Source organism: Saccopteryx bilineata, chromosome 3 (assembly GCF_036850765.1).
Source record: "Saccopteryx bilineata isolate mSacBil1 chromosome 3, mSacBil1_pri_phased_curated, whole genome shotgun sequence".
Lineage (NCBI taxonomy): Eukaryota > Metazoa > Chordata > Mammalia > Chiroptera > Emballonuridae > Saccopteryx > Saccopteryx bilineata.
Window position 1 is genome coordinate 58,946,586 of NC_089492.1, and position 144,179 is coordinate 59,090,764.

At 39.6% G+C, this 144,179-nt stretch overlaps 1 protein-coding gene and 1 non-coding gene across 2 annotated transcripts; both read left to right on the forward strand.

Annotated features, from left to right (window-relative positions):
- The first annotated feature begins 18,471 nt into the window (after positions 1-18,471).
- Positions 18,472-111,188, forward strand: RAB2A (RAB2A, member RAS oncogene family). Its single transcript, XM_066266182.1, has 8 exons — positions 18,472-18,836; positions 54,458-54,529; positions 64,143-64,210; positions 73,981-74,063; positions 74,481-74,573; positions 82,832-82,943; positions 107,298-107,366; positions 109,882-111,188. The coding sequence occupies exons 1-8, from the start codon at positions 18,791-18,793 to the stop codon at positions 110,053-110,055; spliced, it is 717 nt and encodes a 238-aa protein (XP_066122279.1). The 5' UTR covers positions 18,472-18,790; the 3' UTR covers positions 110,056-111,188.
- On the forward strand, positions 108,426-108,584 carry LOC136332495 (U1 spliceosomal RNA). The gene has a single exon (XR_010730749.1). It is a non-coding gene; the product is annotated as a U1 spliceosomal RNA (small nuclear RNA).
- Positions 111,189-144,179: the final 32,991 nt, after the last annotated feature.

A 144,179-nucleotide genomic window follows, 5' to 3' on the forward strand; every position in this document is an offset into this window, starting at 1 on the left:
AATCTCTTTAAGCCTCAGATTTTCTCTATAAAATGAAGAATTTAAATTTTAAAATAAATGTATCAAATTTGTTGTGAAGTTTAGATGATTTGGCATAACCTGATGTTTATCAGGTACTTTAAAAAACATTTGGCCCCAATAATCATACCTGCTCTATGGTATTTCTATCTCTGGTGCAGACCACTCCCTCAAGCTTCAGACTCAAATAGCCCACTGCTCATTTGACATCTTTACTTGGATGTCTATTGGAATCTCAATTTACCTGTTCAAAACAGAATTCTTCTTTTTTTCTTTCTTTTTTTTTTTTAAGAGAGGGAGGAAGAAGAATATTGAGCTGCTCCTATATGTGCCCTGACCAGGGAATCCAACCAGCAACTTTCACACTCTAGGACTACACTCCAACCAACTACGTTATCTGGCCAGGGATTAATTTTTCTTTCTTTTTTTTTTTTTCTCTTTTCTTTCTAATTTTTTTTGATTGATTGTTTAGAGAGACAGACAGAGGAAGGGAGAGGGAAGGGAAGCAATCACTTCTTGTTCCACTCGGTTGTGCATTCTGGTTGCTTCCCGTGTATGTCCTGACTCAGGATTGAACCTGCCACATTGTCATTTCTGGAGGACGCTCTCAACCGACTGAGCTAACTGGTCAGGGCCAAAAACTAGAATATTTGATTCTCTCTCCTCTTTCCCACACACCTGGTTTTCTCCTAGCTCAATTAATTGCATTACATTGTTCATTGGGCAAAATAACTAGCAATCTGCTGGCTGTTCTTGCCAGTCCTTCCATATACACTATGGCCCGAGCTGACCAGGTTAGACCCTGGATCTTGAGTGGTGCCTGGCCCACCCGGAAGCCAGAGAGGAGTGACATGGTTAAGTTCCTCAGACAGTCAGGGAAGATGTATACCCTCCCTCTTTCCTCACAAAACAATCGCATCCTTTCCGGAAGTTCACATCTCAAAACTACACCAGCAGAACTGAAGAGAGTAAAGAACAAGTGGTAGGGACCCTGACCTGCCTAGATACCCCACCTGTGTGATTTGGGGTGACCACGGGTTGGGTTACAGTGTTCTTTCTAACCCCACAAATTATGTTTTTCACCTATTCCCATATCATAATTTCTGGTTCTCTTCTGTTGGTTACCAAGCTTTCAGGAACTTCCTTGAAGTCAAAGAGAAAACTAATGAAGCTTAAAGTCAGCATCCCTCACTTGCATGAATCCTTTCCAAGGCAAATGCTTTAGTATTAGTGATGTGCAAGAGGCTGGAAAGTGCAAGGATCAGGGCAGGTCCCCTCTCCTCTGAGTCCAAGACAGGCACTGAGCCTGCTTTATTATTTCTTTTCAAAATGTATTTCATCCTTATAATCAACTACTAGTTTTGGTGTGTTCTGTAAAGACTTTTGTTATGAGTTAGTTCTCTATGACAAAATAATTTTATTAATTTATCATTCATCAAAATTGTATATTCTGTCAGTTTTTTTTGTGTTTTTTTTTCCATTTTTTCTGAAGCTGGAAACAGGGAGAGACAGTCAGACAGACTCCCGCATGCGCCCGACCGGGATCCACCGGGCACGCCCACCAGGGGCAATGCTCTGCCCGCCAGGGGGCGATGCTCTGCCCGTCCTGGGCATCGCCATGTTGTGACCAGAGCCACTCTAGCGCCTGGGGCAGAGGCCACAGAGCCATCCCCAGCACCCGGGCCATCTTTGCTCCAATGGAGCCTTGGCTGCGGGAGGGGAAGAGAGAGACAGAGAGGAAAGCGCGGCGGAGGGGTGGAGAAGCAAATGGGCGCTTCTCCTGTGTGCCCTGGCCGGGAATCGAACCCGGGTCCTCCGCACGCTAGGCCAACGCTCTACCGCTGAGCCAACCGGCCAGAGCCTGTCAGTTTTTATGAACTCCTTTTTGTTTTCTTTTTTTGTGTAATTACTCTTTTAATAAATGTCTGAAATTTCTCATTAGTTTTAATAGAAGTATTGCAATTACAGTAGTTTATTAGTCATGTCAACTTTTTGAATGAATTTCCACTTTATATTTGATTTTTCTTCCAAGTCTTGAAGGATATATGTGCTCAGTTAAAAAGCTCTGTAATAGCCTGACCAGGCAGTGGCGCAGTGGATAGAGCATCGGACTGGGATGCAGAGGACCCAGGTTCGAGACCCCAAGGTCGCCAGCTTGAGTGCAGGCTCATCTGGTTTGAGCAAAAGCTCACCAGCTTGGACCCAAGGTCGCTGGCTCAAGCAAGGGGTCACTCGGTCTGCTGTAGCCTCTCGGGCAAGGCACATATGAGAAAGCAATCAATGAACAACTAAGGTGTCAAAACGAAAAACTGATGATCGATGCTTCTCATCTCTCTCCATTCCTGTCTGTCTGTCCCTATCTATCCCTCTCTCTGACTCTCTGTCCCTGTAAAAAAAAAAAAAAAAGCTCTGCAATAGGTATACCTTGTACTAACCTACATATATGTCATGCTGGTAGACAGAAATCTAGTGTGGTAGGCTAGATGTGGAAGTCTAAGATGGCCCCCAAGATCTCCATATACTTCTCCCAGTTGTTTAATGAAATACTAATTTAGATGCTTATGGGGATTTTGCAGATGTAATTACTGTTCCAAATGAATTGATTTTAAGATAGGGATATTGTCCTGGTTGGGCCAGACCTAATATTAAGTTTGTAAAAGAGATGGGGCCCTTCAGGACAAAGAAATTCAAAGCACAGGAATTAAAAATAAGGGATTCTCTACGGTTGTCTTTGAAGAAGCATACAGCCATGTGGCAAGGAATGCAGGCAGCTTCTAGTTGCTAAGAGCAGCTCCTGGCCAACGGTCAGCAAGGAAATAGGGACCTCAGTCTTCCAACTGTAAGAAGCTGGATCCTGCCACACCACAGGAGCCTGAAAACTGGCCTCAAGCTCCAAATGAGAATGCAGCTAACCTGAAGCCTTGAGAGAAAGACAGACAGACTGGAAGAGAGAGAGATAGGGAGGGAGATGAGAAGCATCAAATCGTAGTTGCTTTACCTTAGTTGTTAATTGAGTGCTTCCCATATCTGCTTTGACTCAGGGGGCTCAAGCTGAGTCAGTGACCTCTTGCTCAAGCTAGTGACCTTGGACTCATGTCAGTGATTTTGGGCTTCCAGCCAGAAACCTTTGGGCTCAAGCCACACCCTTGCAATCATGTCAGTGATACCATATTCAAGCTGGCAACCTCATATTCAAGCTGGAGACCTTGGGATTTCATACTAAGGACCTCAACGTCCCGGGGCCCACACTCTATCCACTGTACCACCAGTGGTCAGGCAAATGCCTTGATTTCAGACTTGTGAGACCTGAGTAGAGAACTCATTCATACCATGCCAGACCTCTGCCCTACAGATTAGTGAGACAAAAAATGGGTACTGTTTTTTGTCCCTAAGTCTGTGGTATTTTGTTACGCATAGGTAGAAAACGAATCCAATAGGACATGCTTACATTGAGATATGACCTCCGCACACATGATGTGCTGTGAATCAGCACAGTAGGGACTGCAATATTCCTGGAAACCTTTTCTACACCAGACAATGTGCTCTAATTCAACTATACATACAAGTGACTAAAAATGTTTATTTTTTTTTTTCTTTTTCCTATACAAGGAATTTTATCTGTTGTTCAAAGAGAGGGCTGTCTGGCTCCCCAGAAGGTTGTGGGCTCTATTAAGATTGTCCATTTCATGACTCTAAGTCTAGTGCTTCTTAGAGATGAAGAGATCCAAAAGCTTATGATCATGGCACCGATGAGAGCAGTGCCCCCTTTGGTTCTCGCTAAATCCCTGATGTTTAGGTGTGTGGAGCTGGATTCTTGCTTCCTGGTCCAGCTCCTGAAGTAGCTGCAGTAGGAGAATACAGTTTTAAGGGGTGGGAGGCAGTTCTCTTTATTCTGGATCACTGCCTTCTTGGCCCCATCCTGCTTCCTCCGATTTGGGATCTGCAGCATTCTCATTCAGTCCCCATTCCGACCTTCCTACCCTGGAGCCAGTACTTGAAACAGCTCTGGGATCAAGTCTTCTCTGTAAGTCAGAAGTCAGCCAAGCAAGCGTATAGCTCCCAGCTTCCCAAAGTCATTGAGCTTTTCAGCATAGTCCCTCATCTAGTTCATGCACGCCCATGACACTTCAGTGCGTTTCTTTTGCATTCATCCTGTAAGCGAACTCCAGAATAAGTGGATGCAGCACCAGAGGTTGAGACCCAAGTGGTGGAATACACGGCCCTGGGAGATGGTAAAGGTGATGACAGCAGCATGCTGCATAAATATTCCTTATGAAGCTAAATGTGTTTCCAACTTAACTCTTCCTTAACCAGTAGAAATATATATATATATATATAAATCTGTGGAACTCTAGTACCTTCCAACACTAGGGGAAGGGTGACCGAAATTCCAAGTGGAGAGAAAGAACAGCATTCATGGATGAAGGTTTAAATATTTTACTTTAAAAATTTTACAGAAAGAAAGAAAGAGAGAGAGAGAGAGAGAGAGAGAGAGAGAAAGAAAGGGAGGAAAGTGAGGAAGAAAGGAAGGAAGGAAGGAAGGAAGGAAGGAAGGAAGGAAGGAAGGAAGGAAGGAAGGAAGGAAGGAGAAAATTGACCAAGTGAACATATTTGTCTTGTAAAGGGTTCATGCAAGTGAGGAACACTGAGTTTAAGTTGCATTAGCTTCATGGTAAACCTTTCTCTATATCTTATACATCTACATTAAATTAATCATCGAATAGTTGTTTGCTGCAGTGACTTAGTGACTTCAAAATTTTAAGTGCATTAATGTTGAGGGATGCCTGTATACTGAGTCCACTTTCACTAAAATAAAATAAAAAAACTGGGTCACTTATAATAAAACATTATATATTTATTTCCTCATCTCTGCTTGTTTTCAAGAAAGAAAAGGTAATAATTCAATCTTTGTTCTTCAGACAGTAATTCAAGAACTTCCATCTGTTCTTCTATAAATAAGCAGAATAGCTTATCTAAGGGTTCAGATGAGACAATCTCACATTTGGTGTTTAAATTTAGTGTCTTTTGGAGTGAAGTGAAAGAAGAACCTTCCAGAAATGTATTCAGTTCATTCAAAGAGAGGAATCAGGATCGAGTTATAAAGAGTTTTTTGTCTATAATTGATTTTTTAAAGGAAACATTAACAAAAAGTATAATATATCAATGTTGAATAATCAGCTCTTTCTAACAGACGCTTTTGTATTATAATTTTTATCAAATGCAGTATCAAGGAAATTAAAATATCCATTTACTAAGAGTAAAAAATATTGTCCATTAAGTCTAGTAATAAAAACTTCAAGATAAGATTCTAAAAATGACATAGGCCTGCAGTTCTTCTAATAAAGATTACTAAACTATAGTACTAGAAAAGACCAATTTTAGGGAATGATAGTCAAACTTCTACTTGTTTGTACCTTAACCACGTTTAATTAAAGTCCATGCTTCTTCTACCTCATTTAATGTAGATTTATTTTATTTTATTTTTTAATATTTTTTTTATTTTGAGAGAGAGAGAGACAGGAAGGAAGAAAGAGGTTGAGAAGCACCAACTCATAGTTGCTTTTATTTAGTTGTGCATTGATAGCTTCTGAGAGAGAGAGAGGAGAGAGAGAAAGTGAGAAGCATCAACTTGTAGTTGCTTCTTATATGTGCTTTGACTGAGGGTGCCAGTGTCTCCTTGCTCAAGCCAGCAACCTTGGGCTTTTCATGCCAGCAATCTTTGGGCTCAAGGTGGCAAGCTTTGAGATCATGTGGATGATTCCCCCACTAAAGCCAAGGACTCCATGCTGACAAGCCCGTGCTCAGAGTCAGCAATCTCAGGCTTTCAAACCAGCAACCTCAGCATTCCAGGTGGATGCTTTACCCACTGTGTGACCATCAGTCAGGCTAATGTAGATTTTTATAAAATGCATAATCAACTATTATAATATTTTGATATAAGAGTTTTCACAGGTAGGAAAATACTGAGGTCTCATAAAAGTATTTAAAGACAGTGAAAAAGTAAAAATAAGTTGCTTACTCTGTTGAATGACATGAATCCTTAAGAACTTAGGATGGCCCGACCAGGCGGTGGCACAATGGATAGAGCATCGGACTGGGACACGGAGGACCCAGGTTCAAAACCCCAAGGTTGCCAGCTTGAGCAGGGCCTCATCTGGTTTGAGCACAGCTCGCCAGCTTGAACCCCAGGTCACTGGCTCAAGCAAGGGGTCATTTACTCTGCTGTAGCCCCCCCCATCAAGGCACATATGAGAAAGCAATCAATGAACAACTAAGGAGGTGAAACAAAGAGTTGATGCTTCTCATCTCTCTCCCTTCCTGTCTGTCCCTATCTCTCTGTTTCTGTTTCTCTCACAAAAAATAAAAAAGAAAAAAAGAACTTAGGATGAAAAAAACTCTTTTTAAAAAGAATTATTTGTTGATTTTAAAAAGAGAGGAAAGAGAGAAAGAGACATCAATTTGTTGTTCTACTTATTTATTTTTCATTGTTTAGTTCCTATATGTGCCCTGACCAGGGATCAAACCCACAACCTTGACATATGATAGGGCACGATGCCCTATCAACTGAGCAACCCAGCAAAGCCTGGAAAGAAACAACTCTTTTTAAAAATCATTTAAGTAACTACATTGTCATTGTATTCTATCCTCAAAACAATTGCTTTGAAGTATAATTATTTTCTTTTCTTTTTTTTTCTTCTTTTTCCAAGTGAGAGGAGGAGAGATAGACAGACTCCTGCATTCACCTCCCTCGTCCTGCACCACACTGGGATCCATCCAGCAATCCCTGTGTGGGGCCGATGCTCTGTCCATCTGGGGCCATGCTTACAACCAAGTTATTTTTAGCAACTAACGCTGAGGCTCCATGGATCCATCCTCAGCACCGGGGGTAATGTGCTCAAACTAACTGAGCTATGGCTGTGGGAGAGGAAGACAGAGAAAGAGAGAGAGAAAGGGGATGGGTGGAGAAGCAGCTGGTTGCTTCCTCCATGTGCCATGACCAGGAATCGAACCCGACATCTACAAGCTGGGCCGATGCTCTCTACCACTAAGCAAACCGGCCAGAGCTGAAGTATAATTTTTTAAAACTGAAGAGTATTTTCTTTTCCTTTTCCAATTGTAAAATAATTAGTTTTAGGTCCTTTATCTAAAATATTTTTTGAAGCACCCAAAACCACCATTAACTTCTTTATAAACTAATCTATTTTTAGTAAAACTGTACTATAGACAAGTTAAGTGAACCTGATTTGCCCCAAATGTATCTGATTTCAGATTGTTAGATATAGGGAATCACCCATTTAACCTTGAACTCTCTATGACTTAGATTGGGGAATTCTCATTAAAAGCCCTGAATGAACATCTCTTGGATGCAAACACCAAAAAGCTGTGTGAGCCCTGGCCGGTTGGCTCAGCGGTAGAGCGTCGGCCTAGCGTGCGGAGGACCCGGGTTCGATTCCCGGCCAGGGCACACAGGAGAAGCGCCCATTTGCTTCTCCACCCCTCCGCAGCGCTTTCCCTCTCTGTCTCTCTCTTCCCCTCTCTCTTCCCCTCCCGCAGCCAAGGCTCCATTGGAGCAAAGATGGCCTGGGCGCTGGGGATGGCTCTGTGGCCTCTACCCCAGGCGCTAGAGTGGCTCTGGTCGCAACATGGCGACGCCCAGGATGGGCAGAGCATCGCCCCCTGGTGGGCAGAGCGTCGCCCCTGGTGGGCGTGCCGGGTGGATCCCGGTCGGGCGCATGCGGGAGTCTGTCTGACTGTCTCTCCCTGTTTCCAGCTTCAGAAAAATGAAAAAAAAAAAAAAAAAAAAAAGGCTGTGTGAGTGAGTGACCTTTGTGCAGACACAAAGGAATGCATGTGAACAGACTTTAGAAAATTAGCCTAGAGGTTCTAGGTTGTCCCTTTCTTTGTGCTTGTTAATTAGCAAAAGAAAAAGAAGTACTGACCCAAATTAGCCCTTTCTCTGTGTCAGCAAAATGGCCATCATGCCATTCTTTCCCCTTATCATCAGATCTCCCTCCCTGTGATCCTGTTACCTCTGTTCTGCCTCTGATCAATAAAAGCTAAGGGAGAAGGAAATTCAGGAGGTCTTCTTTCCCTCCCTTAGCAGACCACCCCCTCTCTTCCTCTTGACATAAATTTGTGTCTTGAGTAGATTCCTTCCATGTGACACTGGTAGTTCCCAGTGGGCTGGAATACTAGAGTTAGATATTTATTAGATTATTGTTTATATTTCTTGATCTTTTCAGGTTGTGGTAACTAACTTCTGAGATGACCCCCCAATGATCTTTGCCTCAGGTATTAATATATTGCTCACAAAAATTAGGGGATATTTCAAAATGAATATGAAGCAATAAAAAAAGCATTTGATTTTTTTATTAAACAAGAACATCAGAAAAGCAAACGATAAGTCAAAGAAAGTTGTTCAATTATACAAATGAGACGCAAAACCAACTTATATTTCATTGGTGAAAATGCACTATACAAAAGGCTGAAAATACTGGAGTATCTGCATGTTCCCTGATCCCCTAATTTTTGTGAGCAGTGTATATAGCATAGTCCCTTTCTAAATTTTACCATAGTGAGTCCATGGAACCAATAAAATATACAGAAGTGATGGTATGTGACTTCTGAGGCTAGATCGTAAAAGACTTTGAGGTTTGGTCTCGTCCTTTCTCTCATATCACTAACTCTGGGAGAAATCAGCTTCCATGTCATGAAGATAGTCAAGAAATCCTATGAGAGGTCCACATGGTAAAGAACTAAGGACTTCACCAAATGGCATATGAATGAGCCATCATGGAAGTGGATCCTCCAGCCCCAGTCAAGCCTTCAGATAACTGCAGCCCTGGCTGAAAGATTAACATTTCCAAGCGAGATCCCAAGCCAGAACCACCCAACTAAGCTGCTCCTAGATTTCTGAAGCACAAAAATTGTGTGAAAACAAATGTTGATCACTGTTTTAAGGTTGTACTATATATATACTACTTCATAATCTTTTTATTTGAAGTTCTTGAGAATTGATCCCCAGATTCCTTAAATTGAGAAATGTAAAAGAGCAGAAGTGCTCAACAATTCTTGGAACAAATATAAATTAGCCTTGCAGATTTTTAAATGTGAGCCTTTTGATGTAATCGCAATATTTAAAGAACATATTTACTATTTTAATAACTTTTATTTTAAAAAATAAGAAAATTTAGGAAAACATACTATTTTCTTTATACTAGAAGTGGAATGTGATTGTGTGGAGTTGTTTTCCTCTGTTTCTCACTCCATATGTTGAAAATCTGATAAGAGATTGTTAGAAGCAGAGATAAAGATTAGATAGGACGGAGAGGAGATAGAAGAAGGTTGAAATGTGATTTCACAATACCCTATACCACTTATTTTCTAAGATCCCATCTCACACAAAAGACAGTGACAGAAGGTTTTCTCTGTCCAAACCTCTCAATGGGACAGAACTAGCTTATCATTTCCTCAAAAAGTGAGAGAAAACTCAAAATTTAAAGACATGTAGGGGTAAAGATGAAAAATAATTGAAGCATTTACAGAAGTTGTAAATTTTACTAATAATCCTCATGTAATCAACATTCTCATTACAATCCCAACCTTTCCAAAACAAGGAACACCTACCAATTAACACAAGACACTAAAACACAGTAAAAATAAAGGGAGAGTAGGGTTTGAAGCAATTGTGCGGTGTAGTCTCTGCTGACACACACAAAAAAATGCAGATAATAAAATATCATTGCTCTTAGATGGTTAGTCTCTTAATATACTTAGATATATGTGCAGAAAATCATTTGCTCACCATTTGGTATATGGGCCTTCTCCTAGTAATAATGTACTTTTCAGAGTGTTCTCATTTCTACCTCCCAGCAATTCTATTATATAAGCCATTGGAATTATTATATCTATTGAACATATGACAAAGGTTGAAGATAATTTTCTCAAGGTCACTAGATAGTGGCAAGGAAGAGATAATAATTCAGGCTTCACAGAATTCAATATTGGGCCTTTCTCCAGACTACTTTCTCTGCTGAAAGCATTACAGCTGGGGTTGGGAACCTATGGCTCGCGAGCCAGATGTGACTCTTTTGATGGCTGCATCTGGCTCGCAGACAAATCTTTAATAAAAAAAATAATAACGTTAAAAAAATAAAACATTCTCATGTATTACAATCCACTCATTTCCTACCGCTCATGTTCATGGTTGCGGGTGGCTGAAGCCAATCACAGCTGTCCTCTGAGACAACACCAAATTTTTTTTTTATAAATAATTTTTTATTAATTTTAATGGGGTGACATCAATAAATCAGGGCACATATATTCAAAGAAAACATAATTATGTTGCATACCCATCACCCAAAGTCAGATTGTCCTCCGTCACCTTCTATCTAGTTTTCTTTGTGCCCCTCCTCCTCCTCCTCCCTCTCTTCCTCCTTCCCTCCCCCCGCCCCCGTAACCACCACACTCTTGTTCATGTCTCTTAGTCTCGTTTTTATGTCCCACCAATGTATGGAATCATGAAGTTCTTGGTTTTTTCTGATTTACTTATTTCACTCCGTATAATGTTATCAAGATCCCACCATTTTGTTGTAAATGATCCGATGTCATCATTTCTTATGGCTGAGTAGTATACCATAGTGTATATGTGCCACATCTTCTTTATCCAGTCTTCTATTATTTTTTTTACAGTGTTTAAAGCCTTTAAGCAAATTCTTGGCCAATACAACAAGAATCCATAAAAGAGTAGTGTCCTTAACATGTTCACCAAATCCAAGTTGGCACCAACACCATTCCAAATCCCTGCGAATGCAACCCAACCCCAGTTCAGTCCGTTAAGAGCTGTCACAAGGAGCAGGAGTCCAGGAAAAGTCCACATCCAGGAAAAGTCTACATGGCACTGGAATTGTTGTCACAATTCTATACTTTGCAGCTCACGTCCAAGTCCCAATGACTGCTGCTTCTAGGTGGTAATGATTCAGGTAGACTGGAAAAGCCATCTGCAGCATGTGTGGATATGGAGCTTCTGTTCTCCTCTGCCTGGAGAGATGAGACCAGGGTGCTTTTCCCTGGAGCTCTGCGACTGTGGAGTAGTAAAGAGAACCTTGGGATACACTAAGCTGGGTGGCAAAGGTAAATTCATAATAGAAGTTGGCAAAAGGGGGAGAGAGAGCTCTAAATTAGGAGTAGGTCCCAGCCTGAAATATGAGTGGGGTATTGAGGTAGGAGGAATAAAGGAAACACTATATATTAAACAAAGGAGCAGAAAATAGGACTATCAACACCCACAACAGAGATCTTCGAGGGAAGAATAAAAAACCTGACTATTCAGGCAAGACATAGTTAAGTGGCCCTTGTGCTAGTGAGATCAGTTTACCTGCTTCTTGGAAGAAATACCCTAGGCTTGTCCACAGTGTCGTAGATGGGGCCAACGGCCTTGGGCACCTTCATCCTTCAGTGGCAAACCCCAGCATTCTGGGCAAGGTTAGGTCATAGGTGGCTGGAGCAGGGCTGGAAAAGAGTGAACCCTCCCTTAGAGGAGCAAGGGGGAAGCCTACTTTCCAGTGTCCCTTTTTCCTCACAGCAAAGGCATGTAAGCCTGGCAGGCTTTAGCTCAATGACCTTCCTATTCACTATTGAAGCAGGACCCAGATGGAATCCTATGAAACCCCTTTCGGGCGTTGGAGCCTTTAAGGGTGTATCCTAAAAGCTGCTAGTTCACCTGATTTCTATTGGGTTTTTTCTGCCTCTTGGTACCTTAAAAGCCATGCTCAGAAGATCTCGCTGAGGGGTTTGAGAATCCCCATCTACCTATATAAACCTTTTCCGTATATCTGGAGCTGTTTGGAAAAAAGACAAAACAGTGTTATTAGTTGGATCAAATAAAAGAAGGTAGAAGTTTGCAGGAGAAAAAGATTTGGCGTCTGCTGTTCATCAGCATTCAAAAGAAATTTAAATTTTTTTAAGTAAAAAGCATGATATGGTAGACCCATAGGAGTTCCAGGATATGACTCCCTCCTTTTAAATTTTTTTAAATTGACCTTAAAATATTTGCTGGGTACACTTTAATAATACCTTGTCTTTAAAGATTGTAAGAAGTACCCATAATTCGAAAGGTTTGACAAAATACAGTAAATGCTTTTGCTACATATGCAGGAGCATTGTCAGTTTAACCAGTTTAGGAAATCCAATATTAGAAAAGTGCATACAGACAATGAGCTATAACAGGGGTCCCCAAACTATGGTCCGCGGGCCACATGCGGCCCCCTGAGGCCATTTGTCCGGCCCCCACCGCACTTCCGGAAGGGGAACCTCTTTCATTGGTGGTCAGTGAGAGGAGCATAGTTCCCATTGAAATACTGGTCAGTTTGTTGATCTAAATTTTCTTGTTCTTTATTTTAAATGTTATATTTGTTCCCGTTTTGTTTTTTTACTTTAAAATAAGGTATGTGCAGTGTGCATAGGGATTTGTTCATAGTTTTTTTTTATAGTCTGGTCCTCCAATGGTCTGAGGGACAGTGAACTGGCCCCCTGTGTAAAAAGTTTGGGGACCCCTGAGCTATAACATGCTTAGCAGCCTCTCCTGTTCTGGCAGAGGTTACTATAAATCCAGAATATGTATCCACTGTAACGTGGTCATAGGACTGTTTGCCAAATGAAGGTATATGAGTAACATCTATTTGCCAAAGTTGTCCTGGTAGGAGTCCTTGAGGGTTAACTCCAAATGAAGGGAGAGATTATAGTATAGGACCCCTTGGACAGGATTTACCAATCTGCCATGCTGCTTCCCGAGAAAGTTGAAACTGTTTTCACAGGGCTGCAGCGTTCTGGTGATGAATAGTATGAGACTGAATTGCTCGATCAACACCAAATTTTTATTGGATAATACGTAATGTACACGGGTCGTTGTATGGCTCTCACGGAACTACATTTTAAAATATGTGGTGTTCCTGGCTCTCTCAGCCAAAAATGTTCCCGACCCCTGCATTACAAATGTTAAGGGCTTAGAAAAGTAGTTAATTTAAGAACACTATGGTGGGCCCTGGCTGGTTAGCTCAGTTGGTTAGAATGTTGTGTCGTTTCAATAAGCCAAGGCTGTGGGTTAGATCCCCAGAAAGGCCACATACAAAAATCAACCAATGAATGCATAAATAAGTAGAACAACAAATTGATGTTTCTCTCTCTTTCTCTCTCCTTTTCTCTCTCTCTCAAATCAATTTTAAAAAACTATATGATAGAATAAAACTATTCTGGTTTTTAACTCTTTTAAGATTTTTAATTATGAACACAAAATATTTCATGTAGTTATATTTTTAATCCACTATTTTATAAAATAACCTTATTATTATTCCTATAGTCACTGTTTCTCTGGTCCATGCACTCATGTAGGTCCCCAGTATTAGTAATAATCAATCTATTGGTAAAAAGAATAGCCTACATATAAAAGAAAGTATCTTCAGTCATCTACATACACATTGACTAAGTATGTGGATATGTAATTTTTCACTTTAAATTTTTTTTATTTATTTATTCATTTTAGAGAGGGCAGAGAAAGAGAGAGAGAAAGGGGGGACAGGAAGTGTCAACTGCCATATGTGCCTTGACCAGGCAAGCCCAGGGTTTCGAACTGATGACCTCAGTGTAAGGTCGGCGGATAATGGGAAAGGTCAGACCCGCGAACTTTGGCTAGGATCGCCCACAACTAAGCGCGCCAAAAGAAACTTCCCAGGAACCCTTTGGAAAACAGCGACCATCTGCCATCCAGTGAGATTTCACTACGTCATATTAGCCCGAATTCCCTAGAGGGACCCCTTTAAATATCTCCCACGAGGTTTAATTCTTGCGACTTCCCTGGCCTCCATCTTTCCTCGGGGTCAGGGAACCTCGCTGGGCAGGATGCGTGCTCTGTACTCAATAAAGCCTTTTGTTATTCCAAATTTGGTGGCTCTGAGCCCTCTTCCTTCCTTCTTGGTGGGGGAAAAATACTTTACACTCAGCATTACAGGTAAACGCTTTTATCCACTGCGCCACCGCCACCGCAGGTCAGGCTAATTATTCACTTTAGATTCTTCAAGTAAGCTTGTGAAGAATGAGCAGATGGAATAGAAGAAAGAAAACAGTCATATCTAGCTTTGACAAGTAGGTAACAATAGGTCACACATAGAAATGTAAAACAGGGAATACCAGTGGGTTACCCAACTAGAGCGGAAATGGCAGATTAGGTGGATAAGGGGAACAAAGTACAAGGGAAAAAGCTGAAGCATTTGGAATGATCAGGTTAAAGCAACAACTATGAAACTATGAACCTTAAATGTTCAGTATAAATAAGTATCCTTTCATAAATCTACCCTCATTTCCCAGAACAAAATTCTGTACTCTAAAATAATACAGTACCTCTCCTGTAGCCTTCACTAGGTCAAAGCCACTCGTGGCTCAACACAAGGAGATTCTAATCTCCTTTAAGGCAGGGTCTTTATTGGCTTCATTTAACTCCTACAGTTATTAGTGACAGGTTGGAAGTAGAGAACAAGGAGAGACTGAAAAAAAGGAGAAAATTACTTCAATGTTTAATTAATGTCTACTTGGAGCTTGACATTATGCTCTATGCTAGATGCTGCACTTACGTTATCTCATGAAAAAAACTAAGGCTTAGGGAATTTAGTAATTTTCCAAGATCACTCAACTGATAGGTGGTAAATTCAATATTTGAAACTAGTTGTATCTTCCTCCAAAATTGGTACTGAGCTTATTAGTATTTGCTGAAGAATTAGTTCTATCATGGTATTTAGAAATGGTTAAAGAGGGCACTTCATAGTTGTTCTTAATTATTTTCGGGTCATAGACTCATGCAAGAAACTTTGCCATAAAATTGCATATATGCAAATACATAGAACATTTTTCATACCATTTCTGGAGGATCAGAGCCCCCCAATTTCATTCCAGAACTGGCTAAGGAAATCATGGAAACCAAAGTAAGTACCTATGGATTACAGCAGGGGTCCCCTAACTACGGCCCGCGGGGCCGCATGCAGCCCTCTGAGGCCATTTATCCTGCCCCTGCCGCACACCCGGAAGGGGCACTTCTTTCATTGGTGGTGAGAGGAGCATAGTTCCCATTGAAATACTGGTTAGTTTGTTTATTTAAATTTACTTGTTCTCTATTTTAAATATTGTATTCATTCCCATTTTGTTTTTTTTACTTTAAAATAAGATATGTGTAGTGTGCATAGAGATTTGTTCATAGTTTTTTTATAGTCCGGCCCTCCAACGGTCTGAGGGACAGTGAACTGGCCCCTTGTGTAAAAAGTTTGGGGACCCCTGGATTATAGTATTCTAAGCCACTCTTTCTCCCATCCCGACCCACCCTACTTTTCTTCCCCCGTCTCAGAGCAAACAAAACCTTAAATAATGTAAACACATGAAAAGTTTGGCTGAGCAGTAAATGCAAAATTCCAATATAATACTTTACTTTAACATGTCATTGCCGGGGGGAGGGGGGAATGGGAGAGGGAAAGAGGGTGGGGAGGGGCACAAAGAAAACAAGATAGAAGGTGACAGAGGACAATCTGACTTTGGGTGGTGGGTATGCAACATAATTGAACGACAAGATAACCTGGACTTGTTATCTTTGAATATATGTATCCTGATTTATTGATGTCACCCCATTAAAAAAATAAAATTATTAAAAAAAAAAATGTCATTGCCCTGGCCAGCTAACTCAGCTGGTTAAAGCATCATTTTGATATGCCAAGGTTGCAGGTTTGATCCCAGTTAGAGCACATATAAGAATCAACTAATGAATGCATAAATAAGTGGGACAACAAATTGATGTTTTCTCTCTGTCTCTCTCCTTTCTTCTTCTTTCTCAAAAAAAAAATACCTATAACTAAAAATAAAATGTTATGGAGAACTTGGTTAAGAAGACCTCGGAGAAGCAGTCTCACAATCTTTAAATTTCAGTTATGACCTTCACACCATATATGATGTAAGACTGAGATATGAGGCTATTGGAATTCATTCCCAAGGGGGGTGAAATAGCTAAAAGCCAAACTGAATGGAAAATCCTAGGAAGTATCCTACCACTTAAGGGAAAAGAGGTTTATTTCTGTCATTTTGCTAGAGGAATTTTTCTTGAAAAATGTTTTTGAATTTTTGTTGTAAATGTGTTTTGCTTTTCGTCATAAATGTTTTAAATGAAGTTTCTGTGGCTTTTTAAAAATACTCAGTATTGTTTCAAAAAGGATTTAAGACAGCATATAGGCTTAGAGGAAATATTATAAAGTACATGTAGGAAAAAATAAAGACAAAGATATAAAATAGAGACAGAAATGGAAGCTGATTTTAAAACATAAATTTATATTGTAATTGGGTCTTTACTCCCTCAAAGTAATTAAAAATTATGCAGCACTAACAGTTTTATGTATTAAGTATATATTTTTCATAATTAACAGAATATTTTCATATACATTATCTCATCTGATCCTAAATTGACTTTGTGAGGCAGTTATTATCTACATTTTCTAGATAAGGAAATCAGGGCTCAGGGAAGGATTTGAAAATCAAGTCCTTGCTCTTTTGAGATTACACTGCTCAGCAGCAACTGATCATTAATTCCTGTGCACAAATAAGTAATGCATTTCAGTTCTGTTAAAGAATATACATCAAAATCTGTTGGCACTGACATTTTCCTGAGAGGATTATTACCTACTTTACAGGTGACTTTAGATCTGTACATCAAATAAAAGGACTTCAGACTTGGAACAGCCCTCTTAGATATAACACTTAACTCCTTCAACTCATAGATGAATGCACTGCTCTAAGAGGCCAAATGATCTGTCACAATCATCTAATCAGTTAGCGGTAGGGCCAAGATCAAAAGCCAGGTTTCCTAAGTTCTTTTCTTTACATTGCATTGTCTCTATAGCATTATGTCCACTTCTATGATGTCTTACATGCCTAATTCTGGCCTTTCTTTTGTTTCCCTGGTGTCCACTGGGTAAAGTTCTATGTGCACAGTGACATGGCTAGAAGACCTAGCATGACCTGGCACCAATTATTTCTGTACCTCCTCTAACAGTATGGGAATGTTCCTGACTTATAAGGATGCTAGCTTTTGTGTAATATCCTGACAGAGCTGTCCTATTGGGGCTACAAGGAGAGCAGTACCTCTGAGAGTAGTAGGAAACTGGGTTTCTCCTGGAAAGAGGGGACATTCTTGACGTCTGTCACCTGGAAAGATGAGAGAAGGCACTCAGATGGGAGGGACAAATGGGCTCTGGGACTCACAGGCCTTGGGCAGGGATCTCCCCTCCCCCAAGCAAAAGATTAGTGAACCAGGCAATTCTAGGTGACTTTTCATGTCAAATTTTTGTATGACATCCCTGAATCTTTAGTAGAATCTCCAAATACTCTAGAAAGAAACCTGAGTTCACACTTGGCAAGGCCATTCAAACCATGTAGCAACCAAGCATAGGCAGATTGGCATGAAGATGTTAACAGAACTACATGATAAGCGATCTCAAAAGAGAGAGAAGAGTATTAGGAAACAGGAACCAGCCACAAATCCCAGTCACTTCTCCCCTTTACACAACTTTCAATTCCCTGAATAGATCCATGAACTTTGCACATTCTATTTCTTATGCCTAAAACTTCAGTTTCTTTCCCTACATTTTTGTCCTTTCGACAAATTCTTATTCCTAATTTATATGCCTGGTTCAGACATGATCTTCTAGTTGCCCATGTGTTTTCTTTCAGATTGACTACTCATATATGGGTATTTAAGTATATTCCTGTCCTTATTTTTACGTAATAGTAAAAAAAATCTATATTTGTATTGATATAGCAACAAAATACTACATATCACTTATTATATTACAGGTAATTGTTATATATATTATATAAATAATATGTACTATAAATATGCATTTATTCACTGAGTCTTGTGCTTCCTTTTCACTTAACATGTCGGGCTTTTTATATTTTTTAGTTAAGAGCCTTGTAGTATTCCACCGCAGAGGCATACCATCATTTACTCCACATTTCCTTATTTACAGCTTTCAATATACAAATATTTCCATTTTCACTGTCAAGGTCGGGTCACCAAATTCAGAAATATCATCGCACTCCAATTCCGCTTAGGGAAGCTCCTGCATTTTCAAACGCCTTTTCACGATCCCCAAGGCAGGACCTGCGCCGACGCGACGTTCCCGGCACGTGCCCCCCGCGCGTTGCGGCTACAGAACACAACCCTTCCCTCCCTTCTCTCCTCCCGCTTCTCCGGGCCAACGCGGTACTGGCTCAAACACCCTCGCCGGGCTTTGCGCGGATGGGGTGCGGTCGGCTACGACTGGACCAGGATCTGGCTGGGCGGGGCGGGGCGGGGCCCTGGCTGGGCGGGGCTCCGAGCTGCGGGCGCTGCCGGCGTGCGAGCTCCGCCCCTTTACTCCGCGGCTCAGGCGGTGCCGGCGGCCGAAGCTCTTCCGGGTCGGCGCGGAGGCGACGCGGAGGTGGGGTGGAGGTGCGGCGACGGCTGTTATTGTTCGGCTGGGCTCGGCTGTGCGCTGTCTCGCTCGGCTCTAGGGGTGTCAGTTTGTCGGGCCTCTCAGCTCCTCACTCCCGGTTGCTGACGGCGACGGGCGGCGGTTGCGGCGGGCGGGGCCTGGCGTTTCGAGGCTGAGCGTCGCCGGGTTGAGGGGCGCGGAGGAGGAGGAGGAGGAGGAGGAGCAGCAGGAGGAGGAGGAGCCGTGTGCCCTGGCACTGAGCGGCCGCGGCCATGGCGTACGCCTATCTCTTCAAGTACATCATCATCGGCGACACAGGTGAGGGCCCCGGGCGCGGCCGGGCGGGTGTCGGCGGCCTGCGGGCCCGCGCTAGGGAGAAGAGGGCGTCAGGCCGGGCGCCGACGCCGGCCGGCGCCGCCCTCCGGGCCGAGCCGCTCCATTTCCGCAGTGGTAGAGCTGGTGACGTGGGCACTGCGAGCGGCCGCGGCCTGGCCCGGCCGGGCCCGGCCCGGGACCCCGCCCGGAGCGGCCCTGCAGCCGGCCCGTGGCAGCCCGCTGCGGTGCTCCTCTGCGGAGTGGGGCAGAAGGGGCCGCACTCTGGGCCGTGGGGGCCCGGCTCAGATGATTGCAGTCCCTCGCCAGGGCTTCTCTCTTGGAGGTCTCTTCACCGCCCCCGAATAGGCAGCGGGGAGGCAGAGAAGAGCAGAAGGTGATGGACGGGAGGAGGGTCTCGGGTTTCCTCCGCAGCCCATCTCCTCCGACCTGCATGCAGCTGCCTAGGCCTGGGCAAAGCGCTCCCTGATGTGGGACAGCCAGCCGAGAAGGACAGCAGGAAGCCTTTAAAAACAATTTTTTTTTCAGGGTCTACAAATAAAAGTTTTTTTCTTTTTCTAACGTCTTCAATCCTCAAGTCGGAATAAATCACATCCCATTGCTTGATGACTGAGGAATCCCTTTCCAGGTCATTAAAGCATGAAACAGTTCTGTAGACTTTGCCACGTGTAACCTGGGGGGGTTATTTAATAGTAATGCAAGGCCTTCAGTGGGGTGTGTGTGTGTGTTGGGGACACTGATTTTTTTCGATATACCAAATCCAGGAGACAACTGCCCATTTTCAGGTGGCCTGATGTCTGTTTAAAGCAGAAGGGAATTCGGTTGTTCTCACTTAAAGTAACACCTGAGTGTATTTTACAGATAAATATCATAAATATTTCTTAATACCTGTTATTATTTGGAATCTAATAATAAAACTGAGGCTTCCTCAGGTGTTATAACTATTAATATACCAGAGTCTGATTTCACTGATGACTCTTGCACAACTTTGGACCCTTTACACAACTTGGGAAATGTAAGCTGCAGCTTGTGGTTGCACTACTGATGTAGTAAATTCAATAAGTAATACTAGAAGGATGTTGATTGCTACCTAGAAGAAAAACTGTCTGCCATAAATAAGATTTTTCAGCTGTTTTTTGGTGTGTATTTGGTTTGGAAACTGGATGATTTTCTACAGAAAGCCCCCGTGAAGCAGAGATTTGCAAATGTTTAGTAGTGAATTTCTATACTTTAAAAAATGTTGTGGCATATTTTGAAGGAAAAAGAACTGGGGTTCTAAAGCCTACTGGCAACTTGGATTTATGCTGTAAAACCAAGAATGGAAAAGGACTTCACCTTAACTGTAATATGCGTGGTTTTGAAAAGGAGAGAGAAGAGTGATTGTGGACATTAGCAGTAGTGAAGGTTTGAATTAGCCTTTGCAAGTTTCTTTCTTTCAGCTTACTTATTGAGCATCTGCCATGGGTAAGGCATTGTGTTGGGAGTAGTGGGGCTACAAATGTTAACATGGTGGTGCTATTCTTTTGGATTTTGCTCACGTTCAAAAACAGTCCCTAAGCAGTTGAAAAGGAACACACTCCTTTCTTGCCATTGCTATTTCCACCTAGTTCAGACACTGAATACTTGACACTGGACTCTCTATACTGCAGTGTTTTCTCCCGACACTAATTCAGCCAGCATAGTTTACTGTCAGATTAATTTTCCTGAAACGGGGGTTTAGTAAGCTATTTCACTGCTTACATTGTTTTGCTTGACCTTCAAGAAACTCCATATTTTAGCCCTGTTTCCTTTTCATTGTTCCCTACCTTGCTTCTGCCAGTGAGGCCCAGTGGTCTTTTTTCTGATCCCTGCTGCTCCCTCTGCTTGGAGTGTCTTCTCTGTGGAAATTCTGTTAAATCTTTCAAAGTCTAACCTGGGTCTTCCATAATGCTTTCATAGTCAACATATATTAAGCTCTTTTGATGTGTTAAGCTTTTCCTGGTATGCAGGCTGGAAAGGACTACTGCTTATATGGATGTATCTCACTTTGTTTCATCTTTCTGATATTAATCTCAAAATGTTTTTTTTTTTCATTTTTCTGAAGCTGGAAACAGGGAGAGACAGTCAGACAGACTCCCGCATGCGCCCGACCGGGATCCACCCGGCACGCCTACCAGGGGGCGACGCTCTGCCCACCAGGGGGCGACGCTCTGCCCACCAGGGGGCGATGCTCTGCCCATCCTGGGCGTCGCCATGTTGCGACCCTCCTGGGTGTCGCCATATTGCGACCAGAGCCACTCTAGCGCCTGGGGCAGAGGCCACAGAGCCATCCCCAGCGCCCGGGCCATCTTTTGCTCCAATGGAGCCTTGGCTGCGGGAGGGGAAGAGAGAGACAGAGAGGAAGGCGCGGCAGAGGGGTGGAGAAGCAAATGGGCGCTTCTCCTATGTGCCCTGGCCGGGAATCGAACCCGGGTCCTCCGCACGCTAGGCCGACGCTCTACCGCTGAGCCAACCGGCCAGGGCAATCTCAAAATGTTTTGTAGATACTTGTGTAGGCATCTATATATGATTATGCACTTCTTGAGCACAGAAAAAATATTTTGTATGACTTTGTATTTCAGGAAGAGCCTAATAGCTGAGTGGGCCACTGTTTCTATTAATATGCATTAATAACTTGACAGCAGAATTTTTTAGCCCAGTTCTGCCACTTTCTTACTATCGACTTTGGCCAAAATGCTTTACCATGTTGCCTTAACTCAGGGGTCCCCAAACTACGGCCTGTGGGCCGCATGCGGCCCCCTGAGGCCATTTATCCAGACCCCGCTGCACTTCTGGAAGGGGCACCTCTTTCATTGGTGGTCAGTGAGAGGAGCATAGTTCCCATTGAAATACTGGTCAGTTTGTTGATTTCAATTTACTTGCAGTGTGCATAGGGATTTGTTCATAGTTTTTTTTATAGTCCGGCCCTCCAGCGGTCTGAGGGACAGTGAACTGGCCCCCCTGTGTAAAATGTTTGGGGACCCCTGCCTTAACTCAAAATATACAAATAGTTGTAAGATACGCTTAATGTGTCTTTCCTCACAGAAGATATTAAATCAGTAGTGTGAGATCTATGTTGATTTTTTTAAAAAGTTGTAATGTGAAAAATATGTATCTTAGGATGAAGGAAATCCCTGTTTCCTGTTTCTCACTTTCCCTAGCCTATATAATGGTTATTAGCCTCACTGCTCTCAAAGTGAGAGAAATGGGGACAAATGTCAAAGTATCATACTCATATTCTCTTTCAGAATTCCTTCTTTCATAGTAAAGTTCTTAAAAACTTTACATGATCGTGACGATCCGGTTGAAATGTTTGTTTTTATTTTGTATACAGTTTTGTTTTGTTTTTTACTTTGGATTGATTGATTGATTGATTGATTTTAGCAAGCGAGGAAGTGGTGGAGGGAGAAAGACATGGGAACATTGAGCTGTTCCGGTATGTGCCCTGACGGGGTATCAAACAGGCAACCTCTGGGCTTTGAGCAATACTGTTACCAACCTAGCTATCTAGCCAGGGCAAAATACCGTTAAAATACAACTTTAAGGCCCTGGCCAGTGGGCTCAGCGGTAGAGCGTCGGCCTGGCGTGCGGGGGACCCGGGTTCGATTCCCGGCCAGGGCACATGGGAGAAGCGCCCATTTGCTTCTCCACCCCCCCCCCCTTCCTCTCTGTCTCTCTCTTCCCCTCCCGCAGCCAAGGCTCCACTGGAGCAAAGATGGCCCGGGCGCTGGGGATGGCTCCTTGGCTGCTGCCCCAGGCGCTAGAGTAGCTCTGGTCGCGGCAGAGCGACGCCCCAGAGGGGCAGAGCATCGCCCCTGGTGGGCGTGCCGGGTGGATCCCGGTTGGGCGCATGCGGGAGTCTGTCTGTCTCTCCCCGTTTCCAGCTTCAGAAAAATACAAAAAAATATATATATATAGAGAGAGAGAGAGAGAGCTTTAAAATTTTCCATTGGTCTTGAGGTGGTAACACAATGCAATGTACAGATGATGGGTTATAGAATTGTACACCTGAAATCTATGTAATTTTATTAACCGGTATTACCTCAATAAATCCAATTAAAAATAAATAAATAAAACAGTGAGAAAAACATTTTTTTATCATTAGTAGTGTCTTATTCCTGAAAATCATTTAGGAAAATGTGTCATTTAAATCTAGATATAAAGTAGAAAATGTTTTCTTAACTAGCCTGACTTAATATCATAGGCAGATTAATTTTCAAGTATTGAGGGAGAGGAAAATTGTATACTTTTTGCTCCTAAAATTCTGGCATCTGCCTACAATTTTAATTTTAACCTCATTACTAATCTTCCCTCCCCTACCCTGCCACTCAACTAAGCACAAAAAAGCACAAACTGGTTGTGTTCTATCTGAAATGTCTTTATTTTTCTGCACACACATACCCCCGACCTCCCCCCCCCAAAAAAAAGAAAGGTCAGAACTTTTCACCTGACCAACTCCTATTTATCCATTCTCCCCCCACCCAATTCATCCATTAAGATGATAACAAACCCCACCACTTCTTACTGCAGTTTACTGGTCCCCCTTCAATTTTCATTCTTTTGAGGACAAGTGCTATATAAGTAAATAAATAAGATTAGCCTGGTTATATATTATATTACCTTAATGTTTTAATTGAGATATAAATGACATATTCAGGCATGTAACATAATGATTTCATACATGTATGTATTACAAAATAATTACCACAGTAAATTTAAATTTAGTTAACTTGTATTGCTACACATTTACAAAATTTATTTTTCTTGTGTTGAAAACTTTTAAAACTTTAGTCTCAGCAACTTTCAGCTATATAATCTAGTACTGTTAACTATACTCTTCATACTATACTTCACATCCCTAGGACTTATTATGTACCTTTTATCAGTTTCACCAGAAAGCAAACAGTGGAGAAACAAACTGGCAACTACATTGATAGACCTAGAAAGTATTATGCTAAGTGAACTAAGTCAAAGAAAGACAGATACCATATGACTCAGTTATGTGCTGCATCTAAACAACAAAATGTCAAACAAAACACACTCATAGATGCAGAAAACAAATTGATGGTTGCCAGATTGGGGGGTTGGGATGGGTGGGAAGGGAATTAGATATATAAATTGTCACAGAAATAAGCCTGACCTGTGGTGGTGCAGTGGATAAAGCACCGACCTGGAACACTGAGATCGTCAGTTCAAAACCCTGCGCTTGCCTGGTTAAGTAAGGCACATATAGGAGTTGATGCTTCCTGCTCCTCCCCCCCTTCTCCTTTCTAAAATGTATACATTAAAAAAAATTTTTTTTTAATTGCCACAGAAACAGTCACTGGGATGTACAGTACAGCATAGGTAATATAGGCAATAATATTGTAATAAGTATATATATATATGGTATCAGATACTAGGCTTACTTGGTGATCACTGTGTAAGTTATATAAATGTCTAATCACTATGTTGCACACCTGAAACTAATATAATAATGTATGTCAACTATAATTGAAAACCTTTATTTTTAATTTATTGATTTTAGATGGGGAGAGAGAGGTAGAAACATAAACATCAATGTGTTGTTCCACTTATTTATGCATTTATTGGTTGACTTTTGTATGTGCCCCTCACTGGGGATTGAACCCTCAACCTTGGCATTTGGAGACGACCCTCTAACCAACTGAGCTACCTGGCAGGGCTAAAATAATCTTCTAGAAAAAGAAAAACTGGGAAATTCAGAGGTAGAAAAATTCCATTAAACTTATTTTATTGTAGATACAAAATATGATTATTTTATATATGATATGCACCCATAGTTCAATAGTTTTGAAGAATAGTAATAAATCAAACACTTGCGCTAAAGAAATAGAGATCTTCATCACATACCTTTCCTTCTTTCCCAAGCTTCCACCAGCCTGAAGTCTGTATTAATCCTTCCCTTAGTTTCTTCATAGTAGTGTAACTTATGCATCTCTCAACTGTATTTAGTTTTGTCAGTTTTTAAACGTTTAGTAGTTTTATTCAACGAGAGAGCCAAAACATGTCTGAAACATACCTTTTAACATTATCTGAAATATGTCTGTTATACTTAAATATTTTGCTTTATGCATTTTATTTGTAGCCTTTCAAGATTTTTGATCAGCCCTTTCCTTTTCCTTCTCTCCTACCCAGTTTATTTGCTCCTTGCTTCCCCTAATATTTATATTGCTCCTGAAGCTTTATATTGAATCATAGGGACCTTGACACCCTGTATTCTCATTCTGTTTTCCCTTTCTTCACTTTCCTAGTGAACCTACCTACTCATCTCAAATAATGCCCCTCTCTGCCTTCTCAGTGGTTTTGTTCTTTTTGTCCTTATTCCATCACTGTTCCTGCTCCAACATGAAATTAATTTTTTCTTTTATTATCCGTACTGCTCCCCCTACCCACTTTATCTTGCCAGCTCTCCTCTGGCAGTGGCCAGTAATTTTGCTGTTTTATGTGAGCATATCAGTTTTGCCAGCTCAGCTGTTTTTCCTTCTCACTCTGGCCCAGCTGTGCTTGCTCCATTTTGTTATTCTGTGCTCATCCTCAGTCTGTGAGGCTGTGTCCTTTGCTACAAAAGATGCACCCACATCTTGACCTCCTTTGTCCTCCTTTCTACTCTTTTTTTTTTTTTTTTTTTTTTTTTTTTGTATTTTTCTGAAGCTGGAAACAGGGAGGCAGTCAGACAGACTCCTGCATGCGCCCTACCGGGATCCACCCGGCACGCCCACCAGGGGGCGATGCTCTGCCCATCCGGGGCATCACTCTGTTGCGGCCAGAGCCAGTCTAGCGCCTGAGGCAGAGGCCATGGAGCCATCCCCAGCGCCTGGGCCATCTTTGCTCCAATGGAGTCCTGGCTGCGGGAGGGGAAGAGAGAGACAGAGAGGAAGGAGAGGGGGAGGGGTGGAGAAGCAGATGGGCGCTTCTCCTGTGTGCCCTGGCCGGGAATCAAACCCGGGACTTCCGCACACCAGGCCAACGCTCTACCACTGAGCCAGCCGGCCAGGGCCTTTACTCATTTTTTACAAGAAACCTTCCCATTTGATTCCATCAGCCTTGTTTAGTTGTAAGATTTAAATACCCTACATTCCAGCTGTTATCCTTCACATACATGTATAGTCACCCCCCCCCCCCCTTAATTCCTGCAGTGTTTGTCAACTCAGATGGCTTGGGTCTCCTCCTTGGAGGTGCTATTTTAGATCTGCAGTGAGTCCTGGACATCTGTTTTATCTATCACCTATCTATTTTTGAGAGTACGTTTATTAAAGCTGGGGACAGTGAAACAAGGTAAGGGCTTAGGATAAAGGAAGCAACAGGATAACTAACGCCGGTGCTCTGCTTTGACTCTAGAAATGTCATAGGAAAGAAATGAGCCACATTGGGCTGCATGAATTCACTGAGAAGCAAAAGTCACTGACAAAAGGGTGCCAAAGTGGGGCTGCTTTTAAGCTCGCTGAAAAGTCTAGAAGTAACAGGAGAGAGAGCTTAGGCAGTGCTGTGCGTTAGCCCTCTGGAAATGTTTTAGGAAAGAAGTGAGCCACATGGATTCATTGAGAAGTAAAAGGAACAGTGTGGGGCTGCTGGTAGCTCATTGAAATGTCAGAGAAAACGGGGCCATGGAGACAGGTTCAGGGGGTAAGCCCAGGACAAGCTGCCACTGTTCATTCCTTCCCTGGTTGCAAGTCACGTGAGAACCCTTAGATTTTCAGGAGAGAAAAGTAAAGATGCAAGCCTGAGAGGAAAGAAAGGTGTGGCTGTGGTCCAGAGAGAGCCTGCAGACATAGATGGTTTTTAACTGTTGTTCATAGCAGTAGTGGTAGTATGACATTCCCTCTACTGGTCAGTCAAAGACCTTTTTTGCTTGACTCTTTTTCTAAAATTGACTTTTTTATTGTCAGATTTTCTGCTTTCTGAGATTTTATTTAAGTCATGCCTAAGATATATCCAGGCTGAATTTATATAGAATTCTGTATCACATTAGCTTTTGTCACTGTTTGTGTAATACATTGTCATAAGGAATTCTTGACACTTTTTATAGCTCAGACACAATATCAAAAGCTTTTTATCTTTTAATCTTTCAACATATATATGTAGTTACCATTTTACAGATGAAGAAACTGAGCTATGTCGTTTGTAGCAAATTATTTACTTATTTTTCCCTCCTCTTACCCCCACTTCTTTGAAGTTTTTACTTTTCATAGTTATGATGTAATGTAAATGTTTAAGTTTCTCCCAGTTTTCTTTTCAAAATATTACTATTTTCCGGTGTAGTTGAAAATTAACTGTATTTCTGCTCGTATCTAAGGGAGAAAGTAATAAAATAAATATTAAGTGATGCATGCTGCTGTGAAATTCTTGAATGCAAGTCTGTGCCTGGCACAGAGTGCCTCAGAAAACCATGAGTGTGTTCTAGGTAGCCTCTGCTGGGTAGGCTACTTGCATTGACCAGTTTATTTCCCCTGTGCAAAAAAGATTATGGTCACTTAGTAAAAATTTTTTTACAGTTTTTAATGCAAATGAGAGAAAGGGTGCATTAGTTTTGTGTTACTACTGTAAAATACCACCTTTAGCAGCTCAAACAACACAGCTTTGTTACCTTATAGTTCTGAAGTTCTATCTAAATTCATGTACATGTCAAAAGTCTGACGTGTCTCACCTAGCTAATGTCAGGGTGGTTTTAGCAAAGCTGGGTTTCCTTGTGGAGGATCTTTGCTCATTCATGATGTTGGTAGAATATAGTTTATTGCAGCTGTAGGGCTGAGATCTCTGTTTTCATTTGGCTGTCATCTGAGGGTTATTTCTACCTTCTAGAGTTCACCCATATACCCCCATTCCTTAGCTCTCTTGTCGGTGAACTGCGACTCGCGAGCCACACGCGGCTCTTTGGCCCCTAGAGCGTGGCTCTTCCACAGAATACCACGTGCAGGCGCCACCTCGATAAGGAATGTACCTACCTATATAGTTTAAATTTAAAAAATTTGGCTCTCAAAAGAAATTTCAATCATTGTACTGTTGATATTTGGCTCTGTTGACTAATGAGTTTGCCGACCACTGCCTTAGCCCATGACCCCCTTTTCTCTATCTTCAAAGCCAACAGCAAGCTAATCAAGTCCTTCTAGTTTTGAATCTTTCTGAGTCTCCCATCTCTCTTACTGAAGTTGGGAAATGTTTTCTGCTTTTGAAGACTTGTGATTAGATTAGGTTTACCTGGATAGTTCAGGATTATCTCTAAATCTGTAATCTTAATCACATCTACAAAGACCCCTTTGCCTTGCAGGGTAACATATTCACAGGTTCTGGCGATTAGAGTATGTATGCCTTTGGGTGGTGGTGGTTCATTATTCTGCCTACCATAGAGTTCTGGGGAGAAACCTAAGAAACAGTAAGTTAAAGTCAGAGGTAATATTAATACTTGGCAGTGACTGTTGTACCTTTTTCAAGTGAGCACTGAATTTAGCATTAAGCAGTACAAAGAGAAAATGCTGTTCATTTACCATAATTATCTGTTGCTTTTTTCAAAAGTATGTGCATGTATGTACTTAATTATAACTGATTTTGTGTATGTATTTTTTTTTCTTTTTTAGTGAGAAAGAGAGAGAGACAGACAAGGACAGACAAGGGAGAGAGATGAGAATCATCAATTCTTCGTTATGACACCTTAGTTATTTATTGATTGCTTTCTTATATATGCCTTTACTGGGGGGCTCCACACAAGCTAGTGACCCCTTGCTCAAGCCAGCTCCTTGGGCTCAAGCCAGTGACCTTTGGGCTCAAGCCAGCAACCACTGGGTCATGTCCACCATCCCACACTCAAGCCAGCAACTCCATGCTCAAGCTAGTGAGCCTGTGCTCAACCTGGTGACCTCAGGGTTTTGAAACTGGGTCCTCAGCATCCCAGGCCAATGCTCCATCCACTATGCCACCTCATGGTCAGGGTAAATTATAACTGTTAATAGGTCCTAATGTATATGTAGTATAGAATATAAATATGTAACTGGTATATTTATTCTACATATATAGCCTTTTCTAATGGTTCAACTGATTGAATCTGAACAGTAATATCCTTGAGGAAGGCTACATCTTAGAGTTGAGGAAAGGGAGACTAATTGTCACTTCACACAACTAGTAACTGACCAAATTGGAATTTGAACCCAGGTCTTTGACTCCAAGGTCCATGCTGTCTCTTTCATATCAGACATATACCTAGATACCCTCAAATTCCCTATCAGACCTCTGCTTTTGGCTTACTGGTCGTTTTGTCTGTTGAGTGGCTGGGGGAGTGCATAGTTACTTAGTTCCCTTTACTTAAACCAGAGGTCCCCAAACTTTTTACACAGGGGGCCAGTTCACTGTCCCTCAGACCGTTGGAGGGCCGGACTATAAAAAAAGCTATGAACAAATCCCTATGCACACTGCACATATCTTATTTTAAAGTATAAAAACAAAACAGGAACAAATACAATATTTAAAATAAAGAATAAGTAAATTTAAATCAACAAACTGACCAGTATTTCAGTGGGAACCATGCTCCTCTCACTGACCACCAATGAAAGAGGTGCCCCTTCCGGAAGTGGTGGGAGCCAGATAAATGGCCTCGGGGGGCCGCATGCGGCCTGCGGGCCGTAGTTCGGGGACCCCTGACTTAAACAGATAACCACCTCCACTCATGCAAAATAGAGTAGAACTGTTCTCTATAAAACAAGAGTAAGGAGTTTTCTCTGCTCCTTAGCAGCTTGAGCAACCTCTTGAATCTCCCAAAGTCTCATCTATAAAATAGAATGGATGCATGAGATAATATGTATAACATGGTCATGAATAAGAAATGCTTGATATTTTATCTTTGCTTTTTATCTTGCTTCTTTGAATGTTTCTATACTTTCTCCATGTGCATTTGAAACAACAACAAAAAAAATAGACTCTAGGAATTTGTTCTAGGAAGGACTCTATTATTACAAAGAACAGAAACCTACTCCAACTACCTTACAAAAAAGAAGTTTTGATAAGAATTTAAAGGATCCTCATAGGAATCCGAGAAAACGTGTGTAAAGAAAAAACAAGTCTTGGAGAACTGGCCACTCTGAAATCTTTTTTTTCCCTTTCATAGCTTCTCTTTCAACCCTTGAGGTAATTAGGAATGTATGTTTTGGGTTTTAACTATTTATTTTTATTTAACTATATTTTGATTGTTGATTTATGACTTTATTTCTCTTAGGTAAGAGAACATATACTATGTGTGTTGGTTCTTCAGTGTTTAAGGCTAATTTTGTATCTGAGTACTTGGTCACTGTTTGTATGTATTCCATCTGTGCTTAAAATGTGTATTCTTGGGTATGTGCAGGATTCCGTTCATGTCCATTAGTGAGTTTTGGAATGAGATGTTAACATCTATTATGATAATAGATTTTTTTTTCTTTCAGATTAAATTTTTTCCCCCAGTAAATTTGAGGGCTCGTTGGTAAGGCTCATATAGACTAAGGTCTTTACATCTTGCTGAAGAGCTAGTTATGCCTTTGTCATTAAGTTACACTCCAGTTTTTACACATTTGGTAGTGTAGTTTTTGGTATTCAAGTGTTTGATCTTACTTTTGAATATTGCCTTTTGATTTATATTTCCCTAACATGCACTTTTTAATTCTTGTTTCTTTTTATTCATGGAATCAGGGTTTTTTGTTGTTTTGTTTAGGAAACAAACATTACAATTATAGTCAAAGCCCCTTATATTCTCTTTTACCTTTCACCTTTCTTCATCCCTGGAGGTAACCGTCTCCTGAATTTGGTGTTTATTATTTCTTTGAAAGTTTCTGAACGATTACTACATATGTATGTATTTGTAAACAGTGTACAATATTTCATAGCTTTTTTCCCAACTTCATATTAATGGAATTGTGTTTGCTCTGAAACTCTTTTTTTGTTTTGTTTTGTTCTTATTTTTTGTATTTTTCAGAAGTTAGAAGCGGGGAGGCAGTCAGACAGATTCCCACATGCACCTGACCAGGATCCACCTGGCCAGCCCACCAGGGTGCGATGCTCTGCCCATCTAGGGCATTGCTCAGTTGTGGCTGGAGCCATTCTAGCACCTGAGGTGGAGGCCATGGAGCCGTTCTCAGTGCCCAGGCCAACTTTGCTCCAATGGAGCCTTGGCTGCGGGAGGGGAAGAGAGAGAGAGAGAGAGAGAGAGAGAAAGGAGAGGACTTGCACACTCCTGGCCAACACTCTACTGCTGAGCCAACTGGCCGAGGCCGAAACTATTTTTGTTCAACATTATTTTTAGGAATTTATCTAGATCACTACTATGTTTTGCTCAATTTTGTTAATACTGTTTATTGGTTTAATTTATATTCTATTGTATGACTATGCTACAATTTTCCCATTCTCTTTATTTAAGCAAATTTTAAGGTGGGTTGTTTGTTGTATTGTGAAAAGACACTATTGGATGGATTATTCATGTGCCTGCCTCCATGAACACGTGTGCTAGAGTTCTGTTCTGTATACCTTGAAATGGACTTGTGAGTGTAAGATATATACATCTTCAGTGTTACCAGCTAATCTAAATCACTCTCCAGAGTGGTTATCAGTTAACTTTCATTCTTGTTTTTTCAGCCCTACTCTATCCCTTCCTTTTTTAAAAGAAAAAGGTCTATGTTTTTTTATATACCCCATTGCTATGTTTTTTAAAAATTCAGTCTGAGAGTTTGTCTTTTACCAGCGCAATTTAATTATAGATAAATTTGAATTTATTTTTATCAGGTACCACCTTGGTTCAGTCACATGGTGAGGGACCAAGGCATAGATCCTAGGTACCACCCATTTGCCCTGGGCTTGTGGATGAGTTAGGCAGATAGCAATATGATGGTTATGTTTCCCAAGCATGTAGAGTTTCACTTGTTTCATTTAGGACACTGTAGGAAGAGTAATGGAAAGAGGATATCTTCCACTACTTGCAAATTAACAATTATTTTAAACCCCCGAGTTTTCTGTTATAGAATGTGTATTGTACCTGCCTAGTGCACCGTATAGGGTTGTTCAATGCCATAGGTTAACTTCTTTCTGGTTATTTTGGTACAACACTCTTGAAATTTTTCCCAAGAAACTAGTATTTTTAATTAGAATATCTTTTTTTTTTTTAAGAGGGAGAGAGAGAGAAAAATATCTATTTGTTGTTTCACATATTTATGCATTCACTAGTTGATGCTTGTATATGCCCTGACTGGGGATCAAACTGTGAACTTGGTGGATGGGAGGACACTTGAGACAACTGAGCTAATGGCCCAGGGCCTGTAATTAGAATGTCTCAATTAGCATGGTGGATCCCTCTGCTTACTTGTTTCCATGATAAAGTTCAAAATGCTTCAGTTTGTTTTCTCATCTAGAAAAAGGCAGTAATGATACCTGGCTTATCTACTTCAGAGGATGTTTGTGAGTTTGAAGTAAACAATGTTTATGGGTGCCTTCTAAGCTGCAAAGTGCTTTATTAATAGTAATATCTTAAGAGTTAATTTTTTTAGTCTGTTGAGCCTCTTAAAATTAAATTACTGGGGTGGGGAAGATCTTGCCTATATAAAAGGTAGTCATTACGCTGACTTCAAACTGTAATTACTTGAGTTGAAGGAAACAAGATCACATTGTTAGTCTGCAAAATGGCAGTTCTTTCATCTTGAAATTCTCTCCGGTTCATAAGAAAAAAGTCGTTTTTCTATTTCACATGTCCTCATGGTCCATTGAGGTTGAGAAGGGTATCAAGGAGGAAGTGCTCATTTTCATTAGTCTTCAGCAATGAGATGGTAAGGCCAATATGGAGTTGTTTTATCCCAATTGCTTCCACATCCACTCTTGGTACCTTGTGATATGTCCTGAATGATTTCTCTCAATTGTAAAGACCTTTGGGCAGAGACAGTTTTTAGACTACAGACTTCTTCAGTATAAATGAATCTGTTGATCAAAGATTATCTTATCTCCTTAGACAAAGTATTTTTAGTTCGGTTTTAAACATTTCAAAGAGCAAATTAAAAGGGCAGGTTTCACATTAGTTGTAGCTGGAAACTAAACTGAAGAGGATTGGACACTAAAAATAGCATATTAGTTGGTTGTATATCTAGGACAGGGGTCAGGAACCTATGTCTCGCGAGCCAGATGTGGCTCTTTTGATGGCTGCATCTGGCTCGCAGACAAATCTTTAATAAAATAAATAATAACATTAAAAATATAAAACATTCTCATGTATTATAATCTGTTCATTTCCTACCACTCATGTTCATGGTTGTGGGTGGCTGGAGCCAATCACAGCTGCCCTCCGGGACAACACCAAATTTTTATTGGATAATGCCTAACGTACACAGGTCATTGTATGGCTCTCATGGAATTACATTTTAAAATATATGGCATTCGCCCTGGCCAGTTGGCTCAGTGGTAGAGCGTCAGCTTGGCATGCAGGAGTCCCAGGTTTGATTCCCGGCCAGGGCACACAGGAGAAGCGCCCATCTGCTTCTCCACCCCTCCCCCTCTCCTTCCTCTCTGTCTCTCTCTTCCCCTCCCACAGCCAAGGCTCCATTGGAGCAAAATTTGCCCGGGCGCTGAGGATGGCTCTGTGGCCTCTGCCTCAGGCACTAGAATGGCTCTGATTGCGGCAGAGCAACGCTCCAAGATGGGCAGAGCATTGCCCCCTGGTGGGCGTGCCGGGTGGATCCTGGTCGGGCGCATGTGGGAGTCTGTCTGACTGCCTCCCCATTTCCAGCTTTGGAAAAATAAAAAAAAAATTTTAAAAATGTGGCATTCATGGCTCTCTCAGCCAAAAAGGTTCCCGACCCCTGATCTAGGGCATTGGTTCTTAACTTTAGTGCACATCAGAATCAATTGCAAAGCTTGGTAAAACACAGATTGCAGGGCCTCTACCCCAAAGTTTCTGATTCAGTAAGTCTGGGATGGAGCTGATAATTTGCATTCTAACCAGTTTCCAGTAATGCTGATGCTTCTGGTCTGAAGACTACCCTTTGAAAATCAATGTTTTAGGGAAACCATATAGTTTATATCTTGCGAACTGATCCATACTTTTTCAGAACTGCAACCTACCCCTTACAAATCAGGAGATAGAGTCATCCTAATTTTACCTAATGGAAAAATCTTTTTACAAAGAGGTTTATGTAATAGAATTTTCACCTGGTAGATGACTGATAATACCCAACTTGTATTTATTTTATTATGTTAAATCACCAACAGATGATTCAATCAGATTTCCTCCTTGATTCTTGTCCTTGCAAAATGTTAAGAGAGAATAGAAGTATTCTAGATTCTTTAAGCTGATTTATTTTGCTGTGAATACTAGCAGAATTGTAGATGATTTCTTTCATTGGATGTGTGGTTGGATTAGATACTAGAAAGTAATTTTCAAGTTTGTTTTTACAGTAATATGTTGCAACCCAGTGCTCAAATATATGTGTAAGCTTTAAAAGATATATGTATATAGCTTTAAAACATAAGTTTCCAAACAGTACTATCTCCTAACATTTGTGTAGTGAATAGTCTAATATTTACTCTTTTATACTAGTCATTTAAAAATTATATATTGAATTTACTGGGGTGACATTGGTTAATTAAATTATACAGGTTTCAAGTGCACAGTTCTACAATATAGCATCTGTGTATTGCATTGTGTGTTTTACCACCCCAAGTCAGGTCTCACTCCATCACCATCTGTCCCTCTGTTCTAGTCTTTTATTTTATTTAGAGTTAGAGAGAAGGACAGATAGGGACAGACAGGAAGGGAGAGAGATGAGAAGCATCAATTCTTCATGGCACCACCTTAGTTGTTCATTGATTGCTTTCTCATATGTGCCTTGACTGGGGGGCTACAGCAGAATGCGTGTCCTTGGGCTCAAACCAGTGTCCTTGGACTCAAGCTAGCAACCATGGGATCATGTCTAGAATCCCCCACTCAAGCCAGCGACCTTGGGGTTTCAAACCTGTGTCCTCCACGTCACAGTCCAAGGCTCTGTACACTGCACCACCACCTGGTCAGGCTTGTCATTTTTTTTATTTTTTTTTATTTTTTTCTTTTTCATTTTTCTGAAGCTGGAAACAGGGAGAGACAGTCAGACAGACTCCCGCATGCGCCCGACCGGGATCCACCCGGCACACCCACCATGGGGGACGCTCTGCCCACCAGGGGGCGATGCTCTGCCCATCCTGGGCGTCGCCATGTTGCGACCAGAGCCACTCTAGCGCCTGGGGCAGAGGCCACAGAGCCATCCCCAGCGCCCGGGCCATCCTTGCTCCAATGGAGCCTTGGCTGCGGGAGGGGAAGAGAGAGACAGAGAGGAAAGTGCGGCGGAGGGGTGGAGAAGCAAATGGGCGCTTCTCCTGTGTGCCCTGGCCGGGAATCGAACCCAGGTCCTCCGCACGCTAGGCCGACGCTCTACCGCCGAGCCACCCGGCCAGGGCAGGCTTGTCATTTTTTAATGCTAGTTGTGATCGCCTAAATTTATTTCATGACCTAACTGGTATAGCCTACTGTTTAAAAATCACTGCACAGAGAATCTGTGTGATTCCAACAAACTGTGACATTCTAAGATTCTGAAAGGTAGTTATATTTAGTTTTCTTTACTCTGATTCTTCTCAAACACTCTAGTCATTCTCTATCATTACAACCAACTAATGGGGGAAGGTCTTAGAAGTTGAGAGAAAAGAAAATGATGCTATATTTATGACATTCTGCTGACTTGCTATTAGTTTAATAGTCTGTCATTTATTCCCTATGAAAATTAGCATATGCTCCATTTTATTTTCTAATTTTTAAAAATTTAAATTGCATCTAGCTTGTAACTGAAAACTTTGCACTAAAATAAGACAAACTAGGCTTTTATTAATAAAATCTAAACTCAGCTTGTATTCAAAATTTAAAAATAATAAAAGTATAATGTGATAAATGCTTAATAAAGTGTGTATAGATACTCTGACCTTAGCATGGGATAAAGTGTCAGCCTGCCTTTAGGCATTAGGGAATGAAAAAGAAGAAGATATAATATCTCATTTATTCTCCACATACTAACTCTTATATTTCTTATAAAAGCCTTATGAATAAGGTGGTTGGTATTGATTACCTTTATACAAATAAGCTAACAAAGCCTAGCGACCTGAAATAATTTTTTCTACCAGTGTCATAGACAGGATCCAAATTTGATCCAGTATATTCGTTATCTGTTAAGTTTGTACTGATGTACTGCCCCTGGTCGGGTAGCTCAGTAGGTTAGAATGTCATCCCAATATGTCAGGGTTGTGGGTTCCATCTCCAGTCAGGGCACATACAGGAATCAACCAATGAATGCGTGGAACAATAAATTGATGTTTCTCTCCCTCCTCCTTCCTCTCTAAAATTAATAAATATATTAAATAAATAAATGGGTGATGTACTTTGAAATGTAGAAAGCTACAATAGCAAAAGTTTACCAGATGTAAAACAGGATGAGATACTACTATAATGGATTTTTAAAGTGAATTATAATGTTCTACTTCTTAAGGGGTTTATAGTCTAGCAGTGCTGGTAGAATGTGATAAGAGCTCTGATTGAGGTACTTGAAAAAGCTTAAAAATGGTAAATGATCAAAATGTAAAAATTTGTGTGCCCATCTGAGTATTTGTCAGTTATTGCACATCTGCTGAGTGCCACACCTTGTTACCTTTCTCAGTATGAATCATCCAGATTAATTGTAGACTGTATCAGACAGTTACTTGAAATAAGGATGGAAAGATAAATTCATTAAACATTTTGGACCTAGGCAAGTACTAGATTATGACAAGGTAGAACTTTGTTCTGTAGACAGTAGAAAACATTGATGTTTTTAAAGGAAAGAGTACAGAACTAGAGTTAAAATTAAATTAGAAGATATATATATATATCATATCATATATATATGGTCTACCGGAAAGTTCCGTCTGTTTTTGGAATAAAACAAAATACAAATTTTTCTTACCGTCAATAAACTTTATTAAATAATATATTTCCACACCAATCTTATCTTCCGAATATGGTCCGAAATGGTTTGCTGAGCTGAATTAAGCCTTTCTGCGATCTCCAATGTTGTCAGAAAAGGATCTTGCTCCAACATGGTCTTAACAACATCGTCATCCATCAAAGATGGTCGCCCAGAATGTGGCTTATCAGAAAGGTCGAAATCACCTGTTTCGAATTTTTTGAACCATCTTCTGCATGTCCTGTCAGAAACTGTACCTTCACTAAACACTTTCAATAAATTTCTATATGCTTCTGTAGCATTTCTTCCTTGTTGAAATTCGTATACAATACAGTGGCATAAATGAACTTGATATCAGTAGCCATGGGAAAATTATCGCTTCACACATAAGACTAACATGAATCAACTTGTAGTTAGTTTGCTACATCAGTATGTATACATTAAGTGATAAAAATAGAGAGGCACACATGTGCCAAATAAATGTGCTTATGTGTTGAAACATGATAGAAACGGACAGAACTTTCCAGTAGACATATATATGTTCATATTGTTGTACAGTCTCAGAGACATCCTAGATGTTAAATGTAATCCTTTCCTTCTATTTTCATTTCTCATGCATCCCTAGTGCAGTTATATGTAAGATGGATTAGAAAGCTGGGATGTAGTTAGATGGTTATTACAGTGGTCCAGATAGGAGGTAAAAAGGGGCCTTATCTAAGGTAATGGTAGTAAAGGTGAAGAGGAAGTTACTGGTGAAAGCTCAAAGTAACAGGGTTTAGGGAAGGATGTTGTAGGGAGTGAAAAAATCAGAGACAAAGGTAGTTTTCGGGCACTTTGCAGTTCAGAAGACTGCATGCTTCAACTACAGGCTCTTTCATTTTTTAATATGAAAGCAATGAATTTTTAATATAAAAGTAAAGAATGCCAACGTTAAAACACTAGAATGGCTGAATATGGGATATGGGGGGAGGGTGACAGATGACATCATACAAAGAGAAACAGTTCAGGGGAAGCACAGAAGTTAAAACTTTGATAAGATCCACTCCCGGCCCGGTTGGCTCAGTGGTAGAGCGTCGGCCTGGTGTGCAGGAGTCCCAGGTTCGATTCTTGGCCGGGGCACACAGGAGAAGCACCCATCTGCTTCTCCACCCCTCCCCCTCTCCTTCCTCTCTGTCTCTCTTCCCCTCTCGCAGCCGAGGCTCCATTGGAGCAAAGTTGACCCGGGTGCTGAGGATGGCTCTATGGCCTCTGCCTCAGGCACTAGAATGGCTCTGGTTGCAACAGAGCGACACCCCAGATGGGCAGAGCATTGCCCCCTGGTGGGCATGCCGGATGGATCCCGGTCGGGCGCATGTGGGGAGTCTATCTGACTGCCTCCCCGTTTTCAGCTTCAGAAAAATACAAAAAAAAAAAAAATCCACTCCCCAAAATAGTGGGCTACACATAGTGACTTCTTTCCAAAGAGTATATTGTGGAGCGGGATGGGGAAGAAGAGTTATTTTGCATTGGAGAAACCTGGCAAGGTACCTCAGCCAGGAATCAAGGTTAGCAGCAGTAATTGGTCATGTTGATAGTAGGTGTCCTTGTTTTGTTTTGATGTGATGAAAATTATACTTTCTGTAATCTTCCTCCCAAATATCCATAACTTCAGTGAATCATGGGGTGGGGGGTGGGGAATCAGACAAATCCCAATTAAGGGACATTGTGCAGTATGCCTGACCAGTACTCCTGAAAACTGTCGAAGTCATCAAAAACAAGGAAAGTGCCTGACCAGGCGGTGGCGCAGTGGATAGAGCATCAGACTGGGATGCCGAGGACCCAGGTTCGAGACCCCAAGGTCACCAGCTTGAACGTGGGCTCATCTGGTTTGAGCAAAAAGCTCACCAGCTTGGACCCAAGGTCGCTGGCTCGAGCAAGGGGTTACTCGGTCTGCTGAAGGCCCTCAGTCAGGGCACATATGAGAAAGCAATCAATGAACAACTAAGGTGTCGCACCGCGCAACAGAAAACTAATGATTGATGCTTCTCATCTCTCCGTTCCTGTCTGTCTGTTCCTGTCTGTCCCTCTCTCTGACTCTCTCTCTGTCTCTGTAAAAAAAAAACAACAAGGAAAGTGAAAAACTCACAGCCAAGAGAAGCCTAAGAACTCAGGACAACCAAATGCAGTGTGGTATTTTGGGTAGGACCATGGATAGAAAAAGGGCATTAGGCAAAAATGTAGTGGGGAAAAAAAATCAAAACTTTGGGGAAGTAAAAGTAAAGTGGCTTCATAAAGAAAGCAGAATAGGGGATAAAGTACTCAAGGCTTCTACACTCACTATTTTGTTCCCATAGCTGCTCAGTAAATAGTGGCTAAGTAAATACTGTGATTGAAACTCTTCCTAAGTCTGTTTTTAAAATAATTTTACCCTTCAGTAAGGCTTGACTTCTTTCTTTTTTTTTTTTTTCTGAAGCTGGAAACAGGGAGAGACAGTCAGACAGACTCCTGCATGCGCCCGACCGGGATCCACCCGGCACGCCCACCAGGGGCGACTCTGCCCACCAGGGGGCAATGCTCTGCCCATCCTGGGCATCGCCATATTGCGACCAGAGCCACTCTAGCGCCTGAGGCAGAGGCCACAGAGCCATCCCCAGCGCCCGGGCCATATTTGCTCCAATGGAGCCTTGGCTGCGGGAGGGGAAGAGAGAGACAGAGAGGAAGGCGCGGCGGAGGGGTGGAGAAGCAAATGGGCGCTTCTCCTGTGTGCCCTGGCCGGGAATCGAACCTGGGTCCTCCGCACGCTAGGCCGACGCTCTACCGCTGAGCCAACCGGCCAGGGCCAAGGCTTGACTTCTTTATCTGTTGTTTCCTAGAATCCATGGCACACCCAGCATGGATGAGATCATCTTTTCTTCCTCCTTCAACATTTACAGTAGAGGATATTGTTTTTTCCCCCCTGAAAACATACAGTTATATTATAACACATAGCCAAAAAGTCTCCATATAACTCACTGTGCAGAGGTAGATGTGTATTATAGAAGCTTCCTAGCGGTTATGGCACTTCGTTTTCTGTTCTTTTTATTTTTAGAGAGAGAGAGAGGTGGATAGGAAGAGAGAGATGAAAAGTGTCAGCTCGTAGTTGAGGCACTTTAGTTGTTCAGTGATTGCTTAAACGTGTCAAAACCAGGGGGCTCCAGCCAAGCCAGCGACCCACGCTAAAGCTGGTGAGGTGGCACCCAAGCTGGCAATCCCACGCTCAAGCTGGCAACCTCAAGGTTTCAAACCTGGGTCCTTAGCATCCCAGGTTGATGCTCTATCCACTGCACCACCACCCTCTGATCAGGTGGCAGTTTAGTTTTAAAGTAGCTGTTAGCTAAGTGGACAAAGGTGACTCCCATCTTGGGGATGATGCTCAAAACAAGCAAGCTATCCTCCGCACCTGGGCAGTGCTTGAACCAGTTGAGCTACTGGCTGCGAGAGGGGAAGAGAGAAAGAAGGGGGACAGGGACGGGAAGAGAAGCTGATGGTTGCTTCTCTTCTGTGCCCTTACCAGGAATTGAACCCAGGACGTCTGCATGCCAGGCTGACACTCTATCCACTGAGTCAACTAACTGGCCAGGGCCTCAGCTCACAATCTTATGGGAGCTTTCTTATAGGTAACTGACTGCATTTCTCTTGCTGCTTTTAAGATTCTCTCTTTGTCTTTAACCTTTTGCATTTAATTTTTTTTATTTTTTAACCTTTTCATTTTAATTATGTGCCTCTTTAGGACTCTGCTATTTCCGGACTTGTATGTCTATTTCCTTAACCAAGTTAGGGAAGCTTTCTGTCATTATTTTCTCAAATAGGTTTTCAAGTTCTTGCTCTCACTCTTCTCCTTGCAGCACCCTCCTGATAGGAACCTTGGTTGGCTTGAAGTTGCCCCAGGCTCCTTACACTGTTCTCATTTTTTTTTTATTCTTTTTTCTTTCTGCTCTTCTGATTGGGTGTATTTTGTTGTTTATATTCCAAGTCACTGATTAGATTCTCAGCTCTATCTACTCCACTGTTGATACGTTGTAAGTTATTCTTCATTTCAATTAGTGTATCCTTCATTTCTGACTGGCCCTTTTTTATGCTGTGTTTAAGTTCTCATTAAGTTCATTGAGTATTCTTATAACCAGAGTTTGGAACTCTGCATCTAGTGAGTTGCTTGTCTCCATTTTGCTTAGTTGTTTTTCTGAAGTTTTGTTCTGTTATTTCATTGGGACATATTTTTTTGTCTCCTATTTTGGCAGCCTCCTTGGTTGTTTTTATGTATTAAGTAGAGTTCTATGTCTCCTGGGCTTGATAGCATGGCCTTAGTAGTCAGTGTCGGATCCAGTGGCACAGCCTCCCTGTTCACTGAGCTGGGCACTCCAGGTGTGCCTCTTGTGTGGGTTGTGTACACCCTCCTGTTGTAGTTGATCCTTGATTGCTGTTGGCACCTCAGGAGGAGGGACTTGCCCCAAGGCCAATCAGCTGTAAGGACTGGCAGTAGCCACTGACCACTGATCTCTGACCACTATGGAGGATCAGCAGGGCTTTGATACCTGCTGAGTGTGCCCCTTGAGTGTATAGCTTGTGGAGGTGTTTGGGTGGTGGTGCTTTCATGTGGTCTGAAGCTGTCCACTGGGTACACTGGCTCTGGGGCCTCACAAGAGGTGTGGGCCAAAGTCCTCACTGCCTGTGTTCTGCTTGAGGCTACCCGGCAAGAACTGCAGAGAAATCTGCAGGTGGCTGCTGCTTGAGCTGGGCTTGGAGTTTCTTAGTGAGGCCAAGCTATGAACCAAGGATGGCTGCTGCTAGTGCTAGGGCTGGGGCCACTTAGCAAGAGGTACTGGGCTCTCTGAGGCCAGATGCTGCTTGCTTGAAATATTAGGAAAATGTGAAGCTTGAGCCAAGACAAGCCATTTGTACAGAAAAGCCACTGGAAACAGCTTGGATGGGCCTGAAGATTGGGTTGGGTGGGGCCTTGGAATCACCAGGGTGGGACAAATAATATAAGCCAGGTTATTGGAGTCTCAGATATGGCGCCTGCCTGCTAGCTCTGTAGGGTTGGGGTTCAGCCAAGAAACAGTGGCCTCTGCCAGCCCTTCTGTCTGGGAGAAAGCTGTCCCCAGCTTTTACCTTGATGCTGGACAGTTTAGTTCCTCCCCTTATGTATGTCTTTGGTGCCTTTTAAGCTGCTGCTCCCACACTGGAGCTCAAAGAGAAGGAGTCCAAGTTAGTTCTTATGTGGGCCCTTTAGGAGGAACTGTGTAAGACTCCATCCAGCAGCCCTCTGTTTCCCTCAGCCTCAATCCTCACTGTTTTTTACAGCCAGAAGTTATTGGGATATCTCTTCCTTGCACTGGGCTATCTGGTGTGAGGCTGGGAGACTTGCTCCTCAGGGGGTGACCTGAGGAGCTGAATATTCTGTTTTTATCTGCCACATGTGGGTATGGGACCAGCCCAATCAGCATCTGTGCCCCCCTACAAGTCTCAGTGTGGCTTCTTTAATATCCTCAGTTGTAGGACTTCTGTTCCATTTGATTTCAGGTGGTTCTGAATGGTGGTTGTTCTATAGTTGTAATTTTGATGTGATAATAGGAAGAGGTGAGTACTGTGTTTACCTATGCTGTCATCTTGATTTACTTGTCTTTTTAAAGATACCTATATATTTTAAATCATTTTTTATTTTTTAATTACAGTTGGCGCTTTTTTGTATTTTAATTAAAACTCTTATGATTTAAAAATAGAGTAATCACCAATTTTTAAAAATTATCATGAAATTGGTGGAAGTCAGTTTAAAATTAGGAAAATAAACTTCGGTCAAATACCTAGCACACATGCTAGTTTTCTTGTGGAGAAAAACCTATCATTGACTAAAAGTCACTAAGGGACTTATTAATTAGATTCTTGGGCCCATCCAAAGACATACTAAATTGGAATCTCTGGGGTGGGGCTTTAAGAATATGCATTTTAAAAATATTTTATTGATTATTTCAAAGCAAGAGAAAGGGAGAGAGAGACAGAGACAGACAGGAACACTGATTTGTTCCTATGTGTGCCCTGACCAGGGATTGAACCAGCAACCCTGTGTATCGGGACAGTGCTCCAACCAACCAAGCAATCTGGCCAGGGCAGGAATCTGCATTTTTAACAAGTGTTATTTATAATTGTTTGGCATTGATGTGGTATTTAGGTACACATTTCTCACCACAGCACTAGGTCCTACTGAAGACAATGACTTGGACCCTGAGTAAAGGAAGAATGTAAGGTGAGTTCATGGTATGAACTCTTAACAGCAGCAATATTAAGTGTAATAATTTGTATTAATTAAAGAGTGGTTGAATAGCCAAAGCAATCTTAAGAAAGAACAACAAAGCTGGAGATATTACAAAGCTAATAGTTAATCCAAACAGTATGGGATTAGCATAAAAAATAGAAACATGGATAAATGGAACAGAATAGAGAGCCAAAAATTAACCCATGCATGCCTGTATGATCAATTAATCATGACATAGGAGCCAAGCATATACAGTGGAGAAAGGACAGTATCTATAGTAAATAGTGTTTAGAAAACTGGGCAACTACATGCAAAAGAATGAAACTGATATCATAAAAGTCCTAAAAGAAAACATACATGGTAAGTTCCTTGAGGTCAGTCTTGGCAATGATTTTTTTTGTATGTGACAACAAAAGCAAAAATAAACAAGTAGTAGTTCATCAAACTAAAGTGCCTCTACAAAGCAAAGGAAACAGAGAGACCAGTGGTTTGTTCAAGGATAGGCAACTCGTGTTTTCAACCACTGATACACAATGCTGACACTTCATTCAGAATCTTGGTAACTGATTTGGGGATATTTTGATAAAGATAGAAAACTTGTAATGAGTAAAACATGATTTGAGAGTGGGAGCTACTTCACATAGAATGGTTAGAGAGGTGCCAGGTGGTGGTAGGAACCCAGCCATGATAGTGTCTACAGGGAGAGAGCGAAGAGGATGTGTGAAGGCCTTGCAGGTTCCAGTGGTAGGAGATGGATTTGGCGAGGCCATGTTTGTTTTTTCTGTTTCTGTTTAATTCTGTGATTATAAAACATGTACTTTTATAAAACAAACATATCTTTTTATGCTAGTTTCTCTCTTCATATAGCTTTAAATACTATCTTCATGCTGACAACTCTTAATTTATGTCTCCAGGCTAAACATCTTTCCTGAAGTCTAGATTCATATATCCATTTGCTTACTCAACTTTACCACTTGAGTGTCTAATAAACATCTGAACTCAAAATAAGCCAAACTGGAACTAATGATCTTTCCCTATCTACGTACAGTTTTCCCCATCTCATTGATTCCTCCATTTGATTGGGCAAAAATATTGGAGCCATAATTAACATACTTCTCTCAAAACCCACATCAACACTATCAACAAATTCTTTTGGCTCTGCTTCAGAATGTATACAGAATTCAGTCACTTCAAACTGCCTCCATTGTGACTGCTCTGGTCCAAGATACCATTTCTTGCTTCATTGAGAAAGCCTCCTTAACCAATTTTTTTACTTTCTCTCTCATCTGCTTCTATTTACAGGGTATTCTTATTGTAACAGCCAGAGTAATGTTAGGATTTAAGTCAAGTTATGTTACTCTGTGCTCAAAACCCTCCATCTAGTGAATGAGTCTTCCAGGTTATCACACATAAACTTAGTCCTGCAGTGTCTGTTCCCAGGGTTATGACCCTTCCCTGCCTCTTAATTTTTAGCCACTTTGGCCTTACTGCATTTTCTCCAGCACATGTCACCTTACAGCTTTTTTCCTCTAGCTGTTTCCTCGGCCTACAGTGCTCTTCTCTCAGTAATCCATCTGCCTATATCCTCACCTCCTCTATAGTCTTGACCCAAATCTCCCTTTTCATAGAGAACCAAGTTTAAATACTACATCCTTTAATACACACCCGGCAACTAATTTAGCCCCTCTCTCTTCTCTCTTTCTGTATATACACATACATATAAATGCACACATACATGTTTTTTAAAAGTTTTGTTTATTGGGCCCTGGCCGGTTGGCTCAGTGGTAGAGCATCGGCCTGGCGTGCGGGAGTCCTGGGTTCAATTCCCGGCCAGGACACACAGGAGAAGCAATCATCTGCTTCTCCACACCTCCCCCTCTCCTTCCTCTCTGTCTCTCTCTTCCCCTCCCGCAGCCAAGGCTCCATTGGAGCAAAGATGGCCCAGGCGCTGAGGATGGCTCCATGGCCTCTGCCTCAGGCGCTAGACTGGCTCTGGTCGCAACAGAGCGACACCCCAGATGGGCAGAGCATCGCCCCCTGGTGGGCGTGCCGGGTGGATCCCGGTCGGGTGCATGCAGGAGTCTGTCTGACTGCCTCCCCTTTTTCAACTTCAGAAAAATACAAAAAAAAAAGTTTTGTTATTGTCTCTTTCTCCTCCCTTCACAAGGAAAGGGGACCTTTGTCTTTATTGTTTGCTGATATATTCTAATTGCTAAGTCTTAGAACGTAGTAGACACTTGATATTTCTAGAAAGATTGACATTTGGCAAGTATTGGAGATACATGTGGTTACACTGAAAATGAATAAAACTTGGGTCCTCTGCTTTTAGGAAGCTTAAAAAGTGTAAACAGATGTAGTAAAAAGTGACAGTAGTATTAACAGTATTAACGTTTGTTGAATTCTTTATTGAATTTAACTAGGAACCCAGCACTGTTTTAAGCGCTTAATACATTAACTCATTTAATACTCCAATAAACCTGTGAGATAGGTATTATAGATTAGGAAACTGGGGCATTGAAAGGATAAATAATGTGAGGTTTTATCAGTAGTGCAAAGTTGGGATTAGAACCCAAAGAGTGGGCTTTAGAGTTATAAATCTGCTATAATGTTCTTAGAACTAAGTGAGTTGACATATATAAAAACACTTAGAACAGTGTTTTGAACAAGAGAAAAGAAAGTCTGTGTAAGTTTTATCTGTTTTCAGAAATCATAATTTTTAATGTTTTAGAGTTATTGAGAATATAGTCATCATGATATGAAAATATTCATTGGTCACTTAAAAGACTATTTCTCATTCAATTATCTTTTCTTAATGTCTCCCTCCAGGAAAATCAACATATTTGACTATCTTCTCTGTGAAAATAAAGGATGTGAGTCAGTTACAAAAATATATATAGACAAAATTGTAGGATTTCATCAGTTCTGTGAAAATGTTGGAGCACTACTTGAATTCCATTATAGTGCCATTGATGAATGGGGGTCTGATATTTAGACTAATAAACAGCTAAAGAAGAGGAAAGATACAAAAGATGCTTTTAAAGAATTATTTGAGGCCCTGGCCATTTGGCTCAGTGATAGAGCCTCGCCCAGTGTGTAGATGTCCCGAGTTTGATATCCAATCAGAGCACACAGAAGAAGCTCCTGTTTCTCCAGCCTTCCCCCTCTCACCTTTCTTCCCCCCCCCCTCTCTCTCTCTCTTTATCCCTACTCTTTCCCCCTCCCTCCCTAATCCTCCCCCTCCTGCAGCCATGGCTTGATTGAAGCACATTTGCTCTAGGTGCTGAGGATGGCTCCATGACATCTGCCTCAGGCACTTAGCAATGGAGCAATGCCCATGATGGGCAGAGCATAGCCCCCTATTGGGCTTGCCAGATGGTTCCTGGTTGGGGCATAGGTAGGAGTTTGTCTTTGCTTCCCCTCCTCTCACTGAATTAAAAAAAAAATTTTTTTTTAAGAAGAACTACTTAAATATCAAACTTTAAGAGAGGCTTATGGGAAAATTGTAAAATCTTAGAGATTTTTATATACTTTTCTTTTTTTAGAGAGAGAGAAGAAGGATCAACTCGTACTTGCTTCATGTTAGTTGTTCATTGATAGCTTCTCATGTGTCTTGACCTGGGGGCTCAAGCCAAGCCATTGACCCCTTGCTCATGCCAGTGACCTTGGGATCATGTTGATGAACCCATGCACAAACCGGCAACCTCGGGGTTTCAATCTGGGACCTCGGCATTCCAGGTCAATTCTCAGTCCACTGTGCTACCACCAGTCAGGCAGCCTTGGAGATAGTTGTCAGTTTTACTTTATACTATATAAATAATGCCCTACAAAGTATGCATATTGCCAAAATCTTTAACTTAATATTGATTTCGTTCTTTGTTCAGGAGTATAGTTATAATTGCAAATTAAATTTTATTGCATCAAATGTATTTAATAATATATTATATTTAGCATCTTTTTTAAATGTTTTTTTATTTCAATTTACATGAAATTTTGGTCCCTGTTTAATGGTTTCATTTTAGAGGCTTATTTTTTCCTCCCCCCAAAATGGGGAAATTATTTAAAGAAAACATCAGATTTGGACATAAGTTTGGTTATTTTTTTGTGCTGAAATCACTATTTTTCTTTACAAACTATTTCACATAATCATAAGTTCCAAGAATTCACTGAAAAATCTAGCCTCAATGTAGAACATTTTTTAAATATGGAAAGCATGACATTTTGGTAAAATATCTTCTTTCTGCATATCTGATCAATGAATGATACAGGTTAGAAATAGTAGAAGTTCTCAGAAGGTCTTTGCATCAGTCTTGTGGGGTTAACTACTTGAGCTGAGAGCATTGCTGTTCCTTAAATCTGTTGAATTAAGCGTGCATTTCACTTGAATATGGAGAGATGTGGCTTATATGTTTTAACCATATAGCGGTCATTATATTTATATATATATATATACACACACACAGTGGTCCCTCATCTATCATGGGGCTTGTTCCAGAACACCCCCCCCCCCCCGTGATAGGCGAAAATCCGCGAAGTAGCAACCTTATATTTATTTTATTTATATATATTTTAAAGCTTTATTTCAGTTTAATATTCTTTTTATATGTTTTAATTAATTTTTATATATTTTTAATATTGTTTTCAATTTTTTAGGCTAGAAAATGCTTATTTTACCACAAAAATAATTAAAATAATAAATATATAAAAATACCTACATACTGCAAAATCCCGCAATATAGCGAAAAATCTGCAGTACAAAATTAGGTACAGTGGTGCCTTGAGATACGAATTTAATTCATTCTGTAACCAAGCTGGTAAGGTAGTCAACTCGTATATCAAACTGCCGATACTGGACCCATGCGCCAACTAGCGGCAGTTTCCCGAATCACGACTCGTATCTCGGAACTTCGCTCGGATCTCAAACAAAAATAGGGACCGAGTCACAGCTCATATCTTAAAAAATTCATATGTTGGTCTGTTTGTATCTCAAGATACCACTGTATATACAATTTAAAAATCTGCACTACAGTGAGACTGTGGAAAGTGAACAGCTATATGGCAAAGGATGGCTGTACCATATTTCCCCGTGTATAAGACATTTTCCAAAAAAATTTGGGGTATAAAAACTGGGTGCGTCTTATACAGTGGTTATAGATTTTTTTTTACTTGCTTTTTCTGCTTTTTTGCACTTGTTTTTGTGCTCATTATTGAAGAAAGTGATTCGTCATCAGACACAGATGAGGACAAGCTAATGGATGGGAGTTTTGACAGTGATGATGAGTTGTATAATTTTGTGATGAATAAAACTTGAGTTCAATAATTTTATGTAATACATTTTTTTTTTCAAATTTCGGACCCCCAAATTAAGGTGCATCTTATACATGGGAGCATCTTATATATGGAGAAATACGGTAATAGAGCACTTAAACAGCTTAATACAGCAATGAAACAAGTGCTCTTAGATTTTAAAACGCAGTAGAAGTCTTAAATATTCAACATAGTATACTTAATCATAAAATAAGGATTGGCCCTTTTTCTGGAAGTACAAGTGTGTTCAAAAAAAGAACTTACCACTTGGTGGCATTGTTTTTGCTATATTCCAACACAAGAATATGATCATACTCTTAAGTTGAAAGGAAAAATCCTCTGTGGTATTTTACATCATATTACTGTGCTTTGTGGCATGCTGGATCCATTGCTTTTCATTTAGATTTAAATAGGAGATTACTTGTTAACTTAAAATTCATTCATAGTAAAAAGAAAATCTTAAAATTTTTAAATTCTAGTGATATAAATTATCATAACTAAATGATAGAGTTAGGGCCCTGGCCAGTTGGCTCAGCGGTAGAGCGTCGGCCTGGCGTGCAGGAGTCCCGGGTTCGATTCCCGGCCAGGGCACACAGGAGAAGCGCCCATCTGCTTCTCCACCCCTCCCCCTCTCCTTCCTCTCTGTCTCTCTCTTCCCCTCCCGCAGCAGAGGCTCCATTGGAGCAAAGATGGTCCGGGCGCTGGGGATGGCTCTATGGCCTCTGCCTCAGGCGCTAGAATGGCTCTGATTGCAGCAGAGTGACGCCCCAGAGGGGCAGAACATCGCCCCCTGGTGGGCATGCCGGGTGGATCTCGGTCGGGCGCATGAGGGAGTCTGTCTGACTGCCTCCCCGTTTCCAGCTTCAGAAAAATGAAAAAAAAAAAAAAAAATGATAGAGTTAGAAAGAAGTGTAATGATTATCTGGCTCAAATCTCTGTACATATAGTAAAATTATGTCCAAAAAAGGTTAAATGAATTGTACACAATCCCCTTGGTTATTCCCCTGCAGGCAGCCATCTTCCTGAGGTAGGGAGAAAAAAATCAAAATTAGCTATATGTGCAAAACAATTAAAAAAATTTTTTTAAGAGTTTATTTGAGCCAAACTGATGACAGTGGCCATGAAGCAGGATCTCAGATGCTTTTCTCTCCTTTTTTTCATGATGGCTAACACAATTTTTGTAGTAAGAAAGGAAGGACAAAAAGAGTCTTTATAAAACTTGCGTTGTATCCATTATGTGCTGGAGATACATTCTTGAATGTGGTCTCTATCTTAATGGAGCTCATTTTCTGTTGGGGGTCACATTCTATTGCTGGAGAGCCTATAAAGCATTATGATATAATTGATATACTAAAGGAAGAAGGGAAATTAAGGGTGATTGTGAGTTTCTTGCTGGTGTGGTCCATTGGTAGGCAGTGCTTCAGGTAAGAAAATACTGAAAGAGAAGCTAAGTTCTGAGTTATTGTTTGGTAGGATGGGTGGTGGACGGGAAAATGAAAAGGGATGGCTTAGGTTTTGGAAGTTTTGAGTTTCAGGCCTGAAGGAATTTAAGTGGGACATGTTCAGCAGGCAGTGGAAATAATGAGAGTGAAGTTAAAATGATGACTGGAGAGATGGATGTGACTAAAGTTGAGGCTCTATGACTTGGTTAGATCTCTCAGTTGAAAAGTACCGTAATTAAAGATGGGAATGTGAGGAAAACATCCAATATTGAAGGTTTCATAAAGGAAAAGGAGCAATTGTCACAGAATTAAGAAACCAAGGAGATAGTTACAGCTTGATAAAGCCAAAAGATTATTTTCAAGGAGATTGCAGGCAGATAAACTATAGTTTGTGGCAAAAATAGATCATATTTCTGGATCAGATAAGATGAGGACTGAGAAAGGGCTAATTCAATTTGGCAATTTAGAAAAGCATTGGTGGTTGTGAGTCAGACGCCTCAAGTATTTGGAAACAGATTTATAAGAATTAAAATAGAAGTCAACAAATACTGAATAAGATAAGCTATCTGTAAATATAACTGATTCTAATAAATGGCCGGTAGTAAAATTTAGGAGACTTGGAAAACATGACAATGGCACTTGGATATATTTTCTGCTTTGAGAGATACTTTGATTATCTGAAGAAAGAATGTGGAGTGTTGAAAGTGAAGAACCAAGGAGTAAGCGTTTTCTGTATTTAACGAGGACTTGGTCAGAATAAGTGACATTGGTATTACTAGAGCAATATACAGTGTGTCCATAAAGTCATGGTGTACTTTTGACCAGTCACAGGAAAGCAACAAAAGATGATAGAAATGTGAAATCTGCACCAAATAAAAGGAAAACCCTCCCAGTTTCTGTAGGATGATGTGGCAGCATGTGCGCATGCGTAGATGATGACGTAACACCGTGTATACAGCGGAGCAGCCCACGGCCATGCCAGTCGAGATGTGGACGGTATAGAGGAAAGTTCAGTGTGTTCTGTGGCTTGCTAAATTGGAATCTGTGACCAAAGTGCAACATGAATATCGGCGCGTTTATAATGAAGCGCCTCCACATAGGAATAACATTACTCGGTGGGATAAGCTGTTGAAGGAAACCGGCAGTTTGGTGGAGAAACCCCGTTCTGGTAGGCCATCAGTCAGTGATGAATCTGTAGAGGCTATACGGGATAGCTACCTAAGGAGCCCTAAAAAATCTGTGCGTGAGCCCACATCGAACTGCACTGATGAAACTGGGAGAGTTTTCCTTTTATTTGGTGCAGATTTCACATTTCTATCGTCTTTTGTTGTTTTCCTGTGACTGGTCAAAAGTGCACCATTACTTGACGGACACACTGTATATTCTGTTGTGAGGTAAAAAAGAGTTTTCAGGCTTTTGTATCACCTAAATTACTGTTAGATGATTCTTTAGGTTTCTCAGTAACAAAATCTGTGACTTCTAATTATATTTTTTTTAGACCATATGAGAAACTTTGGGGTGTTAAAAATAAGAAATGAAGAAAAGACACAGAAGAATCTTAAGTACATATTACTAAGTGAAAGAATCCAGACTAAAAAGGCTACATAGTGTATGATTCCAGTTATATGACAATCTGGAAAAGGCAAAACTAAGGAGATGGTGAAGACTTGCTAGGGGTTCGGAGTTATGGAGGGACCAATAGGCAGAGCATAGGGGATTTTTAGGGCAGTGAAACTATGGTATTCTGTATGTTATAATGGTGGCTACATTATATATTTGTCAAAACCTGTAGACTGAACTCTAATGTAAATTATGAACTTTAAATGATGATGTGTCAGTGTAGTTTCATTGATAATAACAAAACAAGTTTTACTATCCTGATGCAGGATGTTGATAGTTAAGGAAAATGTGCTTTTGTCGGGTAGGGGAAATATGGGACTTGCTGCTGTACTTTCTGCTGATTTTGGTTGTGAACTTAAACTGCTCTTAAACATAAAATTTATTTTTTAAAAAGAACTGAAGAATAGCGCTGACCAGTTGGCTCAGTGGATAGAGCATCGGCGCTGTGTATGGATGTCCTGAGTTCAATCCCTGATCAGGGCACACAGGAGAAGTGACCATCTGCTTCTCTCCCCCTTCTTTCTGTCTTTGCCTCTTTCCCTTCTGCAGCCAGTGGCTCAGTTGGTTCGAGCATTGGCCCTGAGCGCTGAGGATAGCTCAGTTGGTCCAAGCATCAGGTTCAGTTGCTAAAAATAGCTCGGCTGATTGAGCATCGGCCCCAGACAGGATTTGCCGGGTAGATACCAGTTGGGGCGCATATGGGAGGCTATCTCCCCTCCTCTCGCTTAAAAAAAAAAAAATCAAGGTATACTAATTTGTAAGCAAATGTGAAAACTTATAAAAAAATTTAAAAATAAGATTTATATCTCAGTGTTTCACCTATTTTGTACTTTCATACTTGCAAAAATATTTTTCCTTTCTATCCTAAACCTGAAAAGCTATTCAAAGTTAGAAATCTGATAAATGGGTTAGTCTTTATGCATTTTGTAATATAAGAGAAATCATGGATAAAAGAAGAAAACTAAGATCAAATGTTTTGAAATTCCATTTTATCTTAAAACAATTTTGAACAAACAATACACTATTTTCTAAAACACAGTTGTCTATATATATGACTTATTTTAAGAATATGTTTATTAAAGCTGGGTACAGTGAAACAGGAAGGGCTTGGGATAGAAGAAGGAACAGGAGAGAAACGAGACGAGGCTGCTTTGGCTCACTGTAAAGTCAGAAAAGGGGCCTCCTTGGAGACAGGTTGAGGAGAGTTAGCCTGGGATGAGCTACTGCTGTCCATTGCTCCCCTGATTACAAATCTTGTGGGGTTCGTTAGAGTTTAGGAGATCCACCTTGTGGGGAAGAGGAGGTGGAAGGGAAAGGTGCAGGAATGCTCCCAGGAGGGAGAATACGCCAATAGGACATTTCTTTGATTTGTTATTGGGCATTTTGTCAATCTTTGTAACATTTGACACGGACCAGTCATTTGACAAAATTAAGTGCCTTATTTCTCCCGTAAGGCAGCAAGTGACAGTATATTCATTGTCCTCTCATGAGTTTATAATCTAGAAGACACTGAACAGCTTAGTTTGAGTGTCACATCCTTAGAAAGACCATCTCCAGCCCTTCAGTCTAAATTAAGTCTCTGCTGTTACTCATCCTAATAAACTTTACTCTCTTCTTTCAAATAGAAGTTATATTAAGGTATTTTAAATTACAGTTCATGTAGATTATTTAGACATTCATCCCGTTTAATTTCTCTACCTATATTTGACTCTTTTTTGTATTTTTCCGAAGTCAGAAGCAGGGAGGCAGTCAGACAAACTCCCACATGTGCCCTACTGGGATCCACCTGGCATGCCTACCAGGGGACAATGCTCTACTCATCTGGGGCATTGCTCTGTTGTGGCTGGAGCCATTCTAGCGTCTGAGGCGGAGGCCATGTAGCCATCCTCAGTGCACCAGCCAACTTTGCTCCAGTGAAGCCTTGGCTGCAGGAGGGGAAGAGAGAGACAGAGAGGAAGGAGAGGGGGAGGGGTGGAGAAGCAGATGGGCGCTTCTCCCGTGTGTCCTGACCGGTAATCGAACCTAGGACTTTCAGATGGTGGGCTGACACTCTACCACTGAGAAAACTGGCCAGGGCCTACCTGTATTTGACTCTTATGGAAGGAAGCATAACAGTTTTTTACACAATTTTGTCTGGTATTTTTTGTTTGTTTTTGCTAATCTTTTCAGTATTATTCCAATGTTAGTACATGTGCTGCCTAAGTGAGCACACACACAATTGTATCTTCAAGTCCCTACTGCAGTGCATAGTTAGCATTTGATAAAGACTTTTTGAGTGAGTGAATGAATGAATGGTGACTGCCTTTAGTGTTTTGTAGAAGTGCATGATGCTCTCTAGTGAGCAGACTAGGTCTAGTGTGAGGATAAGGGCCTGAAAATGAATAGGAAGGTTGTGTTGGTGTTCAATATACATTTCTTGTTAGAGGACAAGTAGGAGTAGGTAGAAAATATACCTTTAATTTAGGAATATGGAAGTTAATTCATAACCTTAATGAGGTGAAATTTGGTGGTAGAGTGAAGGAATGCAATTCAGGTTTCATTAGTTGATCTAAAATGAATTAGAACATACAGCAAGCATTTTTTCCAGAAAAGTAGATCCAGACACTGCTAGCTTATTTATTTGTTTATTTACAGAAAAGAGTATAGACTTCAAAAAGAAGAGATTGTTTTTAAATATTTTTACTACTACACAGAGAGGAAACATAAATGAATACTTAACTGCATGACTCACTGTGGTAGAGGCTACTGGAAGGACTGCTGTTATCTTTTAGCAGTTACTGCCACTTTTATCTTTCAGACTGATATGTTGAATGAATAAGAAAGGATGAAAAGAGGTATTTCTCAAGAAATTAGAGCAATTAGAAATCATGGTAGATTGTTTACAGAGCACTGGAAATCCTAGCTGCCTGTTTTTCATGTGCTTTTGTAAAGTTTCTTAATTTCTGAAGTTTCTGTCTTAATTATTTTTTTTTTAACTTCCAGGTGTTGGTAAATCATGCTTATTGCTACAATTTACAGACAAGAGGTTTCAGCCAGTGCATGACCTTACTATTGGTAAGTTTTATCAAGAGATGAGAAGAATTCAGAAGTTTCGGGTAATGGAAATGGAACATGCTTGGAGGGTTCTATTCATTTAACTAGTATGAGTCAGGAAAATTGGTAAAACTTGATTTTTTGCTGTGCAGAGTTCAGTCTCCATCACTTTTTAAAAATATAAGTATGGTAAAAATAATACCCAATTTTGTAAAGTGAACAGAATGCAGCAAGATATTAATATTCTTTTATTTATTGCTTTTTTAGTGAGAGAGAGAAACATTGACTTGTTCTACTTATTTATGCATTCATTGTTTGATTCTTTTTTTTTTTTTTCTGAAGCTGGAAACAGGGAGAGACAGTCAGACAGACTCCCACATGCGCCCGACCGGGATCCACCCGGCACGCCCACCAGGGGGCCACGCTCTGCCCACCAGGGGGCGATGCTCTGCCCATCCCGGGCGTCGCCATGTTGCGACCAGAGCCACTCTAGCGCCTGGGGCAGAGGCCACAGAGCCATCCCCAGCGCCCGGACCATCTTTGCTCCACTGGAGCCTTGGCTGCGGGAGGGGAAGAGAGAGACAGAGAGGAAAGCGCGGTGGAGGGGTGGAGAAGCAAATGGGCGCCTCTCCTGTGTGCCCTGGCCGGGAATCGAACCCGGGTCCTCCGCACGCTAGGCCGACGCTCTACCGCTGAGCCAACCGGCCAGGGCCCATTGTTTGATTCTTATATCATTCTGACCAGGGACTGAAATCTACATCTTGGTGTCTCAGGACACAGCTCCAACCAACTGAGTTACCCAGCCAGGGCAGTATTTTTTATTATATATATTTAATGATGAAGCAAATGAGAGACAAGATAGCCTAGGGGTAAGAGCTGAGACTTGGGACCAGCTTGCCAGCATTCAAATCAAGGCTCTGCCACTATCTGGGCATGCCAAATTACCACTCCATCAGTTTCTTTATCTGTAAAATGAGAATAATAGCAGTATCAATCTCACAAAGTTATTGTGAACAGTAAATGAGTTAACAATAATGAAGCATTGGAACAGTTCTTGGCAATATGGTACATGCTCTTGGTTTACCTGTAATTACTCATCAAGAAAACTACCATTAAGCATTTTTTAGTTTCCTCAGTTGTGAAGCATAAATGAGACAGTTACTGGTAAGGAGTTGTCAACAAATATTAGCCATTATTATTGGTGGCATTACTCATTAGTATGCCTGCATGGAGAAAAAACAGAACCATGCTAACTAGTGTCATATTAATTTCTTGGACACTGACTTCTAACTTCTGGGCAGTTATGCTTTATTTCCAGTCCATTCATTCCACTTTCTTGTACAACTGTATAATACCTTCTTGTTCTTTAAGCATGCAGCATCTTTTCTATCTTCATTCTCAGATGGTAACTTTGGTTACTATTTCACTCAGGAAATAGAGACAAGTAGAAGAGCATTTTCACAGATTTCTACCCCCACATAGACCCACCTGCCTGCATTGTGCCCGTAAGCTTGCCCTTCTTGCTACTGTGGATGAACTCTTACCTTGTTAGGAAGGCCTGCTCAAGAACACTGCTTTAGCAGTTTTTTCTTTCAGCTGTCATTAATTTTTCCCTTTTTTATGGTTATATTTCATAACTGTTTTCTAGTTTTCAATCCTTTTCTCTCCTTTCAGCAAAACTCTTCTTGACTATATTTTCTATCTCTAATTCTTTTCCATTCATTCTTGAGCCCACTCCAACTAGGGCTCTTCCCTCCATGTACACATGCTCAGCTTCTTACTCAGTGTTTTCTCTTTCAGATATCTAATAGGCATCTCAAATTTAACATGTTCCAAATAGCTCCTGACTTTTTTCCTCCTAGGTTTCATAAGTGTATACATGTACACACACCCATACTCATCCTCTTGCCTAGAATTTTCTTAAGTGTTTTTTGTTTGTTTCTTTGTTTTTGTTTTTTTGAGACTACGTTTATTAAAGCTAGAGACAGTGAAAGAAAGGGAGGGCTTAGGATAGAAGAAACAACAGGAGAGCGCCTAAGCTGGGCTGCTTTGGCTCTCAAAAGACATTATAGAAAAGAAGTGAGCCAAGGTAGGGCTGCTGTTAGCTCAGTGAAATACCAGAGAAAAGGGAGCCTTGGAGAAAGGGTTTGCCCGGGATGAGCTGCTACTGCCTGTTGCTCCCCTGGTTGCAAATCTCATAGGGACCCTTAGAGTTTAGGAGAAAAAAGTAAAGATGCACACCTGAGCGGGAAAAAAGGTGTGGGTGTGGTCCAGAGAGAGCCTACCTCTCCTTAACATTTTATACAAGTGTGTAGATGTAAGTGAACATTGCCTCCCACCATTATAAAGTATCTATATTTTATTCATTGCTGTATCTCCAGGACCTGGTACATATAAGGACTCTATAAATATTTGCTAAAGTAATGACTATGGAGGGAGGAGCTTCATAGAACAGCACTTAACATTACAGTGATTAATGTTATTCAGTTGTGTTGCTTTCAAATAATTCTAATTATAGCCCACTAATTCCCACTACATTTATTTCACTACCTATCTGCTATTGAACAGTTTGACAAACACTGGTCTAGAGGCTGGGCCAATTTTCTTGACAGGGTATGATTGCTATTAAAACATTATAAAAATCCAAAGAAAATTTAATTTCCTATGTAGCTTGCCTTTGGCCTTCTAGCCACCACTGTGAAGAGTTCAGTGTGTGTATCTCCTTCTAGAGTTTTAAATATTTTCATAAACACACACAAAGCTCGTTTGCACTTCTTCCACCAGTGTACTAAAGTACCTTTTTCTTCTTACCCTTACCTCGGCTGTACTTACTGTTTTTTAAAGTTCGTGACTTGGAGAGGGAAAAATGTTAATTTATTTTTCAGTTTTTTTATTTTCTAGCTCACTGAACCTTTTTTCCCCTGTGTTTAAGAGCCACGTTTTTGTTTTCTCTTTCAATTATCTGCTTATATCTTTGTGCCTTCTGCTTGTGGTTTTCTTTGATCAAATCCATTGATGTTTTTCTGTATGGCTTTCAAACCTTACTGAGGAAGGCTCCCTAGTGCAAAAACTACAGACATATTCTTTTAAATATTCTTCTGATACTATAAATTTGCACTCCATCTGGCAGTATGGTCATATAACGTGATTTTCTTTTATCCTTATATAATTTGTGGTCCCACACCATAAGTTAAATAAGCCATTCTTGGCTCTGACTAGTTAACTTAGTTGGTTAAAAGCATCATCTCAAAACAACAAGGTTGCAGGTTTGATCCCCATGTCAGGGCACACATGGGAAGCAACCAAAAAATGCATGACTGAGTGGAACAACAAATTCTTCCCTTCCTCCTCCCCCTTCTCTCCTTTCCTCTCTCTTTTCCTCTCTCTGTCTCTAAAAATCAATAAAATATTAAGCCCCCCCCAGATAGCTCAGTTGGTTGGAGCGTTGTCCTAGAGCACGGAGGTTGCCAGCTCAATTCCCCAATCACATACAGAAGTAGCTCGATTTTCCTGTCTCTGTCTCTCTCCCTCCCGCCATTCTTCCCCCTTGCCTCTCTAAAATAAATAAATAAGCCATTCTTTCTTTTTCCTATTTGAACAATCACCTTTGTCATATGCTAAATCTCTGTATGTAAGCAAGTTTGAGACTTTCAGATCTATTCCGTATATGGGTTTTGTTTTTGTTTTGTATTTTGCTATTTTCTGAGTCAGTATCACATGGTAGTATTTATAGTAACTGTAGTATATATGTGATTGACATTTTTCCTTTTCTAAGTATTCTTGATTGTTCTGTGCATTTGTTCTTCCAGATAAACTTCAGTCTCAGTTTGCCCCAAGTTGCAAAATTTTTAGTGAGACTTAAAATTTGATAAGAATTTTACTAACTTTCTAAGTTACTTTGGAGACAATTTATGTTTTTATTGTGTTGAAATCACTTGTTTACACACAACATGTATTTTCATTTATTCCAAATTTTTAAATGCTCTTCAGTCAAATTTTACAGATTTCTACATACAGGCCTTGTGCTTTTCTTAAATTTGTTTCAGTATTTATATATTGTTTTACTATTTTGAATAGGATTGTATTCCATTATTATTGTTATTAGGTTAACTATTTTGCATGTTGTGTGTAGATGGTTGGGTCTTACCTGGAAGTCATACTTTTTTTTCCTTAGCTAATATTTTTATACCATTTTGTTTTACTGTTATAACTTACGGCCAAAATCTCTCTAGAATACTTTATATATCGAGGGCATTATCTTTTTTCAGTGTAATTTGAATTCCTGTAGTGTTTTACCTTTAAGTATGGTGTTTCTGGTTTATTTTTTATAGAAAATTAGGAAATTATCTTTTTATATATAGTTTCCTCTTTGTTTCTACATTTATGAAAGCCTTTTTCCCAAAGTGTCAGTTTTAAACCTCTGCAGTGTCTAGGTTCGAGAAACAAATCCCTGTGTTCTTAGGCTGATATAAGAAAAGCTCAGCCTGTTTGTGTGGTACCTGGTTCTGCTCTCTGTTTGGGAACCTACCTGGGGGAAGGAGGCACATTCTGCCTCTGGACCTCTGCAGTCACCTGGCTCTGACAAGTGGCCTTTGCTTATAGAGGCTAGCATTATTTGTTTTGTGAATGATGGTTTAAAAATCTTGGTTACAGTATGGAAGAATTATAATAATAGCTGAGACATACTGAACACTTCCTGTGTGCCAATCACTGTTCTATTTTATATGTAATAATTCTTTTAATCTTAAAAAAATATCTTTATCATTAATACCACCTTATACATAGGAAAACTGAGACACAGAAGTGATTTTAATAACCTGCCCAGGTGTCAGTAGATATTGTTGAATGTTCAAAAAGTGGTTACTATGCAAGGATGCAAGTACTTATTATGCAAAGATAAAAATGATATGAAAACAATTAGAAAATGTGTATTTACATCCTGATTATTTTGTTCTGGAAGGTCGGAAGTCAATAACATTTGAAAAAATAAGCATCACTCCCTGACAATGTCAGGTAAATGAGACCTTGCCTTTGGTTCCACCGACAGTTTCTCTGGCAGCCAAATTGTCTGATAATTGAAAGTGTATCTGGGATGACAGCCTCAAGGGTATAGGGGATGACGGTTTATCCTATTAAAAAATAGATAAGGAAGCCTTTCTAAATAGAATTCTCAGGCGCGTGTGTGTGTGTGTGTGTGTGTGTGTGTGTGTGTGTGTGTGTGTGTGTATTTCAAAGGTTTTAAAAATTTAACAACTATTAGAGAGCTAAAGTGTTCAGGTTTTTTACTTGTTTGGTTCTGAAATTATCAGGACACTTTAGGTTTCAGTATTTTATTTGCCACATAGCACAGAAAGGTGAAACCTGCCCTGAACTCAGTTAAGAATGAGAAGGTAAATGCGAAAGAATTACGTTTCTGAAGCTGAAGTTGAATTTTGTCTGTTTTTGTTTCATTTGATAGGAAAATAGAACTCAGATTTTTTTCTGTAAATAACAGTGCTTGTCAGTTCTCCTTTTTGAGGTGTGTATTTCCTTCCTACCATTGTTCTTTATCTCATTCCTGGGTAATAATACAGTATCCTTTTTTTTCCCTTTTTTGTATTTTTCTTAAGTGAGAAGCGGGGAGGCAGATAGACTCCCGCATGTGCCTGACCGGGATCTACCCGGCATGCCCACCAGGGGCCAATGTTCTGCTCATCTGGGTTGTTGCTCCTTTGCAACTGGAGCCATTCTAGTGCCTGAGGTGGAGGCCATGGAGCCATCCTCAGTTGGAGCCTTGGCTGCAGGAGGGGAAGAGAGAGATAGAGAGAAAGGAGAGGGGGAAGGGTGGAAAAGCAAATGGGCGCTTCTTCTGTCTGCCCTGGCCGGGAATCGAACCTGGGACTTCTATACACCGAGCCAACGCTCTACCACTAAGCCAACTGGCCAGGGCTACAGTATCCTTTTAACTAGTTTCTTTGCCTCTTGTTTTTTTAATTCTCCATCCTAACCCTGTTGATAAATGAAGTTAAAACATCGACTTTATTCTGTCATTTCCCTATTTTAGAAACAATCCTGATTTTTACGTAACATTTCTTTAAAATTGGTTCTGTTTTTAGAGGCAGAATCTTTGTTTAAACACTTTTAAGCTTCGACAGTCTCTGTCTACTTACTTGGAATAAAGATAGATAGATAGATAGACCAAAATCCAATATGGCTAAGTTAAGCAAAAGGAAATATATTAATTTATCTAGAATTTTACGAAGAATTCACAGGAGGTTGGAGACTTGGACTTGGGAATGTCCAGGAATGAAATGAAGCATCTTAAAGCCCTGGACACAGGAACCGTAGGTAACAGTGGTCTTGCAGCAGAGTAGCCTTAGCCTTTTATCTTCTAGGATGGAATGGTTGCCAATTAAGTTTAGTATCTTTATCCCTTTACTCAAGATGTCAGTTCCAGAGCAGGACCATCTTCTTGACCTTGCTTGGCTTGCCTGCCATTCCTTGGTAACAAACAGTTAAGGACCTGTTTCTGATATGTAATTTTTTGTTTGTTTGTTTGTTTTTGTGTCAAATTTCGCAGTGTTCATTGGATTGACGAAATCTTAAATCCCAAAGAGCAGTGCAGATTTCTTTTGATTGTGATTAAAAGCCCATTCATGATAGAAGAAGGAAGAATAGGGTTTTTCGGGTTTTTCTCTCCATTTGTGGCTAGAAACAATAGATACATGAAAAGACTTCTATTTTGTCAAATATCTTGCGTATATGTAGTATTTTGTACTTTATTACACTTCTTTTAAATACAAGATATTTCAAAGACTGTTTTTACCATACTTAGTGTCTGGTGTTTTTCCTCAGCTACTCTCATTTTTATATCATTAATGGTAAGCTAGTGGATGATCGTGTTGTGTGCCCTCTTACCCTGTGACATAGAATGTATATGACAATGTATATATAAATATACTTGTAAATGAATGTATATGTAGGAATATAGGTAGGTAGATTTGCGAACACTATAATGGTTTTATATGGCATAATTTAAAATATTTTCAGTTTTTATTCTAGTACATCCTGACTTCTGGGTCTCTTCTCTAGCTTTCCTATAGTTCTGAATCTGAGAAGCATACTATTAGTTTCTTAGTATTGAGTATGCCTCTAGGATGGAATAATTGTTAAATATAGTGTAAAAACTCCATCAAGTTATCATGGGAGGGCCCTGGCCGGTTGGCTCAGTGGTAGAGCGTCGGCCTGGCGTGCAGAAGTCCCGGGTTCGATTCCCGGCCAGGGCACATAGGAGAAGTGCCCATTTGCTTCTCCACCCCTCCCCCTCTCCTTCCTCTCTGTCTCTCTCTTCCCCTCCCGCAGCCGAGGCTCCACTGGAGCAAAGATGGCCCGGGCGCTGGGGATGGCTCCTTGGCCTCTGCCCCAGGCGCTAGAGTGGCTCTGGTCGCAACAGAGCGACGCCCTGGAGGGGCAGAGCATTGCCCCCTGGTGGGCAGAGCATCGCCCCTGGTGGGCGTGCCGGGTGGATCCCGGTCGGGCGCATGCGGGAGTCTGTCTGACTTTCTCTCCCCGTTTCCAGCTTCAGAAAAATACAAAAAAAAAAAGTTACCATGGGAGGACAAATTACCCTTTTTTTATTATTTATTTATTTATTTATTTATTTATTTATTTATTTATTTATTTTCAGTGAGAGGAGGGGAGACAGAGACAGATTCCCATGTGTTCCCCAGCTGGGATTCACCCGGCAAGCTCACTAGGGGGCAATGCTCTGCACATATCTAGGGTGTTGCTCCATTGTTCAGCAACCAAGCTCTACTTAACTCAAGGGCCATGGAGCCATCCTCAGGGCCGAGGACCAGCTCTCTCCAATCAAACCATGGCTACAGGAGGGGAAAGGAGAGAAAGAGAGAGAGAAAGAGAAAGAGAGAGAGAGAGAGAGAGAGAGAGAAGGGGAGGGGGAGGGGGAGGGGTGGAGAAGCAGATGGGCACTTTTCCTCTATGCCCGGAATCAACTCTGGGACATCCACACACCAGGCCAACGCTCTACCACTGAGCCAACCAGTCAGGGCCCAAATTACCTTCCTATTTCACCCTAATAATCACAGTTGGGAGAATTATAGGAGATGCTAAAATGGAATTCTGACACTGGGCAGTATGCCCTTCCCTGGGCAACTAGAGGCTGATTTTCTGCCAGGAAGACATTTGCTTTCTGAAGATCACATGTGTCTTTCCTTCACCCTGACTGATCTAAATACTGATAGAACACACTGCAAGCAGTAATGATTTGGTGTGATAGAAGTGATAGACTTCTTTCAGGGCTTTCTTCACACCTGTTTTTTTTTTCTGAAATCATCCCCTCTTTTTCTTTTCTTTCCTTTTTTTTTTTATGATTGAAAGAGTACTTTCAAAAGAGATGATAAATGTAAGGGGAAAGCCAAAGTAAAAATGCTAAGTGTAAAGTTTGTATTCCCTTTGACCTGCAATTTACCTAAAATCATAATTATAAATTGAAAATGTATACAGGAAAGTTAATTTCAGCAATTGTTGAGTGTTCGTGTACATATCTTAGTGAATTTGAGAATGACCTAAATTTGTAACAATAGAGTACCAACTTTAGTAAAGTGGGTGTGTGCATATATGTATGTCTGTGTATAGACGCACACACATACACACAGAAATATTATACAGCCCTTATAAATACTAATGGTATAGTTTTATCTATTTATAGGCAAAGATATTTGCCATGGAATAATGTTTATGACATGTTGACTGAAAAGCAAATTGCAGAACAATATTTGTTTCCATTTATGTACAGTTGTATACTTATTTCTACATGTGTTTATTCATGGAGCAGTATCTGAAAATAGGTTTTAACAGTGGTCATCTCTAGTGGACAGAGTTGGAGATTTCTTTCCTAGTTGATGGCCCATACTGGGAACCAAGATTATGATGTTGGATTTTATTCATCCCTTTTAGTGATTTTTATATGACATTGTTTTTTAAGAAACATGTTAATGTTTGTTACTAAGTATTATGATTCTTGAATCTCATTTTTAGTTTTTTTTAATTGAGCTTGTGAAATATAAATTATCACAACTGGTTTCTTGACTACACTAGCCTCAAATACCTTAGTTTTTTATTTATATACTTAGCTTAAGTCTTATTAACACCTCTGCCTTAACATACCATATTTCCCCATGTATAAGATGCACCTTAATTTTGGGGTCTGAAATTTGGGAAAAAAAGTATTACATAAAGTTATTGAACTCAAGTTTTATTAATCACAAAATTCATACAACTCGTCGTCACTGTCAAAACTCCCATCCATTAGCTTGTCCTCATCTGTGTCTGATGACAAATCACTGTCTTCAACAATGATTGCAAAAACAAGTGCAAAAAGGTGAGAAATGCAAGTAAAAAATCTACAACCATTGTATAAGATGCATCCAGTTTTTAGAATTCAAATTTTTCGGGAAAAGGTGCGTCTTATACATGGGGGGATACGGTACATTTATTAAGAATGAGAGGTGTATTTTTGTATATCTGTGTATCACCTAGCATAGCTTGTTCTGGAACTAAATTTTTGTTTTTAATCCTTAAATGTGAAATATATTCCCACTAGATTGTGTAACAAATCATTTTCTACTTTATTCAGGTGTAGAGTTTGGTGCTCGAATGATAACTATTGATGGGAAACAAATAAAACTTCAAATATGGGATACAGTAAGTATAACAAAAATACATTGTATGACTTCAGTAAAGTTGTTTTATAAAAGTGCATTGTATGTTTGTTTTGTTTTCCTTTATTTTAAGCCTGTAATGGTTTGTTAGACATTAACACTCTCTGTAGCCATGAAATGAAATGTGGTACCATAAAAGATTAGTTGTTCTTACGCAGTGTTTTCAACAGGTGGACCCCAGCTATTGGATGTTGCTGAACACATCTGAGTAAATGCTTAGGTTGGAGCCTGAACACAAATATTCTAGAAACTATGTTTTTAAGGAAAACAAGCAGCATGTCTGAAGGACATGTGAAGTAAAATATTTACCATAGAGTCTTGATCTTATAGTTCATTAATTTATTGTAAAAAGTTTGATTTAATCCCAGTCATCTGAAGCCACCTTGTTTTCTTTTTTTTTTCTTTTTGCATTTTTCCCTAATTGGGGGGGGGGGGCAGACAGACTCCTGCATGTGACCAACTGGGATCCACCTGGCATGCCCACCAGGGGGTGATGCTTGGCTCATCTGGGCCATCGCTCTACTACAATTGGAGCCATTCTAGCTCCTGAGGTGGAAGCCTTGGAGCCATCCTCAGTGCCTAGGCCAACTTTGCTCCAGTGGAGCCTTGGCTGTGGGAGGGGAAGAGAGAGATGGAGAGGAAGGAGAGAGGGGGAGGGGAGGAGAAGCAGATGGGTGGCTCTCCTGTGTGCCCTGTCCGGGAATCAAACCTGGAACTTCCACACACCGGGCCAACGTTCTACTGCTGAACCAACCAGCCAGGGCCGCCACCTTGTTTTCACTCCTAATTCTATCACTTACATTCATTGAATGCCTCTTATATGCCATATAATTTTTTCAATGTTATTGAATTTATTGGGATGACACTGGTTAATAAAATTATAGGTTTTAAATGTACAAGTATATAATATATCATCTGTATATTGTATTGTGTGTTCACCACCCCAAGTCAAGTCTTTTCGCATCACCATTTATCCGACCTTTACCTTCCTCTACCTCCCCCCACCTCCCTTTCCCTCTGGTAATCCCATACTGTTGTCTGTGTCTAAATTTTTTTTCTTTGCTTAATCCCATCACCTTTTGTACTCAGCCCTTCCATCCACCTCCCTTCTGACAGTTGTCGGTGTGTTCTTTGTATCTCTGAACCTGCTTCTGTTTTGTTAGTTTATTTTGTTATTCAATTCCACATATATGTGAAATCATATGGTACTTGTCTTTCTAGAGAGGCTTACTTCACCTCATATAATAATCTCCAGGTTTTCATTTATGCTATCGCAAATTATTTTCTTTTATTTCTTTTACAGCTGAGTAATATTCCATTATGTAAATATACCACAGCTTTTTTACCCACTCATCTACTGATGGGCACTTGGGCTGCCTCCGAATCTTGGCTGTTGTTTAAATAATGCTGCTGTGAACATAGGAGTGTAAATATACTGCTCACAAAATTAGGAGATATTTCTAAATGAATTTGAAGTGTTAAAATGTCCCCTAATTTTTCTAAGAAGAATTGAGGGTTATTTCAAAATGAATGTAAAGTGATACAATACCACCTAAATTTTATGAGCAGTATATTCTTTCACACCAGTGTTTCCTGTTTCCTTGGATAAATCTCCAGAAGTGCAATTATTGGGTTATGGACCAGTTCCATTTTTAATTTTTTGAGATAACTCCATACTGCTTTTCATAGTGGCTGTTCCGATCTGCAGTCCCACCAACAGTGCAGAAGGGTTTTTTTTTCTGCACATCCTTGCCAACACTTTTTGATTTATTGATGGTAGCTATTGTGATACGTATGAGGTGATAGCTTTATTGTGATTTTAATTTGTATTTATCTGATGATTCGTGATGTGAGCATTTTTTTATACGTCTATTGGCCATCTGTATGTTCTCTTGGGAAAAGTGTCTATTCAGGTCCTTTGCCCTTTCTTGAAAATTTTTTCATAGATTTGAGTCATGGAGAGGGAGAGAGACAGAAGTATCAACTCGCTGCTCCACCCAGTTGTTCCATCCAATTGTGCACTCACTGCTTCTCACACGTAAAGTTTTTATAAATTTTGGATGTTAACCCCTTGTCAGATATAATATTGGTAAATATGATCTCCCATTCAGTGGGTTTGCTTTTCATTTTGTTGAGTTTCATTTGCTGTGCAAAAACCCTTTAGTTTGATGTAGTCCCATTTGTTTATTTTTTGTTTTGTTTCCCCTGACTGAGGAGATACATCAGAAAAAATATTTTTATGAGAAATGTTCAAGATTTTACTGTCTAGGATTTTTTTTGCTTCTAGTATTTTTATGTTTGCAAGTCTAACCTTTAAGTTTTTAATTCATTTTGAATTTATTCTTGTGTATGGTGTAAGAAGGTAGTCTAGTTTCATTTCTTTGCATGTGTCTATCCAGTTTTCCCAACACCATTTATTGAATAGACTATCTTTACCTCATTGTATGTTCTTGCCTCCTTTGTCAAATACTAATTGACCATAAAGGTATGAGTTTGTATATGGGTTCTCTGTTTTGTTTTGTTGATCTACATGTCTCTTAATGCCACTAACCATGCTGTTTTGATTACTATGGCCTTAGAGTATAGTTTGATATCAGGTAGTTTGATTCTTCCAACTTTGTTCTTCTTTCTCAGTATTACTGTGACTACTCAGGTTCTTGTGGGTCCATATAAATTTTTGGAATATATATTTTATTTCTGTGAAAATACACCATTGGTATCTTGATAGGAAGAATTGCATTGAATCTATAGATTGCTAAGGGTAGTATGGATTTTTTTTTTTTTTTTGTATTTTTCTGAAGTTGGAAACGGGGAGGCAGTCAGACAGACTCCCACATGCGCCTGACCGGGATCCACCCAGCATGCCCACCAGGGGGCAATGCTCTGCCCATCTGGGGCGTCGCTCTGTTGCAACCAGAGCCATTCTAGCGCCTGAGGCAGAGGCCACAGAGCTATCCTCAGCGCCCGGGCCATCTTTGCTCCAATGGAGCCTGGGCTGCAGGAGGGGAAGAGAGAGACAGAGAGGAAGGAGAGGGGGAGGGGTGGAGAAGCAGATGGGCGCTTCTCCTGTGTGCCCTGGCGAGGGATCGAACCCCAGGACTCCCGCACACCAGGCCGATCCTCTACCACTGAGCCAACTGGCCAGGGCCAGTATGGATTTTTTAATGATGTTAATTCTTTGTATTCATGAACATGGTATATGCTTCCACTTATTTGTATCCTCTTCAGTTTCTTTGGTGTCTTAAAATTTTCTGAGTATAGGTCTTTTACATTCTTGATTAAATTTATCCCTAGGTATTTTATTTTAATTTTTTTAAGTAATTGTGAATGGTATTGTTTTTCTTAGTTTCCCTTTCTGGTAGTTTATTTTTGGTGTATAAAAATGCAACTGATTTCTGGATATTTATTTTGTATCCTACTGCTTTACTGACTTGAAAGTTCTAGTGGAATCTTTAAGGTTCTGTTTATACAGTATCATGTCATCTGCCATGCTATATAATTTTTAATGGCAATTTCTTTTCTGGAGCACAGACTTATGATTTAAGTGACTATTTTCTCTATACTGGCATTTTAGATGCATAAAAGAGAAGTGTATTATATACAGTGGATGTCTTAACGTATCAGTTCTCAAATTTTTTGGTCTCAAAATCCCTTTATACAGTTAAAAGTTAGTGAGGACCCTAGAGAATTTTTGCTAATGTGGCTTATAATTATCAATATTTACCATATTACAAACTAAAACTGAAACATTAAATATTCATTAATTAATTCACTTAAAAATAACCATAATACATTTATATGTTGGGATAAACAATGGAACTTTTATAGAAATTAACTGTTTTTGCAGATCCAAAAATAACACTATTTTTTAGTGAGAAGAGTTTCATTTTGTTATATTTAGAAAAATCTATTTCCTTCTTCTGCATTGAGTCTTATGTGTATTGTTTAGTTGAAGTATATGAAGAAAATACAACTTTACACTAATAGATAGTTGGGAAATGGGGGACTTCATGGACTCTTAAAAATGTTTGGACATCCAGGAATCTTGGGATCACACTTTGAGGAAAACTGCTTTGGGGCAATTAACACTTAATTCTTCGAGGAACCCTTGTTCATACTTCCTCTAGGAGGGGTACCGTCTTTTTTTCCTCTGTGTCTAAAAGGGATTTGTGGTGCCTCTGAAGACATCATGACCCCATCCCCAAAAGAATCCCTGGGCTTCTACATGGAGGATGCTAGAGGCCTGTTCCAAAATTTTAAGGAATGTTCAAAAAGAGCCTGTTAACTTAGTACTTTGGAAAGTTGTGTTTTTGAGTTTCTGCCTTCCAGCATTTTCTCTTACTGTCATTGGTTTTCTTTCTTACCTAACTACCAAAACTCTTTTATTTATATATATATATATATATATATATATATTTTTTGTATTTTTCTGAAGCTGGAAACGGGGAGAGACAGTCAGACAGACTCTCGCATGTGCCCGACCGGGATCCACCAGGCACGCCCACCAGGGGCAACGCTCTGCCCACCAGGGGGCGATGCTCTGCCCCTCCGGGGCATCGCTCTGCCACAACCAGAGCCACTCTAGCGCCTGGGGCAGAGGCCAAGGAGCCATCCCCAGTGCCCGGGCTATCTTTGCTCCAATGGAGCCTTGGCTGCGGGAGGGGAAGAGAGAGACAGAGAGGAAGGGGGGGGGCGGGGGTGGAGAAGCAAATGGGCGCTTCTCCTATGTGCCCTGGTCAGGAATCGAACCCTGGTCCCCCGCACGCCAGGCCGACGCTCTACCGCTGAGCCAATGGGCCAGGGCCAATATATATTATTTGACACACATTAACTTTGGGTCCACAGTCAATATATATCTGAGTGAAAGTTTCCCGTATCATTGCTTTGTAGTGTGTCTCTGCATTGGATAGCAAGCTGCATTTTTAGCAAGGATCATGTCTATTCCTGGCTTAATACATTTACAAGACTATTCTAGAGTCCTTCAAAGAAAATTTTTCCAAATGTTAATACATTTACAAGACTATTCTAGAGTCCTTCAAAGAAAATTTTTCCAAATGTTATGGTTAATTTTATTAGCCTTAAGGAAATTATTTTTCCTCTAATTACTAAGTTTCAGTATCTTAGTATATTTTTTATTCATTGTATATTCATTCCATTTATAAAAATATTTATATTTACCATCTTTGTGTCACTTTTTTTCTTTTATGAGAAGTCAAATGTGTGCTATTCTCTGTCTCTGTCATGGTAAGCTAAGAAACAGAAGTTGCAACCAGTTCCTATGCGTTAACCGATGCAGAGGGCATAAGAAGTCCATTCTCACTCTTAGACCCTCATCTAGCCTTTACCCACCTCCTTTTTCTATTCTTGTCTTCTGATTTTTGTCACTTATTCAGTCACCTTCCTAGCATATCCAGATAAATTTTATTCTCCTCCCAAATTTGTAATATGGACATTTTAAGTTCATATATCTGCTCAGTTTCCCTAAAAATATTTTTATTTTGGATTCACAGATATTTTTGGCATCAAATGAGAGTGAAACTATGTAAAAAATATCATGTGAAATATGTATGCTAAAACTATCTTTCTAGCAAAACAGGCATTTTCTAGGTCCTTTGTAAACTATGTCAGTTTATACCCAACATTTCACCCCTCAAAATGATTTTTTTTTTTTTTTTTCATTTTTCTGAAGCTGGAAACAGGGAGAGACAGTCAGACAGACTCCCGCATGCGCCCGACCGGGATCCACCCGGCACGCCCACCAGGGGCGACGCTCTGCCCACCAGGGGGCGATGCTCTGCCCATCCCGGGCGTCGCCATGTTGCGACCAGAGCCACTCTAGCGCCTGGGGCAGAGGCCACAGAGCCATCCCCAGCGCCCGGGCCATCTTTGCTCCACTGGAGCCTTGGCTGCGGGAGGGGAAGAGAGAGACAGAGAGGAAAGCGCGGCGGAGGGGTGGAGAAGCAAATGGGCGCCTCTCCTGTGTGCCCTGGCCGGGAATCGAACCTGGGTCCTCCGCACGCTAGGCCGACGCTCTACCGCTGAGCCAACCGGCCAGGGCAAAATGAATATTTTTATGTATCAGCAGAGTAGTATGGATGGATGGATGACCAGGATTCAGTGGGACTAGGGAAAGAAATGGTCTGGAACCAAGCCCTGGGAAACAACCCTGCTCCCAACCCCAGCCCAGTAGTTGAGGGGCTTTTGGAGGTTCAGCTGTTTTGCCTCCTTTTGCAGCTGTTCATCAACCTTTTCTTGAATAGCCACAGGGACAGAGAGCAATCTTAGACATTTCAGTCTACTCTGTTTACTTCCCACCTATGGTCTCTATTTTCTCTTAAATGGCAGCATTAAAAGAATCTGGAGTCTTCAACAACATCCTCTAAGTCTTATTTATAACCCTTGTTTCTCTTCTCAGGATCTACTTGAGTTTCTCTAGGAGACCCCCTTGAAAGGTCTAGAATTATAGTCCAGGTAGAATTTTTCTCCATCCTTGCTGTGAACCCTGCCACAGCATAAGTTACTTTGATTCTTACTAAATGCCACTGTTGTCTAAAACAGAAGTCTTGTTCCTGCATGTAGATTTCAATGCATTAAAATTTTCAAGTTCCTCTGTGATAGCAGTTCTTGATCATTGTTTTAGATTTTTAGGTTAAGTCTGGTTAGTGAAGTACCTGAAATTTCAAGTTTGGGCACTGGACAACTTATTTGGCCCCTTAGAAATCCTTTTTTTTTTTTCCTTTTCCTTTTTTATTTTTCTTTTTTTGGTTCTAGGCTAGGTTTTGATAACTGGAATTGTTAGATAAATGACTAACAGGGAACATAAGAGGTGTTACTGTAATATTGATTTTTGCAGATCTTAATTTTCTAACTTTATTGTCTCTTTGAGATCAATCAAGATAAGATTTTAGTGCCTTCTATAAGTATACTTTAGTATTCTGTAAGTCTATTCCTCAAGAACTGAAGAGGAAAAAATGATAAGTATTTGATTTTATCTAATCAATAGTATTAGAATTAAATGATCATATGAAAGTGCCTTTGGGTTTGTTAGGAGAAAAGGTCAACTATGGGCTGTGGTAGAGGAGCTTGCTAGCTTTGTGAGAGAAGTAGGCGCTTGAACTGGTTGTCAGAGGGCATAGAAATTGGATAGGAGAACAGAGAAAATGTTTTTTCAATCAAAAAGGTAAACAGATACAAAAGCAAGAATAATCAGAATATATGCCAGATATCAGACAAAACATTAGCGGCATGACCAAGACTTACTGACTAGGAAGATAAAATTCTGAGAAACAAATAGAGATCAAATTCCTGAGAGCTTCAGGGTATTTAGAGAGTTTTAAGCAGTAGCTTAGTGTGTGTAAAGTATGTTATAGAGGTAACAGGAAAGGAAGAATTAAGTTGCCAACCAGGTTACTACAGATTTATTATCAACAAAATGACTCATGTATGTGGGGAAGCCAATTTGGGCAAATATTTATCTGGCAATGCATAGAAGTACATTTTAAAGGTATAGAGCAAAGAATCAAGTTTATTTGATTTATTATGAAAAATGAAGGGCTTGAAGGCTCTTTTTCACACGTTTTTCCATGACTCTGATTTTAATCACTAAAAATAGTTGCCCATTATCTCTCGAAGCGGATTTGCTCTGTTCTACTTTGTCGATATTTGGGTATCCTTGCTGATGTACAGAAATAAACAGCTACATTGTCCACTCTAGCTGGCCTCCAGGTATATCTGGTGTTGTTCACTTAGCCAGTCATTCTCACTTCATTAAATGCGTTTTTCTTTATACCTCTAGCTTGTATTAGGAATCCCTTAACTACAAAGAATTCTTCTGTATCCTGTTCAGTTTCAAGCTTCCTAAATCTCTTTAACCCAACATTTTATAGTGAAGAGGATCAAAAATAACATCTCTCCTTCCTATGTTGATATTCTTTTTCATTTAAAACAGTATGGTCAATCACAATTTGGACAAGTTTAGATTACTTTGCTTGACCAGGTGGTAGTACAGTGGATAGACAATTGAACTGGGACACTGAGGACCCGGTTCAAAACCTGAGTTTGCCAGCTTGAGCATGGGGTCACTAGCTTGAGCGTGGGATCATAGACATGACGCCATGGTTTCTGGCTTGAGGCCAAAGATCACTGGCTTGAGCAAGTGTCACTGGCTAAGCTGGAGACCCCCCCCCCCCTCCAGTCAAGGCACATTGGAGTTGCAGTCAGTGAACAATTAAAGTGCGGCAACTACGAGTTGATGCTTCTCATCTCTCTCCTTTCCTCTCTTTTTCTCTCTCAAAACAACAAACAAAAAAACTAATTACTTTAATATGATCACGATAATTAATCATTTGTCTAGCTTTAGCTATAGTTTGTTTATAGTTGTTTAAACCATAATAAAACACTTATTTGAGCAAGATTTTTTTTAGGGCTACCAGTGTCATTAACAAACCCCAGAGTGGGTTTTTTCTACAAGTCAGGTCTCAAGAATTTGGAAACTATTCTGAGAACTGATTTTTGCTTAATAAGTAGAGATTTTAAGATGCATAGCTACATTTGTAGTACTCACTTGGAATGTGTACTTTTTTATTGCATTTTTGTTTGATTTTTATAATGCTGGGCAAAATCCAGATTCAAAGGACTCAGGATAAAGTGATGCATTATATGTTATTTCCATGTTGTAACATGTTTGTTCTTGGTAAAATAATTCAAGAGGAATGTGTGCTGCTTCTTTTCCTCAATCTAGATTTTATTTTTTACTTTTCTTCTCTAGTTTGTAACACTGAAATTTTAATTTTGTAGCGGCATCCCTATAGCAATGTATTTATTTTAACTTGTCCCACGGAATGTTCCAACAAGTTTTAAAAGACATTTACCTTGCTTGAAAAGAAGTGATTAAAAATGAAAAAGTATATTTTGATAAGAACTGTCTCAATTTCAAACTCAAAGGCAATAGGCATATTCCTCACTAGCCTTTCTTAAAAAACAGGACATTAGTGCCACCAATAAAAGAGAAATTAACTAATTTTGCATAATCTCTGGTCTGTTTTCACAAGTGGATATAAAGATGACTTTTACATCCTGTTGCCTTTTGACAGCATTATATATCAAATAGAGAGAAAATTGATTAAGTGTGGAGAAAAATTATATAAATTAAAGTCAGAACCATTTTCTGTTTTTCATAATAAAATGATTGCTCAAAGAATTCCATCTGATGACTGTTGAAAGCTCACTGCAGTTTATGATATAACTGATAAAATCTGCATCCTTGGCCTTCCGACAACCTTTACACCAGCAGATGGTGGGCGTAAAGATGTCATTCATCATTTATTTACAATGGACTTTATTTATTCTAGTGTCAACAGCTGCCCCAGGGAGTGGGTTATTGAATTCAAATGTGAGGCTCTGGGTTATTTGCTTCCTTTCAAATTTGTCTTCAGAGCTTAGTTGCTAGGAGTCCATTCTGTTCTCTAATAATGATTCATGTATTGTGAAGCCATTCAGTAAATTGGGTTGTCAGGGATTGCCAAAAAAGGTTTAGAGGTCTTATGGGGGGGGGGGGGGGGAGGGATTGCATGTGCATCTGGTTGACTTGAGCAGTAGTGGTAGTATGTGACTTTTTCCTAAGATTGGTGAAGTTAGGTTCTTTTTTTCCTTATGTACTCATTCCCTACCTGCTCATATTCTACATATGAATAATAAGAAAATGATGAGGACAGTTTATTAAAGGAAACTCTCAACCTTTTTTTCCCCTCACAGGCAGGGCAAGAGTCCTTTCGTTCCATCACAAGGTCATATTACAGAGGTGCAGCAGGGGCTTTACTAGTATATGACATTACAAGGTGAGGACTTGGAAATTTTTCAGTTCTATGGTCAATGCAGAGAATTTTTCTAGGTAAATATGGTTACTAGTAATAAATATATATATTGTTTCGCCTTTATGCTTTGGTTCTTTGCCTTCAAAATTTGTGTGTCTTGAATTAAATTTAAAAATTTGCAACCAAATAATTTCCTTACATGAATAAGTACCCCCAAGTTGATCAATGTTGTAATATTATTTATGCGTTGGAATGTGCTATTATCTTTAAATGTAACTATAATCAGTGGACTCTAAATCCAGGTTCTGTACTTGAAATCTGTTTTTGTTACATAAGTTGATGGGGTTAAAAAGTTATCTTAAATGGAATATATACTGTTCCATAATACACTGCTATGGAAAACCTTTTGACAATAGTAATCAAAGTATCATTCATGTTTAGGAGAGATACATTCAACCACTTGACAACCTGGTTAGAAGATGCCCGCCAGCACTCCAATTCCAACATGGTCATTATGCTTATTGGAAATAAAAGGTAAAAGGAATGACTTACGCTTTTTTTTGCATTAATTATGAATACATTGCTAGCTATGTACGTGATCACTGTTAAAGTTTTTATCTTGTCCAAATGAAAAGTGCTTACATTTGTCCAATGTAAGTTATTTGTTTCTTAAATTATAAAATTTTGAAAACCTTAAGATATTTCATCTGATTTTTAAAATACAGATAATAAATTTTGTTGAAAGTTATTATTACTTCAAATAGTTGTTGTTGAAAGGTATACTTTAAAGAGTAATCTGAAAGTTTAACTGATTAGTAATTTAAAATAAAGCCTGCTGGTTTATTTGGGAGATAAATTACTGTTAAATATTATCTGAATCATTTTTAAATACTTCCAGTAGAAATAAGTATCTGTCAGCACTCAGAAACATATTTTTTCCCTTTTTCATGACTTAATGTATATTCTGTGAGTTAATACAATGCAGAGATTAATCCTGTATATTTCTACTTAAAATTTTGAAACTCTTTAAATACTGTTTAGTAGATATCACATTAGTACTTTTAAAATTATCTCTAAAGATTTATATTGGTGTCATTAATGTTGTTTTTCAATCTAATTTTACTTTATATTTTCTAGGAAGCATTATCTGCAGTAAATATCTTTATGTTCTACATTTAAAAGGATAGCATATGGGAAAACATGTTCCTTTCCATAGTTGCTATAAACATGCAAGAATATGGGGAAATTACCACTAATTTTAGTAGAAAATTACAGTGGTAAGAAATGAAATTAATATTTCTAAATTCATTCTTTAGGTTTATAAAATAGGGTTAAAAGAATGTTTTTGGAAAGGTAAATCATGACTCATAAAGAACACGTGAAAACTTATTTAACTTAATAATTAATAAGGGAACCAGTAAGATACTAGAGTTGATATAAAAAAGAACTCAGCACTACATATATAGTCAAATAAAGAATATTGAAATGAATTTACAAATGGATACAAAATTGAACAATATTTATAGGATGATAATTATATTTCACTGAACGTAGTCAGCATTTCTAGGGACTACAGTTATTTACATTATCATCTGTTTTCCAAAAGTCAATTTCTATCTTACAATCTTTGAAGATTTGTAGGATACAGTTATGTATCCTTGTATTCTACAAGTTCTTAGAGAGAGATTATTACACTAAACATTTATGTTAGGAAAAAGTTTCAAACAAGTAACCTAAACTTTCAATTTAAAACTAAAACTAGAACAGTTAGAGCAAATTAAACCTAAGGTAGGCAAAAAAGGAGATAATATGAAAACTAATGAAACCAAAAATTAGTTCTTGAGAAGATAGATAAAATAGATACTGATCATAAATAAAGAAGGCATATTGTTAATACCAGGAATAAAAGAGGTATACCACTACAGATTTTTCAGGTGTTATACTTGTAAGGTATTTTCCCCGCCGAGAAAGAAAGAAGGGCGTAGCCACAAAGTGTGAAATAGCAAAAGCTTTATTTAGTAGAGCGCATCCCAGATGAGGTTCTCTGGTCCGCAAGAGGGGACAGAGAAGTCGCGCCACCCCCAGTTTGTGGGTAATTTAAGCGTGATAGAGTGGAAGGGTTGATAGGACGTGGCAAAATTTCATTGGTTGACAGACAGTCGCTCTTTTTCAAAGGGCTCCTGGGAAGTTTCTTTTGGCACGCATGGGTGTGGGCGGTTCCAGCCAAAGTTCCCTGGCCTGATTCCTCACGTGACCTTCCCCCATTGCCAACCGACCTCACAATACTTATAATACAAGAATATTGTAAAAAAAATAAATGGGTTGGGGAGATGTTGGTCAAAGGATAGAAACTTGGACTTAGAGGATGAATGAGTTCTGGAGACCTAATGCACAGCATTGTGATTGTGGGACCAGTACTGTATTACACACTTCAGAGTTGCTAAGAGACTAGATCTTAAATCTTTTTACCACGGGATGCAATAATTGTGTGATGTGATGGAGGTGTTTACTAATGCTGTGTCGGTAATATACTGTTATGTAAATACCAAATCAACAAATTATACACCTTAAACTTACACAGTAGTATGTGTCAGTTATATCTCAATAAAGAATAAATGATCCCTAAATAATTTATTTAAAAACTTTTCTTTACAGCTGTTTGATTCCTCAATTCTCAATTACAGTTACCCTGGTCTTCCTAAAATTCCTGTGTTAGATGACTACTTTCTCATCTTTAGAGTCTATCTTAAGTCCCCACCCAAAAGAACCCCATAAATAAATGGAGAGATAGACCTGTAGTCATGTATAGGAAAACTAAATTTTGTATGTGTGTGTATGTGTATGTGACAGAGACAGAGAGAGGGACAGAATGGGACAAACAGGAAGGAAGAGAGATGAGAAGCATCAATTCTTCATTGTGGCACCTTAGTTGTTTATTGATTGCTTTCTGATATATACCTTGATTGGGGGGGGGGCTACAGCAAATCAAGTGGTCCCTTGCTCAAGCCAGCAACCTTGGGCTCAAGCTGGTGAGCCTTGCTCGAACCATATGCGCCCGCACTCAAGCTAGTGACCTCAGGGTTTCGATCCTGGGTCCTCCGCATCCCAGTCCGACACTCTGTCCACTGCACCACCGCCTGATCAGACTAAACTAAATAGTTTTTAAGACGTCAGTTTTTTCCAAATTTATCTAAAGATTTACTGTAACTCCAATCAAAATTCATTCGAGTTATTATTGAAAGGTAGAGATTGACGAGCTGATTTTAAAATTTATGTGACAATATAACTCTGGCCAGATAGCTGTTGGTTGGATCATCAGCTCCAAGTGTAGAGGTCAACGGTTTGATCCCCATTTAGGGTACCTACAGGAACGGAACGATGTTCCTATCTCTCTCTCTCTCTCTCTCTGTCCCTGTCCCTATCCCTTTCCCCTTCTCTCCCTTCCTTTCTGGCTAAAATAAATAAGTAAATAAAAAAATTTTTAATTTAGATTAAAATAAAAATTGAAGGATTTACTGATTTCATTAATACTGATTTCAAGATTTATTATGTTATTATAATCAGTCTGATAATGGCACGCATAAACATAAGTCAGTGGAACAGAGCAAGAAGTCCAGAAGTAGATCCATATGTATGTGGTCACCCAAACTTTTTTTTTTTTTAATTACCTCTATTACATCCCCATATTTATCTTTTTTAATATTTTTAAATTATTTTTATTTATTCATTTTTTAGAGAAGAGAGACACAGAGAGAGAGACAGAGAGAGACAGAGAGAGAGAGAGAGAGAGAGAAGGGGGAAGGAGCAGGAAGCATCAACTCCCATATGTGCCTTGACCGGGCAAGTCCAGGGTTTTGAACCGGTGACCTCAGCATTCCAGGTCGACGCTTGATCCACTGCGCCACCACAGGTCAGGCTGTCACCCAAACTTTTGACAAAGGTACTAAAGGCAGTTCAGTGGGGAAAAGGGTAGTCTTTTCATCAAATGATGTTGGAACAACTGAACAGCCATGTACACACAAAAAAAGAACCTTAACTTTTGCCTCATACCATATATAAAATTTAACTGAAAGTGTATCTTAGACCTAAATGTAAGTGCTAAAAGTATTGAAAATTTCTAGAAGAAAACAAGATTTTAATGTATTCAGTATTGTCAAGCATTTCTTAAATAGTACAGAAACATAAAAAGGGGGCACAAGGGATCAATAAATTATACCTCTACAAAATTTAACACTTGTTCTTTAAAAGACAGTTTCAAAAATGTAAAGGCAAGCTATAAATTAGGAGAAAATAAATATATGTAGAACATGTATCTGACAAAAAATTTGAATCTAGAAGAAATGTAAAATTCTTACAATCCATTAATAAAAAGACAACCTAGTTTTTTGTTTGTTTTCTTTAGTGGAAGAGACAGACAGGAAGGGAGAGAGATGAGAAGCATCAACTTGTAGTTGTATCACTTTAGTTGTTCATTGATTGCTTCTCATATGTGCCTAAACTGGGGCGGGGGGTGGGCTCCATCTGAGCCAGTGACCATGGGGTCATGTGTATGTTCCCACGCTCAAGCCAGCGACCTGTCCCCACCCCCCACCCCCACCGTCCCACACACACACTGAAGCTGGCAACCTCAGTGTTTCTAACCTGGGTCCTCAGTGTCCTAGGTCCCTGGTCGGCAAACTGAGGCTCACGAGCCACATGCGGCTCTTCAGCCCTTGAGTGTGGCTCTTCTACAAAATACCACATGCGGGGCTACCTCGATAAGGAATGTACCTACCTATATAGTTTAAGTTTAGAAAATTTGGATCTCAAAAAAAATTTCAATCGTTGTACTGTTGATATTTGGCTCTGTTGACGAATGAGTTTGCCGACCACTGTCCTAGGTCAACACTGTATCCACTGCTCCATTGCTTGATCAGGCAAGATAACCTAGTTTTTAAAAATGAGCAAAAGATTTGAACTAGCACTTCACTAAAGAAGATATACCAGATGGCTAATACAAAAATATGTAAAACTACTGAAGGGAATGCAGGTTAAAATCTCAATAATATACCATAGCACACTCACTGAAATGGCTAAAATTTAAAAGATTTAACATACCAAGTGTTAACAAAGGTGAGAGGAACTGAATCTCATAAAGAGCTGGTGGGACTACAGTGATACAATTTTGTAAAACAATTTGGTAATACCTTTAGAAAGTAAACATGCATCTGCCATACTACCTAGCCATTTCATACCTAGATTTTAACCCAAGATAAACATGCTTCATATGTCCACACAAAGAATTATACACAAGTTTTCATAGCAGCTGTATTTGTAACAGCCTAAAACTGAAAACAAGCCACATTTTAATTAACTGGTGAATAAATTGTGATATAGCCATATAATGAGTACCACTCAGTAATAAAGAGGAATGAGCTATTGATATATACAACAATGTGGATGAATCTCAAAATTATTATGCTGAGTGAAAAACAGACAATAAAGAAGACATAGCATGTGATCTCATTTATATAAAATCCTAGAATATAAAGAAGAATCTGTAGTGGCAGAAAGCAGATCGTTAGTTGCTTAGAGTACAGGGCAGGGGGAGGAAAAGGATGTATTACAATGAGGTAAGAGGAAATATTTTAGAGGCTGATACCTTCACAGGTATACATATATCAAACTCATCAAACTTTTATGTACATTACTTTTATGTCAGTTATGCTGTAAAAGTAAAATAGCAAATAGCAATATATGTTATAGATTTGAATGTGAAAAGTTGTTTTAATGGAAGTCTAGATTTGCTGTTAAGAGAACATACTTATAAGTACTATAAGCCTTTTACAATGGAAGTATTAACTTTTGATTACTTTGTAACTAGATGTATGTATTATCTTGGCTTTCACTCAAGGACTTTCTTGCTTATCCTTTTCTTATTTAAATCACTTCACTAAACCATTTAGGATGAAATATATGGAAATGAAGTTTTAATTTTTGTAATATGGAAGTATTCATACTATTTTTCAGTGAGGATATGTAAAATAAATTTAGATTTACATAAAATACTGCCAGTCTTACTGGGTACTCAATAAAAAGAATATTGTAAAAGACAACAAAAGTGCCCTGGCCAGTTGGCTCAGTGGTAGAGCATCGGCCTGGCATGCAGGAGTCCCGGGTTCAATTCCCGGCCAGGGCACACAGGAGAAGCACCCATCTGCTTCTCCACTCCTCCCCCCTCTCCTTCCTCTCTGTCTCTCTCTTCCCCTCCCGCAGCCAAGGCTCCATTGGAGCAAAGTTGGCCCAGGCGCTGGGGATGGCTCCATGGCCTCTGCCTCAGGCACTAGAATGACTCTTGTCGCAACAGAGCGACGCCCCAGATGGGCAGAGCACTGCCTCGTGGTCGGCATGACGGGTGGATCCCGGTCGGGTGCATGCGGGAGTCTGTCTGACTGCCTCCCCATTTCCAACTTCAGAAAATACAAAAAAAGGAAAAAGAAAAAGACAACAAAAGTGAAAGTGACATGGGAAAATGATCCAAGATTTAGTAAATTAAAAAAAGCAAATTACAGTGAATAGTGGGTGTGAGGGTATTTTGGTAGGGAAAAGCAAAATGAGTAATATAGAATTACATTCACCAAGATGTTAATTACTTGTGGAAAATAAAGTTATGAGTAGGAGTTTTTTGTATTTTTTCTTATTTGACCAAAGTTCTTAAATATAATTGATTATCAGAAAAGGTAATGATTAAAAATGTTTTAATGATACAGTATATATAGCACAGTGGTCTGGATGGAATCACTACATCAACTCTTCGCAGAATTGATGCTTTACTTAACACCTTTGTGCCTCAGCCTCCTGATCTGTCATGTGATTTAAATGAAATTTTAAATGACTATGTCACTGGAGAATTTCAAATAAATTGTTGCAGTCATTTAATAGAATATAATACAGCACAAAAACATTAAGAAAATAGACCTACATGCATTATGTAGATAACTTTGAAAAACATAAGATTGGCCAAAGTTACAAGTTGTAGACACTAGCTACATCTGAATTTTTTAAAACATGCAAAAAAAAGACCTTTTCTATTTATGACTATGAACATGAGTGTAAATATAAAAACAATAGAATGAAAATGCCAAATACAGAGTAGTGGTTACCTTTGAGTTAAGAGGAAAGAAAATGGAATCAGTAAACAGGCACACAGGAGACAATTTAGATGTATAACTACCGATTTTATTTCTCAACAGAAAAACTGATACTAATCTGTCAAAATGATATGTGTGAAGGCTAGATGGAAGTACATGAGTATTATTTGTCATCCTTTTCAGTGTGCTTAAAATATTTTATAATAGTAAAGATTAAATATTTTCAACAATAAAACACACTTGAAGGAGACTCTTAGTTTCCCCTCTACCTTACTAATACAAGTCCAGTAGGATAAAAGTGAGTATCATACTTTTGTCCTCAATTTCTAGCTTCGATTTCTCTCTTTTTTGTTATTAACAGGTATACTGAGAATTACACCAACAGGGATTAATAATCTAATTTTGTTTTTAGTACTTTAAATTTTATTAGTCTCTTCAGCGTCTGAGATTGTGTGACTTTTTTTTTTAATTCATTTTTAGAGAGGAGAGACAGAGAGAGAGAGACAGAGAGGGAGAGAGAGGAGAGAGAGACAGAGAGAGAGAAGGGGGGAGGAGCTAGAAGCATCAACTCCCATATGTGCCTTGACCAGGCAAGCCCAGGGTCTCGAACCAGCGACCTCAGCATTTCCAGGTCGACGCTTTATCCACTGCACCACCACAGGTCAGGTGTGTGACTTATTTTTTAATCACATTCGTAGAAAGTATTTCTGGCTGAAGGATGAGGAAACTAATGTAGTTCTGTTTTCTCAAATTATTACTTTGAATAAAATGGCTTCCTTCTTTGAGAATGCACTATACTCAAAGGCAGGGTATTAGGCAAGATACTTCCTTTAGGTTTCTCCTAGTTTTGGCATTGTAGGACTGTAATTCAGAATATTCTCTTGGATTGTTAGTTCTTTTTTTTTTTTTTTGGTATTTTTCTGAAGTTAGAAAAGGGGAGGCAGTCAGACAGACTCCCGCATGCACCCAACCGGGATCCACCCGGCATGCCTACCAGGGGGCAATGCTCTGCCCATCTGGAGCGTCACTCTGTTGCAACCAGAGCCATTCTAGCACCTGAGGCAGAGGCTATGGAGCCATCCTCAGCGCCCGGGCCAACTTTGCTCCAATGGAGCCTTGGCTGCGGGAGGGGAAGAGAGAGACAGAGAGGAAGGAGAGGGGGAGGAGTGGAGAAGCAGATGAGTGTTTCTCCTGTGTGCCCTGGCCGAGAATCGAACCCGGGACTCCTGCACGCCAGACCACTGAGCCATCCAGCCAGGGATGGATTGTTAGTTCTTTGAAACTAAGCAGTGTGTTCTAAATACTTAGACCCTCATAATACCCAGGCTAATGCAGTGATTATTATGTAATAAAAATTAATTTAAAGCTTTGGTCCCATAGCTCAGCTGCTTAGAATATTGTCCTAGTATGCCAAGGTTGTAGGTTCAATCCCCAGTCAGGGCACATACAAGAATCAACCAATGAATGCATAAATAAGTGGAACAACAAATCAGTGTTTCTCTTTCTTCCTCTCTATATCCCCCCCCCTCTAAAATCATTAAATTAAAAAAATAATTAATTGAAAGAATGATCAGTACAACATTGAATCTATTGGTACATTTTCTATGGATATCTCTATTTGTCCTGTGTTGGTTAGTAACATGGCTCTTTCTTTCCTATTAGTGATTTAGAATCTAGAAGAGAAGTAAAAAAAGAAGAAGGTGAAGCTTTTGCACGAGAACATGGACTTATCTTCATGGAAACTTCTGCTAAGACTGCTTCCAATGTAGAAGAGGTAAATAAGAAGCCCTTTTAAATGTTCATCATCTTTTTACTTAATAGAATTGTTCTATATACTTTAATATTCATTCATTGGTATCTCCCATAGCTTTTTAATCACTGATAGTCTTTGAGTATCATGAAGTAGGAAAATTTCTTTCCTTGGTGAATTGCCTTTTAACATTGATTTTATATCAGTCTTGAATTATATTCTGAGCCCTCTCTTAAAGCCAGAATGCTTTAACACATCTTCGTATGCGTTTTCCCAAAATCTTTTTTATGTTGCATAAGAGGGAGCAAAACAACACTAATGAAGTTTGAATAAGTAGATAATTATCTTTTACAAGGTAGATACATTGCTATACTCCATTTTATAGAAAGAAGAAATGAGGCTAAAAAAGTTAAGTAGTTTGCCCAGAGTAATGCTGTATATCCACCTTCTGTATAAGAATCTTAACAGCAACTGCAGGAAGAGATTCTAGAATACAAATGATTAAAGAATCTCATTGTTCTAAGGATAACAGGGGATGAGGTCATAGGCAGCAGCTAGCCTTCAACATAGTAAACAGTGAGTAAATAGTTATTAAATAGATACTTAGAGCTCTTCTAATTAACCCTCAAACCCAGAAATTGACTATAGTAATTTAACAACATTGATATTCACTGAAGAATTGTTTCTTAGGTGAGATATTACATTTACCCAAACTTGATGATTATGTTCTCCTTAATGCATTTCCTATAGTCACCTGCTAATGCTTTACCATATTTTATTGCCAATAATTTCAACTTGGTAACATATAAGAGCAATGTTTCACTTCACACAGCAAACTCAGAGAAAACTGTTCCGTCCCTTTGTTTGATAATAGATATATATGTAAACCTGCCTGCTTTCAGGGAGGGACTTCTTTATTACAGGTATTGTATTTGAAACTATAAGGGCCAACATGCTGTGGGGGTTTCAAGACATCTGAAATGTATCCTTACTGATTAATAACAATGGATTTTCTTGCTGTTTTTTTGAGCCACACAGACAATTGTTTGCATTTGAATGATGTACCATACTGTGAAGTCAGATAACAAGGCATCAACTACTGGAAAATAATCCTAGATTTCTAGTTGTGTCTAATGCTTTTGTGTTCATTTTTATTAGTTATAACAAGTAACAGTAGGTGCTTATTTGTAAATAGTAAAACTACTTTTATCATTTAAATGAAAAAAATTGAGCTGCTGCTTTTACCATCAGCTGACTAGTAGTAAGGTTCTTTCACACTTATCATTTTTCTGTGGGAGCAGTGTCAGAGGAAGCCAAATAAAGCATAGGTTTAAATAATAAATCTAAAGTCTTATAAAAACAGTACCCAAAGTGTCAAGGTTTCAATAAAAAGTTACTCTTCATACCTAGAACCAGGAAGGTCTCAAACTGAATTGAAAAAAAAAAAATCAAAGAATGCCAGGAGCAAGATGACAGGTGTTAGAATTTCTATCTCACAAATATTTTCTTAGACAAGCATTGTAAAAATACCTCAACAGGCCCTGACCGGTTGGCTCAGCGGTAGAGCGTCGGCCTGGCGTGCAGGGGACCCGGGTCTGATTCCCGGCCAGGGCACATAGGAGAAGCGCCCATTTGCTTCTCCACCCCCCCCCCCTCCTTCCTCTCTGTCTCTCTCTTCCCCTCCCTCAGCCAAGGCTCCATTGGAGCAAAGATGGCCCGGGCGCTGGGGATGGCTCCTTGGCCTCTGCCCCAGGCACTAGAATGGCTCTGGTCATGGCAGAGCGACGCCCCGGAGGGGCAGAGCATCGCCTCCTGGTGGGCAGAGCTTCGCCCCTAGTGGGCATGCCGGGTGGATCCCGGTCAGGCGCATGCGGGAGTCTGTCTGACTGTCTCTCCCGGTTTCCAGCTTCAGAAAAATACAAAAAAATAAAAAAATACCTCAACAAATAGAAGCAGACTTGAAACAGTGAAAAACAGTCTCAGCAAAAGAAATACAAGGTAAAAAGAAGAACCAGATAGAAATTTTAGAACCGAAAATATAATAGCAAATAAAAATCTTAGTGGATGAATGAAATCAGCAGAATGAAGGGGACAGAGGAAACAGTTGGTTAACTGGATGACAGAACAATTGGAACTACTCAGTCTAAACTACAGAGAGAAAATAGACAAAAAAAATTAACAGTGCCTCAGAGACCTATACAATAACCTAAGTTCTAACATAGTGTTATCAGAATTCTAGAAAGAAGATGGCTCTGAAAAAGAACTAAAATAATGACTGAAAACTTCCCAAATGTGGCAGAAGATACAAACCTATAGATGCAAGAAGCTACGCCAAATCCAAACAGGATAAACCCTAACAAATCTGTACCAAGACATACTTCCATTCAGAGTCAAATCTCTGACTAAAGACAGAGAAAGAATCTTGAAAAAAAACTTTACTAAGTTGAATAACAGCAAATTTGTCATCAGAAACCACATAGGCCAGAAGGAACTAGCACAGCATGTTTTAAGAGCTGAAAGAAAAGAACTTTAAGCCCAGAATGCTAGAATCAGCCAAAATACCTTTCAGGAATGAAGAGAAATCAAGACATTCCTAGATTTAAAAAAAAAACTAGGAGTTTATCAATAGCAGGTCTACTGGCAAAAGGAAGTTACAACCTAAACAACAGAAGAAAGAGTCTTGGGTGAAGGAACACTAGTAACCAAAAATATGAATAATTATGATAAACTTTTTCTTAAAACTTCTGAGTATTGTAAATAATGTTTGACAATTTAAGCAGACCTATAATGTCTGATGTGGTTCTCTGCATACATACAGAAAATACCATAAATCATTGTGAAGTAAGGGATGTCAAGGGAGGTGAGACTACTACTCTTCACCTGATTGGGTAAAATGACAGTATTAGTAGACTGTGATAAGTTTTATATACACTATTTAATACCTGGAGCAACTACTAAAAATATACAAAGAGATACACTAAAAAACTATATAAATCAATATAGAAATAAAAAAAGTTTCCATTAATCCTAAGAAAGGCGGAGGAAAAAAAACAAAAAATAACACGAAAAAATAAAATGGTAGATTTAAGCCCTCACTTAGCAATAATTACATGAAATGTAAATAATCTAACTGCAACAATCAAAAGACAGATTGGCAAACGGGATTAAAAATTATAACAGCTATATGGTGTCTACAAGAAACTCATTTCAAATATAACAGTGTAGGCAGGTTGAAAATAAAGTGATGGGAAAAGATATATCATACCCTAATCACAAAAAAGCCAGAGTGGCTTTATTAGTATCATATCAAGTAGACTTAAGAGCAAAGAAAATTGCCAGAGACAGAAAAACATATAATAACAAAAGGAGAATTCATCAGGAAGATATAGCAATACTAAATTTGTATCACCAAACAACACTGCTGAAATATATGTGAAGCAAAAACCAATAGAACCAATAGAATTAAACTAGGCAGTGGAATTAAACCAGACAGAAATCAAAGATAGTCTCCACCTATAATTATGAATTTGTCTCTCTTTCCTTTCTATTGGTTCCAGTTATCAATAACAGATAATTGGAAAATTCTTCAAAGACTTGGAAACTAAACAGCATACTTCTAAATAATATATGTATCAAAGGAGAAGTCTAAAAGGAAAATTTAAAATACACTAAACTTAATGAAAATGAAAATAAAGCAGTTTTTGTGGGTAACAACTAATGCAGAGGTAAATTTATAGCATTAAATGCCCACTTTAGGAAGGGAAAATCTCAAATCAGTCATCTTAGTTCCTACTAAAGAACCCAAAGCAAAAAAATGAAGGAAATAACAAAGATAAGAGCAGAAATCAGAAAAAATTGAAAATGAGAAAACAATAGAGAAAATAAATGAGAAAAAGCTAGTTTTTTAAAGTTCAATAAAATTGACAAATTTCTGGCAAAACTTGACAAAAGAAGAAAAGAGAAAAGACACATCTTACCAATATCAGGAACAGAACAAAATACCACGATTTATTCTGCAGACATCAAAGGAATAATACATAAATATGATAAATTAGATGAACAAAAAAACCCATAAACTACTACAACTCCTCTTGTGTAAAACATTATTTGAATAGCCCTCTAGTAAGGAAATTGAATTCATAATTTTAAAATTTCTTGAAAAGAAATGTCTAGGAACAGATGGTTTCATTGGAGAATTTTATCAAACATTTAAAGAAAGGATAAACAGCCGTTTTTTTTTTGTTTTTTTTTATTTCTATTTATTCATTTTGGAGAGGAGAGGAAGAGACAGAGAGGAGAGGAGAGACAGAATGGGGGGAGGAGCTGGAAGCATCAAGTCCCATATGTGCCTTGACCAGGCAAGCCCAGGGTTTCGAACTGGTGACCTCAGCATTTCCAGGTCAACACTTTATCCACTGCGCCACCACAGGTCAGGCCAACAGCAGTTTTATACTATCTTTTCCAGAAAGTAGAAGAGATTAAACATTTTCTTATTTATTTTATAAAGCTATTATTACCTGATACCATAACCAAAGAAAGTAAAAAAAGAAAAGTACAGACTGGTAGCTTTTATTAATACAGAGTGGGGCAAAAGTAGGTTTATAGTTGTGAGTACATGAAACACTTTTTCTTGCATTATTACTATATTTTCCGTACAAACAACTATAAACCTACGTTTGTCCCACTTGTATATAAACAAAAAATCTAGACAAAATATCAGCAAATAGAACTTCAACAATATATGAAATAATGTATGTACCTCATGCTGATTGGAATTTGTTCCAGATATACAAGAGTGGTTCAATATTCAAAAGACTTGAGTATTGTAAATTATGTATAATCACCTATTTTAATAGGATTAGGAAAACTACATAGCAGTCAATGCAGAAAAAGCATTTGACAAAATTTAACACCCACTCGTTTTAAAACTCTCAAAACATAAAAAATAAAAAGAAAGGAATTGAAGAGAACTTCCTCAGCTTGTCAAAGAGCATCTACAGGAAACCTACAACTGACATTATACTTAATGACAAAAGGCTAAATACTTTAATGCTTTAATCCTTTGGAACAGGATAAGAATGTCTGCTCTCATTTAACATATTGGTGGAAGTCCTAGCCAGTGCAACAAAGCAAGTAAACGAAATTAAGGCACACAACTCAGAAAGGAAGAAATAAAACTGTGTATTACGTGATTGTCTCTATAGGGAATTCCAAAGAATTCTCACACACACACACACACATACACACACACACACACACACACACACACACATGAGGTGACATGAGTTCAGCAAAAATACAGGGTGGAGCAAAAGTTGGTTACAGTTGTATGTGAAACAGAGTTTATCCTTGTATTATTATCTATTAATGTATTTTCCATATGAACAACTGTAAATATACTTTTACCCCACCTTGTATATCAAATCTTATTTATTTATTTATCTTTTTTTATTATTATTAAGTGATAGGTGGGGAGGGAAGGAGGGAGGCAGAGAGACAGACTCCCAAATGACCCCGACCAGGATCCACCCTGGCAAGCCCACTGTGGGGCGATGCTCTGCCCATCTGGGGCCGCTGCTCCGTTGCTCTAAAGGAAGCTAATTCAGCACCTGCACCTGAGGTGAGGCCATGGAGCCATCCTTAGCACCTGGCCAACTTGCTCCAGTGGAGCCTTGGCTGTGGGAGAGAAAGAGATAGGGAGAGGGGGAGGGGTGGAGAAGCAGATAGACGCTTCTCCTATGTGCCCTGGCCGGAAATCGAACCCGGGACTTCCACAGCAGTTCTACTGCTTAGCATCTAGCCAGGGCCAAAACTCTATTTCTTATACTAGCAGTAAATATCAAAATTTAAAATACAGTACTGTCTATAGTCACAGAAAAAGAAAATGAAATACCTAGGTGTAAATCTAAAAATAACATGCATAGGATGTGTATGCTGAAAACTACAAAACACTGATGACAAGTCAAGATCTAAATAAATGGATAGATATATATATACTCATGTTCATTGATTAGAATACTCAGCATAGTAAAGATGTCACTTTCTTTGCAAATTGATATACAGGTTTAACCCAATTCCTAGGAAACAAAATCTAATAAAGAGTTTTTGTAGATACCTGACAGTATTAATATAAATTGATATGGAAAGACTAAGGAACTAGAATAGCTAAAAAAAACTTTGAAAAAGAATCATAAAGTAGGAAAATCACTGTTTGATTTCAAGTCTTAAGTAGCTATAGTCACTGAGACAGTGGTACTAGTGGAGGGATAAGTAATCAGTGAAAAGAGTAGAGATCCCATAAAATAGACCCACATAAATATGCCTAGTTGATTTTTTTTTTTTTTTTTTTTTACAGAGACAGAGAGAGAGAGTCATAGAGAGGGATAGATAGGGACAGAGAGAGATGAGAAGCATCAACATTAGTTTTTCGTTGCGACACCTTAGTTATTCATTGATTGCTTTCTCATGTGTGCCTTGACCGTGGGGCTACAGCAGACCGAGTAACCCCTTGCTCAAGCCAGCAACCTTGGGTCCAAGCTGGTGAGCTTTGCTCAAGCCAGATGCGCCCGCGCTCAAGCTGGCGACCTTGGGGTCTCGAACCTGGGTCCTCTGCATCCCAGTCCGACACTCTGTCCACTGTGCCACTGCCTGGTCAGGCGCCCAATTGATTTTTAACAAAGGTAAAAAAAAACAGTTTATGGAGGAAGCTATCCGCTTATACAAATGGTACTCTAGCATTTGGATAAATTATCTCCTATTCTTAGGGAAACAAATGAGAAAATCTTTAGAATCTGGCACTAGGCTTGCTTGTCACTAAAAGCATGATCCATAAAAGGAAAAATTGATAAGTTGGCCTTTAAAAATGTTTAAATGATCCTGATAAGAGGATTCAAAGACAGTCTACAGATTGGGAAAAAATACTTAGAAACCAAATGTACAAATAACAAATAATATCTAGAATAAAGATCTCTCAAAATTCAAGAAAAAATTTCAATTAGAAAATAGGCAAAAACATGAGCAGACATTTTTATGAAGAGGATATATAAGTGACACATAAACACTTGAAAAGATACAGCATCACTAGCCATTAGAGAAATACAAATTAAGACCTCTGCAAGGTATCATCACCACATACCTATAGGAATGATTAAAATAAAAAATAGTGACAACACCATATGCTGGCAAGATTGTAGTAAAAGTAAATCACTCATACATTACTGGTTGGACTAGAAATGATACAGCTACCTGGAAATATTTTGGCAGTTTATTTCAGAACTAGACATACAAATACCATACAGCCTAGCTTTGCACCCCTGGGCATTTATCTGAGAGAAATGAAGACTTACGTTCATGCAAAAACCCATACACAGATGTTCGGAGCAGCTTTGTTCATCATAGCCAAAACTGGAAATCTAGATATCCTTCATTGGATGAATGATGTACCCACACCACGGAATTCTACTCAGCAGTAAAAGCACAAACTTGATACGTACAACAACCTAGATGAATCTCCAGAAAACCATACTTTGATTAATGGTTACATACTGTGTGAGAATTTCTTGAAATGAAAAAATTAGAGAAATGGAGAATAAATTAGGGATTGGCAATGTTAAAGAGGATGTCAGGTTGAAAAGGAAGGTGGGTATTGTAAAAAGACAACGTGGTAACAATTGTTCTGTGTCCCTTTTTTAATATTTTAGTTGTAACAATGTACGATACATTTCCAAGATTTCACCAATGGGGGTAACTAGGTAAAGGTTACACACTGTCTAGTATACCTGCATATAAAGCTTGAATTATCTCAAAAGGCTTGATCAGAACACCATAATAACCACATACAAACTAGTTAAATTTATCCTTGGATTACAATGTGAATTTAAGATTATAATGGCAATTTAAAAAATTTTAAGATTAAGAAGCCTCATAATGGTTATAATAAAACACTAATCTGAGGATATGGGTTATAGTTGTAAAAGCTTAAATGGTACTTTTTGAATTCATGAAGATCATTTAATTTATTTTTTAAATTACTAAGTTTTTTATTAAGCATGGCTTTTTCATGAGTTGGTCACATTTCTGCACAGCACATTTTACACATCAGCCATCCTGCTAACCGGCTGAATGGTAATGTTTAGCATATGCCTAACAAATTACAGTTACTATTGAGATTTTTATTATGCATAGACTTTCTTAAGATTTCTCAGGAGTAGCTAACAGTGAGATTATACTGATATTTATTTTTAAAAGACAAGGTTATATGGAATTAGAAAGACCTGGTTGGAAGAGGAGTTTTTCACTTTAACAGACTAGAATTTTTTTAAGGATTCAGTTAATTCATGAGTCCTATACAATGTTATACTTTAAAACACAATTAAGTACACCACTATGTAAAGAGTATTTGTTGGCCCTGGCTGGTTGGCTCAGTGGTAAAGCGTTGGCCTGGCGTGCGGGAGTCCCCGGTTTGATTCCCGGCTAGAGCACACAGGAGAGGCACCCATCTGCTTCTCCACCCCTCCCCCTCTCCTTCCTCTCTGTCTCTCTCTTCCCCTCCCGCAGCCAAGGCTCCATTGGAGCAAAGATGGCCCGGGCGCTGAGGATGGCTCTGTGGCCTCTGCCTCAGGCGCTAGAATGGCTCTGGTTGCAACAGAACAATGCGCCAGATGGGCAGAGCATCGCCCCCTGGTGGACGTGCCGGGTGAATCCCGGTCAGGCGCATGCGGGAGTCTTTCTGACTGCCTCCCCGTTTCCAACTTAAGGAAAAAAAAAAAAAAAGTATTTGTACAGTGCACATTTATTCATTAGTTTATTTTTCTATATCACCTGTATTCAAGATTGAGAGAATTGCTTTTTTATTCATAGCTACTTTGCTTCAGTTGTTCATTGCTCACTTGTTGTATGAGAGAGAACTGCTATTCTAAATCAGTTTAAACTGTCACCATTTTAAAAAGTAAATCCTTATATGCATTGTCTGGCTTTAGAAGTTAGCACCATTTTGACAATTTTGTTTTATGATATTCCTTGTTTTTTAATCCAATTTCAGAACTGTGTGACCTATAAATATTTCAATGTCAGTAACTTTAGAAAATATAACCACAACACCATTATTATACCTAATGAACTTAGCAATAATTGCTTAGTAATATCTGATACCATGTCTGAATAGCACCCTTTTTACTTTATTCAGCAATTAATTTTGGAAAAGAAGGACTTAGTTTCTTTTTTGGGAATCAGGAAAAACTAACAAGGTATTCCTTTTACTTCAGGAAGGGGAAGAAGGACAACTAAGCCAACATTGATCAGGCTCTGCATTGCGATAGGCACTCAGCACCAGTCTCTGTAGTAGGAAAGCAAAGGTCTCAGTGGGAAACTATACAGCTCATAAAATTAAAATATATTATGTCTGGGTTTAAGCCTGAGTTAGCCTGCTAGAATTGAATCAAAAGAGGAATCATCAGCTTACTGCCTGAACTTGGAGGGACACTCCTAGAGGAGAGCTGATCATGTGAGAAGTTTAAAGAGCAACGAAGGTATCCTAATGACTCATCGTAGTCATCAGTGAGAGTGGTGGTTGGTGTTTGGCTTACAGGAGAAATCACTGTCCTCGTTTTATATAATCTATTGAGAATTATCAATTCATAGCCAATCCTTGGCTCTTGTGTGGGAACCCCAACTTAAAAAAAAAACTCTTAAATGCCTTTTTTAATGAAAATTATTTTGAGATAATGATGTTAAAAGATAGAATTATTGGCCTGACCTGTGGTGGCGCAGTGGGTAAAAGTGTCGACCTAGAATGCTGAGGTCACCAGTTCAAAACCCTGGGCTTGTCTGGTCAAGGCACATATGGGAGTTGATGCTTCCTGCTCCTTCCCCCTTCTCTCTCTCTCTCTCTCTGTCTCCTCTCTCTAAAATTAATAAATAAAAACTAAAAAAAAAGTCTAAATGTTTAAAAAATAAAAAAATACTGTTTAAAAAAAAAAGATAGAATTATTTTTACAAATGCCAGTGTCCTGATTATGGACCACCTAAGGGTTCCTTTTAGAAATTTAAAACTACATGATTATTTATTAAGATAAACATACTGGTACGTTGATTATTTCTTTTTGTTTAAAAATTGACCTGTTTCCTTTTGCTATTTTGCTGTAGTCTTTTTATATTTTAATCAAGATCCAGTTACTATATAGCAATAGGGGATTATGAAGTTTAACTCTTGTGTTTCTGTATAAGAGATTGGATAGTTTGCAGCATTCATATAACATCATTTTTCCAGCAGTAGTTGAGTTGTTGCTGGAAATAAGTGTACTTTTAATCTGTGGATCTATGATTTACTTAACTTCATTTTTATCCAGGAAGGACCTGTTGAAGGGGAGAAGGATCAGAGTGGTGTTAGAGAAAAATATTCAGAATAGCTTCCCACAACAAAGAATGATCTGGCCCCAAATGTCAGTAGTATCAAGTTTGAGAAACACTGAGCTATAATAAAAGGATACAGTTAAAATCAGTGAAGTTAAGTGCCAACAACTCAGCATAATACATGAATCATTCCTCTTTATTATTTAGTAGTAGATGGGGTGGTATATGATTATGATCTTTAAAATGCTTCATTTCAATAATAAACTAGGGAAGAGAATGAAGACTGGGAAGTACTGTTACAAAATGACATCACTTCTATTTTATGAACTTTCTCTGACCTATGAATTCTACAGTGAGTTTCCTCAACTGTTTCGGCATCTTCCTGATGACGTTGCCACCTGGATCCAAATTCATTCAATTCCTAAGCCATACTGACCTTCTTCTCCGTTCCACTTCAGGCACCCACTCATTCCATCATTCAACACTGCTCTGCTTAGAATGTCTTGAACTTTATATTTTCCTTTATAGCCTCTGAATTTGTGCTGCTGATCTTTAACTGAGATCTTAAATAAAAATGGCACCCAAAACTCTACTTTCAAATTCTTTAAAAAAAAAATTTTCTGAAAAGCACAAAAAATAAAATGATACTCTAGTCTGCTTAATCTAGGTATTACTTAGAGAAGTAAGAAATTCTAAGACAAGATCTATGTATTTAGTATGTAGATATAATTTTATGTTTATAAAATTATGTATACCACACATATGCACATGCATTTATTATACATACATATAACTCTTTATTCATATAAAATCTCTGTATTAGCAAACTGATATGGTACATAAGTGTTATGTTTAAGTATATTTGTTTTCAAACCAAAAGTTATAATTTTCAACTTAAAAGTTATCTTTCTATGAAGTGGATTTAAATCACTTTTTTATAATTTGGGGTGGCTCCAAATGTACCATTATCATTTACCTTTTTGTAACTAACTGAGGAAATATAACCGTAAATGCGATAGAAGTACACTTTAGAGTTCATCTCCTAAATGACAACAAAATTTAAAGGACAATTTCAACCAAAATAGTCTTGTTTATATGGTATTCCCGTAGTAATAGCAGATCAGAACTCATTCTGTACATTTTCAATTCCCATTACTATCATTTTTTTAAACATAATATTTAGATGCTATACACATATTTGAGTACAGAGCATGTAGGGGAAAATCCTGTATTTAGTTGCCTACCATCTATTTAAGTAATATTTGTACTGAGTGTACAGAACATTTATAGTGTCATCACATTTCAGATTAAGAAAATGACATATAGGCCCTTTTACCTCAGTTGACAAAAAATTATTTTGATCTTTTTTTACTGACATTTTGTTGATAAGCAAATAAGAATCAATATGGTGATCAACAGTAACTCTTTAATTTTGACTTCCATTTTCAAGTAAGACTTAAAGGTCTTTGAGGACACCTTCATGAAAAGACGTTATGTCTGCCTGGTGACTGCCCTGGGTCCCCATCAGGTTCACAGCTCTTCATCTGCTACCCTCTGGCAGTTTATTCCAGAACCATAACTTTGTTTAGTGTCCTACTCTGCAGGGTTCCAGGGATTTCTTACCCCTGCAGTCTGTCCTGCAGCAGATTGAGGAGTTGGTATGACGATCACAAGGACCTCTTCTGTCACTGGAGTCCAGTGATTGCACATGTGTGGTATCTGCACTAGCAAGAATCTCATAAGCAGAAAATTTCTTTCATAAGTATTTTTAAATGATTAAAACACATCAAGTACCTGAAATAATAATGCTGTTGTATTTTTGCATGGCACGTTGTCAAAGTTCTTTTACATACACTGTCCCTATTTTTCCTAGAGGACTCAAACCCAGGGGTTTCAGTTCCCCATCCATTCACTTTTGGTTGTGCTACACAGTGGAGAATAGCACAGTACTGAAAGTTATTCTTTCTTTCTTTAAGGAGTGTTGATTAAAATGATCATGTCTACATAGTCAAATACGTATAGGAGGAGCTGGACAATTATCTGCTCCCCTTTAAAAAAAGAACAATATACAATGGTATATTAGTTTTTGAGAACCCACTGTTAAGAAACTTGTTGAGGCCCTGGCCGGTTGGCTCAGCGGTAGAGCGTCGGCCTAGCGTGTGGAGGACCCGGGTTCGATTCCCGGCCAGGGCACACAGGAGAAGTGCCCATTTGCTTCTCCACCCCTCCGCCGCGCCTTCCTCTCTGTCTCTCTCTTCCCCTCCTGCAGCCGAGGCTCCATTGGAGCAAAGATGGCCCGGGCGCTGGGGATGGCTCTGTGGCCGCTGCCTCAGGCGCTAGAGTGGCTCTGGTCACAACATGGCGACGCCCAGGATGGGCAGAGCATCGCCCCTGGTGGGCATGCCGGGTGGATCCCGGTCGGGCGCATGCGGGAGTCTGTCTGACTGTCTCTCCCTGTTTCCAGCTTCAGAAAAATGCAAAAAAAAAAAAAAAAAAAAAGAAAGAAACTTGTTGACTTATATGAAACCTAGAGATTTTCAAGTGTGATTTAGCCATTCCCCCACAAAATGGGATTAGGGGTGGGAACCCATAACATTGGAGAGTTTGGTGTCTCTTATTTTGCTTATTCTTTTCATAGTAACATACAGGTTATAGTGGAGGATGTGAAGACTATTTTTAAGCTCAGAAGAATATGTTCTAACATATTTTTTTCAAATAAATTGTATTTAGAGAAGCTCTTCTCAAACATTAATGTGCATTCATATCACCGAGAAATCCTGTTAAAGTGCAGATTATGATTCAGTAAGTCTGGGGTGTGGCCTGAAAGTGCATTTGGAACCAGCTTTCAAGTGGGGTTGATGCTACTGATCATGGGCTCTGAGCATAGAGATTGTGAAGAATCTGGCAGAGTCCTTTCCTATCTCCTCACACATCATTTCTTTGAACTTCTTCATTTTCATCTCTGCTACCAATTCTTGGTTCTCAGTATATAATTACATAATAATGTTCAACTATCTTAAAAGTCTGTCATTTCCAGTTCTGGCTATGTTCTCTTCTAGCTTGTAGTAAGATGTATCCATTTTCTCACTCTTTTTCACACGTCGGTGACTTCCTCTACCATGGCTAAGGTCACCCTGGACCTCTTAATTACCTCACCTAACAAATGCTTTTCTGTTCTTACCTTAATCCCTTGGGGATGTTTGACATTTTGACTACTCTTCTATAAACTTCCTTTTTCCTTAGCTCCATGATATCATTTTATCTTCTTTCTTTGTGCTTCGTTAGGCTTCACAGATGCTTTTTCCAGCTCTTTCATGTTGAAATGTCACCTAAAATCCATGACTTCAGATACCCTTCTTAGGCTTTGTGTTCAGCACCACAATGACCACTGATCCCTCGATATTTACGCGTGAGTGGTCCTTGGACCCTCCCAGTTTATCACACACAGACCAAACTGATAACCCTTTTCTGGACTGCACATCTTCATTATCCTGCATCCTAGAGCATTCCCTTTCTCCAACCCCTTTACAGCTATTCAGTCAACATTTATCATTTTCCACTTGTGTCTTGTTATTTCTAACTGTTAAATACATCTCCAAATTGTCCTCTTCCTTAATTGCCTCCTAATTGGACTCCCTGTTTTCATTTTTCAATCATCTACACTGTTGCCTTCAGATCTTTCTAAAAATGAAAATTGAATGTCACACCCAAGTTTTATTAAATCATGTCATGGTTCCCCACCACTTCAGAATCAAACTCTGTTGCTTAGAATACAAGTTTCTTTATCTGCCAACTCCCCAGTGTGCTCTCTACTTTAAACTAACTGCCAACAACTGGGTGGCACTCTTGATCCCCCTTTACAGAAAGATCTCTGTACTTGAAATGTTCTTCCTTCCTACTTGACCCTTCAAGGATATAGTCAAATCTGGTGCATCATGGAATGACATGGTACCAAATCCCTGCCCCACCTCATCAGCACCCACCACACACCATACACCACACACACAGGCAGAATTTATATGCTCTTTTCTCTGTATCCATTCCTGTGTCATCCTGGGCATGAATTTATTTTTACACTCTATGACAACATTTATTTTTCATGTCAGCTCACCATAAGGGCAGAATTCCTTGAAAACAAGCTATCTTTTCATCTCTGCATTTCCAATACCTAGCACAGTTTCTCCCCTCATGTAGTAGATAACAGATGTTTGGATAGTTGGTTTAATTCAGCCTTGCTCCTCTTCCTTCAGTCTTTAATCAGGTTATGCTTTAGTCCTACTTGTTAACATGTAGGTGGAATTCTGTCCTATGAAACTGTTGGAAACCCTAATGAACAGATTGGCTCCTGCTTTGATCAGGAGGTTTCTCCAGTGGCTGCCTGGGATCTGCAGTTTGAAAGGGTTTTTTTATACCCAGAGTGACGACTGCAGTAAAAGTTGTGGCAGGCTAGGGGGAAATACCCCTGCACAAAATTCTCATGCCAGATTTTTGAAGACTTTACCCCACAAGTGATATATTTACTTCTGTAATTCCTTCCTGTTTTCTGTGTGTATTTTCCCTCTGTAAACATTTTATTTCCTTAGAGTTTTACATTACCAAACCTTAAAATATTATTATATTCCCTCTGGGACCCAAAGTTGCTTGTGGTATAAATAATGGTTAAATTTACCATTTCCCAAACATTTGTCACTTTGTCAAATATTCTCAATATCTTAGCCATTTGATGAGTTGTTTTTTCCTATATTCATCAATTTTACTTAAATATAAGATTGGAAATTTATGTGAAACAAAAAAAATATATAAACATCTTATTGAGTTATGCAGTTGAAACCTGTATAGTTTTCTGAACAAATGTTGCACCAATAAATTCAATATATACGATATATAGCCTGACCAGGTGGTGGCGCAGTGGTTATAGCGTCGAACTGGGACATGGAGGACCCAGGTTCAAAAGCCCAAGGTTGCTGGCTTGAGCCCAAAGGTCACTGGCTTGAAGCCCAAGGTAACTGGTTTGAGCAAGGGGTCACTCGCTCTGCTGTAGCCCCCTGGTCAAGGCACATAAGAGAAAGCAATCAGTGAACAACTAAGGTGTTGCAATGAAGAATTGATGCTTCTCATCTCTCTCCCTTCCTGTCTGTCCCTCTCTCTGATTCTCTGTCTCTGTCAAGAAAAAGTGTGTGTGTGTGTGTGTGTGAGAGAGAGAGAGAGAGAGAGAAAGAGAAATTGAGGCAAAAGTCTGATAATTAAAAATATCTTAATACTATTGAAAAATCAGGGCTGGAAATTCCTGGCTTAGTTGTTCAAGTACTAAAGGTAGAGCCAGCTAACCCTAAGACAGATTGCAGAAACCTGCCAGGCCATCTATACTGACATCAAATAGGTGGATTTCTATGTCTGGGGAAAACTTACAACTTGGTAAGACTTTAGTAACTAAGACAACCATTATCAAGGCCCCTTGCTAAGTAAGACTTGTGTCCTGTTCAGTACTTGAAAACCTACAGACTTAATTTTCATTGAGAATAACATGTTACTTACCTTGGCTGTTTTGGCAGGGTTAAGGGTACTTTTCACTGGAAATCTGACCTGACTTTATCAGGCTGAAAGAGAGTTTAGTTTAATAAATTTTACTACTCTCTTCCACAAATTGGAAAATTTTGTTCACTACCATCAGCTTCTCCAACCTTATTTAGCCATTATCCTACAAAACTTGAGGATCATCCAAAGCAAACTAACTTAGAAAGTTACATTCATTTTCTCTACTTTTTTCTAAATTTATTTTTACCATTGGGTTGTCATGCCTATTGTGGAAGTTTCCATGCTGAGTTTCAATTTTGGATTTACATCTATCCTGTACCATATCTTTGGGTTAAAGATACTCATATTTACCTCACTATGCTCAGTCCATGCCTGCTACAAATCAAGTACTCAGTAAATGCTTGGATGGAAGAACTAAGTTACTAAGGAATTAAACATATCTGTGTGTTATCTGTGACACACCATAATTATCACCAATTAAACATATCTGTGACAGAACATAGGAACAGGAAATTCATAAATACTAGAATCTCCCATACCTTTCTAATCTAGTTCTGCTCCCCCTTCCTTTATTTCCCTGGTAAAATTGATCAAGATTTGTTTAGGCTCCCTCTTTTCCTTCTTAATAAGCATTCACTGGTAATGTTAATTTTTGTAAAGGGAAGAAAGGACACAAAGAATGTAAATAATCACAAGTACTAAATACTTCTCAAGATAATTCTAGAAATCCAAAGTGATTTCTAGCTAGAAGCTTTTGAGAGATATAAGAAGTGTGCTTTTTAAAATCAGTAAAGTTAGCAGTGCCCCCCTCCTTTTTAATGGAACACAGGAAACTTGTATGAAAGAGATAAAAGTGGAACAGCTCTGCTTGTGGTTCCATGGGAAATGAGAAGGGAAGAGGAGGAAATGGTCTTCCCTCCACTGGGCTCTCCCTTCTTTCTACATCATCCCCAATAGGTGGTCCCTGCAAGATTTCTGTAATAAATAGTTGAAAGCTACTAATTTGGATGATGTATGTATGGGTCCTCTCCCAATGAAGCTAAATCAGATAACATCAGAACATTTTAAAGTCACATAATTTAAAGGAGTTTTGTATTTAATCTGCACAATCCTGATTTGTAGTCTAATGTTCTTTCCCTAAGAATTTCCTGTCTGCATTATATTTAATTAAGTCTGAACTTAATATATTTTTTAATTGATTTTAGAGAGAAGGGAAAGGAGAGGGAAGCGTTGATTTGTTCCCCTCATTATACGGTCATTGGTTGATTCTTATATGTGCCCTGACCAGGATTGAACCCATAACCTCAGCATATCGGGATGATGCTGTAACCAACTGAGCTACCTGGCCAGGACTCAGTTTTATTCTTTAGGGCTCACTGAACACAGTACATGTTGCTAATTTACTTTTTTAATGTTTATTTTTATTTAATCAAGAATTTAATCCACTGAAGAGCACTGATCACTATTTCTCTCTTAGTCTACAGTGTTTCAGGCACATTGACATTTAGCACCTGTACCTTTTATTGTTCCTGCATGTCTTCGTATTCAGATACGATGATGAGAGCTAACATGCATTGAATACTCCATGGCAAGCACTGTTTTTGTTGTGTTACATTCATGTGTTATATTCATCCTCCCCGCAATTCTATAAAGTAAACACCATTATCCTCAGTCTACAGGGAGCTTAAGCAGTGGTTCCAAAGCAACACATCTGGTAAGTGTGTCACTGGGGTGTGAACCTAGGCAGTCTTGTTCTAGAACTGCACCCTTAACCAGTCTGCTAATCTTACAGATATAATTTCATCCTACAAAAAGATTTTATTGAAACAAAATAAAAATTAATTTTCTTATATTTATTCATATTTTGAATTTTGCTTCAGAAATAACACCTATGTGAATAATTTAGAATAGTGCCTGACCAGGCGGTGGCGCAGTGGATAGAGCATCAGACTGGGATGCGGAAGACCCAGGTTCAAGACCCTGAGGTTGCCAGTTTGAGCGCGGGCTCATCTGGCTTGAGCAAAAAGCTCGCCAGCTTGGACCCAAGGTCGCTGGTTCGAGCAAGGGGTTATTCAGTCTGCTGAAGGCCCACAGTCAAGGCACATATGAGAAAGCAATCAATGAAAAACTAAGGTCGCAATGCACAACGAAAAACTAATGATTGATGCTTCTCATCTCTCCATTCCTGTCTGTCTGTCCCTGTCTATCCCTCACTATGACACTCTGTCTCTGTAAAAAAATAGAATTAAAATTAAAAAATAAGAAAAAGTATTAAAAATAATAATTTAGAATAGTGACTGGCGCATAGTAAGTACTTAGTAACCATTGGTTGTCATTAGCTTCGGCAAATGGACACCTGTAATGTCCATAAGCATTGTTAGCAAGTGAGAAGAAAATTAAAAAGCATTCTAGTTATTTTATGTTTTCCAGTTCTAGGAGAAAACTAAAGAACCACTTACTTTACAGGGTACTTTGTCTCTAGCATCTGTTCAAGACAGTTAAATAAAATTAAGATACTTTGATTTATTTTGAATTCTAACCTAACAGACGCTGTAATTTTTATCTTTCCACCAGGTGGCAGCATGTTATATAAGGGAATAATTTAAATATTACTCTGTTGTAGGATTTTCAGTATTTTGCCTTGAAAAATGTTAAACCATAATGGAAAATAAAAAATTTTTCCTCTAGTCTCTCTCATGAGAAGACTTTGAAGTCCCCCTTAGCACATTGTCCTGCAGCCAAACCTGCCTAGTCCTGCCTTAGTCCTGCCCTGCACACATTCTTCCTAAGTCATCAGTGCACATTAACTTCAGCAGTAGGAACTATATCCTCTTCCTTTATCTTTCATAGTACCTAGAGAAGTCCTGAGTCTGGTAAATGACAAATGATGTAGGCAGGATACACGTAATTTTGTGTGTTTACTGAATATATATTTAAATCCTAATGCATTTACAGTTTTTTGTTACTTAATTTGTGCTATAAAAGTCACTGAAATTTTACTTTGGTTTAGATATTATCAGGACCATTCATACAACTGTTGTTGCCAAGGGTTGAAAAATTAGTGCCTGAGGTGGAAGGCAATTAATGGCTAATGAAGGTAAAGGACTGAACATGGCAATTAATCAAAGCAGGGTAAAGGGGAAGAGCTAATGGTAAAATGAAGAGAGGCTCCTGATACTGGAGTGGAGCACTGCATGGGAACGCAAGAGGCTTGCCAGATTGTTGGATGCAAGGGACTCTGTATACTTCATAGTTATGGTTCTGCCTAGATATTGTTTGTTTCACAGTGCTGATAATGCAGTCCTTTGACACAGTGTCTTTAGCAAATATTTTTCCTCTTTAACCTATTAATATTTTGATTGACTGAAATGTGAAGTATATGTATATGAATATAATGTTCTTAAAGTCTGATTTATGTGTCACAAAACCTGTGATCTTTAGGTGTCATGTTTTAAAAGTATTGCCTTAACTAATGTTCTGTCTTTCCTCTTTCCCGTCCTCTCTCTCTAAAATCAATACATTAAAAACATTCTTTTCGCCCATTTGCTTCTCCACCCCCCCCCCCTCCTTCCTCTCTGTCTCTCTCTTCCCCTCCCGCAGCCAAGGCTCCATTGGAGCAAAGATAGCCCAGGCGCTGGGGATGGCTCCTTGGCCTCTGCCCCAGGCGCTAGAGTGGCTCTGGTCACGGCAGAGCAACGCCCCCAAGGGGTAGAGCATCGCCCCCTGGTGGGCAGAGCATCGCCCCCTGGTGGGCAGAGCATCGCCCCTGGTGGGCGTGCCAGGTGGATCCCAGTCGGGCACATGCGGGAGTCTGTCTGACTGTCTCTCCCCGTTTTCAGCTTCAGAAAAATACAAAAAAAATAAATAAATAAAAACATTCTTTTAAAATAGTACATTAATGTTAAAATTTTTCTGTAGATATGCTATCAGCTTGCTCATTTTTCTGACATAAGGAATTAAGTGTTCCAGATAAATGTTGTTGTTGTTATTATTATTAGAGTGAAAGAGATGAGAAGCATCAACTCATAGTTTTGGTACTTTAGTTTTTCATTGATTGCTTCCTGTACGTACCTTGATTGCGGTGCTTCAGCTGAACCAGTGACCCCTTTGCTCAATCCAGCACCATGGGGATCATATCAGTGATCCCATGCTGAAGCTGGTGACCCTGTGCTCAAGCTGGTTGAGCCCACACTCAAGCTAGCGACCTCAAGGTTTTGAATCTGGGTCCTCAGCGTTCTAGGTCAACGCTCTATCTGCACCACCACCAGCAGGCTATTCTAGATAGATTTTTAATTTTACCCTTGTGAAACATCAAACCTTATAAGAATAATAAAAGTTTTCCAAAACAGATTTTCTGTTTCTTACATTAAACAGCAAACACAGAACCTCTCTCCTGGAGGACTTGGACTATCTTCATTAACACTTGTCCTCAGCCATCAGGAGCTGTCTGCACAAGTCATGCCACAGCTGCTGCCGTGTGCAAGTTCCCCTAGTGCCTCTGTCCCTGATGCTGCACATGCTCAATCCCCACTTACATACACAAACACACCCATCACGTCTGCTCTTTATCCCCCCACCCCTAGAATTTGCTTCAATAGCCTTGGAAATAGAAATGATAAAACTGGTTAAAATTCTGTCTAAAATTAGAAGGAATTTCAAGTTAAGGCTGTCCTATTAAAGCATGAGCATTTAATGTGAAGTTTTGTAGTATCTATTTAGTTAACTTGCTAATTTTCTCTTTTTTCTGTGTTCTAGAGGTATTTCAGAATGTTACCTATCTTGAAAAATACATATATGGGGATTAAATTTTAATGACTAGAGTGAAGAGAGAAATTAAAGAAAATTTTGTCCATTTTCTATAACAGATATGTATCTCTTGTCTTTCTTGGTTCTTGAGATGCTTTGCAGCTTTAGTGAACAGATATTGTCTGTGACACTCAAGGCTCTTAGAAGTTTCATTTGATCTCTAATAAGCCTTAATGTTTATTATATTTGGGAACTGGATAATTTCAATTTATAGCTACACTTTTTTAAAACAAGTATACTCAGGCCCTGGCCAGTTGGCTCAGTGGTGGAGTGTCGGCCTGGAGTGCAGAAGTCCCAGGTTCGATTCCCGGTGAGGGCACACAGGAGAAGCACCCATCTGCTTCTCCACCCCTCCCCCTCTCCTTCCTCTCTGTCTCTCCCCCTCCTGCAGCCGAGGCTCCATTGGAGCAAAGATGGCCCGGGCGCTGGGGATGGCTCCTTGGCCTCTGCCCCAGGCGCTAGAGTGGCTCTGGTCACAACAGAGCTACGCCCCAGAGGGGAAGAGCATCGCCCCCTGGTGGGCAGAGCATCGCCCCTGGTGGGCGTGCCGGGTGGATCCTGGTTGGGCGCATGCGGGAGTCTGTCTGACTGTCTCCCTGTTTCCAGCTTCGGAAAAAATACAAAAAAATAAAAATAAAAAATAAAAAATAAACAGGTATACTCATGTCAGCATTTGTCACATTGAGTTTTAAACTCTAAGGACTCATTAAAATTGATCACTAATTAATCACTTGATAATATTAAGTATGCCTGTCCTGTGGTGGCACAGTGGATAAAGTGTCTACCGGGAACACTGAGATAGCCGGTTCAAAACCCTAGACTTGCCTGGTCAGGCACATACTGGAGTTGATGCTTCCTGTTCCTCCCCCCTTCTCTCCCCCTGTCTCTCTCTTTTCTCTAAAGTGAATAAATAAATCTTTAAAAATAATAGTATTAAATGTTTTTGCTATGATGTAGATAAAATAATCTGTATAGCATCTTCTCTATAATAAGTACTATTTGGGTAATAAAAGTAGTGACTTGGAAAATGTTATCTAGCATAGCTTTCTTAAGCCAGTTTCTAAAGTGATTTATCAACAAATGAGTAAAATAAATTTTTTTACATAAATTGGCACATTTATAATGACTTTTATAACAAATGTTCATTTATATGAAGTTTGAACTCACTTATGGGACCTTGTAGTTCTGTGTAACATTGTAATGAAATGTACACGTGGGCTCCCTTATAAGAAATTCCAACCCTGTGAATTTGTTGGCTTCAGTATTTAGTTAGCCTCCTTTCTGAAGCCATCATTATAATTGACATGTTATTGGAAATAAAGTTTTTCTTTATCAGGATAACTTTGATTTTGAGGAATGTAAATCAATTCATAGTTGACTGAAAACCAGTTTCTCCTTCACTTTAACTCTAGTGCCCATATGAAAAGCACACTCACTTCCAAAGTGCCATATGAATCTGCAGTGATGAATTCTCATTATTTTGCTGCAGATTGTCATGACCCTCTGATGATTCAATCAGCCACTTAGAGTTTATGCATATTCATATCTCTGTGCTCCTGCCACTGTCGTTCACATCTCCCTTACTGACTTGTGTGTTCTTGGTGCAGTAATTGAGCTCCAGTAGATTGATTACTCTGGAGAGCTGTAAGGCCTTTAAAGGTGAAAACATATCAGTCCTGTTAATGAGGAAACAAAAGCTCTGGTGGCAAGTTCAGCAATCAGATATTTCCAGTGTAGAAAAGATGAAAGATATGATTTGTTCCTCTCCATGAACCCTAGTTTACTTTTCAAATTTTGAAATAAGTCTATATCAGTGCTAGTAAAGAATAGATTTCTTGATGAATTTTCATAGAATGCTAATTAAAGAGGACCTGATTTATTAATACTATTTTTTGTGATCTCAAATCTGCTAATTTAGAAACACCTTCTGTGGCATTGGCAGTATTTGCATAAAGTATTTTAATACTTTGTATAACCATAGAATGTTTGTGGGTTAATTTTGGTATTTAGAGGCTTAATTTTGTTACAGTGTTCTAACACTAATTTTTTTGTCAATGCAGTAGCATGCTGTATGGGGAAGAGGTGAAACTTGATTCAACATGGCATAGAAGTTGAGCTGTCTTTTTATCTCCATATCATAAGCATCCTTTAATTTTCCCCTCTTAAACTGTGTAATAAGTAGTACCTTGTCCTGGCAAAAAAGGATTTTGTGTGAAACAGTAACCTCCAGAAGTAAGCTAGTTTCAACATGGAAGGTATTGCAGTTTATGTAGTTGACATGTTTTTCTCATGTATGCTATTCTCACACTATTGTATCCCCTGCTCCCCATCATTTTTCTTTTGAGATCTAATTCACATACCAAAAATTTCAGTCTTTTAAAAGGTACAATTTAGTGGATTTCAGTATATTCACAAAGTTGTGCAACCATTACCGCTAATTACAGAACATTTTCATCACCCCAAACAGAAACCCCCTACTCATTAGTCACTGTGCAGTCAGTCCCCCTGTCTTCATAACCCCTGACAGCCAGTAGTCTATGTTTCTCTCTTTGAATATTTCATATAAATGGAGTCGTACTAATGTGGTCTTTTATGCCTATTTTTACTTGGCATAGTGTTTTTAAGGTTTACTCATTTAGCATAAATCAGTGTTTCATTTTTTTGTGGCTTAATAAAGTTCCATTATAAAGTGATACCACATTTTGGTTTTCATTCATCAGTGAAAACATTTGTGCTGTTTTCACTTTTTGGCTATTGCTGCTAATATATTAATGAACATTCACATATGTTGTTGCTCTGTTCTTGATCTTAGTGGGAAAGTTTTTAGTGTTCATCAGTGGGTATGGTGTTAGCTATGGGTTTTTCTTAGATGCTTATTGGATCAGGTTGAGGAAGTTCCTTACTAGTCCTATTTTGTTGAATGTTTCTATTATGAAAGTTTGTTGGATTTTGTCAAATGCCATTTCTCTATCTATTGAAATGATTATGTGATTTTTGTTATTCTATTACTATGGTATAATTACACTGGTTAATTTTGTTGTGTTGAACTTTATGATATTCTGTAGAGCTTTTTATATACAGCTAGTGCTCAACTTACTACCACGATTGGTTCCGACAGACCGGTCGTAACACGATTTGGTTGTAAGTTGAGTAGGCTATATGTCCAGTACTGTGAAATGATGTTATAAAAATCTTTAATATTTTATCATAATTCTCTTTCATTATTGTTATATATCATAATTTTCTTTGTTCATTTTATGCCATTTGTATCATCTCTACACCATTTTGTTTCTTATTTTTACATTCGTCAGGTTTAAGTAAAACACTGCATTACCAGTACAACTGATTTAATATTTGCAAAGACAATTTCCTCTTGGTAGACATCTTGGGAGGGGTTTGATGAAAAATATCCAAGACACAAATTGCTGTACCGAGTCTGGGGTAACAGTTGATAACAGTCTGGTGCACGCGGAGATGGTAGTGCTGCCGGAAGCTGGTCCTCACTGTTGTACACCCAGCTGGGCAACGCTTGCGCTGCCAGACGCGGAGCAGTCATGGCTAGCGATTGTGGTCATAAAGTCAAATGGTCGTAAGTTGCATAGGTCATAAATCAATCAATATTTGTAAAGTCCTTTTGCTATTGTGGTTTTAAATAATTTGAACTAATTTCTCTATCTTATATTTCAGGCATTTATTAATACAGCAAAAGAAATTTATGAAAAAATCCAAGAAGGAGTCTTTGACATTAATAATGAGGTATATACACAAGTAAAATTTATTGGCTAATATTTGCAAATAAAATTTATTTGCTAATATTTGGGTTTTATGCTTTTATGAAATATTTTAAATTTTATTTTTCAGTTACAATTTACTGTTATTTTTTATGGTTTTAGATGTATAGCATCATGATTAGACAATCATATACTTCAATTAATTTGGAGCTTAATTACTAAGATTTATGGTTTTATATTTTTTAAACCATAAAATGAATATGTGATATCAGTTATACAAGGGTCGGCAAACTCATTAGTCAACAGAGCCAAATATCAACAGTACAACGATTGAAATTTCTTTTGAGAACCCAATTTTTTAAACTTAAACTATATAGGTAGGTAGATTGTTACTAACTTAATTGGGGTACTCCTAAGCTGGCCCTTGCACCCACACTCAAAGGGCCAAAGAGCCGCATGTGCCTTGCGAGCCGTGGTTTGCTGACCACTGAGTTAACACATTAGTTTATAATCATCTAACTGAAAATTTGTTGGATGCTGTATAATAGTTAAATGTTTATGTTCTAGTATAGCATCACTTTATATGTGCAAATGGATTAAAGTGAGTGACTATCCATTTATTGTAAGCAATGCAAAATAATATAAATCCTCCAAAGAGAGAAGAAAATTCACTTTCATCCACATGTCCATATCTGCTTTGGGGAATAATTTTCTAGTTGTATAAATGCGTATACTGTCTCACTAATAAGATACTCTCCCCGTAGTCAATATGAAAGTGGGAAATGCCCAATTTGGAAATTACTCCCAGTGTAGCATAGCACTTTTAGGAAGCTAAATTATAGGTATAATTGGCAGTTAGCACTGGTTTATTTTTTTTGTTTTTGATTTTGTTTTTGTAAAATTATTTTGAGCAGTTTTGATCAACATGGTTAGCATAAAATGGAAAGCTCTGGAGCATGTAATTCAGGGTGTCTACCAATCAGTGGTCATCATTTTGACCTAAATTCCCACTGTGTGGACACAGCATATTATTTACTGTTACATAAACATTTTTGCCATTGTATGTTAAGAATTTTTGTTTCTAATACTTGTCAGGGGAGACACCATGATCAGGAAGGTGGTTTTCCCAGGGCAAGCTCTATCCATTGAACTCTGGATGTGCTGACCCCTGCAATTTCCCCAAGTGTGGAAAATTCAACTGCATAATTTGTGGGAGTGGGGAACTGCGGTTGTGCTCTCCACTACTTTAAAAAAAACACTTTTTGCTTCTAAGGGAAAAACTTATTTCTCCCCCAGTTGCAGTTAGGAAAGCATTGTGTTAGGAAGCCATTGTATGTATGCATCTTGACCTGTACATAAATGAGATTCTTCATTACTGGTCTCAGTAGTCTTTGCTAAAACTAAACTATAATTTCCTAAGTTTTCCAGAAAGTGCTTGTTTTTCTCATTTATTTTAATTTGGAGTATTATGGTTTCTAAATCCTATCTTCTAGGCTAATATGGCAGCAGATCTTAAGTTAATTTAAAGACGACACCATTCAGAGATGAATGCCACATAAACTGAACAGTAATTGGGCCTCTGTGTAAAAGCACATGTTCATTGTTTCTGTCTGGTTTCATATAGTAGCTGACTGCTGTACTGTGCCTGGTGCAGCTTTGATTGTAATATACTGTCAGGAGCTAACAGGCCGTGCGATTTATTTGGCCTAATGCCAAGTGTGACTCCTTGATTCCTCAAGAAGTTGCTACCAGCCTAGAGGGGGCAAAACCAATGAGCCATAGGGCATGCTTTTTATTAAAGAGGAGTCAAAAGAGCGAAAAGAAACCACATCAGCTGCTGTCAATACTGAACTAGTGCCAGAAACCCCAAGGCTACTACTGTTGCAGAACAACTGCCAAGCACTATAAATCTGAGATTTACTGTGACGTAAAGTTTCCTTAAGAGCTTAATTTCTGAAGCTACTGTATTACTTTTCTCAAAGTGTTGTATTTTTAGGTAAAATCCACTTGAGGGAGTGAGGGTTAAGACATAAGTGTGAGTTTGATGAATGAAAGAACTGCTCTGTGTGTGGGTTCTTGGCAAGCTGCCATGTCTTTGGGGATCATAGAAATTATTGATGACACAGAACACTCATATGCCCTTAGTCTGTACAGCTGATTCAACATGGAAGAGAAATGCTGTCTAGAGAAAAGATTTGACATTGTATTAGAGCAGCATAGGCTTTACATATTTTTATCCTTCAAAGATGACTTGCAGTAATTGTTTTAAACATTTTCTCTATTGTGAGAATTCCCTGAAAAGCAGCACTATCCAGTTTCTGTGTACCCGGTTCCTGATGGGCTAAAGAATTATTTTCAGAAATATTTCCACAATACTGTTTCTAAACAGAAGAAATATCCTCTAGAAGAGATTGTTTTAATTGTTGCAAAAAATCTCCTTAATGTTTTTCTGAGTTGTTTGGTAAAATTGTATCATTAAGAATTAAATAAATTTTTATTGGATCCAGTTACATTTGTAATCCTTTTGTCTTTTATTTCAGGCAAATGGCATTAAAATTGGCCCTCAGCATGCTGCTACCAATGCCACACATGCAGGCAATCAGGGAGGACAGCAGGCGGGGGGGAGGCTGCTGTTGAGTGTTTTTACTGTCTCGCTGCCCAAATGGGGCCTCCTCACTATTTCATTCACCCTCTCTTGCTCAGCTGAGACATGAAACTATTCAAAATGGCTTTATGTCGCAGAAGACTTTAATCTTTTAAATTCTTGTATAACTTTGAATAAATGGTTAATGTTCACTTAAAAAGACAGATTTTGGAGATTGTATTCATATCTATTTGCATTTGATTTCTAGGTCAATTGATGTGATTATTTTTGTTAAATGTTGTCTTGTGCCCTTACCTAGAACTGAATTGTATTAAACACTACAGAGTCATCTTGAGTATTTTAAATTGGTTTGTGTAGTTAGGTTTCCCAACACCAAACAATGTTTAATATTAATAGAACTGTCCTCAAAAAGTTTGTCAATTTCCAAGGCTATAAGGAAAAACAGAAGGATTCTTTTAATTCTGTATTTATCATTTACTTACTGTGTATATAGTTTAATAACCTGCTTGGGTGTAATTTGCCAAGCTTGAATTCATTAATGCATTTGCATAAATTCTGAACTGTTTAGAGCTTAAAGCTACCGAAGCATTGTTAGGAATTGCTTGGACACTGAATTTTAAACTTTTTGACATTGTTAGCAAGCATGTTCATCTTTTGTCACTAGTCCAAGAAAAATATGCTTAATGTACATTATAAAGGCTATGTATATGTTAACCTCTTTTAATGCTAAAAGTTTGCTCTTTGTCCACGATTTCTTTAAGACCTCTTCAGAAAAGGATTTGTTTGCCTTAATGAATACTGCTGGGTAGGAACAGTGTAATGAGGGAAATGGGTGGAAGCAAGAACTCCATACAACCTAAGTGACTCTAAGAAGAAGGAATGTCCACGTTGAGGTGGCACGTGATGAGGATTTTAATTTTTCCTTAAACACACTAATTTTTCTTTTACTCACATGATTTCTAAGTATATTTTTCATGCAGGACAGTTTTTCAACGTTGATGTACAGTGACTGTGTAAAATTTTTCTTTCTGTGGTAACCTAGAATCTTTAAAATATGGTAAGCATCTTGTCTATTTTGAAGAGGATATGACCATAAATCTGCCAGATGGAAGACCCTGTTAAAAAGTAGGAAAGCTTTAGTAATTTACTCAGTGTGGTGGGTTTATCCTTTTATTTTCTTTTTCTTCCTTGGTCTATACTGAAATTGTTATAGCAGTGCAAAATAAAATCCTATGTATAAAAGTGTTCTTTTTTTTATTATAACCACATCATTTTTTTAATGTATTTTTCTAGCCCATCCACAGTTTTTACATGTATCTAAGCATATTTTTTAAAATAGTCCTTTTAATGTTTAATGTCCTTTTTAAAAATTTTGCTAAAATGTGATGAAACTCTTTACAGTATTGAAGTTCTTTTTGTTATTGATGTAATCATTATTTTCTTCTCAAACAGCACAAAAGCACATTTAACCTATAAGAAAGCTTTATAAAGAATTTCTTAGTGTGAAACTAATACTTTCAATCACTTAGGTCTTCAACCTTCGTAGGCCTTCCCTGGGTGTTCAGCAATATTCTTTTAAGCTTTAACATTACTCTTATGGAAAGTCACCTATCTTTGTTTTAACTGGGTCCTGGAGGACTGAGGGAAAGGTGAGAAGAAATAGAGATTCTTGAGTATTTTTATTGTAAAATATTTTTTCTTAAAGTGGTCATACCAAAATCATTGATTGTACCATTAACTCTTTTTATAATGGGTGGGTAGGAAAAGTTATACTCTCTACCAAGAAGAGGATGATTGCTTAGATATTATATTTAAACTACTGTTAGCTTTTCCAGAAGTTTAATGTATTTCTTTCCTATGCTGTCTAGCCTAATTCTTTTATAAATCAAGTATAAGAAGAGCAACTAATGATTAAAATAAAACAAGAAAAACCAGCAGATGTACTTAATACCCTAAAAACAGATGGAGCATTAAAATACAGCTCTACGACAGCAACCTTAACTAGCCTTCATCCTGGGCAGCAGGGGTGAGGAGTGAATGGATTCCTCTCTAGTTCATCACCACTTTCTCTACAAATCTCATCTTCTCACATCAGCCGACAAAGCAGTGTTCCTTTCTGCTTTCTACTCTTTGCTCATTTTATTATTGGTATCACAAATAATGTAATAGTGGCACCTGTAATTGAATCTTTAATACTGTAATTGAGTCTTTAATCTTTGGTTAATTTTTGTGGCATCGTATGGACACGTTTTAAGAGCTAGAAGATCAGTCACTAAGAAATAAACACAACTTTTAATGTCTCAACATGTACCATTCCAAAGTTGTAATCTTCATAAAGATAGTGATACTATTTGTCTTCTGGATTAAAGACGGCTGAATGGAGGGCAGATTTTTGAAAGAGTAGCATATAATTAATTATACAATTCAACAATACAGGGTAGGGTAAAAGTAGGCTTATGGTTTTGTGTACACAATGAAGTTTCTTCTTATACTGTTTATTAATTATGGTATTTTCTATTCAAATAACTGTAAACCTAATTTTTCACCACCCTGTGTATGGAAACTGAACTGAATTGTTATACAAGTTTTTAAAATACATAATTAGGCCCTGGCCAAGTAGCCCAGTTGGTTAGAACATTATCCAATACGCCAACGTTGTGAGTTCAGTCCCTGGTAAGGGCACATACAAGAATTAATCAGTGAATGCTTGGATGAGTGGAACAATAAATTGATGTTTCTCTCTTTCTCTCTAAAATCATTCAATAAATACAATTTTTATGTTTATTTGCCAAAAAATACACTATTAACAGGAAAATTGTCTCTTCTAATAGAGTAGGAATGAATGTAAATGATACTAAAATGTGTATAATCAACCAAAAAGTAATTTATGTCTGGCTTTGCAACATTAAGTATTGGTTTTCTCAAAGGTAGTGAAGCAAAAAAAAAAAAAAAAGTGAAGCCCCATTTGAGCTCAGTGATAACATTGGCAGGACAGTGTTTGAATATATGAGCTAAAAAGAAATACAAGAAAACCATAATAATGAAAAAAGATAACCCTGTTTTATAAGACTTGACTATACAAACAAACAAACTCAGCATATTGACCTGTGTTTCTTAGCGTTTACATGTGCTTTGGTGTTCAAATGAAAATAGAACCGAACTTGCAGTAGAGTGTCTCATATTGCATTGGTATATACTCGTATAATGGTAGGCACATACTTAGTTGAAGTCCTAATGGGAAACTTAAAGTGCCAGTTCATATATTCAATGTTCATTATTTGAATAGTCCTGAGGCCAACTATTAAAAATTGAAGGACATAAAGTGTCGACCTGGAACGCTGAGGTCGCCGGTTCGAAACCCTGGGCTTGCCTGGTCAAGGCACATATGGGAGTTGATGCTTCCTGCTCCTCCCCCTGTTCTCTCTCTATCCCTCCCTCTCTCTCTCTCCCCTCTCTCTCTAATAAAAATGAATAAATTTAAAAAAAATCTAAAAAAGTAAATAAGTAAAAAAAAAAAAAATTGAAGGACAAAGGACCAAGAACCTTATAGAAAAAAATGGGAAAAGATAGTCAATTCACCACCAAAAAAAGATATAAAATGTCCCTAAAATATATTTTTTTAATTCAAACATGGTTGGAGAAATGCAAATTAAAACATACTATTTCTCATCTATGAGAATAGGAGAAACATAAAAAAAGGATGACAGTACATTCCGTTGGTGAAACACTAATGTTGGTGGTGGAAGTGCAAATGAGAACTGCCTGTCTGGATAAAAACTCAGCAGTACTTAATAAAACCAAAATATACTTTCACCTGTTGTCAGCCATCCCACTTGTAGGAAAGTAGCAATGCAAAGGCATTTATGCACAAGGTTACTCATTGCAGCATTGGTTGTCATTGCAAAATATTGGAAATGACATAAAGTCTATACATAGGAGCACTCTTATGAAATAAACTAGTACATCTACACAGTGGAGTCCTTAACAGCTGTAAAAAGTACAAGGAAGAGTTCTACAAACTGGCACATTTTCCAGGATATACTGTTGAGAAAAATAAAGTGCAAGAGGATCTACAGATTACCACCTTTCATGTAATAAAGAAGGCAATATAAGAATATGTATCTACTTGTCTGTGCAAAAGAGGAAGAATTAAACTAGAAACTAGTGAGGTGAGTTACCTACAGAGTGGGTGGGTACAGGGTAGGAAGTGATTAGGAATGGGGTATTTTGAATGAGTGACACCTCTCACTTATATTTTTGTTTACCTCTGACTCAGAACTATAATAATATTCCAAAATATAAAATCAACCATGTTGTGCAGGGAACTCAACCTAACCTACAAACTAATGAATGAACCGCCTATATTCCAAATGAGTGACATTACCACACTGGATGAGGATGTGAAAGAAAACCAGCATACGACCAGCAACTTTGGAAAACAGGATTTTGACTAAATACTGTAAGGTTAAAGATAACGTGAACTATCCACAAAGTGTAGGGGGCTGGATTAGCAATTCTAAAAATACCTTTTCATATTAAGATTGAGCAAATATATTGTGGATAATGAAAGCAGAGGTTCTCATTGAGAAAGGACTTAAAAATAAAAGTTGGGAAAGGCACAAACTGTGGTGTTGGGTTGGAATTGGAGATGTTAGCAACTCATGGTTCTGTGAACAGATGTGTAGAGAAATATAAATGAGTGTGTGAGTATACATATATCTATTTCCTAGCTTTGTCTGCAGTTGTGACCAAAGATACCTCAGTAGTAATGAGCAGACCTAGTGCTTAAATATTGATCTCTACCATTCTCTTGTGAAAGAAACTAGGGCTCTTTGGAGAGATGGTTGATTCTGTGGTGGGGCAGTGAAATTAGAAAATGAGTTTGGAACATCTTATGATGCCAAAAAAGTAAGTAAGTACTCATAAAATGAGGGGAGTTAAACGTATGTCAAAGGACGACATGTTGCTTCCAATGGCCAAGTTTGGGACAATCTGAAAAAATAACTGATGCTAGTAACAAATTATAAGCCCTGGAGTCAAATATCCATGATATAAATGATTGAAGTAAATAAATGGGGAAGTGGGACAGCTTTTCCTTACAGAATACCAATTAGTAGAGACAGAAGGCATGGTATAAGCAGAAAATCATTGAACAACACAAGAATTGTTAAAAGATAGGAATTGTTGGAGAATACTAAATGTAGTGGGCAAAACATGGCAAGATAATTTGCAGTCTCAGTATCTCCACAAGATACTACTACACATGGAAAAGTATTAACTTGATAGTTAACAACACCACCCTCATTAAGTGATCAAAAATAGTTGAGGACATTATGTTCCAACTGATGGGATACACAGGAGGAACACAATTCTGTGGGATTCTTGCCAAAATACATAGCCTCAACTAGTCATTAGGAAACCTCAGACAATCCCAACTAAGAAACATCCTGGAAAGTGTCAGTGCTCTTCAAAAATATCAAGGTCATACAAGATGAATGAGGAACTGTCATACTTTGGAGAGAAGGAGGCATGACTAAATGCAATGTGGGATGCTGGATGGATCTTGGAGGAGGGTTTTTTTTTGTTTGTTTTTGTGTGTTTTTTTAACAGAGAGAGAGGGACAGATAGGGACAGACAGGCAGGAACAAAGAGGTGAGAAGCATCGATCATCAGTTTTTTGTTGTGACACCTTAGTTGTTCATTGATTGCTTTCTCATATGTGCCTTGACCGTGGGCCTTCAGCAGACCGAGTAACCCCTTGCTCAAGCCAGTGACCTTGGGTCCAAACTGGTGAGCTTGGCTCAAATCAGATGAGCCCGCGCTCAAACTGGCAACCTCAGGGTCTCAAACCTGGGTCCTCCGCATCCCAGTTCGATACTCTATCCACTGCACCACCACCCGGTCAGGCCAGAGGAGGGTCTTGATAAAGGAGGGGCACACAGGGCTTCTTTGGTGGGAGAGGGGGGTTACATGGGTAGTTCCTTTATAATATATGCATATGTTTTATGTACTTTCTTGTAAATACGAAAATAACAATTTTGTCTCCTTTAAACAAAACTGCTGCCTTATGACTTGCCCTCAGAACTTAAATGTGTGAAGTTTACTTTATCCCCTTGTTAATGGGTTGAATTGTATCTGCCCCGCCCCAAATATGCTGATATCCTAACCCCCAGTACCTCTGAAATTGTACCTATTTGGAAATAGGATTGTTGCAGATGTAAGTAGTTAAGATAAAGTCCTACTGATGCCCTTCTAAGAAGAGGGCCATGTGAAGACACAAACACAGGGAGGCCATGGGACAACAAGGTCAGAGACTGACATTATGCAGCCTCAAACCGAGGGACACCAAAGATTGCCAGCAAACCACCAAGAGGTTGGATGAAGCAGACCAATTCCCCTACTGGCTGCAGAGAGTGCTGCCATCTTTTTTTTTTTTTTTTTAAGATTTTATTTATTCAATTTTCAGAGAGAGAGAGAGAAAGGGGAGGAGCAGGGAGCATCAACTCCCATATGTACCTTGACCAGGCAAGCCCAGGGTATTGAACAGTCGACCTCAGCGTTCCAGGTCAACGCTTTATCCCACTGCGCCACCACAGGTCAGGCAGAGTGCTAACTAACATCTTGACTGCAAACTTCTAGCCTCTAGAACTGAAAGAGTAAGTTTGTTGTGTTAAGCCACTCAATTTGTGGCACTTTGTTACAATCGCCTAGAAAATGAATACATCCCTTATATCTCCCAAATGAAAATCTTTTTTGATAGGTTGTACCTTCAGTGAAAGGGTATGTTGAAGCCGTGGAGTTAAGGGAAGGTAACGGCTGCTTCACAGCTCGGCACATGTAGCACAAGGCTGGTTGTCTGGAGAGATGCAACATTAATATCTAGGAATTTTATTCTTCCTGCCTCAGAATAATTTAATTTATACATTATGGTGCTGTTCAGAATACAGTGGTACCTTGAGATACGAGCAGACCAACATACAAATTTTTAAAGATATGAGCTGCGACTCAGTCTGTATTTTTGTTCAAGATCCAAGCAAAATTCCGAGATACGAATCGTGATTTGGGAAGCTGCCGCTAGTTGGCGCACAGGTCCAGTATCGGCTGCACAACACCAGCATCTAGTTCTTTCTCACGTGTTACCTGCAGAATCAAGTTGAATTTCGTGCACTGTACTCGTTCTTGCACCATCTTTGCATTTTTTACTAACTTTTTGTGTGCTATCATGGGGCTGAAGAAAGTGAGTGTAAAGGACAGTGGTGAGAAGAAGAAGAGAATGATGTTGATAGAAGTAAAGCAAGAAATAATAGAAAAACATGAGCGTGGTGTACGAGTGATTGAACTGGCAAGGCTGTACAACCGCAACACATCTACAATTTGTACCATCCTTAAACAAAAGGATGCCATCAAAAGCGCAAATCCAGCAAAAGGACCTACAATTTTGTCCCAATTAAGGACAAATATCCATGAAGAAATAGAGAGGCTTCTGCTGGTGTGGGTGAAAGAAAGGGCTGGCAGGAGATACAGAGACAGAGACTGTAATATGCACAAAGGCACGTATTATTTATGGTGACTTGAAGAAGAAAGAATCATCAACCTCAAAAGAGGCAGCAGAAGATACGTTTAAGGCAAATCAAGGCTGGTTTGAAAATTTCAAGAAGAGATCTGGCATCCGCTAGGTTATAAAGGCATGGTGAAACTGCAACTGCTGACGTTAAGGCAGCTGAGGAGTACATTGCACATTTTGCTGCACTTATCGCAAAGGAAGGCTACATCCCCCAACAAGTGTTCACTGTGATGAAACAGGATTGTTTTGGAAAAAAATGCCCTGGAGGACTTTCATCACCACAGAGGAGAAGAAGCTGCCAGGCCATAAACCCATGAAGGACCATCTGACCCTTGCATTGTGTGCAAATGCTAGCAGTGACTGTAAAGTAAAGCTACTGTTAGTGTATCATTCTGAAAATCCTCGAGCCTTTAAGATTCACAAGATTCTTAACTGCAGGTTATGTGGCACACCAATGCTAGGGCATGGGTTACGTGGCAGTTTTTTATTGAATGAGTAAATCTCGTCTTTGGTCCTCCAGTGAAGAAATATCTTCAAGAAAATAAACTCCCAATGAAAGCATTACTAATCCTTGAAAATGCTCCAGCCCACCCACCTGGTCTTGAAGATGACATTCTCAATGAGTTCAAATTCGTGAAAGTCCTCTACCTCCCACCCAACACGACTTCAATCTTGCAACCTATGGATCAGCAGGTCATTTCTAACTTTAAAAAGCTTTACACAAAGCACTTGTTCCGCCGCTGCTTTGAGGTGACTGAGAATACAAATCTAACCCTTCGAGAGTTTTGGAAAGATCATTACAACATCATGATATGTTTATGCATATTGACTTGGCATGGCAAGAGGTTACAAAAAGAACCTTGAACTCGGCATGGAAAAAGTTATGGCTTGATGTTGTTGCAGACAGGGACTCTGAAGGATTCGATTCGAACCAGAGACCAAGACTGAGGTAGAAGTGTTGGAGGAGAATGTGTCCCTCAGAAAGTCAATGGTTCTGGAGGTAGATGAGGGTGTCGTAAACGAGCTCGTTGAGGAACATGAGGAGGAACTCTCAACTGAGGAGTTGAAGGAGCTACAGATGATGCAACATATGGAGCTTCTGCAAGAGATTAGTTGTGAGGAGGAGATAGAGTTGGAGGAAGTGATTTCTACAAGTGAAATTAAAGACATGCAGGCAATGTGGGAGAAGCTTTCAAGTTTCATTAAAAAGAAACACCCAGAAAATGTTTCAACTGGTCGTGCTTCAGCACTTTTTAATGACAGTTGTTTGTCACATTTCCGTAACATTTTAAAGGGCAGACAAAGCAAACCTCTTTGGATAGATTTTTACTCAAAAGTCCTGCAAGTGAAAGTGCCGATAGTGCAGCCCAAAAGGCAAAAACAGGTGATGAGTAAATGAAAAATAAGTAATGTTAAGCTTAGGTTAAGTTTAAAGTTAAGAAAGTGCATTTTTTTTACAATTAAGTTTTTGTGGTTTCATTTTAAGTAAAGAAAGTGCAGTTTTAGTTTTGTTTAAAGAAAATGCAGTTTTACTTTACATTTCGTGTTAAGAAAGTGCAGTTTTAGTTTACAGTGCCTGCATCCCTTCCTCCCTCCCTTCCTTCTCTGCCATTCACCTCTGTTAGCCGCACTCATCTGTCTCCAAGGTAAGAATACAGTACTAAATAACACTTTTTTCTTTTATTTCATATATTCTGTTATGCATTGGTAAACTTTACCATATACCTGTGTGTTTCTTAATTAAAAACATATCTTTTTTGCCTGACCTGTGGTGGCACAGTGGATAAAGCGTCGACCTGGACATGCTGAGGTCGCCGGTTCGAAACCCTGGGCTTGCCTGGTCAAGGCACATATGGGAGTTGATGCTTCCAGCTCCTCCCCCCTTCTCTCTCTCTGTCTCTCCTCTCTCTCTCCCTCTGTCTCTCCCTCTCTAAAATAAATAATAATAATAATAAATTAAAATGAAAAACATGTCTTTTTTCATACTTTAGGATGGTTTGGGGATGTTTCACAGGGCTGGAATGAATTAAATCTATTTCAGTTATTTTAAACGGGAGAAATTTGATATACGAGTTGACTGACTTATTAGCCCGGTTACAGAACAAATTAAACTCGTATCTCAAGGCACCACTGTATTAAATCTTTGTATGAATATTTCATGAGAAATATAGATATAACACATAGGCCTTCCTGGATATGACATTGAAGGTAACAAAATTTATAATTTTACACCCAGAATTCAGTTTAAAATTGAGGCATGTATCCAGTGTGTGACCTTACAGTGACAATGAATTGATATAACAAATGGTAGGAATGGTGTTCTTCCTGTTGTGAAATAAGTGAGTAAGGACAATTAAGAAGTGAGGGCAAGCTGACCAAGGGGGGCAGTTTTGGGTTTGAAATACTGAAATCATTTATGATAATTAGAATATGCAAGAGTGAAGGCAACTAGCTGGAGGGTGAGGTAATCACTAGGGAGAAGGCTACTGCAGTCTTCTAGTTGACAATTAATTTTGCATTAAAATAGCCACATTTGGGTCCTCAGGAGCTGCAGCTGCACAGAGGCACATTTACCAGAACGTGGTATGTGGCCACGAAGTTGGCCCTCTGCTGACTTCATAAGTGCCTGTGTGTGGGTTGGGAGTGGCCGAGGTTCAAGTTACCCATACTTCATTTCCCTCAAGCAGGTGGTGATTTATGTTAAAGCACTGACCTCAGCATCGTCTTTGCAATTAGTATTATCAAAGCATTTATAAGGGCTGTAATCATAGTGGTTTAAGTGGATTAAGGACTGTAATCAAGCAATCAATGATCCTGTCAGGAGCTGTGGCCACAAAGTTATCTATTCCTAGGACCTATCCTATGGAAACTTACAATCTTAAAGAACCATGTGTTCATTCCACTGGATTGTCATAACAAAGTATTATAAACTGCAGGGCTTAAATAACAAATTTATTGTCTCATCATTCTGGTTGGTCCCTTCTGAAGGCTGTGAGGGAAGGATCTGTTGTAGGCCTCTCTCCTTGGCTTGTAGATGTCTGTCTTGTTCCTGTGTCTCTTCACACCATGTTCCCTTTATGTATGTCTTTATATCCAAATGTCCCCTATTTATAAGGATACAGCCACACTGGATTAGGGCCCACCCTAATTGCTTCATTTTAACTGGATTACCTCTGTAAAGATTCTATCTTCAAATAAGGTCACATTTTGCCCTGGTCAGTTAGCTCAGTTAGTTAGAACATTGGCCGAGTATGCCAAGTTTGTGGGTTCGATCCCCAGTCAGGGCACAAACCAGAGTCAACCAATAAATGCAGAATTGAGTGGAGCAACAGACTGATCTTTCTCTCTCTCTGTTCCCTTTCTCTCTCCCTCACCCTCTCTCTCCCTTTCTTTCCTAAAATCAGTAAAATTAAATTCAAATAAGGTCACATTCTGCAGTACTTGGGGTTTAGGATTTCAGCATACAAACTTGGGAGGAGACGACAATTCAGCCCATAACAAAAGTGGTTATGGAAGAGTAAGAAAGGGAAGCACTTGGCTTGCTAATCAGCCCAGTGTGTCTTTATGAAGAGGCTGGGGTTTGAGGAACACTGCATAGGATATCAACAAGCTATGTGTAAAGAGATTTTAATGAACACTTCCTTAATGTTCCTGATTTCTTCATTTTCTTCATCTGTGTCTACTAAATCTAGAGAAAAGCTCAGCACATGAAATTATTTCTTTCCTAATTTTTAATGTCTTACAACTTAACCCATTGAAACCCAACCCTTTGCCACTTAAGCCTCCATTATTCTGTGGTGCTGGCATGTGTCTCTCTAGGTCATTGATCTGAGGTCCACATGTCCCCATGAGGCAGTATCACCCAACTCAGAACAGAATTTCTGAAAACTGTGCAGTGGCACCAAGCTTCCTAATTCTTGCCTTCCCACACCTTTCTCTGTCTGCATTTTTTTTCTTCCTTTATTTTAAACGAAGATGAAATCCACATAATATAACATTAACTATGTTAAAATGTACAGTTCAGTAGGATTTAGTTCATTCACAATCTATGCAGCCACCCCCTCTACTTTCAAAACATTTCATCACCCCCAAAGAAGACCCTATACCTGTTCAGCAGGTACCTCTCATTACTCCCTTCACCAAGTCCCTGGTAACCACTAATCTGTGTTCTGTCTCTATGAATTGACCTAGTCTGGACATTTCATATAAAAGAAATCATACGATGTGTGCCCTGTGTCTGGCTTTTTTCATTTAGCAGATTGTTTTTACATTCATATTCATTGTAGTCTATATCAGGACTTCATTCCTCTTTGTGATTGAATAATATTCCATTGCATTGTATTTACCTCAATTTGCTTATTTGTTTGGCCTCTTTCCATCTTTCGGTTATTGTGATTATTGCTATCAAGAAGTGTGTACATGTTAATCTGATTATCTACTAGTACTTGTCACAAACCTAGTTCTGATTTTTCTGCATTTATTTTTTTGTTTGTTTGTTTGTTTGTTTTGTTTTGTTTTTGTATTTTTCTGAAGCTGGAAACGGGGGGAGACAGTCAGACAGACTCCCGCATGTGCCCGACCAGGATCCACCCGGCACGCCCACCAGGGCGACGCTCTGCCCACCAGTGGGCGATGCTCTGCCCCTCCGGGGCGTGGCTCTGCTGCGACCAGAGCCACTCTAGCACCTGGGGCAGAGGCCAAGGAGCCATCCCCAGCGCCCGGGCCATCTTTGCTCCAATGGAGCCTTGGCTGCGGGAGGGGAAGAGAGAGACAGAGAGGAAAGAGGGGGGGGGTGGAGAAGCAAATGGGCGCTTCTCCTGTGTGCCCTGGCTGGGAATCGAACCCAGGTCCCCCGCACGCCAGGCCGACGCTCTACCGCTGAGCCAACCGGCCAGGGCCTGATTTTTCTGCATTTAAATAAAAACATTCCTTGAAGCCCTGGCCGGTTGGCTCAGTGGTAGAGCATCGGCCTGGCGTGTGGAAGTCCCGGGTTCGATTCCCGGCCAGGGCACACAGGAAAGGCGCTCATCTGCTTCTCCACCCATCCCCCTCTCCTTCCTCTCTGTCTCTCTCTTCCCCTCCCGCAGCCGAGGCTCCACTGGAGCAAAAGATGGCCTGGGCGCTGGGGATGGCTCCTTGGCCTCTGCCCCAGGCGCTAGAGTGGCTCTGGTCTTGACAGAGCGACGCCCTGGATGGGCAGAGCATCGCCCCCTGGTGGGCGTGCCGGGTGGATCCCGGTCGGGCGCATGCGGGAGTCTGTCTGACTGCCTCCCCGTTTCCAGCTTCAGAAAAAAAAAAAAAATTCCTTGAGTGTTTGATAAAATATTAATGCATATATACTTTATTTTTTCTTCTCTCTCCAAGTGACAAGAGGGGAGATAGATATACTCCCGCATGTTTCCCAACTGGGATTTACCCAGCAATCCCCCATCTGGGGCCAATGCTCTGCCCATCTGGGGCTACACTCCCAACAGAGCTATTTTTAGCACCTGAGGCAGAGATTCCACACAGCCATCCTCAGTGTCCAGCCTGAACCAGATCAAGCCATGGCTGCGGGAGAGCAAGAGGGAGAGAATAAAAAGTTTAATAGTATTAGAAGGTTTACAATAAAAACACTTCCCATGGCCCTGGCCGGTTGGCTCAGTGGTAGAGGTCGGCCTGGCGTGCAGGAGTATTGGGTTCGATTCCTGGCCAGGGTGCACAGGAGAAGTGCCCATCTGCTTCTCCACCCCTCCCCCTTTTCTTCCTCTCTGTCTCTCTCTTCCCCTCCTGCAGCCAGGGCTCCATTGGAGCAAAGTTGGCCCGGGCGCAGAGGATGGCTCTATGGCAGGGGTCCCCAAACTTTTTACACAGGGGGCCAGTTCACTGTCCCTCAGACCATTGGAGGGCCAGACTATAAAAAAAACTGTGAACAAATCCCTATGCACACTGCACATATCTTATTTTAAAGTAAAAAAACAAAATGAGAACAAATACAATATTTAAAATAAAGAACAAGTAAATTTAAATCAACAAACTGACCAGTATTTCAATGGGAACTATGCTCCTCTCACCGACCACCAATGAAAGAGGTGCCCCTTTCGGAAGTTCGGTGGGGGCCGCATGCGGCCTGCGGGCCGTAGTTTGGAGACCCCTGCTCTATGGCCTCTGCCTCAGGTGTAGAATGGTTCTGGTTGCAACAGAGCAACGCCCCAGATGAGCAGAGCATCGCCCCCAGGTGGGCATGCCGGGTGGATCCCTGTCGGGTGCATGCGGGAATCTGTCTGACTGTCCCCCCCCATTTCCAACTTCAGAAAAATACAAAAATAAATAAATAAATAAATTCAAAAAGATAAAAACAACCTTCCCAGCCTTGGCTAGTTGCACTGTGGCTCACTATTCATAGATACCCCACTGTGCTAACTCAGTCAAAATATTGCTGGCACTTCTTATATTTTGTTATCTCCTCTCCCATCCTCTTTGTGAATTTGTACCAGTTTCTTTCTATAATTATGTATACATACACTCTTTTACAAAAAAAGGATCACACAGTGCATACCACTTTTTTCATCTATATTACATAAATCTTCCAGTGTTGTGACCTAATCTCTTTGGACATAATGATTAGGAATATGAGCTCAGGAGTACCACTGACTAGCTCAGATACTGGCTCTACCACTTACTAGCAAGGGATTGAAAATGAAAGTAATAAAGGATCTATTTCATTCAGTGGCTGGGTTAGTGAGACAGTCTTTTACATGTGAAGCTCTTAGAAATGTGCATGGCACACAGTGAGTACTCAATAAATGTTTCTTACATGATTTTGATGGCTGTATAGTATTTCATTATGTGGGTGTGCTATAATTTATGCAATCATCCTCTTTATTGACTAGGTTTATAGAAATTTAGACACAATAACCAACAGTTAACATTCTTATAGCTAAATCTTTGAGCACATCTACAATTTCTTTCAGATACATGCTTAGGAATGGAACTACTGGTTCACAAAGCAAACATTGTTGACATATATATGGAGGGCTGAGGTTTACAGTTATGAGCACATGCCAGTCTATTCTTATATTATTTATTATTATATATAAGGTCTACCAGAAAGTTCTGTCCATTTTTGGAATAAAACAAAATACAAATTTTTCTTACCGTCAATAAATTTTATTAAATAATATAATTGCCATTAATGATTTCTTGCCAGCATGAGGGCAATTTGTATATCCCATTTTTGAAAAATGTTTTATCTTTTGATGCGAAAAATTGAACCAGTGCTTGTTTGATATCTTCTTCATTTTTGAATTTTTTGCCCTTCAAAAAATTTTGTAAGGACAAAAACAAGTGATAGTCGGAGGGTGCTAATAAGTCCGGGGAATAGAGTGGATGCGACAGACATGCTTCTGTAGCATTTCCTCCTTGTTGAAATTCGTAAAAATTACAGTGGCGTAAATGAACTATATCAGTAGCCATGGGTACACTATCGCTTCACACATAAGACTAACGTGAATCAACTTTGTTTTAGTTAATTTGCTACGTCAGTATGTATACATTAAATGATAAAAATAGAGAGGACACATGCGCCAAATAAACATGTGCTTACGTGTCAAAACTTGTGATAGAAATGGACAGAACTTTCCGGTAGACCTTATATTTTCCATGTGAACAACTGTAAACCTACTTTTGGCCACCATGTTTATAAATTTCTCTCCAATTTATATTCCAACTAGACCTTAAGAGTGTTCTGTTTTGGGTACTCTTATTACCAACAGTGAGAATTTTCATTTTAAAAATATACTTGGGCAATTTGATGAGCACCCAAAAAATTTTTTGTTTCAGTGTCATTTATTGAAGTTTATCTTTTCCTCATCTCACTTAAATGCTTTAATTGCAGACAATTTTTATATGCATGTTTGGACCGGTTTGTAACATTTTATTGAATCACAGATTTCTACATTAACACCACCTCTCAAAACCCCCAGAATTCTATAGGGATTTTTAAAAATTGTGTCAGAGTTATAGTTTATTTTATTTATTTTTTAGCAAGCGAGAAAGAGACAGGAAGGGAGAGAGATAAAAAGCATCAACTTGTAGTTGTAGCACTTTAGTTCTTCTCATACGTGCCTTGACAAGGTGGGGTGTTCAAGCTGAGCCAAAGACACCTTGCTCAAGCCAGTGACCTTGGGCTCAAGCCAGCAAACTTTGGCTTCAGGCCAGCGACCTTGGGGTTTTGAACCACTCTACCACCACTGGTCAGGCTAGATATAGTTTAATTCGGGAAATATTGATAGTGTTTTAATATTAAATATTCTCATCTAGGAACTCATACAGGAAGAGTATATTATATGTCTATCTGTCAATAAGGCTTTTAAGATAGTGACTTTCATTCCAGAAAACCAAGTTTTAAAGACCTCAGTTTGTTTTCAAAATCTAAAATTAGTCTTACATCTGCATTTTCAAATTCAGTGCATTTTAGGGAGGAATTTTTCCATTTTTCATTTTGTTTGACCAAATCTAAGCATTTTACAATTCCTACTAATTTTCATTATTTATCTAATTTTAAACTTTTTTTCCTTCTATTCATCTCTTAGTTCATAATCCTAAAAGTTAGCCTTTCTCTTTTATAAAATGTCAAAAGTAAATGGCACCTATTCATTCAGTATGCATTTGACTCAATTCAATATGAATAAACATTCAGCAAATACTATTTTCCAAGTAAATATATTAAATCATGTAATGTGCTACTTGATAATAAAGTGTGATATTCTTTTGTGTTTACATTCAGATCATTAAAAAATAATCACTATCAGAGCCCTCACTTGTGGCTCAATAATCAAGCTTTCTGCATGATATTCTTCCCTAAGGCTGGCTCTTGTTGACTTCTTTTAACCTTGTTCTCAAGGCAATCTCATTTGATTGGCTCCATGGTCTCCCAGCTTAGAAATGCTGTAAAGGTGCATTCGTTCTGCGGATGCCTCCACACCCACACTAGTGCCCTCAGCCCTTTTGCCTCCTACCCATTTCAGTACTTCTGACTCTCTCAGCCCCTCTCTTCCTCAGGCTCCTTGCTGGGTCTCTGGGATGTTTGTTGCAGCACTAGTGAAAACAGCAGAAACTTGGAAACAATGAAAGCCTATCAATAAGGGAATTTTAAAATAGACTTTTAATCTATTTTGCAACTGACTAGCAGTGTGGTCTTAAGCAACTGAATCTTTTTATACCTCAGTTTCCTTGATAAAATGGGGATACAGAAATACCTGTTTCAGGTGTTGTTAAGATACTAAGATGGGCTAATACTTATGAAGCACTAGAAGAATACCTTATGCACATTAAGCAGTGTATATGTGTTAATTAAATGGAAAGAAAAATTCATTGAATAATAAGCAATGGTTTTAGAAAATCAGGGTTCTATATATATGACATTTTATTAGATAAAACCAGTTAGATGATATATGTCTATACATATAAGATGTATTAAGTAAAAAACTGATGCAAAATAACATATTGTGATCATATATACACACATATACACATATATACATTATGCATCACACAGAAAATTGTATAAAGGAATACATCCCAGACTTGACTAAAATAATTCATTTCTGGATGAAAAATTTTTACTTTTAATTCTATACACTTCTATAGTGTTTGAATTTTTAAATATTACATCAATATATTATATAAACAAAATATTTTAAATAAAAAAAGAAAAATAGGCAAAGGAATAAATAGACAATTCACATAAGAAGAAACATGATTTTTAAGCATATTAAAAGATGTCTGAGATCAGTATAAGTTGAAACAAAGAGATACCAATTTTTACCCATCAAATTTGCCAAAAAAAAACCAAAAAAACAAAAAAACTTTAATAACATTCAAAATTAAGGATTTATTTGGCCCTAGCCAGATAGATTGGTTGGTTAGAGCAGTGGTCTCCAACCCCCGGGCCATGGACCGGTACCGGTCCGTGGGCCATTTGGTACCAGTCCGCAGAGGAAGAATAAATAACTTACATTATTTCCTTTTTATATTTAAGTCTGAATGATGTTTTATTTTTTTTAAATGACCAGATTCCCTCTGTTACATCCATCTAAGACTCACTCTTGACGCTTGTCTCAGTCACATGATACATTTATCCCTCCCACCCTAAAGGCTGGTCCATGAAAATATTTTCTGACATTAACTGGTCCGTGGCCCAAAAAAGGTTGGGGACCATTGGGTTAGAACATCATCCCAAAGCACAAAGGTTGTTGGTTCAACCCCCAGTCGGGGCACATACAGGAACAGATCTACATTTCTATCTCCCTTCCTCTCTCTAGAAAACCAATTTCTTTGAAAAAATGATTTCTTTGGCCTGACCAGGCAGTGGCACAGTAGATAGAGCATTGATCTGGGATACTGAAGGCACCGGTTTGAAACCCTGAGGTCACTGACTTGAGCATGGGCTCAGCAGCTTGAGCATGACCCCATTGTCTGTGGTTTGAGCCCAAAGGTCACAGGCTTGAAGGCCAACATTGCCAGCTTGAGCCCAAGGTCCCGTCCCTGGCTTGAGCAAGGGGTCACTGGCTCAGCAGGAGCCCCCCAGTCAAGGCACGTATGAGAAAGCAATCTATGAACAGCTAAAGAGTCACAACTATGAGTTGATGCTTCTCATCTCTCTCTCCCTTCCTACCTGTCTGACCCTCTCTGTCTGCCCTCTTGCTGAAAAATAAATAAATAAACAAGGGTTCATTTGTTCTTAAAATTCAATGAAATTTAAAGAGGGGACATTTTATATATAATTATGTGTGTATATAAAATGACCCAGTGATCCCAATTCTATATTTCTATCTTATAGAAGTATTAACACAAATGCATAAAGATGAGTGTGTAGAATGATTACATAAACATGATTTATAATGGAAAATGCCTTAAATACCCATACTAGAGAAATGTTCAGGTTATGTGTAGAATACTATACAGCCATTTACAAAGAAGAAATTATTTTTTATGCATTAAGCTGCAAATTTCATAATACATTTTAAAAAATTATTCTGCAGAATAATATCTATAGTAAGATATCATTTTTGTAAAATAATTTTTATAAAAGTCAAACCTACTTCAGTGTAAATATATTTTCAAAGCCTAGGAAAAATATCTACAATTTACATTTATGAATGGTGATTAGGGGAGGGTGGGAGGCAGGAAAAGTGATGTTTATATTGCACAGGTCTGCAAGGTTTGTCCTTGTTTCTGTCAGCATCTATGACTTCTGCACTTTAAAAGTTATGTCTTTTAAAAGAAAAAAGTGCATATTTTAATAAAAAATCTATGTGAAACTATATTTTCATAGACGATTAGCATTACAAAATAAATGTGAGGGCATGGACTGTATGACAACCTTCGTTTGCTATGAACCTAAAATTGCTCATACACATAAAGTCTAGTTTTTAAAAATCCAAATAACCCAAAATTTGTGCTGGACATTGAAATTTTTCATTGCTTTTCAATGGCAAATACTGATTCTTAAGCTGACAAACTCATATCAGAAAAAAAATAGCACATAATGTACTATTTTAAAGTAAAATGTTATGCTGCATTTTTTTCTGCATTTAAAATTTTATATAAAAAGAGTTTATTAAAGGAAAGTGTAACAGTTAAACATACTCTTACCACAGGCTCCAGCAATCATGCTTCTTGGTATTTATTTGAGAACTGAAAACTAATATCCCCATGGGAAAAAAAAATTGTTTTTGACAGAGAGAGAGTCAGAAAGAGGAACAGACAAGACAGGAAGGGAGAGAGATGAGAAGCATCAATTCTTCGTTGCGGCATCTTAGTTGTTCATTGATTGATTTCTCATATGTGCCTTGACTAGGGGGCTACAGCAGAGTGAGTGACCCCTTGCTCGAGCCAACAACATTGGGCTTCAAGCCAGTGACCATGGGGTCATGTCTATAATCCCACGCTCAAGCCAGTGACACTGTGCTCAAGCTGGATGAGCCCGCGCTCAAGCTGGCGACCTTGGGGTTTCAAACCTGAGTTCTCTGCGTCCCAGTCTGATGCTCTATCCATTGTGCTACTGCCTGGTCAGGATGCACATGGATACTTACAGTAGCTTTCTTCCTAACTGCACAAATTTTGACACAACCAAGATGTCCTTTAATAGATGGAAACACAAACTGGTACATCCATACAACGGGATAGTATGCAGTGCTATAAAGAAATGAGCTATCAAGCACAAAAAGACATGGAGGAACCTTCAATGCACATTGCTATTAAAAGAAGACAATCTGAAAAGCTACATACTGAATGTTTCCAAGTATATGACTTTCTAGAAAAAGCAGAAACTATGAGATAGTAAAAAGATCTTTGGTTGCCTGGGATTCAGGGCAGGAAGGGATGAACAGGCAGAGCACAGGTCACTGAAACTCTTCTGTATGTTGTAATGGTGGGTACATGTCATTATACATTTATCAAAACACAGAATGTATGGCCCAGGTGCTGGGGATGGCTCCTTGGCCTCTGCTCCAGGTGCTAGAGTGGCTCTGGTCACGGCAGAGCGACGCCCCGAAGGGGCAGAGCATCGCCCCCTGGTGGGTGTGCCTGGTGGATCCCGGTCGGGCGCATGCGGGAGTCTGTCTGACTGTCTCTCCCGGTTTCTAGCTTCAGAAAAATACAAAAAAAAAACAACAACAAAAAACAAACAAACACAGAATGTACAACACAGAAAGTGAACCCTAAACTATGGACTTATAGTTAATTATAATGTATCAAATATGCAATCATCAGTTATAAAAAATTACCACACATGCAAGATGCTAATAATAGAGGAACTAGGGATGGCTGAGGGTTTATATAGAAACCTCTATAAACTGAAACTGCTTTCTAAAATTCTGTTAAGAAAAAAGTATAAAGATTGAGGTTCATTCTTCCCATCAGATCTGATTGGAGGGCCATGGCAGAGCCCCCATAATTTATCACAGTTCATTGATACGAGGGTTCAGAGGCAGCCCAGATACTTGAAGAGGGAAGAAGGAAGCAGGAAAATGGATTTTGTATGAACAGAAACCTATCAAAAAATTAAAAATTATGGCCTGGCCTGTGCTGGCACAGTGGGTAGATCACTGACCTGGAATGCTGAGGTCACCAGTTCGAAACCCTGGGCTTGGCTGTTCAAGGCACATACAAGAAGCAACCAATGAACAACTAAAGTGAAGCAACTATGAACTGACGCTTCTCATCTCCTACCTCCTCTCTCTGTAAAATCAATAAATTATTTTAAAAAATTAAAAATTGCTCTTTTCAGCCCTGGCCGGTTGGCTCAGTGGTAGAGCGTCGGCCTGGCGTGCAGGAGTCCCAGGTTCGATTTCTGGCCAAGGCACACAGGAGAGGTGCCCATCTGCTTCTCCACCCCTCCCCATTTCCTTCCTCTCTGTCTCTCTCTTCCCCTCCCACAGCCAAGGAGGCTCCATTGGACCAAAGTTGGCCCAGGTGCTGAGGATGGCTCTATGGCCTCTGCCTCAGGTGCTAGAATGGCTCTGGTTGCAGCAGAGCAACACCCCAGATGGGCAGAGCATCGCCCCCTGGTGGGCATGCTGGGTGGATCCCAGTCGGGCGCATGCAGGAATCTGTCTGACTGCCTCACCATTTCCAGCTTCGGAAAAATACAAAAAAAAATAATAATAAAAATCAATCTTTTCTCTGCTCTTTAATATATCCCTTATACCCACCCTGCCTCACATCTCTTGCATTTTTTTTTAGGTTTTTATTTATTATTTTTAGAGCATCTCTTGCATTTTTACTTACACCTGAACCAAATTCTATTGTCAGACTGTTCATCGAGTCTCATTCAGACCCACATGTAGAGCTTCAGTTAGTTTTACTAGCCTAGCCTCTGATCAGTCCCAGGCAAGGCAGCTGGGCTCTTTGTAATCTCCTGCCCAGCTTTGTTTCTCATGTGCCTGGAATACACCCAGATATCAGTCAACCCATGGAGGCATCTTCTTACATTGGCATCTGTTGGCTTTTCCCAATTTATTGACCTGGACTTCCGTGTCCCAATTTCAAGTCTACTCCCAACGAGGATATAAAGTCCAAGAGGGCAGGAAATAATATTTTCACTGTTCTGCTCTCTGATGTGTCGCCTGAACTCAAAACAATACCTTACTCATAAGAAGAATGAAAACAGTACTTGTATAAAAGAAATGGGAAAATTAAGAAAGGAGAAATTGTTTTCCCAACTGTTCCTTTTTTGGAAAAAGCTCTCTTTTTCTCTAAGATTATATGTCCTTCCTACTTCTTCACTGTTAAATGGCTTTTCTCAAGTGACAGTTGTCTCTGTGGGAGGGACATTTACTTTTCACTGCCATTCTTAGTACATTTTGGTACTACTCATCTAAAAATAAATAAATACAAATTTTAAATTAAGTCCTTTTCTGATAGCAAATTAAAATTTTTTTTATTGATTGATTTTAGTGAGAGAGGAAGGAAGAGAGAGAGAAACAGGAACATCAATCTACTGCCTGTGTGCCCTGACCAGGGACTGAACCAGCAGCCCCTGCACCTCAGAACGATGCTCCAACCAACTGAGCTATCTGGCCAGGGCTCTGATAGCAAATTTTTAAATGTCCATAACTGGCAAAATAAAAACTTTTTTTTTTTTTTTTTTTCTTTTCATTTTTCTGAAACTGGAAACAGGGAGAGACAGTCAGACAGACTCCCGCATGCGCCCGACCGGGATCCACCCGGCACGCCCACCAGGGGCGGTGCTCTGCCCCCCAGGGGGTGATGCTCTGCCCATCCTGGGCGTCGCCATATTGCGACCAGAGCCACTCTAGCGCCTGAGGCAGAGGCCACAGAGCCATCCCCAGCGCCCGGGCCATCTTTGCTCCAATGGAGCCTTGGCTGCGGGAGGGGAAGAGAGAGACAGAGAGGAAAGCGCGGCGGAGGGGTGGAGAAGCAAATGGGCGCTTCTCCTGTGTGCCCTGGCCGGGAATCGAACCCGGGTCCTCCGCACGCTAGGCCGACGCTCTACCGCTGATAAAAACTTTTTAATTGCAATGTTATGTTAATTTTCTAAGTTTACTTAATTTTTTTCTTTTTTTTTACTAATAGCAAAACCTCCGAATCCCAAAGCACTGAGTACAGTGTCTTGCACATACGTGGCACTCAGATATTTGATGACTAAATGAACCATCTCTCGTTTGAGATGCTTTAGCTTAGTGCATGGACTTTAGAAATAAAAATAAAAGGTCTTCATCATGACATCGTTAAGGGCTCTTATCTCCTGTCACTGTGCTCTAACAAACTCCTAATTGCATTCTCTATGACCAGGTTCCCCCACACTCCCCCATTGTCTATCTGCAAGCACACTTGGGGTCCAGGCAGGGTGTGGGGAAGGCTGGGAGGGTTGGAGACTTCCAAGGGCTCCTGATGCCCATGGAGGTGGGTTGCAGGTAATGCTGTGTTTACATTTGGTTGTTACACAGATTTCAGCACCATAGGATCAAAGTGAAAGTGGAGGGTGGCCTGAAGTCTGGGTGGAAAGATCCTGCCCCTGCCCTCTTCTCTGAAACAGACTTCCTCCAGAGGCCACGTCTTCCTCATCTCTGAATCTTGGAGTCTAGCAGAATGTGACCTTATTTAGAAGTCGTATCAATGCAGGTGAGGCCATACTGGAATTGGGGGACAGAGGACTTAATCCAATATGACTTGTTTCCTCACAAGAGGAAGAAAAGAGCATGTGAAGAGGCAGACACGCAGGGAGAGTGCCATGTGCCAGCCAGGTGGAGGTGAGCACAGCAGCTGCAGGCCTGGGGCTGCCCGAGCCCTTCTGCAGAGAGAGGAGGGCAGGGGCAGGAAGTCTCTCTCCCTGGAGTCTCAGAGGGAGTGCAGCCTGCCAGACCTGGACTCTGGACTTCTAGTGTCCAAGACGAGAGAATAAATTTCTGTTGTCATCCAGTCTGGACTTTGTTACAGCAGCTCAAAGAAATAACTATTTTAAATGTAATACTTGCCCACTGAGTGACAATTTCACCCACCACCTTCTTTTGTTGGATTTATACCTTGGTGATAATCTACATTGAACTATATGTATTGATTAAGCTCTGTGAGGGCCTGACCTGTGGTGGTGCAGTGGGATAAAGTGTCGACCTGGAACACTGAGGTTGTCGGTTCGAAACCCTGGGCTTGCCTGGTCAAGGCACATATGGGAGTTGATGCTTCCTGCTCCTCCCCCTTCTCTCTCTCTCCCCTCTCTCTAAAAATCAATTAAAAAATCAATAAATAAGCTCTGTGAGGTAAGTATTCCTTTTTTATCTCCCCACCCAAGTCCTTCTACTCCCTGGAAACACATGCTGAAATGATTCACGCAATACAAACGAGGTCCCACTTGAGCAGCTGGGGCACTCTGGGTCATCTTCCTCCGGGCGTGTTGTAGCCAGGCTGCTCACCCGGTGCTGTGCCCGTGGGCCCTGTGGACCCAGCAAAATGCAGGTCCTCGTTCTGAAGCCTGAGCACAGCCTGAGCTTCTGCATTTTCAACCCTTTGGTCCTATGGATGCTGCTGGGCCTCACACACACTTGGAGCAGCAAGGCCTTGTTTTTCTTCTTCTCCTTTTCCAAGTGAGAGGAAGGGAGACAGATAGATTCCCGCATGCACCTGACTCGGATCCACCCAGCAACCCCGTCTGGCCAGGTCCTGTCTGTGGGCACCTTTTAGAAGACAGCAAAGCTGACCTGAAGAAAGGATGAAACAGGTTTCCCAAATGGAAGTGTGAATCAGGGGAGAGTCCAGCCAGCAAGGAACACCCACTCCAATGGGAATATAGGGCAAAGCACACCTCACCAGGGTTATTTATTTGCCAAGGACTTATCTTTTGGATTCCAATATACTGATGGAAAAACGGTTAAAATGCCTTGCACAAAATCATAGAAACTTTGTCATCAGCTCTAATAGCTACCTGCTTGTCAGTGTCTCTAGTTTCTCTCTGGGATTTTAATTATTACCTAAGTCTAGATGCTCTGAACCCTTAAAAATGCTTTACTGGTTCTGGTCAAGATGGTGGCATAGGTAAATGCCGCAATCAAATCTTTCCACAACCACATCAAAATTGCAACTAAACTCAGAATCATCATTCAGAACCACCTGACATTTGGTTGAACAGAAAGAAGTCTTACAACTAAGGATATAAACAAAAAGCCATTCAAGACTGGTAGGAGCCTGACCAGGCGGTGGCGCAGTGGATAGAGCATCGGACTGGGATGCGGAGGACCCAGGTTCGAGACCCCAAGGTCGCCAGCTTGAGCGTGGGCTCATCCGGTTTGAGCAAAGCTCACCAGCTTGGACCCAAGGTCACTGGCTCGAGCAAGGGGTTTCTCAGTCTGCTGAAGGCTCACGGTCAAGGCACATATAATAAAGCAATCAATGAACAACTAAGGTGTTAACAACGAAAAACTGATGATTGATGCTTCTCATCTCTCTCCCTTCCTGCCTTCCTGTATGTCCCTATCTATCCCTCTCTCTGACTCTCTGTCTCTGTAAAAAAAAAAAAAAAAAAAAGACTGATAGGAGGGCCAGAGACAAGGACCAGGATGGTCCCACACCCATGTGTGATGGATGAAAATCGGGAGGCACATCTTGGCTGCAGAAGTTCCCCCTGAGGAGAGAGGGGTTCCAGCCCCACGCCAGGACCACCAGCCCCATGTTTCAGTGCCAGGAGGAGAAGTCCTCATAACTTCTGGCTGTAAAAACCAGCAAGGATTGTGGCTGAGGGAGACGGAGGGCTGCTGGAACCCCAGGTGTTCTTCTTAAAGGGCTAGTGCATGGACTTACTTGGACTCACTCACTCGGAGCTCTAGCACTGGGGCAGCAGCTTGAAGGCCCCAGAGCCATATGGGGAGGAACTGAATTGTCCAGCAGCAGGGACAGAGCTGGGGACAGCTTTGTCCCAGAGAGAAGTGCTACAGAGGCCACTGTTCCTTTGATGAGCCCTTCCCCTACAGAGTCAGCAGGCGGGTGTCATATCTGAGTCTTCCTCAACCTGGCTCACAGTTTGCTCCCCTCCCTTCCCTGGTGATTACCTGAGACCCTGCCCCATCAACTTGAGAGTCTACCCAAGCTGTTTGCAATGGCTTTTCCATACAAGTAGCAGGTCTTGGCTCATGCCTCAGACTTTCCTAAAATCTCTCAAAAAGCAGCATCTGGCCTTGACATGCCTGGTTCCTCTCATTAAGTGGCCCCAGGCCAGACACTAGCACCAGCCAGCTTTGGTTCACAGCTAGGCTGCTCCTGGGCACCTCCAAGCCCAGAAAAAGTAGCAGCCATCTGCAAATTGCTTTGTAGCTCATGCCAGGTGGCTCCGGGCAGGGCACAGGTTGCAGCTGACCTTGGCCTATACTTCCTCGGAGGCTACAGAGCCAGCACACCGGGTGGATAGCTTTAAACCACACGGAAGCACCACCCAACCTCCCCCACAAGGGACACACTCAGCAAACATGCGGCCCTGCTGAAGTGAGTCCTGCTCCAGGGGGTGGGCCCTTGCACAGCTGGTCCTCCACAGTAGTTGCAGTCAGTCAACCGGGGTAAGTCCCTTCCATTAACATGCCCACAGTAATCAAGGCTCAAAAGCAACTGGAGGGTGTATACAGCCCACACTGGGGCAAACCTGGAGTGCCCAGCTTGGGTGAGCAGGGAGGCTGTGTCACTGGACCCTACAGGACACCTACTACATAAGGCCATTCTACCAAGCCTGCAAGACATAGCAGCTCTTCCCAATACATAGAAACAATACAAGGAGGCTGCCAAAATGAAGAGACAAAGAAACATGTTCCAAAGGAAAGAACAAGACAAAATGCCAGAAAAGGGCCCAAAGTGGAGACAAGCAATCAACTAGATACAGAGTTCAAAACACTGATTATAAGAAAGCTCAATGAACTTAGAACTTCAGCAAAGAAATAGGAAACCTAAAAAATAACCAGTCAGAAATTAAGGATACACTAATGAAATGAAGACTACATTACAGGGAATCAATAGTGGAATAGATGAAGGAGATGATCAAACCAGAGATTTGGAAGATAAGGAAGCAAAAGATACCCACAAAGAACAGCAAAATAGAAGAATGCCCAAGAATGATGATAGTGTAAGGAACCTGTGAGACAGCTTCAAGCATGCCAACATTTTGAATGGTGGGGGTGCTGGAAGAAGAAGCAGAGCAAGACATTGAAAACCCATTTGAGAAAATCCTGACGAAAATGTTCAGAAACCTGGTGAAGGAAATAGACATACAAGTCCAGGAAGCTCTGAGTCCCAAACAAGATGAACCCAAAGAAGCCCATATGACATATTATAATTAAGATGTCAAAGGTTAAAAATAAAGAATCTTAAAAGCAGTTAGTTATATACAAGGGAGCTCCCATAGAGTGTCAACTCATTTCTCAACAGAAACTTTGTAGGCCAGAGGGGATTATCAAGAAATATTCAAAGTGATGAAAAGCAAGGAACTACAACCAAGGTTACTCTACCCAGCAAAGCTACCATTTACAATAGAAAAGATAAAGAGTTTCTCAGACAAGAAGAAACTGAATGAGTTCATCACCACCAAACAAGTATTACAAGAAATGTTAGAGGGTCTTAAGATTGGTGGGGAGCTGGGAGGATGTGTAAAAAAGGCAAAAGGATTAAGAAGTATAAATTGGTAGTTACAGAATAGTCATGGGGATGTAAAGCACAGCATAGAGGACATAGTCAATAACATTCTAATAACAATGTATAGTGTCAGGTGAGTACAAGATTTATCAGGATGAGCTCTTAGTAAGTTATACAATGTCTAGTCATTGGGTTGTACACTTGAAACTAATATAATATTGTACAGCAATTCTAACAAAAAATATAAAAAATGTAAAGAAAAAGGATGCTTTACTCACAATTGTAACAGTAAAAATAATATTAATATTTAAATTAACTAATAATTTAAAAGGAAGCCTAAATGTTTTCAGCTGTCAAACATCTAATTATTAAAGCAGAGAATGTGATTGTTGAGACACTGTAACTACAGTATTAAGAGTGATGGGAGGATTGGATGAAATATAAGCTAGTGTTGCTTTTTCATGTTAATGTTTGACAGTGCAAGAAGTGTATTTCATCAGATTATGAACAGCCTTATAGATAGTATATCAGAAGCATATACCTGAACCAGCCTTTGTCTTTCTAAAGATACAGCACTGAAATTAATCAAATTTCCCCCTTATCACTGACGGGAAGTCTTGGACAGTGAAAGGCCACACTGTCCTGGGCTGGCCTCTATTCAGATAATTCTCCCTGTCCGCACAAGTCACTGACTGCATTTCTTCCATGGGTTTTATTACTGTGAAGAAAAACTTTTTATTTCTACCACATGATTTGACATTAAAAATTATTTGAAAGAACTTAACAAAACCTAAGCCATGACAAAAAACCAATGTGTTGTATATGTATCGTTTTTATGCTTGGGACTGGTTTTATTATTTTTGGAACTATTACAAGACTGCTGTTAAACATGTTGAATGTTAAAAGGAAACAGACTCTTGGCAAATGTGGAAAACCAATTACAGAAAACGTCTCTGCTAGAGCTAGAGAAACACCAGGGAGGCGTAGAAAGCTGGTCCTCCCCCTTCCCTAACTGCCCGAAACACAGGCACGGAATTGCCTCGTAGAAAAATACGGCTGTTACATTGTTGTCTTTATTTTTACACAGGCAAAAGACCATAAAATGATATTTCTCAGTTAAATCTACTTATAAAGTAGTAACACAGAATTATTTTTCTTAAGACAAATCTGATGTAAGAAAAGTAATATTTTAGAAATAAATAACAAAGAGAATTATTTGCTACATACACCAAGTGTACACACACACACAGCTTCACCACTAATAAAGAAATCATGTCTGACCAGGTGGTAGCGCAGTGGATAGAGCGTCAGACGGGGACACAGAGGACCCAGGTTCAAAACCCCAAGGTCACCGGCTTCAGCACGAGCTCATCTGGTTTGAGCACAGCTCACCAGGTTGAGCCCCAGGTCGCTAGCTTAAGCAAGGGGTAACTCAGTCTGCTAAAGCCCCCCAGTCAAGGCACATATGAGAAAGCAATCAATAAACAACTAAGGTGCTACAAAGGTGAATTGATGCTTCTCGTCTCTCTCCCTTCCTGTCTGTCTGTCCCTCTCTCCCTCTCTCCCTCTCTCTCTCTCTCTCTCTCTCTCTCTCACACACACACACACACACACACACACACACACACAAACCACTTGAATCAGAAGTATCAGTTTGGTCAACTCTGAGCACATATCTGTTGTATACAGTGTTAGCACATAAATATCAATTAAAGGATGTAATTTAATCAGTGTAAATACTGACAAGATTGAAATAGTGAAACTTCCATTTTTTTTATTACACTTTGAAAAGCTAGAAAGCTGACTTAGAAAAATAATCAATAGAAAACAAAACATTTTCAAATTATTTAGCTATTATATCATGATGTTCTTTCATGTGTTGGGCACTGTACTGAGCACCAAGACCCTGTCTGACTGCCCAAAGGCATGTGGCTGTGTTCTCAACCATTCACTAAACCTACTGACTTATTACCATGATATATGATTATTAATCTATTTTGGATCTGATCTTTTTGACAGTTATGCATTTAAATATTTTTGCACTAGCCCTTTCATGAGTAATACATAATCTTTAATCTCAAGGAAATTCCAGTTTTGGAAAGGCAAAGCAGTGATTCAAGTACAATGTGGTAAGTGAAGTTATAGACACAGCCCATGTGGAAGGAGGCCAAGGAAGTCCTCATAGAATATTCTTGACAGAAAGAACAACATACTCGTGGGTCAAAGTGTGGGGGTCAGGAAGAGGAGTTTGCTACATGAAAGAAAAAGGATGCAGAAAGGAGAGGCCACAGCTTAAACGGAAGGATTGGACAGGGGCCAGATCATGATGAAGTCTGAGGCAGGAACAATCAGAGGAGGTAAGGAAAAGCTCATTCATTTGGGGCTTTTGAACAGACTTTTAAGATGTGTGGGCAGCTAGCTGGTTGGCTCAGTGCTAGAGCATTAGCCCGATGTGTGGATGTCCTAGGTTCAAATCCCAGCCAGGGCACACAGGAGAAGTGACCATCTGCTCCTCTGTCTCCCCCTTCTCTCTCTCACTCTTCCACTCCCACAACCATGGCTTGATTGATTCAAGCACATAAACCCCAAGCACTGAGGATGGCTCTGTGGAGCCTCCACCTCAGGCACTAAAAATAGCTCGGTTGTGAGCATGGCCCCAGATGGAGGTTGCCAGGTGGACCACAATCAGAGTGCATGTGGGAGTCTGTTTCTCTATCTCCCTTCCTCCCACTTGGAAAAGAAGAGAAAAAGAAGCGTAGGCAGGCCCTGGCCAGGTGGCTCAGTGGTTGGTATATTGTCCCAATCAGCCAAGGTTGTGGCATATATAAAATCAACCAGTGAAGTATGGACGGGTGGAGCAACAGGATGATGTCTCTTTTTCTTTCTCTCCTTCCCCCTTCCTCTGTTTCTAAAATTAATTAAAAATTTTTTTCTTAAAAACAAATGTGGGTAGGGTGAAAGGAATTGACAAGGTAAGGCATCACAGTACCCATGAGAAGCCATCAGCACCCAGAGGGTGAGGGGTTGAAGAGAGAAGATGGCATTACTAAAATCGAGTTGTGGCTGGAGCCCAAGAAGAAAGAGTGGCCACCTGTTGAGTGCTAAGAAGTTCTGGTACAAAGATAAATGAGTAGGTGATTGATATAAGACTGAAAATATTTGTACACATTTATATGATGCTTTAATATTTGGATTCAAGAAATATTACATGGTAAGAACTTAATTATAGAATTTTGTAAAAATAAAATAAAAGCAGCCACTAGCTAATAAGAGATGAAGTAGTTCTCTGTCAGGCTTCCCCAAACTATGGCCCACGGGCCACATGCGGCCCCCTGAGGCCATTTATCCGGCCCCTCACCACACTTCCAGAAGGGGCACCTCTTTCATTGGTGGTCAGTGAGAGGAGCACTGTATGTGGCGGCCCTCCAATGGTCTGAGGGACAGTGAACTGGTCCCCTGTGTAAAAAGTTTGGGGACCCCTGTAAGTTGGACCTGCCTCTCTGGGCATGTTGGGTGTTCAGAGTGACTGCAGCCTTGCCTGCCACCACTGATGGCAGTGGGACTCAGTGGGCTGCGCTGGCCAGATGTCCTATCCTCCAGGCAGCTGTGCGGCTTCCCTGCCAGTGTTTCACAGCACATGGGGAACCGCCTGTTGGCCAAGGACAAAGCGCTAAGTGCTAGCTGCCTGTGTGTGTGTGTGGGGGGGGGGGGGGGGGAGTGGGAGGATAGCTGAGTACAATCCTTTTGTCCTCCTGGGCCTCCAGAACAGCAAATCCTAACGCTGATCCTTAATCACAAAAGTTAAACAGACTCAGCCAACTCAATTTTCAGTAATAATGAGCATCAGAAATCACATGGATTAATGAGTCACATATGATCCCCTTCCGAATAATTTTATTTCTAATATCTTAACCCTCCTGACAAAGGCATGGTGAAGAAGCAGTGACAGGGATTGATTTGAGACCAACTGCCATCTCTTCCCTGTCTCTGGGAGAGCTACAGATGACCACTATCATGGCCACTAACCGTGGAAGAAGTACTGAAGAGACCACAATATATGTGAGGGGCAGAACCCTTTACTTCGATGTGCCACTTCTCAGTCAAATGTACACAGTGAAGAAAATAAGCAAAGAAAGAAAGAAAGAAAAAAGAACGAAAAAGAAACATTCTTAAAGGTACAGCCTTTGTCTCAGTTTTATGCTACTCAACCCCCAAAATCCCTATCTTGCATTTTTGCCTACTCCTCCCTCTCTACCTTCTGAAGGACTGGATGACATTCAGTCACCAACTGTAAGCATTCAGCCAATAACTGAATGACTGAATACACCGCCACATCTTCTGGGCCTGACACCAATTAGATGTAGTAAACATGGCCAATAGGTTTTACTAGGGTCCTGTGAAGTAATACATCTGGAAGAGGAAAACAAAGAGAAAGAGAAGACAGAAAAGCAGAGAGTGAGAAGACTTAGCCCTGTGCTTCCATCCATGTGTACGTGTCGGGTCAAAATAGAACAGAAGATGCAAATTTGAGGTATTTCTCTTTAAAAAAAAATGGGGATGCTTGACTTTCTGTAGCAAAATAAATACTAATGGCAATCTTGTATCCATACTGCCACTTGAAATATAAATGAATAAAGGGCCAATAAAAACAATCAAATGCATAATATCAAAATGACCTGATCAAAAATGGATTGATAATCATAACCAAGAAGTCTGTTTAGTGAGTGACTGAGAACATCTAGCCACATGGCTCTGAGCAGAGTCAGAGAGGATTTTAGGCCCCATTCCCAGTTCTATACCCACCAACTGACCTTGGGCAAGCTCCCTAACCTCTAGAGCTTCAGTTTCTATGCTTCTAAAATGGAGAAAACAAACCTAGCTAGGTTGGTTGGAGCCTTGTCCTGATGCACCAAGGTTGCAGATTTGATCCCTGCTCAGGGCACATGCAGGAGTCAATCAGTGAAGGCAAGGATGGGTGGAACAGCAGATTGATGTTTCTTTCTCCCTATCTGTCTCTCTAAAAATCAATAAACACAATTTTTTTAAATTATAAAAAAAAAAATGGGGGTAATAATAATTTCTCCCTAGAATTTTTGTGAGGATCAAGAAGATACTTAGAATGGTGTTTGGCATATACCAAGTGTTCCATAAATATTACCACTCTATATAGATTAATCAATAGTTATATATTGAATAACAAAGCAAAATTCCTAAGGAAAAGACTTGCTGGAAGTTTTAAACTTATTTCACAACACATTCATACCTTATAGACTGTATCTTATTACTGCTGCTTGTGTTTATTACAAATACTTTATTTCATCTCAGTCTTTAAATTGTAATCATTTATTCAGTCACTTTAAAGTAAAATTGCCTGAGCTGTGGTGGTGCAGTGGATAAAGCATCAACCTGGAACGCTGAGGTCGCAGGTTCGAAACCCTGGGCTTGCCTGGTCAAGGCACATATGAGAGTTGATGCTCCCTGCTCCCTCCCCTTCTTTCTTTCTCTCTCCCCTCTCTAAAAAAGAATAAAAATAAAATAAAAAATAAGTAAAATCAGTTTAATTATAAACAATTTAAATGCTAAAAATGTAAATAATCAAAAACTAAATTTGCTTCACTCACAGCTACCCATGTTTCACTTCTAGAGAGAGCTAATCTTTATGCTGATGACTTCTGCTTTTTTTAATCCTTTATTATGATGGGTGAAGGTGAGGAGCCCAAGAAAACTGTCATCTGAGAAAGCTGCAACAATATTTAAAAATTATCCCTGAGTCTCTTCACTTTATAATATCAAGGAGAAAAAAAGACAAATCAAATTAGTATGAGTGAGGAAAGTCTGTAAAATAAATTTATTTACCATCAAATCCGGTTTAGTAGAAATCCCTCTAATAAGGAATGAGGTCATGTCTCCTACAATGAATCATGTCCATTAAACTTATCTTCTTTTCTGGATGTTTTCCTTCCTTCATTTGTTTGTCATTTCCAAGTCTCTAATTCGTGTTTGGTCAGGAATCAAAAAAGGAAATTAGTGATTTTTTTTTTTAACGTTGAAGAGGGCATGTAACCAAAGCTACAAAATATATCAGCACAAACCTGCTCTTAATTCTACAATTTTTTCAAAGTTTTTTTTTAAAGAAAATACCAACTTAATTTTATTCAAAACTCTTCATTTTATATTTGTGTATCGTTTATTTCCTGTGTGTCTTCTCTCTTTTGCCATTTTTCTCCTCCTTTGATACTAGGCACAAAATAGGAAAGATGGTTATTCTTTGTTATAATATTCCTTTACCTGCAAAACTACTTTAAGATCAAAGAAAACCCTGCTCTTCACATTGACTAATAATTGATTGATCACACATTTCTCTATTGCACTCATTTTCCTTTACTACAATATTACATACTAAAAGACTACAGCTCTGCTTAAATAACTCCCACCTATTTCCAAAGACAATCTGAGGAGAACTATGACGTCCTCAAGCGTTCTCTAAAAGGTCTAATTTATTCCAAGGTCTTGAAATATGATCCACTACATAGGATATGTCAGGATTTTAAGTCTGAAACCAGAATCAAGAGTTGTTTTAACAAAGGAAGCAAACTTGGAAACCAACCAGTCCAGCGTCGTCTTTTTACACATGTGGAAACTAAGACCCAAATAGGCCATACTGCCCAGTACAAGATTATTTCATATATATACACATATAAATTTTGCTTAAAATTCTTAACGGGTATTCAGATAAATGATCACAGCTCCTAATTAAAGAAATCTTAAAGACAAAACCAAGCCATTTTATATGTTGGCCTTTTGCAATTACCTGAATATATTTAATTTTAAAAGATAACAATTTTGTGTTTTAAAACAGCACCTTTATGCAATTCTTAAAATCCATAATCTCGTAAAAGTACGTTTTCCCACTACGGCGTTACCAGCATCGAGGGGACGGCCCTTACTCCGCACCCATTTTGATCTTTGGAAGGGCGGCGAGCAAGGACAGAGACCGCCGCGACCAGACAATGTCCTGCATTCACGGTGGCCTCGGCCAATCACAGGCCGGCGCCTCC

Excerpts from the sequence above, each read along its gene's own strand:
- RAB2A (XM_066266182.1), top strand. The coding sequence starts at position 18,791 with ATGGCGTACGCCTATCTCTTCAAGTACATCATCATCGGCGACACAG. Across the intron at positions 18,837-54,457 it reads CATCATCATCGGCGACACAG|GTGTTGGTAAATCATGCTTA; the intron begins GTGAGGGCCCCG and ends TTTAACTTCCAG. Across the intron at positions 74,064-74,480 it reads CTAGTATATGACATTACAAG|GAGAGATACATTCAACCACT; the intron begins GTGAGGACTTGG and ends ATTCATGTTTAG.